At 44.1% G+C, this 121,896-nt stretch overlaps 3 protein-coding genes and 1 long non-coding RNA gene across 20 annotated transcripts; 2 read left to right on the top strand and 2 right to left on the bottom strand.

The window, feature by feature from the left end:
- Positions 1 to 22,080: 22,080 nt before the first annotated feature.
- TMPRSS5 (transmembrane serine protease 5) lies at positions 22,081 to 54,214 on the bottom strand. Of its 17 annotated transcripts, none has more exons than XM_070623133.1 (14): positions 53,949 to 54,056; positions 53,431 to 53,548; positions 51,019 to 51,142; positions 50,543 to 50,641; positions 49,912 to 50,037; positions 48,688 to 48,823; positions 48,224 to 48,337; positions 46,810 to 46,853; positions 45,850 to 46,012; positions 44,683 to 44,861; positions 42,887 to 42,985; positions 42,262 to 42,446; positions 41,900 to 42,052; positions 40,313 to 41,024 (listed from the first exon to the last, which is right to left on the bottom strand). In XM_070623133.1, exons 3-14 carry the CDS (start codon positions 51,134 to 51,136, stop codon positions 40,911 to 40,913), a joined length of 1,530 nt encoding a protein of 509 aa, XP_070479234.1. In that variant the 5' UTR covers positions 51,137 to 51,142; positions 53,431 to 53,548; positions 53,949 to 54,056; the 3' UTR covers positions 40,313 to 40,910. The 17 variants fall into 17 exon arrangements, 16 of the variants coding, with proteins under 16 accessions (XP_070479240.1, XP_070479234.1, XP_070479246.1 ...); XM_070623145.1 differs by having other exon boundaries at positions 50,986 to 51,142; XM_070623139.1 differs by lacking the exons at positions 40,313 to 41,024; positions 53,431 to 53,548 and adding an exon at positions 23,686 to 23,829 and having other exon boundaries at positions 53,949 to 54,214.
- Positions 54,215 to 67,859: 13,645 nt separating this feature from the next.
- LOC139083852 (uncharacterized) lies at positions 67,860 to 73,093 on the top strand. Its single transcript, XR_011540863.1, has 2 exons — positions 67,860 to 67,952; positions 71,647 to 73,093. It is a non-coding gene; the product is annotated as an uncharacterized lncRNA (long non-coding RNA).
- ZW10 (zw10 kinetochore protein) lies at positions 72,373 to 117,270 on the bottom strand. The gene is made up of 16 exons (XM_070623149.1): positions 116,691 to 117,270; positions 114,708 to 114,842; positions 109,116 to 109,217; positions 108,849 to 108,926; positions 108,536 to 108,695; positions 107,059 to 107,211; positions 99,633 to 99,824; positions 87,674 to 87,837; positions 86,933 to 87,115; positions 83,249 to 83,487; positions 81,106 to 81,177; positions 78,840 to 79,009; positions 77,875 to 78,005; positions 76,942 to 77,073; positions 75,936 to 76,138; positions 72,373 to 72,964 (listed from the first exon to the last, which is right to left on the bottom strand). Exons 1-16 carry the CDS (start codon positions 116,958 to 116,960, stop codon positions 72,844 to 72,846), a joined length of 2,505 nt encoding a protein of 834 aa, XP_070479250.1. The 5' UTR covers positions 116,961 to 117,270; the 3' UTR covers positions 72,373 to 72,843.
- A 3,702-nt stretch (positions 117,271 to 120,972) lies between these two features.
- On the top strand, positions 120,973 to 121,662 carry CLDN25 (claudin 25). The gene has a single exon (XM_008509769.1). The coding sequence runs from the start codon at positions 120,973 to 120,975 to the stop codon at positions 121,660 to 121,662; it is 690 nt and encodes a 229-aa protein (XP_008507991.1).
- The last annotated feature ends 234 nt before the right edge of the window (positions 121,663 to 121,896 follow it).

The raw sequence follows: 121,896 nt of genomic DNA on the forward strand, positions 1-121,896 counted from the left end.
CTCGGCACTGGTGTCATGGCAATCAGTAAAAATAAAAGTTAAGAAAAAAAAAAACAACAGAAGGTAGGAGACAGAAGATGGGAGGAGTCCCTGAATAGTTTTGAGCGTCATTATGGGAAGCCAGCTTAAGGCCTGCGGGGTCCAAGGTTCCCTAGAATCCACATCTGAAGGGAATGGCCTCCCAGCCTCCAATGCCAGGGAAAGGTCAGGCCACCAGCCTTCCCCGGAGACAAGGTGTGATGCTGCACACAGACTCGGGGCTCCCTCTTCATGACCCCCAGGCTGAGCCTATGTTAAACTTTCCACTGTTTTTCAGCCAATTGAACCCCATCAGATAATATTGAGTCTGTGTGTATAAAAGATGACAGAAGACCCTCTCCACACTGCTCCACCATCACACTCAATCCCAAGAGACCACCCCTGTCTCTTGCCCTCAGTCAGCACACTGCCAGAGTGAGGCTGCCAGGGTTGCCCTGGGACATCGCTGGGGAACAAGTGGCCTGAAGACTGTGCTGCTGTCAATGCAACCAATGCCTTTCCCACAGGGCCTGCCTGCTGCCTGTTCTGCCAACAGGAAAGTCAGGGTCCTGCCCCTAAGCCTGGAGCGGTTTCTGCCCTGGGGCTGAGAGTGTGAGCGGATGTAATGGGGAGCCAGCTCCAGGTCAGGCCCTGGGTAGGGCCTTCTCGGCCATGTCCTGCAGGTCTCAGCTCCTGTGGGGCTTCCCACTCTCTGGGCAAGAATTTGGAACTGGGGGTTTGGGATTATTTAGCAGGAAGGAGAGATGGAAAGGTTTGGAGGTGCATGCAGCGGTGAGAGAAGAGTAAAGAAGAGAATAAAACTCTTCAAGTGAAGGCAAGTGATCCCCTTAACTATAAACAATCTATGCATCAGGTACCAAGAAGAATCAAGAAGCAATCAAAGACCCTTGACTCCATCAGGGCAACAGCATATTCTTGTGCAATTCAGAACACCGAGAGGATAAGCAACTTTAAGAGGTGCCTTATTTTAGGCAAGAATGGATGTTAAATATGGCTTCTTAGTCACATGTATAAATGTAACAACAACTCACATTTGTATAGAGCTTTATAGCTTGCAAAATTTTATCACCTTCACACTGGATCTTTTTCACAAATCAAATGAGGTAGAAAAGAAAAGTATTATTATCATAGCCTCATTACAGATGAGGAAGCCAGAAGGAGGTTAAGCAAAACAAGTGTTGCATAGCAGAAAGGACATAAGATTTGGGGCTGAAAGACCTTGATTCAAGCTTTGTTTCTCCCACCAACTAAATTTGCAGAAATAATTGTGTGTGTGTTACTATTTAACTAAAGAATGACTGTATTTCTAAGTTCTTAAGGAGGGGATGGGCATGTCACTCTTACCCCCATGTGACATAAGTTGCATTCTCTCCATGGCTCCTACCAAATTATTGCTCTTTAAGTAAATGAATGCAAAGTGTGTTGAGTAGTGCCTGGCGTGCGTAAGTAGCATATGAATGTTAGGCTTGTTTATCTCTTTGTCCCCAAAGTACAGCATCTGGCACATACTGAGTATTCGATAAATAAATGCTGATGGACTGACTGCAAGGCCTTCATCCTGCAGTGCAGGAGACAGACATAAAGAAATAACGGCAGTGCAGTGAGATGCCTGCCACGGAAGGTACGTGTCAATGTGCAACACTGGGGAGTACAGATGCAGCTGCTCACCGTGGGAGGAAAGGTGAGGGACGGTGCATTGAGGAGGTGACCCATGAGGCAGGGCTGAAAGAACGAAGGAGAGTGTATGAGTTAAAGAGAGTGGAGTATAGACTTCTTAGGAGGTTAAGTGTGTAGAAAAGTCCCCAGTTATGATAGAGCAACATGTACTCTGAGAAGAGCAAATAATTCATTATGACTGAAAGGGACACTGTGAGGGGTACGACGGTAGAGAAGAGGTTGGAGCACATGGCCAGGGCCAGGCGTGGTGAGCTTTGGACACCAGGCTGGGAATCTGGATCTTATTCTCTAGCAGAATGTAGAGCCAATGAAGGGATTTTAAGCCAGGGAATGAATATCTGTGTTCTAGCAAGGATGATCTAGGGGTAATCAGTAGGATAGATTTGAAGGGAGTGAGACCAGAAGACGGACCAGTCAGGAAACGATCTTCATAGTTCAGGTAAAGTAGAAGAAGAGATTCGGGTAAGATTGAGATAATGGGGGCCGGCCCCGTGGCCCAGTGGTTCAGATCGCACGCTCTGCTTCAGCAGCCCAGGGTTTCACAGGTTTGAATCCTGGGTGCGAACATGGCACCACGCTTCAGGCCATGCTGAGGCGACGTCCCACATAGTAGAACTAGAAGGACCTACAACTAGAATATACAACTATGTACTGGGGGGCTCGGGGGAGAAGAAGAAAAAAAAGATTGAGTTAATGAAGAAGACAGAGATTAAAAATTTATCTAGTAAGTGTCATCGGAGGACTTGGTAATCCACTGAATTTGTCAGGGGAAAGAAATAAAGAAGGCAAAGATGGTGCTGAGGTTTCCAGTTTGAGTGACTGGGTCAATAGAGGCACCACTGAGTTAGAAGACACTGGACTAAGAGGAGATGAGGAGTTTCCCACTTGGACAGTCTGTGGTTGAGGTGCTTGCCTGGTGTGTACAGGAAGCCATGCAGCAGGTGGTTGAAACTAGAAGACAGCGAGGAGCCTGTGGAGGAGTCTGCCCGGGAGTTGTCGGTTTGTGGTCATCAGTGGACAAGTGATGGCTTAAAAATGGGAGAGGATGAGATCAGTCAGCAAGAGAGGATGACCTATGTTGGCCCACATGGGAGCCTCAGCAAGGTGCTCATTCTGCCAAAGAACTTAGAAATAAGGGAAATTCAGTCACTCTTCTAAGAATTAAATAGTAACATACAGACAATGGATGTGAGGAGTTAACTGTAGGAGTAAACTAAGAGGTCTATAGTCAAGTGCTCAATGAATTTGAGAAGGGCTAAAACACCATCAGAATGGCCCGGTGTAACCTCCCTCCTTTGGACCTTGTCTACAACTATGTGGCCTAGGATTGCTGCAGGATACCAGCCTGAAGAAGCGACAGCATGACAAGAGCATCTCAAAGAAACCAAGCAAGAGCTATGTTTGTACCGTGATCCATCCTTAGCCATTTTCACTCAATGATCAAATAAATCTCTGTTACAGTAATCAGTTGATTTGCATTGGGTTTCCTGATACTTTCAGTCAAAAGATTCCTAAGTTGTATCCTCAGTGAGCTTGGAAGCAGAGCAAGAAGAGGTAATGAATGAGTCCCAGTAGGGACACAGCTGCCTAGGGAGCAGGTCACTTGGGTCTGAAGGCCATGCTCCCCATTCTCATTTCTTGGACGGGCTCTGGATCTTTGGCTTCTCATTTTCAGAACTCTGGAGTCATCAGTGACCCAGTTCCTGCGGCTCTCTCTTAAGAGTGAAGAAGCATCTTTCCAAGCAGACCCCAGTAAACTTGCCCTCATGTCTCATTGGACCAAATTGAGTCACAGCCCTTCCCAAACAAATCCTGAGGCCAGGACTGATTCACGTTGGCTGGATTCTTACAGCCAAGGGAACGAGGTTATACTTAGGCCCAACCTTAGAGCTGGGGGTGGGGGTGGGGGTGGGCAGGTACATAGGCTGTGTGGACAAATATTGGGGACCTGAACAAAACTGGGAGGATTACCAAATGAAAGGGAAATGGATGTCATGGAGGCAACTAAGACACTCACCAGACTAAGCAACTTTACTAACTCCTGAATATAAATTGGCTTCCTACTTAGACCTACCAGAGGGGAGAACAAAAATACTGCCTATATTGCCTAATATTAGAGTCCAAGTTGTATTTCATATTAGTAAGGCTATTTTAGTTTACAAGCAGCTACTATACAGATAAACTTAAAAATCTCAATGATTTAATACAATTAAAGTTTTTCTTGCTCAAACGCTAAATAGTAGCTAAAGGAGAGTGAGTGCTCTGCTCTAGAGATGGGGGTCCCTGCCTTCTTCAAGGTGATTTTGAAAGTAATTCTGGACATCAACATTCAACCTTCAGATGATGAAAGAGAAAGGGTAGGACTGAGAGGGAGGTTTTATGGGCCAAGCCCGGAAGTAGGGTAACTGCCCACAGGTACATGCCACACAAAACCGCAGGGCAGTCTAGGAAGATTTCCTAGCTATGTGGCCCAGAAGAAGGGAAGTGGCAGTGTGAAGAGTGGCCAGTCTCTGCCATAGGGGCTTCTTAGCACCATCTGGCTGCCTTCCCTGCTGCCACCCAACCTCGTCCTACTTGCTCCCTCCATTCTACTTGAATTGCCAAAGAAAGAAAAAAAGAACAAGAGAGAGTATGGAACTTTGGATAACAATAAAATTCAATCTGTGAGGCAAGTAGGAAATCAAGCACTGAAGAAGACTGAGAAGGGAAATCAGAGAACCAAACACAAAACCAAGAACATGGAGACGTGGAGAGCAGAGGAAGAAGGAGTTTCAAGAAAGGAACCTGCCTTCCTGCCTAATCAGATGGAGCTGAGGATTGAATGAGCTGGGAAAGTGGAAGTGTTTTCAAGAAGGTCCACTGTTGTAGCCACGTAAGAGATGACCTGCAATAATCTGTTTCTGGCCTCAGTGGAAAGCCCGGCTTGCCTTCAACATCCCCAGCCTCTGGATTGCTACGTCCCACCCTACGCCCTCCCTTTCTGCAGTCCCAGCAGATGGAGTAACAAGGAAGCTTGGACAACTCTACCTAGTGCCTGAAAAAATGCCCCATGATGCCACAACCTCAGGTAGAGTTTGCAAAGTCAAGAAATGCTCCTAAACCCCCCAAAAGTCACAAGAGCTTGCATCTCCGAGATATGATGCCCCGGGGCCCTTCGGGGAAATATCGGCCCCTTGTTCATGCTGGACTGGAGTGGGCTGCACTTGTACTTGCACTTGAAAGAGGAGAGAGGATAAATACAAGAAATCTTTTGTACAGGAGGGCGGGGTGGGAGGGTAGGAGGAGTGTTTCAAAAGCTTTTCTAAATTTAATTATATGTCATTTTTCTAATTGTACTTCATAATTGTGTAATTATCCCCAAGTATTTTTCTTTAAGTAATAGAACTCATAATTACATACTAATTGAAATGTGTAATCTCGTCATTAGGATATGTAAATATATAATAGTGTGAGGATAAGGTAATTAAAATTCCAGGGATGACTGTGCCATAAAAACCTGTGACATGTTCCTGCTTCTGTCCCAGGATTCTCTCTTCCAACAGACTTTCAAATTCCACCTGGACAGGGAAGATAAGCTCCAAGGCCCGGGAAACATGTGATGAGACAGTACATTTACCAACAAACACAGTCCATCAGGCAGTGGGATGGCCTGCCTTCCCCTCCACAATCCTACCCAAAATACCTCCTTGGGATTTTCTGCTTTCACACCCTTCTCCATCAGGAAGGAACCCTAGAGTTGCAGAAGGGCTGAATATGGGCTGTCTGATAACTCCCTCCACCCTGCCTGAATGCAGAGCTCAGAGAGGGGTAGATTCGCCATGAGGCTACACCCAAGTGATGCACAGAAGGAAGAACATATATCCCCCCTGTACCAGTCTGGGTTCTCCAGAGAAACAGGACCAATAGGATCTTTATAGATAGACACAAGAGGAGATTTATTACAGGAATTGGCTCATGCAGTTATGGAGGCCGAGAAGTCCCACGATCTGCTTTCTGAAACCTGGAGAAGTAGGAATGCCAGTGGCATAATTCAGTCCAAATCTGAAAGCCTGCAAATGGGGTGTAGGGAACTGATAGGGATAAGTTCTTGCCCAGGTCCCAAAGCCTGAGAACCAGGAGAGTTTGTATCCAAAGGCAAAAGACGGATGTTTCAGTTCAGGCAGAGAGAGTGGATTCGCCCTTCTGATGGCTTTTTGTTCTATTCAGGCCCTCAACAAACTGGATGACGCCCACGTGCATTGGTGAGGGAGATCTTTACTCAGTCTATTGACTCATATGTTAATCTCTTCTGTAGACACCCTCACGGACACGCCCAGAAGTAATGTTTTACCAGTCACCTGGGCATCCCTTAGCCCAGTCTAGTTGACACATAAAATTAACCCTCACACCCCACTAGCCACTAACCCTCTCTCTGTGATCCCAGGACCAACCACAGATCAACATTTGATGTTTCCTTCATAGGTGGAAGCTGCCTCTTTTAGGGAGACCCATTGATCAGGATCACTCTGTGAGAGATTTCAGCCACCCAGACAGCCCCAAAGTGGAGGCAGAGAAGCAGCCTCGACCACAGCTACCAGCTTCCTGCCCCTGCGCTAGAACCCAATGGCACAGACCATGAGCAGATCTGTTCTGGTCAACCTCAAATGACACCCATGTCCTCCCCTACAGGGCGACAGATGAGCCCTCATGGGGTAAACTCAAGAAGCTAAGGAAGCATGGATGAGGAGGGACATTTACCCAGACATGGGCAATGGGGAGGATGTGAGGAGAGCCTTCCTGGAGGAAGTAACATCTCAATTCAAGCCTGAAGGGTGAGCAGAAGATGAATCTAGTAGAGGAGTCAAAGTAGAGAATGTGAGGTAAGGGAGAGAATGTGCACCACAGCTGGGAGGTGAGAGTGTGGCCAGTTCAACCTGGTGTAGACTGTGAAGCGGAGGGTCAGGAGAGACAAGGCCAGAGGGGAGACAAGGACTGGGCTGAAGAACCTGTGACCTTCATCAAAGCTTGGATTCTCCTGAACATGATGACTAATTTGGAAGAAAGTTCAAGTCCGGCTGGATGGAAAGACAGACAAATTAATGGATTGATGGAGTGATGATGGAGGGGAGGTCTTGGATATCACGGCTGGGCCTGGAGCAAAACTACAACCTGAGCTCCCCCAAGGCAGTGGTGTTTCCTCCTACTACTGATTACCCCATCCCAGAAGGCCAGGGCTGGCAAAGCAGAGGCTAGAACTCAACACCCAGGCTCTCTCCACTTTGTGTGCTCATCCTGGGGACATAGAGAGCTTCCTCTTGTCCATCCAACACTTCTTACCTGCTCTGGTCACTTCACATGGACACACACCCCAAAAGCCCCACATCATACAACAGCACTAAAGGCCTTGACCTCTAAGCCCCAGAGTTAGGACCTCTCCAAGCTGACATACACAAACAGACAATTTCCTAACATCGGATACACAGATTGATTTTTCCCACCATCACATTAAAAAATGAGGATTTCAAGCAAGCTGCTTTGAAATTTGGTTTGTGGCCTTCAGAAATCTCGGAGGCACATGGGGCTACAGCCCAGAGGTGACAGGGTAGACACTTTCCTGGGAAGTGGGTCACACACTTGCCTCTGTGGCGCAGGGCCTGAACCCTGCCTCTGGAGCAGGAGTGTTGGAGTGTCCGAGTGACAGAGAGGAAGATGGAGGGTGGCTTTCTGCAGGGAGCCAGTGGAACCCCTCGGTGACAGTGTTGGTGTCGGGGGGTGCAGAGATTAGGGTCAGAAATTGGAAGGAAGGTAAGTGGAGCCCCTACCTGAGTGTTTTTCAAGCATTTTCTCTGTGCTCCAGTCAGATGAGGGTTGAATTGTGACTTGACTCAGTGTCCCCAGATGCCAGAAATCTGTTACAAGACCCTTTCTAACCACCTAACCTGAAGAATACTCAATATAAGCCCTTTTTCCTTTTTTCTGAGATGTCTTTCTATCAAGGTGAAGAATCCAGCCCATGTGCACACGAAAATCCCCATGCAGACGTTGGCAGCCTTGCTCCACCAGGATGCGCCGCGGGATGAGGGAGGAATGAAAACAGAGGGATCCTCAGCACGGGTCTGTGGGCCACTCCTGAGGGAATAATGGGGACCTTCTTCCTGACATTTTCTTGGAAACCTGGCATCTCAACTACAGTCACTGAGGCCACAAATGCCAGCCCCTGACCAGACGGCTTAAACCCCATCCCATTTGTTCAGAAAAGTAACAGTTGCCTCAGTGTAGACATTTTCTCTATGAAAGTTTCTGGAATCGGCTGCCTCAGAGACACACACAATAGGGCTTCCATTAGTAAGACTAGAGCAGTGTATTGAGTTAAATTACATTTTGAAAGCCATTATCCACCTCAGAAGTCTCTCCCACGAGGTCTGGAAGGTGGGGCTGGACAGCACCCAGCTGAGTCGTTACCCAAGGCCTCTTTAGAGAAATCAGTGGATGGGAGGGAGCCGAGGCCACAGAGGGAGACACAGCAACATAGAAAGTGGAGCTGAGATCCTTGGGCACAGCTTGGGGCCTGAGACGCCCCCCGCAGGTTCTCCATCTCAGCACTCCTACGCCAGAGGCCACAGGTGTGGCCAATAGAGCACAGGCTCCCGAGTCACACAGATGTGAGTTCAAGTCCTGGCTTTGTCACCACAAATTGAAGGACCTAGAGAATTTTACCTTACCTCTCTGAACTCTAGTTTATTTCAGTAAAGTAAAAATAGACATACAAATTCATAGGATTTTGTTGTGAAGATTAGATAGTGTCATTAAGTACCTGGCACACAATAGGTATGCAATAATGGTCTTTCCTGGCCTCCACTTGACATAAGATATAATAAACTCTACCCTCAGGGTTTTTTCCTCCCCCCAGGAATTATCTCTGTCCATTTGGCTGACTTACCTGCCTCCTACCCATCCTAATAAAAAAAATAGCAATCGACTGAACAATTACTAACAAGGAATCCTGCCGGGAGCCGTGGCTACATCATTTGATCGGTTGTTTGACAGGGTCCAGCCGATTAACGCCGAGGGGTGCAGGGTCACCTCTTGGTGAAGAATAACTGGCCGGCCCCTCACATAGTTCTGAAACCTGTGCTGCTTCTAATTGCCCTTCATTCCTTTTCCTTTCTTAACCTCTAGTTTTCACTCCTTTGGGTGGCTGCTTGGGAGGCACTACCTCCTGGGAAAATTAGATATAGTAAGACAATGTGACCACCTGCAGGTAACTTTCAAGATATTTTTCAGTTAATTATTGGAGGAGCACACAGTCCCATTTGAGACAATCAGAAAGGAATCCTGCCCAGATAAGATGTCGAATTAGGTTTATGGCCTCCATCTGGTTAATGTTTCCTTCTCCCTCCAGTTCTTTGTCTAAATATATATATGCATCGTCCTTCTAAGTTTGCTGGTTAATTAGATGATCAAGAAGTATCTACATATTATCCTTGACCTTCTGCTTTCTGTTAAAATGTTATAGAGGTTTTCTCCTAAAAGCAATAAATAATAAACAATTGATGAGTAGAAGGGCCGAGGGGTGCAGGGATGCCCCACGGTGAAGAATGGCCGGCCGACACCCCTGATATTTTCTGAATTATATGCACGCTTTCTAGCAAGGTTATGTCTATACTTATTTCTGCTTTTCATTCTTGAAGATATATAGTTTAGCTTAGCTTTTCAGCCCTTTACTTTACTAACAAAATGATACTTTCTCCGGCAGTGTGTTTAAGGGACTGTTAGCTCCACAATCTAAAAGACAAAGGAATGCTTCCACCCCCTAAAGGGCGCGAAAAAGTAAAGATGTTTAACTGCCCGCTGAGAATGCAGATAGCCCTGGGGATAAGACACCCAGGAGTCGCCTTTTGTTCCCATTAACCATCTACACTAATGGCGTAAATGATTGAGGGAGGTAGGGATGGCTCCACCAGGATGTAACCAGACGGACTGCTGTCCTGTCCGGAGGCCTGGACCTTCTCTCTTTGATTTAACTTTACCATGAATTACAACAGGTGTCTAGGTACCTATCTCTTTTAGCTTAGAGACAACAAACACTAGTTAGTTGCGGAGAAGACGATCATTAACCTTATGCTCTATAGAATGGAATGCTAATAAATATTCTTGTGCTCGTTTTTTTTACTTCCTTATCTCTCTGAGAATATCTGTAGAACCATTTCTGTACTAATCCTGAAAAACATATAAACGACACTTGTGCACAGTAAAGTCGGACTTGCTAACACCAACCCAAGTCTCACATCTCCTTTATTTTCCCCTCATTGCACCGACGCCGTCCATCCCTCAGGAACCTGGACTCAGCCGGGGCGGGACCCGGGCAGAATCCATAATTAGAGAGTAATAAACCTGGAGGGATGGAGGAGGGATCAGAGAATGATGTCCTGGAGTTTCATAAATGCCCACTCATCATCTAGCTGATGATGAGATACGAGGGTTGAGTGAGGGGGTAAATGAGATTATTGAGTCCAAGAGATCAAAGACTAGAAGCCATGCACTAACCACTATTCTGTACTGCCTTTTTTTTTTTTTTTTAAAGTTTAGAGACAACCAGAGAGAGCAGACATGCACGTATACCGGGTGTAGCCACAGGATGATACGGTTATGAGGGCTGGGTGGAGCAGATGCTAGTTAAGATGGGCATTAGAGAACAAATGGGCAATGTTTGGCAACAGGAAGATTAGAGGAAACAAGTTCGAGAAAACAGCATGATGATCAATTATTACCAAGGTCTCCTAACTTGGCTCTGGTTTTCCCAAGAAACCGCATATAGAACCAGAAATGTAGATTTCAATCCCAGCTCTTCCACTTAAAAGTTGGTGAGAATGGACACAGCATAACCCTTTTGAAACTTCATCTTCTCAACTGTGAAATATGGATGAGGATAATGTTTTCAGTTACAAGATTAAAGGAGAAAGTGATTTGTAAACAATGTAGGTCAATGATTCCCAGACCCACCTAAATATTAGAATTACCTAGAGTGAATGCTAAAAATGTAGATTTCTGCAGGGACATAGCTGGTCCAGCAGGACAGAGCAGGAAGGTGTTTCCTGGCCCCCCTCTCCCATGCTCGGGTCTACTGCCAGTGCCCCCATCGGCTGAACTTAACCAGAAGGTGGCCAGCGAGGGAGCTGGGTGATGCAGGCTGTGGGAGTACTTCTGGCACACAAAAACAAGGGGACAGACAGACAATAATTAGCACTCTCCCCTCTCAGAAACTTCCAGTGTCTCCCCTGCCTACTAGGTACAGCCTAATCTCCCTAGAAAACCATCCAAGTCCCTTCACAATCTTCACCATCTTTCCAGACTCTTCTTCCCTCACTGCTCACAGACTTGAGCCTGAAATGGCATCGCTTGTTTTCTAGCCCATTGAATCTTCTCATGCCATTCCACCATCTGGAATGTTCTCCCCAGCCCCTTCTCTGTTTTAGGAGATCCTACTCAGCCTTGATTCAAGGTCTGTCTTAAGCTCTGTCTCCTCCATAATTGCATCTATGATCACCTCCAACTGGTAGGAATCTTTCTCTCCCTTTGCTGCCCCCACCTATTGCATTTGTACCACTCGTACAATCCATCACACACCGTTGCACACCTGTTGTCCATCCCCAATGCTCCTTGTGGTGAAGTTATCTGTGTCCATGTATTCCTTCCTCTGTGAGACTGAAAGCTTCTAGAGGGCAGAAACTGTGTCTTGTACGTCTTTGCATTCTCCAGTTCCCAGCACTGTCCTGCTCAAGATGTCTCTCCTTCCTCTCCCTAGCTCACAGATTCCTACGTCTTCTTCAAAGTCCAGGTCAAATGCCAACTCTATTTCCTCCAGACAGAGCCAAATCCATCTTCTCTTCCTCCTCCCATAGGACTGTGCAATGTCTATCTCACCCCCGACCCACACCCCACCCAGGGAGGCAGTGTCGTTGTTAGGAGTACACGTTCCCCAATCTGTCTGCCTGCGTTCACGTTCTGAAACGTTGTCACTCAAAAGCTGTGTAACACCGAGAAATTTACTTAACTTCTCTACGCTTCTTTCTTCATGGTACCTATCATAGCAAATGAGCTAATATATGTAAAGCATTTAGCACGGTGCTGGGCATATACATTAAATGCTGAATAAATGTTAGTTATTAATATTGTTACTTGACTCTAAGTTCCTTGAAAGCAGGACCTGTGTCTTGACCTTTGTTTCCCTAGTGTCTACACAATGTCTGGTATATAGTAGGTGCTCAATACGCATTTGTGGATTGCATGAATGAATAGGCACTTAATATTCAATAAATATTGGTTGGTTTGTTGGTTGGCTGGATGGCTGGATAGACAGATGAGTGGTCAGATAATAGGTACTGTGTTGCTGATTGATTACGTGAATAAGTGAATCAGTATTCAATACTTGTTGGCTGGGTAGTTCACTGCTTAAAACAAATGAGTGAATGAGAAAATGAATGAATAATAGGTACTTAATAAGAAGGTTGGTTGTTTGTATGGTTGAATTAACAAACAGATTTTCCACAAATGGCAAATGTTCCATAAATGTTAGCTGGTTGAGTGAAGGAACAAACATCCCTAAGATATAACAATAGCCTGGAGCCAAAGCCAGAGAGGACACAGCTAGAGCACTGATGGTGGGGAAGAGGGGTGACAGAGCCTGCCACCCAATAACGGTCTCAGAAACTGTCCCCTTGTCCCTGCTCTTCCTGGAGCTCTCCCCCCACCCAAGAGCTGATTCGACATATTGCCTGGGGCTGCAATGTGAGTGATTGGGATCCTGGAGGTGGAGAGAGGCCCAGAGGTGGGCTAGTCCCACCCTCTTCTCCCCACTCAACGGAAGAGCAACCTGGAGGGGAAGGGTGCTTGTGGCCCCAGCACTGGCTTCTCTGCCCTGTCCCTGGTGAGGAGCAAATTCCACATTACCTTGGTCTTAGAGGCAGGGATGTCGGCTAATTGGCTCATGCTTTCTTAGCCCCACTCCCTGGCCCTGCTTTTCCCCTGAGGCAACCCTAGAAACTCACATCTCTAGTTAATGAATTATTTTGCAACATGTCTGGGGATGCATGAGCCAGAAATCTTACACATGTTGGAGAATTTTGCCATTTCCATTAAATATGCCATTCATTTGGTGGGTAATTAAATGTGCAATAATGAGCTCTAATTTCCATCTTAAATGACTTTCTAGGAGTAGCAGAAAAGGAGAGGCAGGGTGTAATTTTCTGCAAGAGCCTATTTTTTTTCCCTTAAAGCTTTTTAGCACATAGAAGAAGGTGGAATTGAGTAAAATACAGTTGGTTTTGATTCTGCTCCACCTGTGAGTCTCTGCAATTACCTCCCCCTGGGAAAGAAACTAGAGCCTATAACACAGTAACAAACCCTCACGCTAAAGCCGGCGGAGCAGCCTGGGGATGGCCATCCTGGCAGTCTGAACTTGGGGAGGAGGAGAGAGGTTGGGCAGGAATAGGAGCTGATGGTGCGGTGGGGAGGACGCAGCTCTGCAGACCCCACAAACCCCCCGCTTGTGCAGAGGCCATAAATCCGAGAGAGCTAAGCCCTCCTCCTCTCCATACCTCCCAAACCGTACATGTGCTGAATGGGAGCACACACATGCTCGTACACACACACACAAGCATGGGATTTGCCTTCTAACTCCAGAAGCACCAGCTTCTGTCAGAGCCAGCTGCAGAGAGGCAGCCAAGAAGCAAGAGGGAAGTGAAGGGGTCCACGCCACACAAGGGTTGAAAAGGGCCGTGCATGAAATGTCCCCTTCTGAGGAAGCAGCATGGGCTTTAAATCCAGACGCAGCTGGACTCAAATTCAAGCTCCACCACTTGCTGTGAGAATGCAGTTGAGTTCCTTCACCTCTCTGAGCCTCAGTTTCCTCATCTGTAAGATGAGAACAGTCAAACCCAACTCAGAAGATGATTGTAACAATCAGAGGATAACCCATGTGTAGAGGCCCTGGTACAGCCCTGGCACACAGTAGCAAGTTCTCAATAAATTGGATTCCCTCTTGCCCTTCTCTCCCTCAGTTGGCATTGGGGGTCAGGCTTGCCTGGGTTAACTTGCAATTCCAGGGCCCTCACACTCAGAGATGCCTCCATTCGTCCCCTCTCTTCAGTGTCACCTCTCTCCCTCCCACCATCCCACCTCTAGGATGGCCTCAGCATTTCAGCGGGAAGGAGACTTTTGGGCTTCCTTGACACACAGCTGAGATTGCAGGGAGGCTGAAGAGGTCCCAAGGAACTGGGCTCCTGGTGCTGAACCAAGGGAGCACAAGCGATGAGGGAGGTGGGAAAAGGCTAAGACCAGGCCCTCCCTTCTGTTCCAGGTCTGTGGTGAGTTCACAGATGTCCTGGTCAGCCTTCAGAGGCATTCCTCCCCAACTAGAATCTTGAGAGGCTGATGCCAGGGGCATCGGGCAGGGCTCTTCACGCCCGTTACCATGAATTTGGAGGGCCCAGAGGAAGGGCTGTCACTGGCCAGCGCCTCCCAGCTCCTGGGTCTCCCTTCAGCTTGGCAGAGCCTCTGAGTATGGACAAGGGTGCCGAGCAGGGCCGAGGGCAACAGCTCGGCTGTCTCCCTGCTCCTCTGGCTGGTCTCCATTCTGGGCATCTGGAAAGGAGATAAGTAAATGACTCTGAGGACGTCTCCCGGGTATCTCAGGATCTCAGGCCAGGAAATGGCCTGCATAAGAGCTCAGTTGGAAATAGGCCTGGGGTAGAGATGGGAGTGAGGACGAAATGAAAAGAAATTATCCGGTTGACTCAAAGCAGAGGCTCCACTCAAATAAACAAGATATGGGTGAATATGTGGAGAGAGCGGGGGTGGTCCTTTATGAGGCAAGAACACACTAGAACTACAAGGAACCCAGTGGACAGTTACCCACCTATAGGGCCTGGGCCCCATTCAGTGAAGTTAAGGAGGTGGCCTGTGAGTCCCTCAAGCCACTCAGGGTCTACACCAAGGTTCTTCCATTTATTTACTCTTTCAAGCACTCACTCTCCACTTAATTACTCAATCAATATTTCAGGATTGTCAACTTTACACAAAGCAGACCATTCATATGATAAATGTCATGGGGTTTAGAGGCAGGCAGATCTGGTTTGAGTCCCTATTCTGTCATTACTGGTCATATGACTTTGGCAGGTTACTTGAGGTCTCTGGCCTCAGTTTCCACATCTCTAGAGTAGGATTGTTATGAAGACTAAATGAGAAACTACTTACAAAGTGCTTAGCATGATGGCTAACATATAGTTCTGCATTAACTAAAAAATTAATCGTTGCTGCTATTATGAGGCAGTATGCTAAGACCTTAAGATGCTCACAACATACGACTATCCTTTTAGGCAATCAATGCATAAAATACACGATATAAAAAAATTATGTCCCCAAGGAAGAGAATGTTCTGTCCTTTTTGTTGCCTAGAGCATCTATGAAGGGTTTTGCTCATGATAGAATCTATTTGGTAAATGGAGTTAAATTCCTCAACAACCAAAGATAAATCATTTCAGAAATAATTGATACTGGAGACTATTACCTTATATAGGAGCATAGGACTGGAGAGGTGGCAATTTAAGCTAGGGCATCGACACAGACTCAAATTTAGCCTAGCCGTGAAATCTAGGATTGGACAGTTCCCAGAGGTTGCCTTTATCATGTTTCATTTGACTTTTTCTTAAAGATACAGGACAGAAAGCATTACATGGAGGCTGCTAGGTATTAATATTACAGTGTTCATCTCTGATCTTTTGTACAATATGTACAATATGTACAAAAGATCAGAGATCTGAGGGATGCTGATGTGCAAAGCAATTGCAGTTTGTGAGGAGGAAAGGGAGAGGTATTGAGGAAAATTGGGCAGAATTCATAAAATCATAGAGCAGAATTCATAAAATCCCAGGGCTGGGAACAAGCCTGGAGGCTCCTCCCATAATCCAAAACCATGGGGGCAGGAAGGAACTTTCGGGATCCCCCCACCTTCCCACCCATCGGACAGATGAGCACACAAAGTCCAAGGGGCTCTGAGACTTGGCCAAGGCCACGGGCTAGCTAGTGACAGAGCTGGGACAAAACATAGTCTCCTGACTCCACTTGGATGATTTTCCCACTATATGTGGCTGTCGTCTTCTCTGAATATGAATTCATCAGAGGCAAGCAGATGACTGCTTTCCTTCCCAAGCAGGCCAGAGGGACCCCTAGAGCATCGCTTAGCAAGAGAAGACCAAACACAACTCCTTCTTAGAAGTCAACCACGGAGCATGGCTGCTCTCACACGGATCCCTGACGAAGCAGTTTCTCTTTACCGCCCCCCATGACCCACCCTCCCTACGTTTGCTTGGAAGTGATGTTGTTAAGCACGTTTACATCTGCAGTTAAGGCTGTACAGGTGAATTGGTCCTAGAGACAATTAGAACTGACACTTGCTTTGACTAATGAAAACAATCTGAGGAATATTTAAGCGAGTCACAGCTCAGCTGCCACGTAAAAAAAAAGAAGAAGGATGGGGCCTAAGGGGGGGATGGTGGCTACTGGGGCAAGGCTCTCCAAGGGGCCTCTTCCACCTGAAACCCGACTCAGAGGGATCCAGAGACCCCATCTACCTGCTCTTCCCAGCCCCAGCACAGCGGGAAGACACAGGTCAGCAATGTGCTGCGGGACAAGTGAGGACCGCGCTGGGGTCCTTGGGGGCGAGAAGAAAAAGAAGTTGAAGGACTTAGGGAGCTACCTGTGGACTGGCACCATTTGGATCCAGTCCCTGCCCGCCCACCTCCTTGGGGTCCGATTCCCTGCTCCGGCCCTTGCACACAGCCTCCACCTCCTTGTTCACAGAGGGCTGTCAGCTCTGCTTTGTTCTTCCTGATAACCACTGCAAAGTCCCAAGGGATAATGAAGGGACCTCTTTCACCACGTTCTACCCAGAGGCCTGATACAAGTTCTAACATGTAGTAAACATTAAATAAATAGATGATAAATAACTGATAACCCTTAAGTGCTAGCATTCATTTCCTTGGCAACTTGATAGTTTTGTTCTATCATATCCATTCTTGGGTATTTATGATCTTTCAGACATGGGCGGGTATGAGCAGCATTTCACAGATTGGAAAACTGAGGTTTGAATCAGTGAGGAGGACCTGCCCAGGATTACCCAGCTGGTAGCGGGGAAAACCAAGAATCCAGCAGGTCTTTTGCCCTGGACTCCTTCAGCCACAGGAGGTGCCCGCCCTGACCTGTGAATGCTCCATCTGTAATAGCATTTAAAAGGGAAGGCTCTCTCATAGTCCAGGACCTGCCTTGGGCCATGCACATAGTAGGAGCTCATTAGCTAAGACAAACCAACTTAGAGGTGTTTGACCTTGGAGGCTGTTCTCCCACAGGGGCCTTGGGTGGTAGGGGGAGCTGATTTAAGCCTTTTGGTGGAGGTAGGGTCTGCGGCAATGGCGGTGGTGACAGGAACTGACCTGAGAACAGAATAATAAACAAGGCAATTTCAGATAGTGATAAGAGCTGCAAAGATTGTCACAAATGGAGACTCTCAGAGGAAAAATACAGGACAAAATGCATCAGTGGAATCAAGGCTAGGCTGTATGAGTCAGACTCTAAATGCCCAGATATTCAGGGAAGAGAGAAAATAGTGTAGGGGAAGAAGTCTGAGATGCTTCAGAGAAGTCGGGGACCCTGCACTGTGCCTTGAAGAAAGGTCAGAATTTGGTTCGGTGAAGGGCAGAGAAGCTGGGTCTTCCAAATGTGAAATCCAGAACAAGGGAAATGGGAGCAAGGATGTGATTATTGAGCAAATATTATCTGTCAGGCACCATGCCAGATGCTGTCATGTTCATAATAGCTTATTCCCCAAAAGAGGGGACAAACACAATGTGTGAGAAAGGGGACAAGAAAGAGATCAGACTACAGAAGAGGGCCCAAGTAGGAGAGGAATTAATGAGGAATGAGAGGAAGGGTCAGGAGCTCACGTTAAGACAGACCTTAAATGCTGGGCTAGGCAACCTTTCCTGACCTCTCCTATGTGCTGGCTACAGCACTGTTCCATGATTGCTTAGTAATGTAAGCTAGGCCACAGGCAACTTAATGGTAGGGACTGTCTCATACATCACAGCAATGGTTCCTAGACTTCATTGTGCACCAGAATGACCAGGAGGGCTTATTACGACTCCAGTTGTAGGCCCCACTCCCAAAGTGTCTGATCCAGTAGATCTTGGGCAAGGCCTGAGAATTTGCATTTCTAACAAATTCCCACTCTCACAAACAGCCTCGTGGTTCTTGCTCCCTGTATTCTTACCCTTGCGGGGTTTCCTCCCACATTCAATAGAGTTGACTTGTGTGACCACTAGGGTATTGTGGAAGTGATGGTGTGTGACTTCTAAGACTAGGTTCAAAAGAAATTACAGCTCGCTGCTTATTCTCTTGCATTGTTCACTTGAAGGAAGCCAGCCACCATGTTATGAGGACACTCAAGCAGCCCTGGGGAGAGGTGCACAGGGTTTGAAACTGACGCCTCCCACCAACAACCAACACCAACTTGCCAACCATGTGAATGACCACCTTGGGAGCAGATCTTCCGATCCTGGACAAGCCTTCAGACGACCGTAGCCCCAGCCAATGTTCTGACTGCTAATTCGTGATAGATCCCAAGGCAGATCTCAGGGGTAACAAATGGTCATTGTTGCTCTAGGCCACTAAGTTTTGGGGTGATTTGTTAGGCAGCCACATATAACTAATAAACCAGGTGATACTGATGCAGCTGGTCCAGTTATGACACTTTGAGAACGACTGCGCTATTTTAACCCTTGTACCTAGCATGTGCCTGGCATATAGGATGCACTCAATAAATGTCTTTTTAATTAATTAATGAGTAAATGGATGAGTGACTGAAAGAATGAAGGTGAGGCTTGAAGCTACAAGTATTGGGGAGCCATTGAGTTGATGAATGACATGACATCAGAGATCTTTGGGGATATTTGCTGAGCAAAGTCTATAGAACCAGTTTGCTGAGTGGCTCTGCTGGTAAAATTGCCAGCTTAGGGTGGAGTCTCCATTCTAGTTTCCAATGCCTCCATCCAAGGACTTGGCAGGCCAAGGAGCCTAGGCTGGGAACGGCTATCTCTAGTTCTTTTTCTGGCCTGCAGGAGGTCTGCAGGACATCCATCTGGCCCCTGCATTTTGATCTCCATCAGGGATCTTTCATCCCTCTCTCGGCCCTCCTTTGTCAGTGTTATCCTCCCATTCTGTCCAGTCCTCCCCTCTCCCTTCTGTTCCTCTACCAGCCTTGCCTTCCTCAACAAGCCCCCTGGGGAAATTCCAGCCTCCTCTGAGGCTGGCCCCATGAAACCTCTTCCTATTCCCAGCCTGGGATGTTTCATCCCTTCTACATTATTCCCATAAAGTTCACAGTACAACGCCACAAATATTTATCAGGTACTAGCTGCCTGCGCCAGCCAGCACTACAGTGAGTTTATTGAGAAAAATAAGACCTATTCACACATGAAAGATTTCCATTACGGTTTCAAAGTACCCTAGACCAGCAGCTCTGTTTCCCCTAAAATCCTTCCATGCCACACTCCAGCACCCCTCCCCCTTGCCTTCCCCCCTCCCCCAACACACACACCATTGCCTCCTGTTTGGGGCTGGTGTGGTATGGGGTTGTGACCACTGGCCTAAGCTATGCACCACCTCACGCAGTGGCAGAAACATATAGAAAAGGGTAAGACAAGAGCATCTCCATCAGAGGGGAGCTTTCATCACAACCCTAGCCCAGGACAAATTCTCCGCTCCCCCAGATATTTGATTACTGCATTTGGAACTAGCCCAGAGCTTTGGAAGAAAACTGACTTGACTTTGGTGTTTTGCCAGCTTTCTCTCTTGCTCTATTGGTCTCAGCCACTCTTCCAGCGCTTCAGACCTAATTGTCTTCCCTTGCGTTTTGGCTCAGGGTGTTTGTGCAGCAATATTCAGGCTTTGGCTGGGATTTCTAAGATACAGTATCTGATATGCTACAGAAGGTTGGGAGTGTCTTCCTCACCTCTAAGCATGACTTGGGATGCTGGGAAGTTCATTTTTAGCATTGCTATGGTCCAGTTAAAGGGGTCTACCCACGCTCCCTTCTCACCGTTGGGTCTCAGAGGCCGCCTTCCAGAATGCCTAGAGCCTCCAAGAGGAGGTTGATCAACCTAGGGGGAGAGAACTGAGCCCAGCCTCAACTGCCAGGCCCTCCCAAGCCTTCCCCATAGTAGCTCCAGAGCTGCTTCTAGAGAAACTCTCAGTTCACACAAGGAAGCAGCCCACATAGTCCTGCAAAGGGTACAGACCACCAGTGTCTACTCAGGCAGTGCCCACCCCACACCACAAACATTTTGGCCTCACCTATTCAGGCTCCCAGTGTCTGACTTCCAGCCCCTTCTCTGAGGCTGCTCTCTGTAACAAAAGTCCCTTACACCCAGCAAGTCTGAATTGGAATGCCTGAGCTTCCCCTCGGATCTGGTCTTCCCATAGTCTTCCCGTCTTAAGAATCATGTTCCCCTTCTCCAGGTGCTCAAGCTAGAAACCCAGGATACATCTTTGCCATCTTCCTCTCCCTCACATCCCCCTGCCCCCACTCATTCTTTCATGGAGCCCAGAGTATTCTATCTCCAATATACATCTCAATCGATCCATTTCTCACGTTTCTGCCACAACTCTAGCCAAGGCCACTATCATCCCTCCAGAGGACCCCAGACTCATCTCTCAACTCCCACAGTTGTCCCCTTCCAGCCTATTCTCAGCATAGTAACCAGAATGAGCCATCCAGAACCAATGATCACATCATTCTCTGCTTCAAACTCTCCCTTGTACTAAGAAAATAAAAAATATCCCAAATCCCTTACAAGTCCTCTAAGATCTTTCCTGTTCTGGCCCCTGACCATCTCAGACTCCTCCGAGGCCACACGGCCCTTTCACCCCTCCTTGCCAATCACAGTCTTCAAACATTTCCAGTCCTTTGGCACATGCTGCCCCCGGTGCCCAGAAGAGGACACTAACACAGGTGTGCCCGTGCTCATTCGTCGCCTAACTCAAGTAGCCTTCAAGTCTTAGCCTAGAATTCACATCATCAGAGGCCTTCCCTGGCCACCTGAATCTAAATCGTAAACCCTGACCACTGCATTTTATTCTCTCATGTACCCTGTCCTTTTGCTTCGGTCCGTAATTGTACGATTATGTATGCAATACTGTGTTTAATATTTCATCTCTACACTCCAAGCTCCATGAGGGCAGGGGCCATGTATGTTTCTTCATCCCTGTATTCCTGACTCGGGGGCACAAATATGAACAAGTCCCTACCCTCGAGGAACTCACACTCTCATGGTGAGGACACATCCATGTTCTAACTGGACATCTAAGGCCTCAAGCTCTGGGGTTTGACAAGGTGCTAGGGAATGGCCGAGCTAGCCCAAGAGAGCTCGAGCTCCACCGAGACAGTTAGCATCAAAAGGATGAGCTGTAATCAACCAGTATGCTGACCATTTGGTCATGGTACCTGCTACTCCTGCAGCTCCTTCGAAGGGACAGCTGCCCATCCTTGACCTGCTGAATGGGTAGTCATGACCATGGCTTTCCCCCAGATCACCCACTCTCTGCCACAGCCAGTTGCATCGTAGTGGGCACCTGTCAGAGGGCAACCACTCCCCTGGCTTTCCAGCATAGCATGGAGCAGCCATGCTCCAATCTTTGGTCTTAGGACATCTTTGCATGCTTAAAAATTACTGAGAACCACTTTTGTTTATGTGGCTTTTATCTATTAATACTTAGCAAATTTTCTAACTCTAAAAATATTTATTCATTAATTCATTTAAAACAACAATAAATCCATTATATCCTAACATAAACAACATATTTTTATGAAAAACAACTAAATCTTCGAAATTTTAAATTTTAAAAATTTTAGTGAGAAGAATGGTATTGTTTCACATTTTTGCAAATCTCCCTAGTGTCTTGTTCCCTAGTGTCTGGTTCAGTGGAAGACAGATTCTCATATGTGCCTCTGCATGCAAGCTGTTGTGACATGTTGTTTTGGTTGATAAATGAAGAAAATCCAGCCTCACAGAAATATGTAGTTGGAAAAGGTGTGAATATGTTAACAGCCTTTCAGATAATTGTGGATACTCTTTTTTGATACTTGATCAAAACTATACAAGGGATAGATTCTCAAAGCTTAGTTGCAATGTAGAGTCTGAAACCAAATCAGGAAATTTTCATACTCTGTATGTTAAATCCACTGGTCCACCTAGTACTTTAACTAGGTCTTTCTCCCATGCATGATGGTGTTACATCATGTCTTGGTCATTTGTCAAATATGGGCATACTTAATTATGTAGATTTTTCACATGACGTATTTTATTATACAATATCAAAAGCCACATTTGTTAATATCACCACCAATCAGAAAGGTCTTTAGGTATTGGAAAGCTATTCAGCTCCTGCTGGATACAAGTTTTCCAAAATCCTAATGTTCTCTGGAAACTTCAAATGTCATCATTGTCATCACTATCAGTTGTTTTCCTTGAAGCGGCAGACTTACTCCATTCATTTTCAAGAAAACGTCTGCAAAATATCAAATCTGAATAACCAAAGTTTTTCCGTCCATAAATCTCACAAGCAAAATTACGTTCTGTGAAAACAGTGGGCAGTTCAGCTCACAACTCAGTCACACGGATGCTTTTGCTGGAGACACTCACTGTACTTCGGTACGCAGAAGTGCTGTATTTGGACTTCACACAGATATGAAAAAGAGACGTACTCAAAGGTCGAGATTTAATAAAATTAATACTCTTTACCACTTCACCAAAGATACTCTTTAGCGAAACTGGCTCTTTTTTAAATTTTTTTATTTTACTGCAAGTGCATGGTGGTGAAAAATACGATGACTATTAGAATGGTTTGGTGGCCTTGCCTTGATCCATGCCAAGGTGCCAGCTGTGTTGTCCACCATTGTTTTTGTGCCACCACTGCAAGTGTCAACACTCTGAAAAACGCAAATGAAATCTTAGTGTTATCATGAAAATTGTTTCAACCATACAGACCCTCTGAAAGAGTCTCAGACCCCAGGGGTCCACAGACCATACTTATGAGTCCTACCAGCCCAGAGCAAAAGTGATTAGCTAGAACAACCAGATTCCCTCTCTGGAATTTGTAAACCAAGAAACACCGAACCACTAAAGTAGTTAGTAGTGAGAAGTGAACTTGAGAACAGTAGCACCCTTAGATCAGGGCCAGCAGGGCCCCTGTCCCGGGCTTCACACCTTAAGGGGACCCGCACTTCCTCTCTGATGTCTAGGTCCTGTTGGGGCCAGCAGTATCATCCAGGTGGGGAACCCCAATCCTGAACTAGGCCCTGCATTGGCCCTGTTTCATTTCTTTCATTGAAATAACCCTCTACCTCATATGTGGGAGGGACTAGATGCCCTGAATGCTCTAGGGCTCCTGCCAATGTGGTTGTTCCAGGCCCTGATAGGTAGGCCCTGGTTCCAGGAGGGCAGCCTGGCAGGAGGATTGCTTCTGCTGGCTAATGCAGTATTTATTTCATGAGATTACGCAAGATTAGGTGGCCAGAATGGTACTGTCGTATTTCTTTTCGTGACACTCACTCATGTCAGACACAAGATGAGTTCAGGACTTTAGACTTCCAAAGGTCCACCGCCAATCCTTGGGCTTGAGCTGAGTGTGGGGTCCCATGCATCGTGTTCCATCCATGGTGCTGCCTTCAGTCTACAGCACCCAACGACAGTGGGGAAATCCATGCTCCCTAACCATTGGCACCCGCCCTCTGCAGGCTCTGTGCCATGTGTCAGGCAGTCCTCCGGGGGTGGCTGGGCCATCTCCTCCAAGGGCTTTAGAGATTATTGCTCCACAGTTCAACAGGCCCTTCCAATCAACGTCCTCTCTTGATTCTGATGGATGTGGTGACACCATGTTCTTCTAGGTTAGTCTTAAACCATCCCAGACGAGGGACTACCTTTCTTCCTCCACCTGTGTGTCCCTATCTATCCTCCCTGCAGGTGACAGTGTGTGGAATACTGAAGTGCAGTCAACATTGAAAGAAGTCATATTCTAAGGTGCCTAGAGAAATCAAAAGAAGACATGGTTTTAAAATATGTTGTTCAATGTTTGTGCTATAAAATTCCAAAGATGAATTTAATGTGACCACAGTGCAAAGTTTTATTCATAATTTCTTGTATAGTCTGGGTAAGACTTGCATTTGTGGTCATCATCAACAAAGAAGCATAGCAACAACCTTTGAGAGAGTGATTAGAAGCCAGTACTCACAGGCGGTATGACAGATGATACAGGGTCACAAGTAGTGATGTAACCAGCCACAACTACATGGTATTAGGGAAGCGCAGAGGCAAGAAGATTATATTGTTTCAATAAAAACACATTCCTAAGAGCGACGGCATTGTACGTAATAACAGTAAAGCTTCCTTTTTCTCAGTGGGAGGTATAAAACTACCCAGAGTTTACAATAAAGAACACAAAGAGATGGTTCTTGGGACTGAAGAGGAAGAGTTGATGCCTAGACATTATGAAGACTCTTCACATGCCCAGAATGGACAATAAACAAACACATAAGTATCTCTCCTCCACCCATTATCCTAAATCTTCACTGATAAATTACTATACCTCACATGGGTCCATGAATTTTATAATATATTTTTATAACAGCCTTATTGAGATATAATTCACATGCCATCCTTTTAAAGTGTATATTTCAGTGGTTTTTAGTATATTCACAGAGATATACAAACATGATAGCTATCTAATTATAGAACATTTTCATCACCCCAAAAGAAAGTTTGTACCCATTAGCACTCACTCCCCATCCCCTTTCCCCCAATCCCTGAGAACCACTAATCTACTTTCTGCCTCTGTGGATTTGTCCATTCTGGACATTTCATATAAATGAAACCACAGAATATATAGCCTTTGTTTCTGGTTTCTTTCACTTAGCATAACGCTTTCAAGGTTCATCTGTGTTATAGCATGTATCAGTTCTCCTTTTCATTGCCAAAAAATATTCCATTGTATGGTTATACCACATTTTCTCTATCCATTTATCAGTTGTTGGACTTCGGAATGTTTCCACTTTTTGGCCACTATGAATAATGCTGCTTTGAATGTCCATGTACATTCAAACATATATACATATATATATATATATAAATATATATATATAAACATATACTTTTAATTCTCTTGGGTTTATATCTATGAGTAGAATTGCTGGGTCATATGGTGACTTTATGTTTAGCCTTTTGAGGAACTGTCAAACTGTTTTGCAAAGTAACTGCACCATTTTACGTTCCCACTAGCAATTTATGAAAGTTCTAATTTCTCCACATCATCACCAAAACTTGTTATTGTCTGTCTTTTTAATAATAATTTGTTTTATGGACTAACATATGCTCTATCCTAGAGAATGTTCCATACGTACTTGGAAGAAAATATAGTCTGTTGCTGGAGTATTCTATAGATATCTATTAGTTCTAGCTCATTTATAGCGTTGTCACTATTTCCTTATTGATTTTCTGTCTAGCTGTTCTATATGCTATTGAAAGTGGGTATTGAAGTGTGTCCAACTATTATTATTGAATTGTCTATTTTTCCCTTCGATTCTGTTAGCTTTTGTTTTGTGTATTTTAGAGCTCTCTTGTTAGGTGCATATATGTTTATAATTGTTATGTCTTCCTGAAGAATTAAACTTTTTCATTATAAAGTGTCCTTCTTTGTGTAGTAATAATTTTTGTCTCAAAGTCTATTTCATCTGACATTAATACAGCTACTCCAGATCTGTTTTGGTTTCTGTTGGCATGGTATGTCTTTTTCTATCTTTTACCTCCAACATACTTAGGTCTTTGAATCCAAAGTGTGTCTGTTATAGATAGCACATAACTGAATCACGGGTTTTTTGGTCCATTTTGCCAGTCTCTGTCAAAGAGTAATCTGAATGTTTGCACCTAGGACTCTTCTCTTAGGGCCCAGACAGTTGCCAAGAGGCCAAGGAAGTCCCTGATGGATGGTCTTAACTACTAAACAGAAACTCTGAGAGGAGGGATGAAGGCTCTTCAGAGCAGCAAATGCTTTAAGGAGCAACAATTTCAGTGGGATCCTACCACAAGGAGAGAAATGGGACAGCCTGGGAGCTCCAAAGCCACGTGGCCCACTTCACTGCAACACTGAATCGAGCCCCACAGGGCCTGCCCAGCGGTCTACATGGATCCATTATCTCCCCCTGCATTTACCAACACTACCCTCCTTCCCCCATCCAGTTCTTAAAAGACTTGACATGCCTGGGATTCTGGCTGGAGCCATCCTCATTCCAGGTAACAGACTCATAGCCTGCTGTCCACTCGAGCCGGGCACCTACCTTGTTCCCTGCAGCTTGGCTGGCTGCCCAGGACTTGAGTCAAAAAATTACTTACTTCCTTTCTTGTGCTGGCACAAAAGAAAGTTTTGTCTCTTAGATAGATTTTTCCCCACCCTTCTCTGCAACAACCAGCCCCTGAAAGGAATTGTAGATGACTTTCCTGTTGGCTGAATAGTGAGGTCTTCATCAGTTCAAGCCCAGAATGTTTGGGGACCAGCATTCTCCGAGAGATCCCCAGTGGTGCATAATGAGGAAGAGAAGCATGAACTCACTGGGCAGTTTAACACTGATTATTCTATCATCAAATGTGTCCTTGACAGTGATAAGGTGCTTCCACCCATTTGCTTCCATCCTATATTCACAACCCTGCAAAGGGGAAGGGAGTCTATTATTCTCACTTTATCCATGTTGGAAACCAAGGCTCCGAAAGGTCAAATGACTTCCCCAAGGTCAGGGCCACTAAGTCCCTCAGGGAACATTTTGGCCTGGGCCCTGCTGGGAGGCCCTGTGGCACCCTCTCCTGAGCTTCAGGGAAAGGTTGAGCTTTTTGTCTTCTGCTCAGGAGGCAGGGGTGGTGCAGAGAGCATAGATGTGGGAACCCCAAAAATGTGTACTTGAACCCTGTCCCTACTCCTCACCAGTTGTGTGAATTTGGGTGTGTTTCTTAACCTCTCTGAGCCTCAGTTTCTCCATTTACACAGAGAAGAACAAAGACTACCCCCTGGCAGGGTTTTTGTAAAGATTTCATGAACCAACGTGGTTGACAAGTGTGGCTCAGTGCCTGGTACATAGGCAGTGTCCCCCAGAGCATGGTCCCCTCCCTGCTCTTCTGAGCTCAGGGCAATCATTTGGCCACGTGAAAAAGGGCCACATTCTCATTCTCAGAGCCATTCTCAGGTTGGAACCAGCTCCCAGCCCATCGAGAGGCCTGAGCTGGGCCTGATCCTTGGGGCGCTGCAACCTAAAGGTATATGGGCTGTGAGTAAGGGGTACACGATCTCTGGGCACAATGCTCAGACTAACCCCGGGGGTGGGTTCAGCACGCTGGAACCTGAGCAGAAGCCCTCGAGGGTCAATGGCAACCATGACTTGTGTTCACTGGGTGAGCAGTGGCACCAGGGATCGGGGGAGGCTGCTGAACTTCATTCACAGTCACAATCCCCAAGTTCAGGCAGCTTCCCTACACCTCGCTGACTCCCCTTAATAGGGCTTTTGCTCTCCACTCTCCCAGAACTCCTTAAATCCTTCCTTGATGCTATTTTCATTCTCTGGTGTGAACACCGGAGATAACAAGCTCCATAAAATTGCTCCCAGCAGGAGATTCCTTTTGTTAATCCTGAAATAAATTCTTTCCAACTTCAAGGCTGGTGGCTATTCTAAGCCCTGCAAACAGGTCACCCGCCAGCCTGACCATGACTGACTCCAGAGCCGGTGCCCCGGCCAATCTGCGCACCCCGATTGACACATCTTCATTTACTCAGTCTGCTCGGCTTACCGTTCCTTCTTGAGAAAATCCAGCCCTGCCTCTGGGGACCTTCCCTTCATAGACTGGTTTTGCAATGGCTGCCCCCACCCTGCTGTTTCCTATCAATTTAGCTGCCTTGCCGGTTCACTTCCAAACCTCTTACCTTCAGTGGAGGCTTAATGGGCTGCTTCTCTTTACTTGGAAGGACCAAGGCCAGAAAAGGGTGTGTCTGAGGAGGATTCAGGAGCCAGGATCACACCTCACCCACAGCCACAGCATCCCATCACCCTTTCTGAACTGGGTCTGTCTCATCCTCTTGGTATCTTGGATCCTGCTGCCTGGCTCAAAGACCCCTAGGACAGTTTGCTGACTCCATGACACCTGATACTTCAGGATAGCATCATGAATCCAGACCACGGATGCCTCGACCCAGCTCCAAAGAGTACATTTCAAATAAGTTCCCGTGTATGTTGAGTCCCTCTCCCCACCTGCACTGCCTATTGCACAGTTTCTACTGAAACCTCCTCCTGAACATCATCAGAAGAACCCACATTCTAAGACTAGCACTGAGGACATTATTGGGAAAAATTAAGGGACAAGTGCAACGTTCAGTGCCAACTAAAAGATATGTATTAGCCCTCAGAGGTCTAATGTGAATTCTTACCTTGAAGAGGCGTAAGAGAGCATAGTGGTCAGGTATGCATAGTGATTCAAATCCCAGCTCTGCCACTTACTAGCTGCGTGACTTTGTGCAAGATGCTTAAACTCTTTGTGCCTCAATTTCCTCATCTGTAAAATGGAGACAATACTGGGGCCGGCCCCATGGCCAAGTGGTTAAGTTCGCGCACTCCACTTCAGTGGCCCAGGGTTTCCCTAGTTCGGATCCTGGGCGTGGACATGGTACAGCTAGTTAGGCCATGCTGAGGCGGCGTCCCGCATAGCACAACCAGAGGCACAGACAACTACAATATAAAACTATGTACTGGGAGGATTGGGGGAGAAAAAGCAGAAAAAAAAAGACACCAGTAGATTGGCAACAGTTGTTAACTCAGGTGCCAATCAAAAAATAAATAAATAAAATGGAGACAATAATAGCAATCATCTCATAGGGTTGTTGCAAAGATTAAAAGTGTGGGTAAAGTGCACAAAACAGTTCCCAGCACATAGTAGGTCTTCTCTTGGTGGGCTTTTGTCCTTTGTGGAAGCTCCATGAGTGTATGCAGGTAGGAGTTTTCAGACATGTGAGGTCTCTCAATATCCCGACATTTTACTTGGGTTTTCCCAATGCCCACAAGTCATAGATCAGCCGGGTACCAAGATTGTACAAATGCCGCAGGCTGACGATAGGAAAGATGAACCCAATGTCGCCACCCACCCCCCATTCCTGCCAGTTTTGAGAGAAGTGCCTCTCAACAGCCACACTAAAGCAGTGCGTATTAATGCAACCCTAATTGTCCAACTCCAGCCACGGTCAGGGCCAGCTGCTGTCCCCCAGTGAATGAGCAACACAAATAAATCACATAATACCCTTTACTCTCAGGGTAGGGATAATCTTGTATATCTCCAGTTTCCCTATGTGGCTTGGCGTTTTTCAAATATTTGATTTAAACTTCATTTAAAATATATTTTAACCATCTAAACCATAATAAAAATGTGTTAAGTAGCCAGTTTGGGTACATGGAGACCACCAGCCCACTTACATAGGATGCCAAAATAACTCATTTTTATATAGGCCTCTGAATCAAGTTTTCTCATTTTAATTAGAGAATATCCTGAGACTAAAAATCAAGCTGCGCAAAACCTATTGCTATTTGCAACGACTTAACTGTAAAAATCAGGGTTTCTTGTTGCTATGCAACTGTTATGGAGCGAATGTTTGTGTTTCTCCAAAATTCACGTGCTGAAGCCCCAATCCCCAGTGTGATAGTATTCGGAGACGGGGCCTTTGGGAGGTGACTAGGTTTCGATGAGTTCATGGGGGTGGGGCCTCCATGATAGGACTGATGTCCTTATAAGAAGAATACACGAGACCAGAGCATTCTTTCTCCATCATGTAAGGACACAGAATGAAGGTGGCCGTCTGCAAGATGGAGAGAGAGACCTCTCCAGACACCAAACCTGCTAGATCTGGGCCTTGGGAGTCTCCAGCCTCCAGAACTGTGAGAAAACAAATGTCTGTTGTTGAAACCACCCAGTCTACACTATCTATTATGGCAGCCCAAGCTAAGACGTATTTTAACCATTTAAATCGTAACGAAAATGTGTTATATGCTCAATTTTGGCACATGGACACCACTAGCCCATTAACTTAGGAAACAAAATGAACCGATTTTTATTCAGGCTCTGAATGAAGTTTCCCCCTTTTAAGTAAAGAGCGTCCTGAGATTAAAAGACAAGCTGTGAAAAACCCATTGCTATTAGCAACTAGTTAACTGTGTAAGTCAGGATTTCTTGGTGCTATGCAACCAAAACCAAAATCTGGAAATAAACTGGGTCCTGAAACTGATATAACTCTGCAATCTGATGTCCAGCCCTTGACTTCAACTTCCTATGCCCATAAAAACAATATTCACATTGATTTTATACTAAATGTGTATCGCCAATTTGGAATTATAAAATAAATGGTTTTATCTCATATGTTTAAGCATTCTAAATAAAGACTTTATTCTTAAAATAAGTTTGAAACCCTATGCTAATGGTTATAATGGTATGCCAGTGCCCCTCAAAGCTCACCTTCATGCCTCTTCCAGAATAATCTCTCCATTATACACTCATATACCCTCATTATCAATGACTGTGACTCTCTCTTGCTTTAACACTTTCAGTGGCATCTCCTCACTTCCCCTAAGACAAAGCGAGAATCCATTGGCTTGGCTCCCACATACTCACTGGCATCAGACCCCCTCCAGGTCCTCAATCACAGAACTACTACTTGCTGTTTCCCAGGAAAGGTCAGGTATTTCATGCTCTTCCCTTGGCCTGAACTGCCCTCATTCTCTCTTCGCCTCCCAGCCACATCCCCCTGCCCCTGCCCCAACTCAGTTCTGATATTCATCAGTGGAGGCCCAACTCAAGCAGAATCTCCTTCCCCAGCCCGATGCCTCGTCTGTGCTCCTGTTGCACCTTATAACTGGCCCTGTGCTGAAATGACCGCTGTACATCTCCCAGTTCCCCACATGGTTGCGTGTGTCTATTACAACAGTGAGATATTTATCTCTACGTTCTGGCACACAACAGGTGTTCAATAACAACGAAAGAAGGTGTGGGGAGAAGGAAAGGGAAGAGGTGAGAAGGGAGGACAGAAAGGAGGGAGGAAGGGATGGTCAGAGGCCAGCAGGAGAGATCCGGCAGGACTGGGTCCTCCGTGGTGACTGTGCTGACAAAGCAGACACAAAACTAAATGCAGCCTCTAATGCCGTGCCTGACCACCTTCTGGAAGCACGGAAGAAGCCCTTCCAGATCAGCTGTGCTCTGGACCACCTGTGCAGCAACTGTGCTCCTTGCTCTTTCAGGATAATAATATCGTTGATCTCATTTCAGTTTCATGACTACAGAACTTATGAAGCAGTATTACTCCTACTATACAGTTGAGGAAACTGAGACCCAGAGACATAAAGTGATGGGCCAGAGTTAGAACCCAGGATTCCAAGGAGAGCCTGATTTGACCCCTCCAAGACCCCACTTTACCTACTGTTGTGTTTGTGTGTATGTGTGTGGGAGCACACACACTTTGGCAGGGCACTGTGGGGGTGGGGGCTTAATCTTTTCTATTAAAAACATGATTCAACAAAGCTAGCCATATTGTGAATTTCGTGAGGCAGCTTTTCTTGGGCTTTTTATTCTGCACAGATAGGTTGGTATGGAAACCACACTTCTAAGGTTACGATCGAAACATCGTTTGCCTCCATTGGTTTTCTTAAAACCTTGCCTGCTGATGGTAGGTGGGAAATTTCTACATTTACCACATCAATTCTTTCTCAACAACACATATCTACCTTTAAAGGATTGTAAAGTAAGTGCAGCGAACTCTTTTAAAATTCTCTGTATTTGTGCTCCTTAAGCAAATAACAAATGTAGCCGGTTTTTAAAGTCTGTCTCAGACTAGACCATGAATCCCTGGAAGGCAGGGTTATTTTATTCAGTTCTGGGTGCTCAAGGCTTCCGTGGTACCAAAGACACAGTCAATAAATGGGGTTTAACTGGATAAACATGACAATTGGCAGATTTGCCAATACAGGTTAGAAACAATACGCTCTCGTATTTGTGTAGGTCTATCCAATCTCCAAGCCCTCTCATTATTTGATTGTATTTGGTCTTCTCATCTACTCTGTGAGTTATGCAGAACATATATTGTTAGTCTTAGTCCCATTACCTAGGGAAGAAAATAGAAACTCAGCAAAGTCCAGTAGCAGCTGGGTTTATTATCAAGTGATGGAGGCCAGGTTAGAACCCCAACTTCTGGGCTCCTGGACGAGCACTCTTCTCTCCTTCCCACCCAGCATCTCCTATATGCCTGCCACACATGATGCAATGAATACCTGAGTGACAGGCTCCACCTCAGGCCAGAACACCCTGGCTTGCTCTTGTATTTATTGTATTGTTTTAGGAGTGTCTCTTATGGTGATTTAGTTTCATATTCGTCTGCTAGGGTTGCCATAACAGAATACCATAGACTGGGTTGCTTAAAGAACAGAAATCTACTTCTCACAGTTCCAGAGCCTGGAAGTCCTAGATCAAGGTGCATCAGGGTCAGTTTCTGGTGAGAACTCCCCTCCCGGCTTGTAGACGGCTGCCTTCCCGATGCGCCCTCACGTGGCCTCTTCTCTGCGCTCGTGAGGAAAGAGAGCGAGCTCTGGTGTCTCTCCTCTTCTTATAAGGATACCAGTGCTATCAGATTAGGGCCCCATGCTTAAGAGCTTATTTACCTTAATTACCTCCCTAAGGACCTGATCTCCAACTATAGTCACATTGGGGGTTAGGGCTTCAACACATGAGTTTCGGGAGGACACAGTTCAGTCCACAAGTTTAATCCAGATCTCTCCAAAACACATACAGATGTGTATCCTGCTTCCTCTCCCGTGTCCTTTCTTTGACCCGACATATCCATTTTTCTAACTAGCTTTGACTCCGCTTAAATTTTTATTGAATTCTGTTCCGTGAGAGAGCTCTGGAGTACAATCTCTTTGTATACTAGAGTTTTTCTCCTTGTTTATCTCAATTAATTTCTGAAAGGTCACATGAGTGGGAATCATAATGAATCTCTCTGGATATTTCTCCACTGAGCATGAGCCCAGGGACCACCATAGGGGCAGGACTGATGGGAGGTGGAGCTCTGTGAAACGTGGCAGGGGTGCTTTACAGCCCTTCAGAGGAGTTGGGGGCCCAGGAGAGAGGGTCTTCTCCTGTCATCTTATCTCTGTCTTGATGGATGGCCTGGAGTAAATTTCAGCTCCCGTGGAGACCAGAAAAGAGAAGCCCTCCCTGCTCTGGGCTGCTCACTTTATAGGACCCCTGTCCTGCTGGGCCAGGACCAGGGTTAGGTAGGAGCCAGCCTGCCCTGCATGATCCTGAGAGCCATGCTCACTCGCCTCACCCTAGTCCTGGCCCTGCTGTCCTGGCCCTTTCAATCAGACCCTCCCCAAGGAGAGAACTCACAGGGCTGAGGTAATGTGCTCACCCAGAGCCCATGTGCCCCCTTCTAGACCCTGGAATTCAAATGGCTGTGAAGATGCACAGGCCTCTTTCCCTGAAGGCAGACTGCACTGGTGGGCACACACCTAAGCAGGATCTGTGCCCACAGGTCTGCCCACAAGGCCCTGAGTAGGAGGGGATGGATCAGCGGGTGGGAAGAAAAGTGGCCACAGGCCAGCTTTCCCCATCCCGCCGTGTTCCAGGAGGGAATCCAAGGAGCCAAGGATCCTAAATTTGAACCTGGCCTTCCACACACTCAAGAAGGTATACTTGTCACGGCAAGAGGAGAAAACACTTTTAATTTAACTATTTGCTAGTTTGATGTGTAATTTTCAACTATTTAGACATATGGTATGTGGCCTTCCGCCCACAATCCTGCCCCAAGCCAAACAAATGTTAAAGTCGGGCTGGGGGCAGCAGTCTGGAGAGGATGAGAGCCCCTGTGGGAAATGACCACACACACACATACACACACGTACACACACGCTCGCAAGCATACACACGTACACGCACATACACACACATGTACACAAGCTCCTACAGGTCTGTATTTCTTGTATATAACCCTCAGTGACTGCTCTTTCTGGTAATTTATGATCATATCTGCGTTGAGGCGGTGCATAAGCGCGTGGGTGTGTGGGGGAGGATTAGCATGGTCACCCCAAAAGAGGAGGAGGTCTGTGGTGGGGAAGATTATAGCACTCTGCATGAGAATCCCCTGTCCTTGTCCACAAAGGCGGCAGCTAAAGGTGGTAGGGGGAGGTGTGGACACTGGCCAGAGTCAGAGCTCCCTCTCCAGGGTTAGGGAACAAATTCTGCAGAGCCTTACCCCAGACTGCTTACATTTATCTTCTCCCCTCAGGCCCTTCAAGTTTCCCACAGAACACACACACACAAACAGACACATATACACGCAAATACACAGACGCGCTCAAAAACACACACAGACATACACAAATACGCAGATACATGCATGCATGCAGACACACACACTCAGACACAGACACACAGGCACACAGACACGCACACAATGCGGATCATATCACGTCCCAGAGGTCACTCCCAGTCCCTCAGACTTTCCTCTCTTCTGCTGTTACCTCCCACCACCAGTTTTGACCCATTAGGACGGACTGTACAAAAAGTGGCCCATCTTTTGGTGGCCCCTGGAACAGTACAATGTCACCAAGACGTGGGTGCTATAGCCTTGGACAGGCATGCAGAAGTAACACTGGATCCTGTTCAAGGTCACTTTCCACTGAAATGTTTCAAATCCTAACCACTTCCCACCCGGCCCCAGGCCAGGTGAGGCCATGAAAAATGTCGATTTTTGATTGTGCCCATTGTCAGGGCCATGAGTGACAGATGAGCCCAGCCTGGGGCCCTTTTTTGGGGGTCCCCATTGGCAGCGCAGCTATCAGGCCCACCACATGGCCCTGGGTTTAGAGATTCTCAGATCCAAGCTACCTGCTAACAGTTCGAGCAGGGAGAAGGCAGGAGAGTGTGGGGCCTCAGAGGCAAGGACACTCTGGTCCCCGGTGATTGGAGTGTTGGCCAAAATACCTCCCTCCCAGCCTCACCTTCAGCTCCACCCCGGGGTCCTTGCAGAAAGACTGTGCAAGGGTCAGACTTTCTCCCTGAGTCCCACCATCGCTGCCACGTGCTCCAGCCGCTCCTCGCCTGGATCCGCTGTACAAACACAGGGCGACTGCCAAGCAGTGGGAACAGCAAATCTTCCTCACTCTTTTATGCATGCCCTCACCTCTGCAGACGGTGCTGAGGAAAAATAAACCCCACAAAATCCCCGTGGGCTCTAGCAGTCTGGCAGTCTCTTCTTTGCTGCTCTCTGATCCCCTCCAGGAGGCAGAGGCCAGGGGAAGAGACCCAGCAGCTTCCGTGGGGGCGGCAGTCCCTCTTCTCTCCTCCCGAGTGGGCTCAGCAAGCACCTGTTACATCCTGAGCCCCGTACTAGGCTCTGGGGGCCAGAAATCAGCGAGGCCTGGGGAAACCGGGTCATCAATCTTCAGGGAGCAGCGCTATATCTGCCTCACCTTCCCAGCCTCCCCAAAGCGCAGGAGAATTTCTGGGCCCGGGAGAGCCAAGCAGTTTGCTCATAACACTAGGCAAGGTGAGGTACAGCTGCCCTGGCTGCCATCTGAGGAGCCACCGTGGGAAAGAGAGGACAGCCAGGTCAGCTGCTGACCCTGTGGAAGGAAGGACTCTTGCTCTTAGGCCCTCGGGGCCATTACTGATGTCACAGCCTTTGCAACACAGTCCAGACCTCCAGAATTCCTGGACACCTTACCCTCCGACTCTGGGCCACCAGGGAAGGCTTCCTTTAACCCCAATCAGACAGCAGGAGGACTGAGGAGGTTCAGGGGCTCTGGATTTTGCAGCACCCCTTTTATAGAGCAGAGAGGCAGTCGACTTAGCACCACCCACTCTCCCAGTTTGCCCAGGACTGAAGGATTTCCTGGGACACAGGGCTTTCGAAGCTAAAATTGAGACCGTCCTGGGCAAACTGGGAAGGTGGGGTCACCCTAACCGAGGGGCAGTCGGAAAGGATCCTCTCTCCCTGCGCCTCAGGACAGAGCAGGTTTGGACTCCGGCTGCCTGTTAAGGGTTCTGCTAGCTGAAAACTTTCCTTGTGATTCCACCTCGTGCGCGGGGAAAGGCTGGAGAGTGGAGGTGGTCCTGTGGCCAGCTTACGAGCTGTCAAGGGAGAATGGGCAGAAGGAAAGTATCTGTGGTCTTCACAGTAGGGAGGAAATCCCCTCACTGTCTTTAGGAGGCTGGGGCCCATGATTCCCCACGCAGAGCCTGGGGTGTCAGGAAGTGGCTGGGGAGCACCTGAGAACGGTGCCGGGTCAAGGGCTTGACTTCTCCTTGACCTCCTCGCCAGGGTGCAGATGCTCGGCAGGAGGACAAGGGGAAAGATGGCTTTAAAGTCTTTTGCCTGATGCTTTGCCCTCCCAGGGACCCAGAGGGAGGCCTCGAGGAAGAGCAGCTGTGAGTGCTGTCCTGGAGCCGGGCGGAGACGCCAGAGCCAGCTCATTCCTTTACGTCTGTCCCAGGGAACACGCTCCCCTCCAGGGGTGTCCAAACTGGAAGCTGTGGGGCGGATGTCTCCAGAGGCAATGGAGGCTTGAGTTAAAGCTGGCCTGACAAGGCAGATCCCCTGAGGACTTCCTCACTCAGACCCCTCATCTGACAGGTGGGAGGCCAAACTCCAGGAAGGCTGAGTCACCAGCTCAGGGCAGCACGTTCTCAAGTGGTTAGAGACCCGGATGGGATCTTCCACCATCAAATGCCTCAGGCAGAGTCCTTGGAAGGTGAGGAAGCTCAGAAGACAAGCCCAGCCCTGTGAAATGCCCTGCCCTCCTGGAGCCCACGTGCTGTTCTGGGAGAGGAGCATTAGTGGGAGATGAGCACTTTCCGAGCCAAGGCTCCTCTCTCCGTTCTGTTTGAGTCCCCAGCTTGGTCCACTCCAGCACCAAATCCAGGTGAGAACCCTCTTAGAGGTGCTGGGGGTGCCCACCTGCTTGACAAATAAAAATGGCAAGCAATAGGATATATTGGAGTATATGAGGAAGCCATTTGGTGTAAACCTAATTCGGCCTGACCTTGTCTTTCCAAAAGGGCCTGACCGTGGCTGTTGAGCATGCATTGTATATCTGCTTTAGACATTCCCTATGGCAAGAACAAAGGCCCTTGAGATAAAGGTGCAACTTCCCTCCCCCTCCCAACACTGGCATTTCCTTAAGGATTAAGCATCTTTCCTTAGGCTAGGAACTGATTGCTGCGCTCACCTGTGACCACGCAGCTTGAGACAATAGACTTGTCTCCCACTACGCCCTCCGAGAGAGCAGACCCACTACCTGCTGTGTCCATCAAGGGCTGTGCCGACAGGGCAATCTTGTGACTATTGTGGGAGGGACATTTCAATCATATGTGAAATATCCTGTTTCGGGGTATATAACCACTCTGTATACCTCACTTCCTTGGTGCCCTTTCTTCCTTCGGGAAGAAAGGCCCCGGGCCATGGTCCTCAGATTTTAGCTCAGAATAAACTCACCCAAATTTTCATTTATAGATTGGTTATGGATTATTTTTGTCGATATGCTCCCCCTTGCCCCTTCCTGGTCTCCTCAGAAGGTGTAAGAAAGACCAGCCTCACCCTCAGGAGTGGAAGCTCCTCCCCACCCAGCACAGGGACCTTCCCAGCCACGGAGGCAGTGAAGATGCAATTTAAAGAGCCATTAACCACACTGGGCTCCAGTCAGATGAGCAGGAAGCAGAGCCCCAGGGTGAAGCAAACTCCTCAAGAGTATATGCTGGTGTGTCTGAGCAGTGAGGAGGGGAGAGATCCACACCTGGAGTGGGCTCTCTTTTGAGTGGCCAGGAGGGGCCTCTGTGCATGGCCAGGAAAGGGCAGAGGAGAGAGAGAAAAAACAATGGAGAAACTGTGGAAAACTGCCTCCTGACAGCTACTGCACCATCTTTTAGCATCTATAGCATTTCCAGTTTTGTGCTGCTGTGGGTGAGCCCAGCACCTCTAAGAATAAAATGCAAGAGAGAGCCTGAGAATTGTTCCCAAGGAATGGCAAGGTTGCCCCTGGTTGACAGCAACCCTTCCAGGAAAAGCAAGACTCCACACAAGGTCTAACAAGGGGAGCTTGCCCTCCACCAAACCCTCCAGACCCAAGAGCACGGAGAAGGAGGAGAGGAGAGCGGGGCTCCACCCTGGGCATGGCAGCCAGGAGCAGCCTGCTGGGGAAGTCACAGGAGGCTCCCCAGCTCTGCGCAGGCAGGCAGGAAGCTGACTCCTCCGGGAGGCGAGCACAGGTTTCCTGCACAGGGAAATGCCTTGACTTATTGATGAGCAATTACTGTCTCACCATGCAGCTTCATGCCTGGCTGGCCGCTAATAATTTATTGCAAAAAAGTCTCATTGCTCCAATAAGGTAGTCAGCTTCTCTACCTCCAAATTCCCTACAGAGCTTAACACAGCTGGGCACCCAGCTTGTCCTCATTAAAATCCTCCAGACTTGAATCTTCCTACCCTTTCTTGTCCCCATCTCCACCCCCACATTCCAGCAGCTGGCCCAGGGGAGGCAGAGCCAGCACAGGGCACCTTCTCCTCACTTTTCGAAGGGCTGGATTATCAGGTGCCGACGAAGGAAGGACAGCTGAGAGCCTCCGAGTCTGCAGATCTGACTGGTGGCCTCGCAAAGGACACCCAGAGCTTCTGCAGGTAAACAGGGAATCGCTGTTAACAAATTCTCTAATTAGGGTTCTCTTTATTGTCCTCCTGTGGAAGATACTCATTTGTAAGTTTAAGTTAGACCATGAATGTCGTGCAGAACTGGAAATCTGTAAGAAGGTCTCTGGTGGGAGCCACTCAACTTCTCAGGTTTTGGTTACCTCCTACAAGAAGCAGGGATGGCAATGTGTTACGGCACAAAGGGCACAATCTGCTCACCACGAGACCAAAGCCAATCGTCAAGAGGCAAGACGGTGGCAGAGAAAGGGCATTTTATCACAGCTTGCTAGCAAGAGGGAAGATGGCCGACTAATGTCCAAAAGAACCATCTTAAGGGGGGCACAGAATCTTGAAGCATTGATGATGGCTATCAGCATAGACTCTCTGTCGGGGGTCATCACACTCCTAAGCTGGGAGGTGTATGCACATCAGGGGCCATAAAATCTACAGAGCAGGTGGATCAAGTGCATTACTGTAGGCAAGCGACTAACCAGGTGATAAATACCTTCCAGTTGCACACCTCTGTGCGATATTGGACTATCGTGTTCATCCATGTGTGAAATAGTGATGTGGATTTAGAGTAACCATACCCGGGGTTCGTATGCTGGCTCTGGCGTTAGGGAAGTCACTTAATCTTTCTGAACTCATTTTCTTGCCTGTAAAATGGGCACAGTGATAATAATATCTTCACCACACAGCTGTTATGAGATTTAAATGAGATACCACGTGTGAGCAGGGTTGATAAACTGTAAAGTAGTATTCAGATGTCACTGATTATTAACAGCATAATGACTGTGATAAATAGAAACCTCCCTTTAAATCAGCAAATGCTTATGGTTGATAGAGAAATACAAGAAAGATCATAGTTGATGATTTGCAGGTAACTCCTCCCTGCCCGGGGGGCTCAGCGGCGCTGGAACGGCCTCTGGAGGTGGGGACCTACCAGAACAGGGTAGGAAATTCTGATCTCAGGTGGAGGCTGGAGGTCTGGGCTCTAAGAACACAGGCTGAAGCTGTTTGCCACCTGCCCGGGCCTCTCCCATGACGCTTCTGCAATTTGACAGCAGACTCCCAGCAACCTCTTCCCCAAGTAACAAAGCAACAGTGAATTGAGGCCCTTATTTTTTATTGTACTTCATGGAAAGGGAGCAGACCCTCCAGGAATGAATATTCATTTGTATAACCCCTTAAGAAAAAAAAATGCTCATAAACTCCTGGAAAAGCTGTGTTATTACTAAACACTAATTGCATCTCCTTGGGTAAGCACCATAAAAAATTCATTGCAGTTTTTAGAAACAAGATGCCAATTGCATCTTAATTGCTAAAGAGGAGAGAACGGGAGAGAAGCTTCACTAGGAAAATGCTAACCTGGCATAAACTCAGAAAGAAATCTTCCCAAGCCGGAAGGCCCAGTTCTGAAGGAGAGATGGGTCTGATGGGGCAGCCAGACCCTCCGTAAGAGAGCATTGACTTAAGTGGTTCTCAGACCCACAGCATCAGAGCACCTGGGCGGCTGGGGCTCTTTGCTGCAGATCATAGCATGAAGATTTAACCAAAGTAAAGAATTAAATAAGGGCATGCCAAGATTCTAGAGAGACGAGCAAGAGTCAGTGCCAGAGCTTTTAAGAAACATGTATGGGAGGAAGTTTGTAATTCCATCCCTAACGTGTGTGTGTGCTTGTGTGTGTGTGTGTGTGTGAGAGAGAGAGAGAGAGAGAGAGAGAGAGAGGGAGAGGAGAGAGAATGAGAGAGAATCCGACCATGACCATCTATCAATTCACTTTAATAACAGAACTCCTTGGACCAGTTCACAGAACTGTTATTCTAAAACCAACACCCTATTTCAACACCAACCAGAGTGTTTTTACAGCGACCCCACCCAAGCAGGGCCAGCCAGAGCCAGGTGAGAACAAGAAGTAGGCGAGACCAACTGGAGAGGGGAGAGGATCCTGACTCCATGGGCTTAATCTGGGCTGGCTAGCCCTGACCCCATCTGCCTAGAAGCCTCCAAGCCAGGGCTTCTCTAGGGAGGCACTTCTGCCTTGAGCGCACAGGGAGAAGGCCCAGGATATCCCTGAGCATCCTCCCAAAAGATGCGCACAGGGGCTGGGGAGGAAAGAGGGCAGAAGGCTGGCTCCCACCTGCTGCCAGCAGCCTCTTCCTCTCCAGCTCCTCCCCCACACCTCTCAGCTCCCCCACCTTCCCAGCCCAGCCCCAGCCTCTCTCCTGTCAATGACGCTCTCTGGTGAGCTAGAGGGACTGGAAATCAGGGCCCAAGGGGAGAGGCCATGTGGCCTGGAGGCTGGCCCATGGGAGGTGACAGTCTCTTGTGCAGTGATGGAGCATCCATGCCTTCTGCATCAGGAGCCGCTGCTTCTCCTCCATCTAGTGGACCTGTCAGAGACCCCAGGAAACATGAGGCTGCTACACAGCGAGTTGGAGGAAACAACAGGCCTCGGAGAGGGAGTCCTGGGCTGGAAGAGAAAGGAGCTGGATCCACAGCGCAGCTCCACCGTGCACTAGCCGAGTGACTTTCATTTCTGTAAATCACTTAACCATTTAGAAACTTCATTTCCACTTCTATCAAACAGAAAGGCTTTAAAAATACACGCTGCTCTAGGTTTTCTGTAAGGTTTGAACGAGATGGATGCATATGTCCCCTGTAAACGCTAATGTTTATTATCTACCACCCGCCCCGTGCCCAACCTTGCAGAAGGATGATTTTCATTATCAAGTCTTGCATTTACGAAGTCCTTTATATGAAAAAATGTATTTTTATACACATTATCTCACTTGGTCGTCCCACTAAACAGACGAAGCTGAGTAGCTTGCCTCATGTCACACAAGAATTAATTTGCTGCTGAACCCAAACTGTTAAATGCTGAGCTCTCTCCACAGTGAAGAGTCACTGCCTTAGAAACCAGGGGGGAATGATGGTCATAAATAAATACATAAATAACAGGGGGGTCACTCATGCTAAGCCTTGCACCGTGCAGGCCTTGTACAGATCTTACCTCATTTAATCGTCACAGTAGCATGTAACCAGCCACGATGGTTATTACCGGGCAAGTGAGGTTTACTAAGTTATAAACTTGCCAAAAGTCACAGTAAATGGCAGATCTGGGCCACAATACAAACTCAAGTCTCCTCTTCCCTAGTTAACGCTTAAATGTATAGAAATCCAACGAATTCAATGTTACTGCATCACTCCTTCCTCCTCCCACTCTGGGAAACGTTCCCTAGCCCCCTCTCCAGCCCCCAGCAGGGCCCAGGCCTAAGGGATGAGGTCCACAGTTTCCAAAAGGTGGGTTCTTTACATACCTCCCCGCACACCTGCCCCCACACTCACCCATGCTGTGTCCTGGATCCAGTCCAGGAGCTCAGCAACCTTGGCATAGACACCGGGGTGATTGGGCTCTGCGCAGCCATGGCCCCAGCTGACCACCCCCACCAGGCGCCATGTGCCCCCATCCTGGCACACCAGGGGACCCCCGCTATCCCCCTGAGGGATCCAGGCACAGAAACACAGAGAAACAGGCCGTTAGTCCTTCCTGGTAGAGGGGCACAGACCTCCCCATTTCAGGCCCCTCCTGCTTCCAGCATGGATCTCGCCTTCCCTCACCCCTCCTAAAAAGGCTGCTCAGAGCAGGGGCCAAGTCACAGCAAGCCCCCGTGCCCCTGCCCTCCCCCAGGGCCCTCTTGCTGCCACACCTGGCATGCATCGGCCCTCCCGTCCAGGTAGCCGGCACACAGCATGCGGGGGGTGAGGGCCCCGCTGTACACGCAAGAGCTGTTGCAGAGCTGGGTGCTGAGCAGGGGCACCACCATGTCCTGCAGTGTGTCTGAGCTGTGGGCTGCAGGAAGCAGACACAGAGATGGAGGGACACAGAGCAGGGCTGCAGGGCACCAAGCAAGACCCAGGAAGGCAGAGCAGCAAGAGGGGGGTTGGTTAGAGACCCTGGAGACACAAAGAGGTGAGCTCAGGGTGGGAGGTGTGGACTCTGGGCAAGGAGGCAGGGGTCTGGCAGACCTGGGAGCTGGGAGTGAAGAAGCAAAGTAGAACTCACACATCCCCCCGAAAGCTGGGGCTATGGCACTCCTGGGACAAGGGGAGCGGAGGTAAAGGGCCAGATTTAGGGGAGTCTCAGGGGTTGTTCTCTCAGAAAGACACAGGCAGGGGAGACAGGGGCCCCTGGCCTGGCCAAGGGCAATGCCAGAGGAAAAGGGGGCTGGCCCTGCCACGTGGCCAGGGGAGTTGGAGGTGCCTCACCTTGAGAAGGATGCCTCCCCCACCCCCACGCCCCTTTTGTACCCAGGGCCCTGGGAGCTGACTTACCATGGCTGGGGTCAGTGTGGCCCCAGCCAGACACCCAGCACTGCGAGCCCCTGGGAAAATCTTGCTCCTCGGCCGGCAGGCACACAGCGCCCACGGTGTCTGTAGAGAGGAACGTGGTCCTAGGCCCCGCTCAGGCTCAGCTTCCCTTCCCCCTAGCCTGGGCAGAGAACCAGGGCTGGCAGGTCCTCCTCGCCCCCTTCTCAAATAGTCCTGGTTCTTGGCCTCCCCCAGCCAGGCCTCCTGTATGGCTGTGCGGGTCATGCACTGTACCACCTTGGGGGTCGCCGTGCACACAGAGGACAATGTGTGAACCGCAGCGTGCAGGGCACCCTCTAGTTGGGCAGTGTCCCCGCTGTGCACCCCCACCCAGGACTGCGAGAGAACGAAATTCCTTCTGGGTGTTTGTACCTAACTACTCCTAATGAGGACCCATTTTGTACTTTCCCCAGGGTTTGGATCCTCTTGGCATTATTTCCCAAAGTGTGTGACACTCCTTGCGGGTGGAGCCCAAACATGGTGTTAGGTGTGATGTTGAGACCAAATACACACTGATTGACTTGGGGAGACAGGACGTCCTATCGGTTCTCTTTCAGTGCCTCTAACTGCAGCAGGGAGAAAGACTCGGCTGGTGCTCGGCTGTACCTCTCTCAGTGCCCGTCCACCTCCGCCCAAGCACGCAGAGAGCAGGTCTGCATGCGGCCACGCTGCAGAGGACGGCACCAGGCTAGAACTTGAGCACTGGCTGGTTTTCCCTCTGTGTATTTTTGTGGTTATGATCTATTTACTGTAAGTAATATGGGTTCTCCCATTAAGCACTAACCTAAAGTTTCCCTTTTAAATATATTTACGTCAATTTAGGAATGTTAACTGTTGAACAACAGTTCAGAGGGTACCCATATATGATAACATTTGTGAAAGGCATACGACAACAACCGTTGTCCCAGAAACCCAAGGCGACCGGTAGCAATGAGAGGGAGGAGTGCTAAGTGTATTTGAGTGTGTGCAGGAGTGGGCATGAGTGTGTGTTCGTGAGTGTGTACATGAGTGTGTATGGTGTGCGCATGAGAGTGAGCGTGCATGAGTGTGTATGGTGTGAACATATGGTGCATAGGAGTGAGTATGCCTGTGTGCTTGTGTGAGCATCACATGAGTGTGGGTTGTGGTGTGTGTGTGTGTTTTGTGAGTGTACGTGTTTGTCGGTCAGTGCGCATGTGCGTGTGCATGTTGAGGAGCTGCCCTTGGGCAGATGCTGTAGAGGAGAAGCCCCCGCCCTGGAGTCGGGGCACCAGGCTCAGGAACCATCTGTGCGTGAACTTGAAGAAAGCCACTGCCCTCAGGAAACCTCAGCATCCTTGTCTGTGTGTACCTGCCTCGTCTACCTGTCAGGGGAGGTATGAGGATTGAGCGAAAGAATATTTGGAAAAATGAGAGGAATCTTATTAACTGTAGCATGCCACAAGCTTCCTGGGACCTGGGACCAGCCTGGGGGCAGGGTTGGAGCAGCCTGTTGGCAGATGAGCAGCTGCGAAGCTCCTCTTGGGACCTCCAGGCAAATCCCGTCGCAGCCCAGCTGAGAAAGGGGCCGGCTCTTTAAGCTTTTTGTCCTCAAGAGCATGCAGAAGAGCCGGTGCGGCTTCAGGTCCAGGTGATGCCAAAGTTCAGGACAGTCTGAACTGAATGTTTTCAGGCTTACAGCGCTGGGAGGAACTCTAGAGCTCAGCCCCCCTGCCCGACCCGGGCGTCTGCTCCTCTCTCAGCACAGCCGACAGCCTGCTCACCCAAGGCCAGCGCCTCACCTGAGAAATCGAGTGGGGTCCGGAGCCGCAGGAGGGCGACGTCATAGTCGTGATTCTGGGCGCTGTAGAGTGGGTGGGGGATGATCCTCTCCACCACAGCCCCCTGGTGTGTCCTGACCATGCTGTGGCTGACCAATCCCACACGGACCCGCCAGCTGGACAGGCGGGACAGCCTGAAACTGCACATAGGAGTGATGCTGAGCCCGGGGAAGAAAGGGGCAGAAGAAGTTGACGTAAGTGAGGTGGCGGGTGGAGGAAGCTGGCCACAGAGGCTATTAGTGGGGCCCCCATCGCCAGACTGTAAGTTCCAGAACCATGCCTCTTAGTATCCCCCCCGCAGCTGGCAAGAGACTGGGCATGCAGTAGGTACCTAATAAATGCTCGAGTACTGATGGATAGAGAAGTAAAACATTATGGGTCATCTGCACCCACCACCCCTCTCTCCTGCAAATCCCCTTCCAAGTTCGACTGCGAACATCAAAGGACCTGGTATGATGCCATAACTCTAACCTGAGGCAGAAAAACATGCATCCGTCCCGTCTCTCCACTTAGTATGTGTGATCGTGGGGGAGGCATTTCCCTGCTCCCAGCCTCAGTTTCCCCTTGTAAAATGAAGACTACACTAGCTGCCTTGTCAGCCACCAGAAGAGGGCCAAAGAGCTCACACACTCATCCGTCACTCATTCCTTCACTGCTCCAACCAGTATATATTAAGCATCTACTATATTCCAGAACTTTTCTGGGCCCTGGGGACAAGGCAGGGGGAGAAACAACAAAGGGATTCAGTGCTAAACAAGACTGAGAGTCCCTGCTCCCATGGGGCTTCCAGTCTCAAGGGGAAGGAAGACATTAAACAAACAATGACAAGGAAATGATTTAATTACAGTGGTGATAAACATGAAGAAGTGCAGAGGGCTGTGAGTGTGAAAGCATTTTAAAAACTTAAAAACTAAGCAAATACAAAGAGCTGATATTTGTATGATTACTGCTATTCATGCAGAGCTGTTCTTGCCACTCAACAGGGAGAATTTCACAAACACCACCCACCCACTCAGAGCCGTCATGCGGAGGCAGACAGTTGGACACAGACATTATATACAGGACATACCAACGGCCAAACAGAAAAGACAACGGGGCCTGCTCCTCCCTAGCAGACCCGAGACTTGCCTGTGCATGCAGTGCGCAGCGGTCACCACCCAGTGTGGCGCCAGCACGGAGCCCCCGCATGTGTGCCGGGAGCCCAGGGCCACGCTGGCATGCCATGGCCAGCGCCCAGGAGCCACGGCCTGCCCCCCGACTATCCGGGAAGCCAGGGGCCTTGCCCCACACTCTGCGAACAGAGAAGCACCAGTGAGATGGAAAGAAAGAGAGGCTGACTCTCAGGGAGTGGCCCACTGTGGACAGCTCTCATCTATTACTCCTGGTCCTAAGTAGGAGGGACCGAAAGGTAGGAATGTGGTTACACACCTGCCTGCCCCATCAGGCTGTGAGCTCACAGACTGCGCTTGCGTTATCTGTGGAGCCCTGATACCTAACAAAATGCCTGTCCCATAGGAGGGGTTGAAATGTTGGTGTGTGGATGGATGGGTGAAGGACAGATGAAGAGATGATAGCTGAATAGCATGAAAGGAACTCCACAGGCTGTCTCCCATTTGGCCCCTGAGGGGATGCCCAGCCAGCCCACCCAGGAGGCTGCTGGAAAGCTTAAAGAAGCCCAAGCAGGGTGAAGACCCTCTGGACTTGTGCCCATCCCCAGTCCACCACCCTCCTCAGTCTCCTGAAGCTGCTAACCAGTTAATAGCCAATAGTAACTCCACCTTTGGGGCTCTCCATAAGAAAGTGGGAGTGTGGGTCAGAGGTCAAGGCAGGTAGTGTCAAGTAGTGACGTGAGGAGGTCATCCACCCAGACCAGTGGCTGGTGTGGCGGGATGTGACAGAGGCTTCGACAGGGCTCTGTTCGGGCAGAATTGTGTCTGCACGAAGGGGCCTGGCAGGCTGATGGGCAGGTGGGTAAGGAACCCCACCCCAGGCCCAGCTGAGTGTCTCTATGGGGCTCTTCCACACTCAGGGCAGGGGGGAGACTCCTTCCTCCCACTGCCACCTTCCTGGACCCCAGACATGACTCACCAGAGCATTTGAGGGAAACGATTTGGCCAGAAGTGCAGTTGTCCCTGCAAAACAGAGGTGCCAGCAAGAAGCTGGGCAGGGGCCCACCCAAGGGCATGGAGGAGGAGGGTAGTTGGCGGGGTGGAGACAGAGGGGGGCCTCATGCGTAGCCACAGCCATCTGCTTCCCGCCCCCACCCAAGCCCCTAGGCCCCTCCTCACAACAGGTCTCCAGGACAGCAGGGCACACTCTGCCCAGTCACCCCAGGCCACCAGCAGGACTTCACGGTCCTCGAGGGTTGATTGGGCAGAGCCCCAAGTTACAGATGGAGTATTTATAGGTAAGACAGTCCAGCTGTTCCCACCAAGGGCCCTTGTGTATTTGATGGATGAGGGGATAAGCAAGTGCGTGAGCGAACAAGGCTTGGTGCCCTGTGCTCCTTCCGAGGGTACTCTATCCTCTTTCTCAAGCCCTTTGCCCGGACCCCGAATATTCATGTCCTTGCTCTCCTCTTCCCTCCTCTTTCTCAGCACAAACCTCAATTCCTTTTGGACCAAAGCCCTCTTCTCTTTCTTTACTCACCTCTTGCCCCCAGCAGTCCAACGTCTGGATCCTTCCAGTTTCATCTAGTTTCCCAAACCCACAGCCCTCCTGGCTCCCCTGGCAGAGTCCATCCCACCTCTACTTCCCTTTGCCCCTTTAGGTATCTAAGACAGGGAAACATTCCAAGCCTCCCCTTCTGCAGCCACATTCCCATGATGGCCCCTCAGAGGACAGCAGCTGCATAGGAGGGGCCTGAGGGAACAGTCCAGACAGGAAAAGAGGTGCAAGGAAGAGAGCAACGATGGCATGCCCAGCCAGCCAGCCCAGGAGGCCGCTAGAAAGCTTGAGGGAGCCCAAGCAAGGCAAAGACCCTCTCTACTTGTGCCCACCCCCAGGATTTGGAGAAGGGCTTGATCCATCCCAGGTCCCTCTTCCCTGGAGTGTCTCCAGGCCCCAAGCTGCTCTTAGCCAGAACAAATCAACCCTTGCTCTCCTGAGATACCAGCATTATCCAAGTAAACTATGGCAGGGCTGAGACGGCACTTAGTTTGGAGACAGGAGCCTGGTTTCAAGACTTGGTTTGGCTGCTTATTAGTTCTGTGACCTTGGACAAGTCCCTTTATCTCATTGAGCCTCAATTTCCCCACCTGTAAAATGGGGATAAAAGTACCAGTTCAAATCCTGTGACGATAACAACCAATCCTGCAGTTCTTATGAGGAGCAAATAAGGTAACATATGAAAACTTTGATGGGCAGGGCTCGTGTGAAGTGAGTTAGTAATTTCTGATTGGGAAATGATCTTCTTTGTCCTCCTATCTTACATCTCCAAGATTTTTGCTGGACTATTCACCAGGAAGTAAGGGACTCCATTCAACCTCCTCAGAAGCCCTACCTGGGCTGCCACACCTCCTCCAGGAGGCCTCCCAGTCTAGGAGGGAGCTGAGCAAACTCCTGGGAGCTGTTGAGCTTGAGGTCAGACAGGTTCACTCCCTTGTGGTGAGTGAGTCTTGGCAGAACAGGGGGACAGAATAGGAGGAAATCGGCTTTAAACAGCAGCATGAGAGATGGTGGTCAGTCATAACTGGAATGTGCATGAGATACTATCCCCGCACGGTGACTGAGCTACACTTTGACAAGGACCTCTTCTGGGATTTATATTTGTTAAAAAGCAGGGATGCTCAAAGGAGAGAAACAGGCTGGGGTGCCATCATGCCCAGAGGCCAGGAGACGGCCAAAATGATCTCTTGCCATTTCCTGAGTACTTTGGTGGTGACAGGCAGATAGAGGTCTCCAATTCCCCTTCTCCCACCCACCAGCCCTCCATGGTCCCCAGGCCCCAGCTCTGGCCCCAGTTACCTGAGGTGCCCCAGGCTGCGGCAGATCCGCACCCCCAGGGCAGAGCTCCAGCCCTCATGGCAGACCAGGAGCCAGTCTGGCCGGGCCCTCACCTGTACTTGCAGCAAGAAGTCCTCCTTGTTTATTCTGAAAGATACTGAAACCACAGCGTGAAAGCACATCCTACGTATTGCAGGGTGGAGGGGCAGGGTGGGTAGGGGGAGCTGGACCTGGCCACTGTGGGACCTGAAGAAGCCTTAATGATAGCAGCTGGGTCACCCAATGTCAGGCTCCCTGTTCCCCAGCGCGCCAGGCCAGTTCTGAGAACAAAATAACTCCTGTTTGTGCAGGATTTCAGTTTTGTGTTTTAACCAAGTGCTTTTAAACATGCTCCATCACTCCTTGTCCGCCCTATGGGGTGAGGATTACCATCCTCCCGGGAAAACTAATGCACGTAAGGTTAAACGGCTTGTATAAGATCACAGAATCTGCAAGTGATGGAGCCAGGACCAAGGCGAGGGCTTCTGATTTCGAATCTTGTGACAATGCTAGTGATGGTTGCCATTTATTGAGAGTCTGCTTTTCCAGACTCGGTACTAAACACTTCTATGTATTAGCTCACTTTATCCTTACAGCTTTATGCAGTAAATATTTTTATCTCCACTTCATAAAGAAGGAAATGGAAACTCAAAGAAGTAACGTACCCAAAGTCCCATGTCTAGCAAAAGGCAGGCCCCAAGCTTTTTCTAGTCTGGAACTGATTCTAACCCCAGCCTTGGCGGCATCATATCTTCTGATCTGCAACTCTTACCTGGAGGGGAGAGGACAATGCGAGGTAGGGGGAAGAGGCAGACAATGTCAAGTGATGTTCCCAGCCCGCTAGGTGGCCACTGGGCAAAGACTCCTGCTGCTCACACGCTGGTTCCCCACACACACCTGGCTCCTCTTCCTCCACATTGCGGCTCACTCTGCCCCAAATGGCAAGTCACCTGGGCTCCCAGCCCTGCCCCAGCTAGAGATCAAGACAGTCCCCAGGGAGTGCTGAAAGCCCTAAGTCAGAAATCAGCTCTGCAATGCAGGACCATGTCACTACCCTCACAGGAGAGGAGGAGATCCAGATGGATGGCAATGAATTCATGGCCCTCCATTTCGGTCTTCTTGCCCCCAGCCGGAAGGGGGGATCCCAGAGCTGCAAAGGGAGCCTGGGCTGGGGAGGAGTCTCATAGCCTTGGGGCTGTGGCCCACCTGCTTTGGGAATTGAGGGGAGGAGGGCTTCCTCGCCACCGCTGGCCTCTGAGCAGTTCAAAGTCATCTCCTCATCCTGCGAGTTCCGCGGAACAGGCTGAGAGGCAGCTGGCCACAGATACAGCACTTCAGAGGACAAGGACAAGGAGAGGGTCACAGAGAAGAGGCTGGGGAAGGGAGGGGTTCCCATAGTAGGCAGCCAAGAGGCAGAATGAGATATCTGCAGCAGAGGGAGGCAAAAGCACCCGCCTGGGGTCTCCATCCACCACCCTGCTTTACGCAGGTCTCCAGCTAACATGCAGAGGAGAGGCATAGCTCTCTGTCTGTCTCTCTGTCTCTGTATCTCTCCGACTGGGAAAGATTTCTAGAAGAAGTTTGACTAAGGCCTCCCTGGATCATCCACTCAAGGACTCTACACTTCTCACTGTAGGACTGAAATGTTCTTCCTACATGGACCCTTAATCCCATCTATTGCAATGTCATCCCTTCTCTTGTTGTCTACTCAGAGTGGATGAGAAATACGCTCATCTCATCTGCCTTTAACACCTACTCAGCACCTGCTCCTCTCTTCCAGTATCTCCCAGATCCTATTCTTTGTCCCTCTCCAGACCACTGAAGTCCCAGCACTAACCTAGAAGCCATGAGCCGACACTCGCCCCAGCCAGCAGCCCCAGGGCTCCCAGCACTGCACAGCCACGCCGCCTGGAGCACCAGCGTCTTGACGGAGAGACTGTCAGGGAGGGCAGAGGAGGACCTAGGTGCCCTGTGCCTGCCTGCCAGCCTCACCCCACCCTGAGGCACAACCCCGGGGCTAGGCAGCCACTGAGCTGCAGCAGGAGTTCACCCCACTGTACCTGCCCGCCTCCCTCTGCTCCGTCTGGGTGGGGGCAGCCCCCTGACCACTGAAGCCGCCAGAGCCCCTTCAATCCCCCAAATGGAAACAGAGCAAAAGCATGTCTGGGATAAATAGTGAGGCAGCCTCTCGCCATCCACCAATTGGGGCTGACCCAAGGAGGATCTGGGGAAGAAGAGAATCTGGGGGATATAGGAAGATTATCCCTTCACTGTCCCCACCCTGTCATTCCCCTATGGCTCAGTCTGGCCTACTGGGTTGCTGCTGGGCCTCCGGTCTCCGTAGTGGGTCTCCCAGCACAGATCTGAAGATCCCGGGCCCTGGGCCCTCCTCTGCATACTGAGCCTCCATGGGGGCTTGGCCGTCCAGCATCAGGCTCTGAGGAAATAGTTGTCAGTCACTCGGGATCCCCCTACCAAGGAGAGAAGCCACAGCCCACTGCAAATCCCCATTCTCTAACCTCAGCCATGCCCTCACTGCTGCTTGCAAGCCTTTATTCATCTTGGGGACCCCCCCACATGTTCCCTTAGCTGCCCCTCCAGGCCCTCTCTGCTCTCCTGGAGCCCCTGACCCCACCCACCTTACTCACACACAGCCAGGAAGTGTCAGAGCAGAGCCTTGAACCCAGATTGGGCCCACTCCAAAGACTATGCTCTTCACCACCCCGTCACCTTGCCTCCCACGACCTGTGAGGGCATCTGCTGAATCCAGCAATATCCCTCCTGAAGCCTCCAGATCCCACCCTCCTTCATTCCCTCCTATCGAGAGGAAGAAGTGCCCCTCCCCAGTGCACCATCTGTTCATTCATTCATTATTATTTAGCCCAAGTGGGCAGGCCATGATGGGAGATACTGTATGGAGTTCAAGATAAATCAACACGGACCTCCACCACTACCATCTCAAAGAACTTACAGCTGAGTCCTGAAGATAAGTCATGTAAACAAAGCGATACATGTTAAGCGACAGAAGAAAAGTTCACTTACACTACCACTGGCATTCAGAAGGAGAGCTTAATTCTCACTAGGGAGATCAAGAAAGGGTTCTGAGAAGAGGCAGCATCTGAGATAGACCCTCATGGATGAATAAAGTTTGAACTGACATACATGGGTTTTGGTATTGCAGGCAAAGAGGACTGAATAGGCAAAGTCATGAGGGTAAGAATGCATAGAACAGAGTAAGTTAGACATTTGCCTGAAGTTCATGTGCCATGAAGAAGACTAATGGAAAATAAGATCTTGGGGAAAACACTGGACTAGCAGTTGAAAGCTAGGCCTACAGCCTACTATGTGAACCTGACAACTCAACATTCTTTCAAACTTCAGTTTTCTCATTTATAAAATAAGAGTGATAACCCCTACTTCCCAAGGAGTAATCTCCCTCCTCCAGTTCTTGTCCCCCTCCATCCATTCTCCATGCCAGAGCAATCTTTCTAAAATGCAAATATGAGCAAGTTAACCTCATCTTTAAAATACTCAATGAGTCTTCCTAGCCGTCAGGAGAAATCCAAAGGTCTGTGGCATGGCTCACAAAATCCTCAGTGATCTTGCCCTTCCTCACCTCTCCATCCTTCCCAGCCCGCACTGACTCCCTCCGCAGAGGAACTCAGGGTCATACTGACACACGTGCCAACCTTCAGCACATTTATGCAACCTCACACCACGGAGACTCTGCACCTGTAGTCCCTTCCCCCACGTAGCTGACCCTTCAAGACTCAGCTTAGATGTTGCTTCTCCAGGAAGCTTTCTTCAACCCATAGAGCACTTCTCGTGCCCTTGTACTGTGCTCATTTATTTCTCTCTCTCTTTCCTCACTGCTCTAGGCATCCCAGGGCCTGGTTCAAGGCCTAGCGTGAAGTGAGAATTCAATCAATATACACTGAATGAAAGAATGGAAGGAAGGAAGAAAGGGGGGGAGGAAGGAAGGCAGGCTAAATAAGATGATGTAATTGAAAGGGATCTATAAAGTACAATGCAAATATTAGGTATAATAACAATATTAATAGAAATATGTATAAGCTATGGATCCTTTCTTCAAGGAACTTATAATCCAGTAAAGTAGACAAGACCCCTTAAAGTGGAAGTGACTCCCATTTCCCCTGCAGACCACCTTTCCCTGTCAACACACAGGGTTATGCCCAAAGATCATAAAAACCTGAAACACCGACTCTAAAACATTATTGGCTTAGATGGGATTTTCATGTGTCATGTGGAAGGTTCTTTTCACACTAAAACCCTCCTCATCCTGCCTTTGTGCTCCATCCAACTGGCTTTCCTGATCCTCTGGCTGGGAGAAGGAAGGCCTTTGTCAGACTCACCTTGCTCAGTCGCCTCTAAATCGCCCTGAAAATCACTCCACCAGACGTGTGAGCACCTAAGCTGGCTCAGGTCACAAATCAGGCAGCAGCCCAACCTTCTTTATGGAGCAAGACACCACTCCTACTTCCCATCTCCTACACCAATCACAGCCCTGGGTCTGTAGGGCTGGACCTCCCACCACCAGAAGGCCTTTCTTCTCCACCAGAAACAGGGGTCATGGCTTGCACCCAACCATACGCACTCCTTCTTGTGCCTAGAAGTGAGACTCATAGGGCAGGGACAGTAAGACTGAAGACTAGCAGACCTGAGAGAGCCAGGCAAGCACCCCGAAGAAAACAGAGAAGTGCCTACTGGGGTGAGGTGTTGGTTTCTTCTCTGGGGATATGGTTTCTCTTGAGCTGGTGTCCCTCTGAGCAGAGAGGCAGAACTTGGTCTTGAGAGAATTCCAGGGCATGCCCAGCCTTTCCTCCTGTCTCAGTAGCAAGGGAGCTTGGCTTCAGGTTCAGCCACTGGACAAACTGGCCCCACCTCAGGTGCCGCCCCACCTCAAAACCCACCTGTCCAAGCTCATGTGGTAGCCTGGAAAAATGGTCTTTAATGGTATAGGATCTCTTGGTCCTTCTTTTGAGCAAGATTTCAATGTAATAATGATTTACTCAGCACTCCCCATGTGCAAAGTATGTGGGGGGAAGAGAGGAAAATAAAAAACAATCCCTGGGGGGAAAACCAAGAGGTTGGCCACACAGGGCCCCCCCTAGGATCTACCCCTGCACCAGAGCTGCCAGAGGAGCTCTTTCCACCAGCTTAGAATCCCAAGAGCAGTGGGGAGAGAGAGGCTAGATCGGGATGGCACAGAGATGTAGCCTTACCGTGTGGATCAGTGGCACCGACGTAAAGCCTTAGGGTTTGCTGGACAGGGTTCTGCTCCTGTTCTTGGATCAGCATTGATGAAATAGCCCAGCCAGCTTGGCTGTAGGGTGAGCTCTCCCTAGTTCACACACGGCTCCTCCCCTTGATTCCCCCTAGACACACACACACACACACACACACACACACACACACGTGCGCACTCCAGAGAGACAATGAACTCTGCTCAGAAACCATGAATAGACCCCTTGTTGCACGAAAGGGGGCCAAGGGCTGGGCTGGGCTGGGCTGGGCAGCCTCAGCCCCTCCCATATGCTAACTGGATGCTTAGAAACAGAGAAAAAGGTTATGAGGAGGAGGGGAGGCCAGCTACTGTTGCTTAGCAACCAGATCCCTTGTGCCAAAAAGTGTGCCCCATGCACGCTAGCAGAATTCTCCCTTCCCGCTGACAGGGCTGTATTGGAGACACTGATATTAACATTTGTTGAAATGTTCTGAGCCCTCTGGATTACATCTCACCTTTGTATGGGTTGGCTTTCCCAGCAGTCTGGGGCTGTCACCATGTTGGAATTGGGATGATGATGAGGGATCTTTGTCATCTCTCTCCTCAGGGCTGCACCTGTCTCCCCAGTGCCAGGGAAATGGGGCCTCTCCATCAGGCTGCCCTGGGGCCTGGTTCCTACAGCAGCACTCAGTGATATGTTGCTTCAAAGCACGAGGTAGCCCAGCTGAGCCCGGGATGGGCTGAACACACCTGGGAGCCGCATCTCTTTAGTCAAGGAGGCAGAACAGGTCCCAGGGAGGGGAAAGCGTGGTATGGCTCCCCCTCTTCCAAATGCCTCTTATAGATCCCCCCAAAGGGACAGTTACGAATATGGGCTTTAGCCAGGCCTTCCTCCAACCCCAGCTCTGCCACTTCCTTTACACAGCATCACCTGTAAAGTTAGTATAATAGTACCTACCTCATATGGTTGATGATGGAATTAAATGAGATATTAAATACAGACCTCTTAGCCTGGTATCTAGCACAGACTGTTTTCAGTAAGTATTAGCTGCTATTATTATTATTATCATCGTTATTATTACTGTTTAACCTCACACAGACATTATTTGTACCTTTTGCTTCCTATTTTCCTCATACATTCAGTGTGTCAACTCTGAGCTTATGGTCATCACAAAGAGCTCTGCACATCCAGTACAATGAAGAGACAGAGGTCCGCCAGGAGTCACAGAAGCAGCAGGAGAGAGATGGTGCCGGAGGCTGAGAGCCCCCTGGCTAGGCTCTGAGGGCTCCTAGAATAATTACTGTGTGTCAGGACTGAACCTGGCCATGGGGAATGAATAAATCACAAGCCAGAAACTTGGAGGCCGAGAGGGGAGACAGGAGCAGATGTAAATAATGGTTATTTGTGAAAAGTGAAATAGCAGAGGCATGAACACAGAGGTGGAGGAGAATGAAGAAGTAGCTGGCTCCTTTGCCCAGAGGACCCAGAGAAGTCTTCACAAGAAAGGAGACATTGGAGCTGAGTTTTGAGAAATGAGAAGGCAATCACACAGAAGGGCATTTCAAACACATTACAGGTGATGTCAGTGAAAATAGCAGAGTAAAGACCTCCTAAAATTCTCTCCTCCATAAAACCAATGAGAAAACTGGCAAAAAATTGTCAGAATCAACTTTTTCAGAACTCCAGAAATTAACCCAAGGCTTACAGCAATATGAGAAGTGTCTATTCAAAAAAGATGACAGACCACAGCTGACGTCATACTCAATGGTGAAACGCTGAAAGCTTTTCCTTTAAGACCAGGAACAAAAGGATGCTCACTCTTGTCACTTTTATTCAACATAGTATTGGAAGTCCTAGCCAGAGTAATTAAGCAAGAAAAAGGAATAAAAGTCATCCACATTGGAAAGGAAGAAGTAAAACTGTCACTATTTGCTGATAACATGATATTATATGTAGAAAACCCTAAACACACCACCAAAAAACTGTTAGAATTAATAAACACATTTCATAAATTTTCAGGATACAAAATCAATATACAAAAATCTGTTGCATTTCTATACACTAGTAACAAACTATCAAGAAAGAGAAATTAAGAAAACAATCTCATTTACAATTGCATCAAAAAATAATAAAATGCCTAGGAATAAATTTAACCAAATAGTGAAAGACTTGAACATGAAAACTATAAGACATTGCTGAAAGAAATTAAAGACACAAATACATGGAAAGATATTCCATGCTCATGGATTGGAAGAATTAACCTTGATAAAATGTCCATACTATCCCAAGCAATCTACAGAGTCAATGCAATCTCTATTAGATTCAAAGGCATTTTCACAGAAATAGAACAACCAATCCTAAAATTTGAATGAAACCACAAAAGCATAACCAAAGCAACCTTGAGAAAGAAAAACAAAGTCAGAGGCATCACATTCCCTGATTTCAAACTACATTACGAAGCTATAGTGACCAAAACAGTATGGTATTGGCACAAAAACAGACACATAGATCAATGGAACAGAATAGAGAGCATAAATAAACCCATGGTCAATTAATTTACAACAAAGGAGCCAAGAATATACAATGAAGAAAGGATAGTCTTTTCAATAAATGGTGCTGGGAAAACTGGACAGCCACATGCAATGGACCCTTATCATATCCCATGCACAAGAATCAACTCAAAATGGATTAAAGACTTATATTTAAGACATGAAACCGTAAAACTCCTAGAAGACAACATAGGGGGTAAGCTCTTTGACGTTGGTCTTGGCGATGATTTTTTGGATTTGACGCCAAAAGCAAAGGCAACAAAAGCAAAAATAAACAAGTAGGACTACATAAAACCAGAAACCTTCTCCACAGCAAAGGAAACCATCAACAAAATGAAATGGGAACATACATAAAGGGAGAGAATATTTGCAAATCATATATCTGATAAGGGGTTAATATGCAAAATATATGAAGAACTCACACAACTCAATAGCCAAAAAAACCCCAATCTGATTAAAAAATGGGTAGAGGAGGGGCCGGCCCAGTGGCATAGAGGTTAAGTTTGTAAACTCTGCTCGGGCGGCTAGGGGTTCACAGGTTCAGATCCTGGGCACAGACCTAGTACCACTCGTCAAGCCATGCTGTGGCAGCATCCCACATAAAACAGAGGAAGACTGGCACAGATGTTAGCTCGGCAACAAGCTTCCTCACAAAAAAGAAGAAAAAAATGGGCAGAGGATCTGAACAGATATTTTTCCAAAATGGGCAGAGAATCTGAATAGACATTTTTCCAAAGAAGACATACAGATGGCCAGAAGGTACATGAAAAAGTGTTCAGCATCACTAATTATCAGGGAAATGCAAATCAAAATCACAGTGAGATATCACCTAACACCTATTAGAATGTCAGACATCAAAAAGACAAGAGATAACAAGGATTGGTGAGGTTTTGGAGAAAGGGGACTGACGGTAGGAATGTCAATTGGTGCAGCCACTATGGAAAGCAGTATGGAGGTTCCTCAAAAAATTAAAAACAAAACTACCATATGATTCAGCAATCTCACTTCTTGGTACACATCCAAAGGAAATGAAAACAGGATCTCAAAAATATATCTGCACTCCCATGTTCATTGCAGCGTTTTTCACAATAGCCAAGATACGGAAACACACTCGATGTCTGTCAACGGATGGATAACGAAGATGTGGTACAATATACAAGGGAATATTATTCAGCCATGAGAAAGAAGAAGATAAATTGCACCTACAATATCCCCAGGTCCCCTAAACAATGCCATTTGCCACAACATGAATGGACCTTGAGGGCATTATGCTAAGAAAAATAAGACAAACACTGCATGATATCACTATATGTGGGATCTAAAGGAAAAGTCAAACTCAGAAACAGAGAGTAGAAAAGTGGTTACCAAGGGGTTGGGGGGTGGGGGAAATCTGGAGAGGTTGGTAGAAGGGCACAAACCTTCTGTTATAAATAAGATTTGAGCATCTTAGTCATCTTGTCACTCGTATAAGTTATAACATGGTGACTATAGCTTATAACACTGTAATGCGCAATTGAAATGTGCTAAGAGAATAGAACTTAAATATTCTCACCAAAAAAAAAAAAGACAAATATGTGAGGTGATGAATGTGTTAATGAATTAGATGGAAGGAATCCTTTCACAATGTGTATAGATAGCGAATCATCACTAAGTACGCTTTAAATAGCTTACAATTTCATTTGTCAATTATACCGTAATACACCTGATTTTAAAAAAGATTGGGTTCTAGATTAAACTGAGGCTGGCCCCTTTCTGGACATCTTTCTCTGCCTGGCTATCCAAGAAGTCTCTCTCTCTTCCCTTTCTCTCTGCTATGCCTTCCATCCCAGATGAGCTATTCTGGGTTGCCCTGGTCATTTCTCCGGTTTGGACAGAATACCAACCTCTAAAGTGAGGTAGTGGGAGTCTAGGGTGCAAAATTTAAGGAGGTAGTCACTAGCAAGAGGAGTGTTGGCCCTTAAATACCCTAAGAGTGATGCCTTCTGAAATTTTGTGCCCTGGAGTGTCCTATGTGAAAACAACTGAAGCATATCCCCTCTGAATGAGGGCCCTGGGATCTGTATTTTTACCCTGGTGATTCAGAAGTAGCCTGACCCTAGTCCTGGTCCTGTTCCCCTGCCTCCTCCCCACTGATGACTCCCTGACTCTCCAGGACCACATCTATGGATGAGCCTGGACTTATGAACCTTGAAATTCTTGCTTTCTCTCCTCCTTCAGTCACTACTCTCAAAAACAACAAGAGACTTTCTCAACTGTCCAGATGGGCTCTGGCACCTTCAGGCAGATCCCACTCTTGTCTTTCTCCTCTACCCAGGAGGGAGACCATTGAATCTACCGTCTTTCCTATCAGAGAAGAAAACTGAGATTCTGAAAGGTGAATATGCCACAGGATGGTGGAGGCCATCCAAGCCCAGGTCTCCTGACCTCTGGTCCAGGATCTTCCCCCACTCCCACCACACACACATGCCTCATGAGTCATGTAGCCACTAAACAGGCAGACTCAGAGTGAAGAAATTTCACCTGTGGACCACAGCTATGGCCCGTGCCCAAGGAGTGCCATCCTGCTTGAGATCTTCCCTTCCCGTCTGCCAGTGGATGACAGCTTCAGCCCTTGTTTATGGACTTAAGTCTGTCAGTGATCTTCTCTCCCTGACTGCCTGTCCTACAGATTTGAGACTTGCTTAGACAGCCCTTGTAATCATTCTTTCTTTATCTCCTGGAAACGGAAAGGCTGGTGCTCCAGGTGGAGGTGATGAAAGTACGCATGCGTGAGATGCAAGCTCGAGATTCTGGACAGCTCTGTACATCCCCCTCCGTCCCATCCCATTCACTGCTTTGACTTTGTCTCTATCAACAATGCACCCCTCATTCTCATCTAGTCTCTCTCTGTAGCATGGTCCATCTGCACCTACAATATCCCCAGGTCCCCCAAACAACCCCCATCCCCTCCAAGTTTGGTTTGATTGTTCTACTGGGGTTGGTTCAAGCCACCAAACCCTCTACTGCCATCCTATAGCCTAATCAGGCCCAGCCACATACCTCTTCCCATCCAGCCCTCTGCAGAGTGGTTTCTCAATGAAGAAGTGAATGATTCTTAAATCTAACAAGAGAGAAGCTTTAATGAGTGAAAAGTGGGAAAATGCTAGATCCACTTAACTTATTCCAGACCATTACTGCATATTAATAGGCAGTGAAGAAACCCCAAGTGTCTGTTGCCATTTTGCTTGCTTCGAATACAAAGAAATGGATAAAAGTGAATTTAGAAGGAAAAGAAAAGCTGTGTGGTCTCACATGATAATCAGCTGCTTATTCATTAGCATATTGCCTTCCAAGCACTCTCTTCTGTCTCGTTATTCTGGCCAAAGTCTAGAATAGGGATGCCTGAGCAAGTGGGGAAGGCCAGCTCATCAGAAGGGTCCTGAAGGGCCTGGAGGTGGTTTCCCCTCCGTCTTCTCTGCTCACTTCCCCTTCGTCTCCCCAGCAAGACCCCGCTGGCAAGAAGTTTGACCTTTCTTTGGCAAACTGAAATCTTGAATATCTTGGGGTCATCTTTGCCTGCTCCCAACACCTCACCTTCCATCCAGCCATTCAAATTGGATCTCTCTCAATTCTACCCCTCCTTCCAGCCCTACAGCTACCACCCTAACCATCTACCAGCATCTTCCCCAGAGTTCCTATAACAGCTGCCTGATTGATCTCCTGCCTCCAGTCTATTCCACTCTGATCAGTCTGTACCTTCACTCCTTTTAAGCAAATCCAGACTCTCAACTATCAATATGGAAGGCTAAAATAAATGAAAACACCTTTCTCTTTTCCACCCTGCTGTCAAAGTAACATTTCCTAGAGCAAATCTAAATATATTAACAACCTTCCATGGCTCCCCATAGCCCCCATAATAAAAGCTTTCAAGGGAGCTTTTCATTTGCTCATTCATTCATTCAGCAAGTGTTTGTTGATTCCTACCAAATGCGAGGCACTGTTCTAGACTCTGGAGTTAACAATCAAGGCAGGCAGAGCCCCTGCCCTCCAGGAGCTTATAGTCTAGCTTCATCAAGCCAACAATTAGAATGCAGTGTCTGATGGGTGAAGAACAGAGTATGATAAGAGCACCTAACTTGCACCCAGGGTGTCCTAAGAATGGCACAGGTGCTTCTTTCCAAGTTTACCCAACACACTTTCCTAGCCTCATCTTTTTTCCTCCCCTTTAACCTCCCTCCCATAAGCCAGTCACTAGTTGTTCCTAGAATATCCCCAGAAGAAACCACTGCACCTTTGTCTATGCTGTTCCCTATTCCTGAAATACCCTTCTTCCTTTAACTAATTACTTTAGTCCAGCAGTCAGCCAATATATATTTATTGAGTGTGTGCTATGTGCCAGGCACTGTGCAAATACTGAAGGTACAGTGCCCAGCAAAACCGGACACAATCCCTGCCCTAAAGAGCTTACCATTTAGTGGGAGGAGACACATGTAAATCAAGGGACCACACAAGTGCATATTTATAGTTTGGAAAAAGTGCAGGGAGAGACACGTCCGAGGTGCGAATGTGAGCACAGAACAGAGATAGGACTGAGTCTGAAGACTCAGGAAAGACTTCTCTAAGGAAGGGATGATTCCACTGGGATCTGGGAGGAGCGAGAGCTCTCCAGACAAAGGCAAGAGGCAAATTCCTGTGGCAGGGGAGAGTGTTGTGCCCCCGAAAGACTGAAAGGAGCCCCAGTGGGAGAGGGAAGAGGAGATGCTGTGAGCAGAGGCTGGATCATCAGTGAGTGCACCAGATTAGGCGAAGCCTTTAGAGCCAAGGTTAAGACCAGTCCCTATCCCCAGAGCAATGGCAACCATGTTTAAAAAGCAGCCTAGGGCCACAACCAGCTCACCACCATGCTTTTAAGACTCAAGTTAAAGGTCCCTCCACCTTCCCCCGCACCCTGGCAGCCCCGCACTGGATAGCCCCCTCTAATAGTGCAGGTGCCACGAGCCCGGGGGACACAGTCAGGGCTAAGTCAGGGGACGTCCTCGAGAGCAGGGACCCTGTCCTCTTCATCTTTGTACTTTCAGCTGCACACAGTGTCTGCCATGTGGTAAGTGCTCAGCAACATTTTGTTGAATCAGTCTATCGGTCCACACGTGCAGCTGCCAGTCTATTTTATTTCCTCCCCTCCACCATTTTGCCCGGTCTGGAAACTTCCATACTACTGCCTTAGTTCAGACTCCTATCATAGCCTGCCTTCCAAACACTCACCCTGCCTCCCTTCTCTCGCGCACAATCCATCCTTCATGTGGCTGCCAGGGTCCCTCCCTAAACACAGGACAGACCAGGCCACTCTGCCCCTTGTACAGACCTTTGCTGGCTCCCCAGTGCCCCAGGATCAAATTCAAATTCTTTAGGCTAATTATTCAATGCACTTCATGATCTAGTCTCAAACTAATCTTTTTGGCCTCATGTTTCATTGCATCTTTCCTTCCCTGTACCCTATATTCCAACTACAATCAAAGAGTTCTAGAACGTTCCTCAAGTAGACCACCACTCCCACCCCTACACCTTTGTTTCGGCTGTGCTCTCAGCCTAGAATGTCTTTCCCTCGTGTTTTCCTAATCAGAAAACCACCGGTGCTTCAAGATGCAGCTCAACTGCCAGCCCATCCCAAAACTTTTGGCCTAACATCACAAATCCAGAATTAGTGGTGTCTTTTTGTATAGATACATTTATTCCTAGCACCTTGCCCAGTAACTGGCACATCAGAGTCCTCAAATTTAAAAAAAACAAATTGCCCCCATTCTGCGCCTGCCCTGCACTCTCCCTGCATCAGCCCCTATGGCAGCCACAAAGAGTGGGAGGGATGGGCTGAGCAGCTCTCTCCTCCCCTCGTGGGAGCCTGCATTCCCAGGAGGAAAGGGGAACAAGGCCGCCCTTGTTCAAATATTCAGACAAAAATGACCCAAGTTGTATTCTAGGAAATTATTTCTAAGCCTACAGAGAACCATCCATTGTTTCTGGACTATTTCTCAAGCTCAGACATAAAATATGAAGTTTATAATTTACCAACTATAAACAAAAGTGCGCCCCAAATTACTCATTTTGTTAAGCAACTACTTTTTTTTAATTTGCTTGAAAGTCATTTACTTTGGGAGTCATTCAAATTTAAATCTGAAGATGTAAGATAATGAAATTACTCAGACAAACATGGACTATGAGAGGAATTCCCCACATGGTGAGTCAGTGGTGTCACTATCGGACACAAAGGGTGTTTTTCATCTGTTTTAATTAAGACACAAAGGAGTAGTAAAAAATATCCATCATGTGGTTGATTAAAAATAGCTTTCGAAACATCTGCTCTAGGTCAGCAATAGCTGTCTAACACTTTAAGTCAATGTTTAACGACTGACATGACTAAACCCTTCGTGACTCAGAGAAAACAAGTCACTCTCTCCGTTGCAACCTTCTTTGATACCCACTTTGTCACCTACTGGTCTTTCCCCTCTTCTCCAAGACCGGCTTTCATCAATCATCTGAAGCCCATCACTGCCTGACCTCAGCTCTCTCGGAATTCACAGCCCAACTCAGACACACACACGAACGCAGAGACCACAAAATGACCCCAGCAACATGTCATACGGTAAATACCACAGAAGCAAAATCAGAGTTTTCTTCATTTTCATAACCGCTTATGCCAGGGCAGCTCCTTTGAAGTGCGTTCTGTCTTCACGACCATCCTGGGAGGAGAGCAAGGCGGGCATTTCTATCTCCATTTGATTAGTGAGCACACTGAGAGCAGAGGGGCTAGATGGTTTGCCCAAGTTCACACTGCTGGGCCAGGGGACGGGGGCTAAAAGAAAATCCAGGCCTTCTAACCTTAAATCCAGAGCTCCCCGCTGTCCAGGGCTGCCTCCCACAGACCTGGGAGGACAGGCAGGAGACTTAGCAGGTTGGGGCCCCTTGGAGTGAGAGGCAGGGCTGGGACCGGGTCTGGAGTGGGGAGACAGGAAGTGGTTTGAGGAACCACTACAGTTTGGATCGTGGGGCGGAAGCAGCCAACGAACCCAAGGAGAGAGCTGACTTGATAGGTGGCAAGACGAGGAAAGAGGGGAATGAAACTGCAGGGCCTTGACTTTTCCTCTGGTTCCCATCTAATTTTAGAAGACACAGCCAGGGTAGAAAATCCCAAATCCCACTTAAGCTTCCCTCTCTTTTCCTCCCAGAACAGAAGCGAAGTTCCCAGGGCCCGGGCTCCTTCAGTGACACCCGGGATCCGCAGTAAGCCCTGCCAGCCTCGCCTCTGCTCTCTGCTGGTCTGTGAACCTGCGTTCCGAAGCAGCTGTCCTGGGCACCTGGCTAATTAAAGCAGAGCCCAGTGAATGCTCTGTTGACCGGAGACTCACTCCAGCGAGCAGGCCCACTTGGAAAGTGACGATGTTCACGGCTGTTAGTCAACAGATTAAATAAAAGGGACAAAGACGTTAAGGGGCAATAGGAAAAAAAAGTCTTGCCACTAAACCAAGTGTTTGAAACACAGCTGCTAGAGTGTGTGACCCAGAGGAGATCTGTCTGGTTCGATGGTCTGAATTGTGCCCCCTCCCCGCAATTAATACATTGACGTCCTAACTCCAGTATCTCAGAAGGTGACGTCATTTGGAGATGGGGTCTTTCCAGAGGTGATCAAGTTAAAAGAAGGTCATTAGGATGAGCCCCAATCCAATATGGCTGGTGTCCTTGAAAAAGGGTAAATTGAGACAGAGAGACTCACGCGGAGGGAAGATGATAGGAGGAGACACAGGAGAAGACCTATAAGCCAAGGAGAGTGTCCTGGAGCAGACCCTCCCTCACAGCCCCCGTAAGGTACCAATCCTGCCAACACTTTGGCTTTGGAGTTCTAGGCTCCGGAACTGTGACACGATCTGTTTCTGTTGTGTAAGCCACCCAGTTTCTGGTGCTTTGTTACAGCCATCCTGGTCAGCTAATGCATCTGGAGACTGTGAGAGGCAGAGAGACCCGTGGCGGAGAAGGAATTTTCATGAAAATAATGAAAAGAGCACCCACTCTAGCATCAAACAAACCCGGGTTGGGACGCTGACTTTGTATTGCCCACTGTGTGTCCTTGGGCAAGACGCTTAACCTCTCTGTGCCTTGATTCCTCATCTGTAAAATAGGGACAATACTATCTTCCTCAAAGGAATGTTCTTAGGATTAAACATGAAAACGTAGTCTTTGGGTTATACAGATCCAGATCACACACGGTCCCTCAGCAACGAGGCAGAGTCACCAATGGAAATTCTGAACCACCTACCAAACACTGATGACAATGAGCACGAGTCACTTTTGTAAAATGACCACTAAGTGCACGTTAGCCTGATATTACGTCCCCTCTACAGGATCCTGGGAACATCATGATGACAGCTTCCTTTCTCAGTCCTTTCTGCCCCATGGAGTTTATCGCAGACTCGCTCTCTGTCTCTCTGACTGCAGACTCCAGCTTTATGCTGAGAAGTCGCTCTCCTTCATTTCTCAGGCCAGACTTGGGCCAGGAGAGGAGAGTGCATTCAGCAGCTCTCAGGGCCTGCCTCTCACCAGCTCCCTCCCGTGCTCACTCCTGGAGACAGACATACAGACGGGAGAAAAAACTGCACCTTTTATTTGCCGCTTTTGTTACCTGTTTTAAAAAAAAAAAATGCTTGTTACTTAAACCCTCCCATCTCCACCCAAAAATAACAACCATCATATAAAACCAAATGGAAAACTGCTTCCAGTATCAATAATAATAATAAGCTTATGTAATAAAGGCCTATTTGTCCAGAATTGTTGGGAAGTTGGCTGTTTTGGTTAGCTGCCTGTTCTGTTTAAAAGTTATCCTATCAAAGCTGAAGGTTTTCGAAGAATTAGAATGTAAATCAAGTACGCTCAACTCCAAGTGCACCGGGAGGTCTGAAGCGCACCGTTCAGGAGCCTCGCGGAAGTTGGCAGCGTTGCCGGGACACTGTGAGGGCTTCAGTGGGCGCTGAAGAGTCCTCATAACAAGAACTGAAGGTAATTTGTGCCTTTAGGTGGTATAAATCCTACACAAACGGGCTTTTATATATTTACATAAACACAAACATCCACACACAGCCAAGGGAAGAAGCTCTTCTGAGACCCAAAATCGAATCCCTCCCATGTCAGAGGTCTCGTGGGTTACTTACAAGGACACTCGGGCTCACACCACAAAGGTGCCCCCTTTTCTCTTTATTTGAGCCGCGTTGCCACACAGTGCGAGAGGCTGCCCTCAAATCCATCCGTGAGGATTTATTAAGCTTGCTCTGCCCAGCTCCACACCAAGAAAAGCTTCAGACGCCACCCCTGCCCTCCAAGAGTTGCAATTTAGTTGGAGAGCTACCGACATAACCCCACTCTAAACTGTGCGCCTCGAGCCCGGAGTGCCGAGCGCTGGAGTTAACACGTCCACGACCACCACTCTGTCAGGCCCTGTGCCGTGTGCTTTACGTAGGTAACCTCATTTTATCTTCCCAGCAACTCCGTGAGGTCAGCCATATTATTATCCCCATTTTACAAATGAAGATTCTGAGCCTGACAGAACAAATGACTCGTCTAAGGTCACAGAGTTAAGTACTAAAGTGGGAATCCAGGTCGGTGTAACTCCACAGCCCACGCCGGCACTTCACCCCTCCATCCATCCTTCCTCCACCTCTCCTCTGACCCAGGTCCGGGCAGACCAGCCCGTCATGGCAAGGATCATCCGAAGGATCAGAGCTACATCCCTCCTGCTCCTTCATCGTTTCATCCCCATCTACTCACCCACAGTTCCTAGTAAGGTTTCCCAAGACAAGACAAAACAAAAGAACAGAGAACTGAGGCAATGGGCTTCTCAGGAGCCCCTTTCTTCTATTCTGAAGCAAACTCCAGGGGAAATATACTTCAGTGCCAGTCAAAAAAGGTGTTTACCGTCTTTGCTTCATGGGACAGTAATATTACTTTCTTAATGAGACCGTGACTTTGCCTTTATAAAAAAAAAAAATGAGTTATCATATAGGTCTGCTTCTCCTCTAACTGAACTATTCTTTCCCTCTGACTGCTTTGCTGGCAGAAATTAGTAAAAGACAAACAAAAACCAGTAAGTTAAGATTCTATTGAGTTCTCAGAGACCCCAAGTTAAATTCTCATAGGTTGATAAAGTCGACGTTAAACATTCAACCAGGCACTTGGGGTAAAAAGAAACAGAAAAAGAATGAGAAACAATACTGCCACACGCAGGTACCACAGCACCACCCGGCCAGATAGAGGAAGTGGCTGGTATCTCTCTAGACTGAACAGGAAATTGACGCAGGCATGTAGGGGATTTCAGCTCGCCATGAGAGGTCCCACTCTGCTAAACACCAGAATGTCCAATGTGCTTTTTAATTGCCTTGCTAGTAAGTGCTTTTCAGAAAGCCAAGGAAGAAAAGTGGGGAACTTTTTTTTCAAAACAACAGTTTGAGAACAATTGCAAATTTCACAATAGGCCAGAAAAAAAAAGGTTTGGCCTAGGCACAGGCCCTGGCTTTAGGAAAGCGTATTTTTTAAAGAGTACTGAAAATGTCAGAAATGATCTATGGTAAAATGATCTACTGTAAAAGAAAGACATCATCCTATGAATGAAAGTGAGGGGGTGTGTTCAAAACTGAAAATCTGGGGCCAGCCCAGACAGCCTAATGGTGAAAGTTTGACTCATTCTGCTTTGGCAACCTGGGTTCAGGTCCCTGGCACAGAACCATACCACTCATCTGTCATTGGCCATGCTGTGGCAGCAGCTCACATTTAAAAAAAAAAAAAAAGAGGAAGATTGGCAACAGATGCTAGCTTAGTACAAATCTTCCTCAGCAAAAAAAAAAAAAAACTGAAAATCTGACCATATAATAAAATATGATAATACAGTAAAAAACAAGAGCGTGACTGCAAATGGAAACCAGCAATGAGTTCTACAAAACAACAACCAAAACAAGAAATAGGTCCTCCATACGCAACAATATAAAAACAGCCTGAACATGGAAAAATAGCGTCAGGAAGATCAGAGCCCAGAATATGCTGAAGTTTATGAAACACACTATTTCAAGGGATTTTGGGGGGGTGGCGGGAGGGGGTATGGTCCCTGAAAGAAAAGGAACAAGAAAGAGTTAGGCTATGCTTGGAGTTGGTGATGGATGTTAAGAAAATGACAGAAAGCTGAACAACTCAAATACCCTTTTGCTTCCATATTCCCTATCAAGGAGACTCCCTCTTCAACCTGGAAAGGATAGAACAAACGTATTTGAGAGGGAAACGAAGCCAAAGATAAGTGAAAAGATAGAAAAAGAAAACCTGGGTTTGAAATGAGTTCACAATTCTAGACTCTAGATATAATTCTAGAATTCCATCCCAAGAGACTTAACAATAAGAGAAACTGCAGATGTAATCACAAAACCGTGTCACACAGTCCTGGAGATGAGTAAGTGTCCCGATTTTCAAAAGGGGCAACAGGTCTACTGTTACGTCAGACCAATGCCATTGAAGTTAATTTTACAAAAGATCCTAGAACAGATTACTACATAGATAGTTGGGGAGCAAGAAGTCCTCATTTTTTAGTTCTAAGTAATAATAATGTAGATAGTGATATGGCAAAGTACTTAAGACTATGCACATAGGAAAAGAGCTCAGTATTGGAATTAAATGAAATTTATAATGAAGTTAATCTGACATATTTAATGTTATACATAATTTTTATCATACTGCATGGTAATCAAGCATAAATGGAGCCCTTCATGCAAATGAAAACAATTATTATTCTTTTAAAGCAGCGATTCTAAAGTCAGAGAATGGGAACGGGAGACAGAAGCCACCAGCGGCTGCTCCACTCCACCCAGACAGACCTCAGGGAAGGGGGTTCCTCTCACTTAAACCAAGCCAGTCCCAGACTCCAACCAACACCATTCCCAGAACCCAGCAGCTGGAGCTGGGTCACCTCATCTACTGGGATTCTCCATGAAAGGAGCCCAAAAGAATCGAGTCGTAAAGAGGTGGGGTGTATCTTCTGATAAAACAAACAAACAGCGTGTGTTTGCAGGAGCAAGAAGGAGGGGGTAGGGGAGGCGGGGTACAGATGAAACAAGATTGGCTGTATGACCATAATTGTTGAAGAGGAGTGATGCTAGGGGTTCACCATACTATTTTCTCTACTGTTATACGTTTCCCTTTTTTTTTTTTTTTTTTAAAGCTACCAAAGGTTTCCCATTTGACTCAGAGTTTAAAACAAACCCCAAATCCTTGTAACGGCCTATACAATCTATCCCCCTCCTCTCCAGTTACTTCTCTAACCCCCTTAGCCCTGCTCTCTCTGTCACTCTCTGCTGTGCCTTGAGTTCACCAGGCACACTCCTCCCACCTCAGGGCTTTGCACGGGCTGGTCTCTCTGCTGAGCTGTCTGCACCCAGATGGCCACGTGGCTCATGCACCTGCTCGAGGAGGTGCGCTCTGACCGCCCTCTTCAGAACGGCAGCTCGCTCCACTTTCCTTTATCCTGGAACTCCAGGGGAGTTCAGTTATCACCCTACATTTATTTTTTCCATAGCACTTCAAGTCTGCAAACATACTAATTTACTTACTTTATGTTTATTATCTGTCTTTGTCATCAGAATTTAAATCTCGAGAAGGACAGGGGACTTTTGTTTTAGGGGAGTTTTTTTCAGCGACTAGAGCAATGCCTGGCACCCTATAAATGTAAGTGGAATGAATGTAGGAAGGTTTCAGAACTACTTAAAAGGCTGAGACAAGGGAGGGAGTAGGTGTCTCTGGCCTTGGTTCTCGTGTCTTCTTCAATAGCTGGAGCAGTTAAGACCCATCTACTCCCACCCCACTCTCTTGACTGCACAAGAAATCTGGGGCACCTGACTTCTGAGGAGGAGTGAAGACTTATACATAGCTCATCAGAATTATCGCCCTCCTCCCCGACTCTCAGCAGAGATTTCATAACTTGGGTTTGAGACATCTAAGGCTATCTCCAGTCATGTCATGTGACATCACATAGTTCCTACCCAGACTCCTCATGACAAAGTGAGGAATTTCTGTCTAAACCATACGATAATTGAAATGCTTCCCAAAATTGGGGCTTTATAGCTTTTGGGAAATTTTAGGCTCTAGCGAAATGTGTATTTTTAGGAGGGAGGAAGTTATTATCGTAAAACAAATGTTCAAAGTCAGTTCTGTGATTAGGAAGAATGTGGGCATCAAAACCCAATTTAAAAGGACCACTTTGTGCCTAGACTGTGTGAGGCAGCTTCCAATCGCCTCAGCCCTTCCTGCCTTTGCAGTGCCCCCGCTCTGCTAAGAAGGTCCTCCCGGATACCTTCAGCTGGCCACGGCACAAACCAGCCGTGGGGCTTGGACAAACTACTCCTTTGGGCCAGCTTTCTTATCACAAAAAGACCCTAGGGTGTGTGTGTATCTATGTATACCACTCAGAACTTTCAGAAGATAGACAAAATGTTGGGAAATCAGATAAACAAGAGAATGAAACCCCACAAAAGGCTGGGAATCATTGCCTTAAGTGATAGTATGTACTTGCAAGCATAGGAAGGAAATTTCCCACATCTCCTTTAACAGTGTTATTAATAGAAGGAAATACGGTCTGATCTACCTACAAGTGATAGTTGGGCGACATGTTGCAGCTTATAATATAGATGCTGTTCAACGTCCGGATAACCTTCCTGGGCTGACAAGGGCCAGAATATAAGCCCAGGGTAAAATGGACAGGCTCCCTGGCTTTCATTTCCACAGACCAGGCCTAGATGCCTTGTGACGCTCCCAGGCCTGAGGAAAGAGTGCCATCTGGAGGATCTCCATTTCAGAGAGAAATCCTCATGCAAAACTGACCATGGAATGTGTCACCACAACGCAGGATCCACACAGTAACAGGAGCCACTATCAAGTCACTCTATGGATTTAAGTTGTTTGAAGTCTTGGCTTTTAACAAAAACTTTCCTTTTTACTAAAATCTTGGGGAACCTTTCTTGAATTTCATTTCTCGAAGTCATTTGTGTAGTTCTGGGTGTTAATTGGGAAGACGTGTGTTCTAGTAGGCGCACGGATCCACTAAATGAGTCAAGCCTCTTAAAGTTCCCTTCCTCTCATAATCTACACACTCTTTCTAAAGGAAGCAGGTCCTACTCCCATTCCAAGTCAGGTTCCCAATCAAAATAGGTGCCCTCGGGCTGGCCCAGCGGCATAGTGGTTAAGTTCGCACACTCTGCTTCAGCAGCCTAGGCTTTGCAGGTTCACATCCCAGACAGAGACCTACACACTGCTCATCAAGTCATGCTGTGGTGCCATCACACGTACAAAATAGAGGTAAACTGACACAAATGTTAGATCAGGGACAATCTTCCTCAAGCAAATAGAGGAGGACTAGCAACAGAGATGTTGGCTCAGGACCAATCTTCCTCACCCAAAAAAAAAAAAAAAAGGTACCCTCAAGGTCCCTATAAGAGCTGCCAGACCCAACTCCCACATGCTCAATCAGATGGCTCATCCCTACCAGAGTGAACACCCACTTGATCATTAGCCATCAATTGCCTTGGCTAGGGAAGAGGATGGAGTCTGCCTGCTGTGTGTGCCATGGTATTCAAACTATTCATTAGGGGAAATAGTCCCAAGGAATGGAGTCTACACAGCCTCAGAAAAACTGTACTGCAGTTCTCTGTGCTTCTGAAGGGAGGGAAGGAGTGAGGAACATGCTTTTCAGTCACAAGAGATCCCACCCCCAAATTGCTGTACCTGTCAAGCAACAGGAATAGCTTCCATGAACAAAAGATCTGATGCTCTGTGTAATACTCCTGTGATGCCCTTATTTCAGTTCTGTCCTTAGTTCTCCATTCTCTCAACTGCGGAGAAAAGAATGCTACCCGAAATTGTGTGAATTTTCAAAAACAGGTATCTTCTTCACCTGTGAATGCCTCCTTCCTCTTCTCTCAAGAAAGACAGCTCCTTTGTTCCTAAAAAACTAGTTGGTTCAGGCAATTATTTTTTCTGTGAGTTCTCATAGGAAGACATGCTGAGTACAGACAAACAGCTTGTCATGAACCACAGCTGAGCTTTAAAGAAAACCATTCTTCTTCTTTCTTATTTATTCTTCTATGACCCCTAAACAGGTAAAAGAAAAATTAAGCATCTGGATGACGAGGGGCTGAGCCAGAACTAAGAGTGAGGCGGTGAAGGCAGAACACTTGAAGGCAGAAGGAAAAACACTTTGTTCTGTGTGTGCCAGGGATGGAGCGGCCGAGGCCGAAGGAAGCGTGCCCTCTGTCCTGAAAACGGCCCCCAGACAGCACCTGGCTCAAAGCACATGACGAGCACACCCTTTACCCCCTTTTCACAAGAAACCATACGTCAGTATGAAGAAACACAAGCCCGAGTCCTACCGAGGTCCAGGATAACCTTAACATAATATCTACCTCCAGTAGCTGCAAAGAGTTAAAACACAAAAAGTTGAGCTGAAGGATTACCTGTGTCCACCAAATAAAGGATGAGGCTACAGAGCCCACAGTTAGCATCTCATGGCACAACATTCGCCCAAAAAACAGTGGCAATTTAAACCTTTGTTATTTGATAGGCTCAGAAGCAGTGGAGCTTGAGAAGGCAAAAAAAAAAAAACCCCGACCAAGAAAACAGAATTTAGTTGAAATGGCAAAAAGTGCTAAAAATTTATACTGAAAGTCCTAGGAATTCTGGGAAATTGTCAGTGTTATGAAGAAAGAAGAGGACAAGTCAGCGAGTCCTCTGTGAGGATCATAAATGTCAATAAAAAGAATGGCACAGAAGGTATGAAAACTTGGTCTCTTTCGTCAAAGTTCCTGTGTTATTAAAGACACTCACCCTTAAACTCTGAAAAGCATTATTTATTGGAAAGAAATATTAAAGCAAGTCTCCTTAATTCCCGGAAAGCTAGATATGATTGCCCTATTTTGGGGAATATATCTCCCATTTGCTCACAAATTCTTCACTGTCTCTTAGAATCTCCTGGATTCCTCGATCCAAGGCTACGGCCTACACTCACAATGAATACAGTTCCCAGAAGGCCCTGGACGCAACAGGAAATAACGCTGTCCTATAGTTTCTTATCAAGGGAGAGTGGCTAGAAAGTGAACAAATTGAGGTGCTTCTCTTGACATCTTATCTTATCATCCAGTTCTTCAACAGGCCAGGAGGGAAGGCATTCTTAGGTGAAATCAAACTTCTGTGATATATTGGTTCATCAAAACCAACGGGTGATTCCAAAGTCTTTAAAGGAGTAATTATGCCAAGAGAGGAATCCACATAGTCAAGACAGCTTTCTTAGGAAGACAGAGCTATTTAATCTTAGCAAGGGCAGCTGCTCTTCTTTCTGTGTTCTGGAACAAGGCACGAATTAAAGCTTTTACTTCACTGGAAGAGAATGCAGCTGCCAAGGGCCCTTTTCCATCTGCCCACCTGCAAAATAAAAGATAAAATTCTATTTCCTATTACATCACTGCAGTATAATCAAGATTTTAAAATTGCTTATTTGATCCCAAATGCTTATTTATGTTAAATGAAAATAAAACAAACCTTGGCATCCTTCCCCTTCTTTACTACCACTCAATCTCTTTGACCTCTTCTGCTCTCTGGCTGCATTTTGGTATTAGTACAGACAGATGAGGAGACCAAGTTAGGAAGATAAGACAGTTCTCCATTATTCTATATTCACTAAGCCCTGTTCAAAGTTAACAATTATAACATTCTCATATAGTCATATAGAGCCTTGGGATCTGAAACTACTTTAAAAAGTGAACCACAGGCAACAAATATTAACTGACAAAGAATTGGTATAAAAAATACACAGAGGAGGGGCCAGCCGGTGGTGCAGTGATTAAGTGTTCAGGTTCCGCTCCAGCGGCCCAGGGTTCACCTGTTGGATCTCGCGTGCAGACATGGCACCGCTTGGCACGCCATACTGTGGTAGGCGTCCTACGTAGAAAGTAGAGGAAGATGGGCACAGATGTTAGCTCAGGGCCAGTCTTCCTCAGAAAAAAGAGGAGGATTGGTAGCAGTTGGCTCAGGGCTAATCTTCCTCAAAAAAAAAAAAAAAAATCACAAACATAGAGGAGCCGCCCAGTGGCACAGCGGTTAAGTTCACACACTCCACTTCAGCAGCCCAGGGTTCTTGGGTTCGGATCCCAGGTGCAGACCTATACATCACTCATCAAGCCATGCTGTGGCAGATGTCCCACATACAAAATAGAGGGAGATTTGACACAGATATTAGTTCAGGGACAATCTCCCTCAAGCAAAAAAAGGAAGGCTGGCAACAGATGTTAGCTCAGGGCCAATCTTCCTCGCATACACACAAAAAGTACACAGAGAATTCCCATGAATCAATAATGAAATCATAAATAACAGTAAAATAAAGGGCAAAAAATATGAACAGGCATTTTACAATAAAAGAAAAATGGATGATTAATAAAAAGATGCTCAACATCATTAGAATTTAGGGAAATGCAAATTTCACACCAACTGGGTTATCAAAAATTTTTAAATCTGATAATACAAAATACTGGTAAAAGTGTGAAACAACAAGATAAACTATAAATATTTGTATAATGGAATACAGCAGTGAGAATGAACTGCAGAAGCACACACCACCACGAATGAATTTCAAAATCATAATATCGAATAAAAGAAGCAAGCGAGAAGATGCTACCGACAGAAAGTTCAAAAACAGGCAAGTCTAGACTTTACATTGTTTAGGGATATGTGGTAAAACTAAAGAAAGGCAAGGAAGTAAGTAACGCAATATTCAAGATAGCGGTTACCTGTGTGGGGAGCATTTGGAGAGGGTCACACAGGCTTCTTTAAAGGTACTGGTAATATTTTTCTTAAGTTGGGTAATAGGTACAGGAACACTGATTTTACTCTTTTTCTTTAAACTGTGAATAAATGTTATATATACTGTGCTCCTTCATATATATATTTTATAATTTTAAAATGTTTAAACTACACGATTGGAGATAGTTTCCTTTGGTAAAAAAAAATTTTCTCAATTAGTTATTATATTTATTGAAATCTCTGGGGGAAAAAACCTTCCTATGAAGAAAAAGGAAGCAAAGAAATACAAGTATTGTAATTTTTCTCATAATAGAAAATTAATGATCATTCTTAGGCTGCAAGAGGGCCCTTTTAACAGTAGAAAGAAAAATTCTTAGCTGCTGCCCTCTGGAGTCTTACCTAAAGATATCTTATTACTCACTAAGGACTTGTAAATAAATAAATAAATAAAATTTTGCACTAATGTAGTTAGAGGTATTTTGATGTGAATTTTTTTTCAAGTAGACATCGCATTTACATCATTTTAGAATGGACAATATTTGCTGAGAAACTCAGACACATCTAGGATGGCTGGAGATGGACCTTAAGGCCTATTCAGGGAGTTCCCAATGCAAAGTGTGCAAACTTGTTAATCTACCACGACAATAATAAAAGCATCCAGAGATATATAACCAACCCACATCCATTCTGTTTGGGGCAGCATCAATGACCTCTGCACACTCAGTATAATGTGATACAGCATACAATTATGAGGCACAGCAGTGTTAACCGATGGTGCTGAGAGACATCATCATCCACTACACTTAAGAAAAGATGAATCCTTTCTGTGTATATTGTGCTTAATCCCTAAAACTACTGTGCTCCCTGTAGAAAAACTGCTGGTTGATCAAACAATGGTTTGATGCTGAATATTCCATACAGATAAAAGTCACTTCTCTGTTAACATATCAAAACCAATCTTCAAATGCATCCACTGTTGGTTAAAATGAGCAACAATTTCCGTCCAGGTGTCACAAGGTTGCAAGATCATTTGTACAGCATCCCAGAACAATATGTTTAAGACCAAAATAATATGAAACAAGGAAGCTTTATGTTATCAAATATGAGAAAGTGGTAATGAGATCCACACAATGACAGACCACACAAAGGTCCCAACTAGTACTTCTGAATATGAAACTCTCTCCTGAGTCACATTAAGAAACAGAAAAAAGGGGCTGGCCCCGTCACATTAAGAAACAGAAAAAAGGGGCTGGCCCCGTAGCCGAGTGATTAAGTTCACACGCTCCACTTCGGCGGCCAGGTGTTGTCGGTTCAGATCCTGGGCGAAGACATGGCACCACTCATCAGGCAATGCTGAGGTGGCATCCCACAAGCCATAACTAGAAGGACCCACAACTAAAAAATATACAACTATGTACTGGGGGGATTTGGGGGAGAAAAAGCAGGAAAAAAAAGATTGGCAACAGTTGTTAGCTCAGACGCCACTCTTAAAAAAAAAAAAAGAAGGAAAGAAACAGAAAAAAGCAATGCTATCAATGACACTAATACTCTTTGTAGCTGTGGAGAGATATATGCCTCTATAGAAGGTTATACCCACCGATCTCCAATTTCTTGCAGGCTGGCTTGTAACATCATCATCAATTCTTTGAATGACATCCATTTTGGCACATAGACTGGAACCTCTTCTTGATATTTCTTGTTCTTGCTTTCTTCAGAAAGAGGTGCAAATACCTGGGGTCCTTCATCCATCACTGTTTTGCATAAGGAATACAATCTATCACCATCTTCAGTAGAGATGTCCTGATTTTGCACAAAGGGAACACAACAGAATGGAATTGGGCCAGCTTAGTAGTAAGGAAAGGCAGATCTTTGGTGCATGTTGTCCAAGGGCTCAGCTACAGCAAGATGTTTTCCAACCAATTTAGCATACCTTACTAGACATTAAATTTCATCAGCTCTCTGACAATACCCCTAAAGCTAGGAAGACACAAAATATGTTTCAACAGATTGTCAGTAATTTAGTTTGCCTGCATGAAAGAGCCCATTTCTCCAGTAGAATGTGGCACAGCTTGCTGCAAAGCAGGGCATGTTATTACAAATAAGAGTTCAGCCAATCTATGCTTTAGAGGCATCAGCAGGCAGAGTCCAGGCAACTCTCTTGTAGGATGACACACATAATCCCAACTGCAATAGTGTGTTGGAAAAGTAGTACTTGCACAAGGCTGCATTTCACTTTACTATATTAAATTATTTAGTTCACTTGCAAATTAAATACATATATGACTTCATACTTTATAATACATCTTGGGACTATTCAGTTTACAACCTCCTCAATCATAATTTGTACAGAGGCTAGACGGAGAAGCAATATAATCCTACTTTCTTATACAAGTATAAAAGATATAGAGATTAGCAAGTCTCCAGCAAAACATAATTAAGACAAAACTGAATGACAGTATAATGAGTTAGACATAAAACAAGAGCAATTTCTTATACCATCTGTGTTGACTGAAAATGAGACTCCAACATCATTTTCTTAGTAAAGTGAGAATCTGGGACAAGAACTGCACCTCAAGTCTGGTGAGGCACGTAACGGCCCTTACCTCCAGGGCGGTGATTCTGCCAATGATCTCAGAAATTGCAGTACTGAGTAAAGTCCCCATAGCCTTGCAATATATATTCACTGGCAGGACATCCTGCCACACAATTCCAAGTCTGTTTAGTTGGTGCAGTACCTGTCAGGAGAACACAGCTATTTACATGCAAGAGAGATTGTTGCAACTCCTATTTTCCACATTTACATTTATTACTTGTGTGCATATGCAAGAAGAGGCGTTATGTAAAGGTGAGGTGAAGTAATCGAGAGTATGTGCTTCTTGAATATTTAACCTTAGTGCTATCCCTGCTAGATGAAAAGCAGACTTGTCCTGAGGATGGGAAAACTGCTGTAAAAAGATAAAGCACATAGGAGACAGGGGCATTAAGATGAAAGCTACTATTTCCAATTTCCCAAAACCAAGTTCACGGGTCAAATACTTGCTACCACAGACTTATTAGATAACTAATCACACTATGGGGCTGATGGAAAGATAACTTCCTGCTGGCTTGGTGGGGCAGGGGAAGGGAAAGTTCATAAACATGAATGTACAAGGTATCCAGATTTTCCAATGGCGGGGTGGGGAATCAACTGAGCTACCTATTACAGATTCTTCACTGCTTAAAAAACAAGAAGGGAGCCAGCCCTGATGGCCCAGCAGTTAAAGTCTGGCACACTCCACTCTGGCGGCCTGGGTTCAGTTCCCGGGCATGGTCACTTGTCTATCAGTAGCCATGCTGTGGCGGCAGCTCACATAGAAGAACCAGAAGAACTTACAACTATACGCAACTATGTACTGGGGCTTTGGGCAGAGGGAAAGGAGGAAGATTGGCAATAGATGTAGGCTTAGGGCAAATCTTCCCCTATAAAAAATTTTAAAAAGAAGGGGGCATTATGTAAAGATCAAGTACAAATTCCAGAGCTAACAACAGCTTCCCACCTGTCGGATTGCTTTACTTGCTGCAGAATAATTCTCTTCATCATCCATGTTTGAAAAGTTCCTAGCACTTGATAATCGTTCCAGAAGTTCTCCTTTCTGTGCGCGCATTTGGGCCAAAAAGCACTCTGTCCCTATGATGGTAAAATAGAATAAAGAATTCTAAAAGTTGTTCAGTTACATACTGCACAACCAGAGTGAAAGAGGAGAGACAAGCAGGAATCACGGATCTGTCCTGCCTATTTGAAAACAACTGCTTGCTAGATGACGTCATAAAGCTGCGCTAAGCTTACCAGAAACAATCACCTCTAATACATTAGCCAGTCCCTCCAAACCCATCCTCAGGATAAGTCTTTCCCAGTAGTTTGTCCAGAGTCAGATAAGAAAAGCTACTTGTATAGAAGAAACAGCCACTTCTTTTTCTGATATATCTACACCACCTAAGGGAAAAGTTAGGAATTGAAAAGCAGGTGAATCATAAAGACTCTCTGATTTTCTTCGGCTATCATTACAGTAAACATATTGATTTGCCCCACATTTCATTTTTTTTTATTTTAATAATCCTAAATAAAGCTAAAGAAGGGAGAAGATGGGGGAGGTTTTGCAAAAGAACAAGCACTGACATTAGTGAAGTCTTACCAACACTGCTAACAGAATTGTCACAATACAAATCTTATGTGGCATTCTACTAACATAACTCTGATTTGGTGAATTCACTGCATACCAGCAATGCAGCTGGGAACTCTTACGTATCATGAAATCATATCATGAAAAAGTAATGCTTCCACAAAGACTGCATTCACTTTATAAAATTACCTGGATCACTTGCAAATTAAATGCCCTCCCACTTCCCAATATAGCTCAGGACCAGCACCTAATTTCTAACTGCCTCATTCATAAATTACAAAGATACTAGGCTCAGAAACTGCACAATCAATATGCTTTCCAAAACTGAAGCTATCAGTTACCAAGTCTCCTGAAGCCAGGCACAAGGTCCACAAAAGTAGTAGTGCCATCACAGAGAATGGGGGTGAGACGCAATCCGAACTGGTGCCCGAGGGTCAGCAAGTGGTGAGCAATGTACATACAGTTGTTGTGGTGAATGGCAGCCAACTGGGGCAGTTTTTGAAGGTTCTCCCTAGGCCAGCAGGAGGAGGGGTAGAAAAAGAAATAAATCACCTGTTACTGAAGTCGGGGCTGAGGAAAAGTTACTACTCTTTCAACGTACTTCTAGGCTGTAATCACTGTCTACTGTACAAATGCCATGCATAACAAGATGTGATCTCACCACTCCCACTCCCACTCAATCAGAGGGAGGCTGTTTTGCCTGAAGGTGACCGCATCCTAGAAACGTATCCCAGTGATTAACAAAAAAGAAAGAATAAAGGAATCAAGATATTTACCTGTGTCAGCTCTTTGTACCGGAAACCTAGCATAGCTATACATAATAATGCCCTTGAAATTTAACACTGATAAGTCTGTAGAAATACAGATTTACTTCTCCTTTCTCCAAATTCCTATTTCATTGATATAACGAAGCACTTAACTATTATCTAATTCACAAGTTTCCAAAGGGGGCTACAGATTAGAGTCACTTGGGAAATTTAAAATATATAGATGTTTAGACGTCACCGCAAACAGATTAAATCACAGCCTCTGAGGGAAGCCAGCGCATTTGTTTCAAATCATCCCAGGTGATTTTAATTTTCATACAAGTGCGAAAATCACTGCTCTAATTCTTTCACACACATTAGTCTACCTACCCAGACTGAGAAGAGATCTTGTCTTATACTTCTGCTACATACCCACTAGCAGCCATTCAATTAATACTTCCTAGTTTGCTGATTCAAGGTCAGGCTAGAATACACAAAGTCAGAAACTAAAAATCTAAGACAGCTGTCTTCATTTGGGGCTACACATCAGAATCACTTGTAGGGCTTTGAAAAAACACAGATACATGGGTCTTACATCAGACCTATAAATCAAAATCTCTAGGAGTAAGGCCTAGGTAAATATATACATTCTCTAAGCTCCATAAGAGATTCTAAAATACAGCCAAAGCTGAGAACTCTAACCTAGGACAGTGGATCTCAAAGTGTGGTCCCTGACAAGTAATATCAGCATTACCTGGAAATTTGTTAAAAATCCCAGGTTTTACCCTAGTCCTTCTGAATTAGAAACCTTGGGCACAGGATCCAGAAATCTGCATTTTAAGAAGGCTTCCTGGTGATTCTGATATACACTGACTTTGTGAACCCTTGGTCCAGCACAAAGTTCCAAGATCATACAAAGGGGGAAGAGAGGCAAACCTCACTCCACACCAGTGTGAAAATATTTCTCTAAGCACAGAAACTCCTAAGTCAATCGTCCCTGACTCTCCAAGGACATGGCTATTAGCTGACCCAAAGATGCTTTTTCTTTTCCTTTACTTGACTAAGGAGAAAGCAAAACAAAAATTTTAAACCACAGCAAAGAGAACACAAATAAAAATAATAAGGTTCAGAATAAATAAGCTCTCTTGCATAACAAAAACAATAGGTGGACCTACTTAAAAACACACCTCAATTGTTCAAAAATCCGAAATAAAAAATGCTACAAATAACAAACTGATTTTTTTCTTTGAAGCCAGAGTTCTTGACTAAGGAAAAGCTTTGTCGATACATTATTTAAAGCATTTATAAAAGTCATCCAAAACACTTAATTTGGATGAGACAGAACTCCTAGAGGCTCAAAGTTATGACTAAATTTTCAGATTAATATTACAGGAAACTTTTACAATCCAAGATGTTAGGTAAATAGCTAGGAAGAATGGCTGATCATACTCAACAGTTAAACAGCAATCTTTTGTGCTATTAAGTCCACAAAGCTGTGAATGCCAAGGGAGAATGTGGTATGTTTACTGGATAGCAATATGGAGTGATGGCCTTTTTGTTTTGTAACCAAGTACAGTGTGGCAGTTCTAAAAATATCTATTATCAAAAACAGGGAAAAGTTCTTGTGAGTGTTTAAATTTGCATCATCCACTATATTGCAAGATTATAGTACCCTTATTAACTTATTAATAAATGACCAATGTCCTTTAAACATGTATTTTAAATGGTTTCCTGCACTTTATTATGAATTTTAGTAACCAAAATATCTTCGGTGGGAATATAAAATTACTGGTTTTAACCTGACATTATAAACATTTTACACATACAAGATTATACAGAAATCAGATACAGTGGCACTTACTTGTGATATGTTGGTACAACATCATGGAACAAATGGAAGATATTCCTCACTGAGTAGAAAAGTTGAACAGCACTAAGAGGAAAACACAGTTTCAACAGAAATGCATAAGGATATATTGGAAATGAGAAAAAAAATTCAAACTAGGTGCACCTTAAGTGAGAATCATCAGCTACAACTACAGTTGGAGAGAATACGTGACTTGGTGACCGCTGAAAACAACGATTAATCCAGATGGACATACATTTTCAACCAGTATTTACTAATTAGACTGCACCTCTAAAAACCTGGACCCATTAATAATTTTAAGAATAGCAGCATTCAATCCAAAGCCTCTTTTCCATTTATCAATTTGTGTTCTGCCAGCACCCAGAGTATCCCTTCTGCAAAAAATGGAGCTAAGCCTCAAGCAAATGTCACCCACTCACGGACGCAGTCTGCAAAGGGCAAGGTATCAATAAAGGCATTCACTTGGTTCTTTAGAATCAGGCTGACTTTCAGCTTTCACCTTTTCTCCTTCTTACCCCAGTGCAAGGAGATGAATCAACATTTCTAGGATAGAATCTAACCTCAAGGTTTTTTGCCCTTTAAATCTGGCCTTAGAACACCTAAAGATTATTATTAAAATGCATTTAGAAAGAGCAAATGTAAGGTTTGTACAGATTACTTCTACATAAGAATATCTTTAAACTATATACCTTGAATAAGTCATAGGAATTCCACAAATATTTAGAAAAATAATTACTGGTTACTATACCCCAAATACTGTTACTACTTGATTACCATGATACTTGATTAAATAATTTCATTTTATTTTTGTTGCATACATTGCCTTTTGAGGTTTGATAATAGGGAAGTGGGTTATTGTAAGGAGGAGAGTGTTTTTGTTCGTCTTGTTAAAAACTATTTCTTTCAGTGGAAGGAATGTCCATAGACATTCAGTATATAAAAATATTATTTGATGCTCTGTGTTCTCAAAAGATTTAGGAACTATTGCCTTGCAGTCTTAATTTGTGATCTGGTATATTTCAGGAAAATGCCATACGAAAAAACAGTCACACCTATATTTATTTTGCCAAAGGAGTATATACTCCCTTACATGCATTTTTCTTTCTTCTTCTATTTAAAACTGGGTGGACTTGTGAATATAATGATTCATTAAAGTCAAAGAAGTACCTTGATAAACATGTTCTTCCTAGAGCAGAATAAAATAAAGGGGTTTGTTTACACATGGAGAAAAAAACTGAAACTCGGGAAGCCCATCTGAAGATGCAATTTGATTAAGGCAAGCTCTAACTTAAATTGTTTTCTACTACAAGGACGAGAAGTAAAAAACTGCTACACAGAGATTCAAACTAAAGAGGCTTTTGTAAATCTGTTCTACAATCACTTTGGGCTACAACCTGCCATTTTCTCCTCAGTTTAGTCTAGGAGTAGGAAAGGAGCTTATTAAAGAAAGAGATTCAGTACAAGATGTGGAATGGAGCTTGAGGTACCCTGAATACAATGTAGATTACAAGAAATCGTCTTGAAAGGGAGAAATCAGATCTTTGGTACATTCCATTCTTTTCCTTCTACCTTTGGCTGCCCAATAAACTATTACTGCTTTAAAAATAAAGATTTAAAATGTAAATTAATTAAAACCTGGATTTCAAAAGGCAAAATGAATGTTAAAGTAAATGGCCAAAGCAGCTGGAGCAGATGGTAAACTATCACTATGACCCCTACCACCAACAACAATAAACATTTGAGTACTAATCTCTTAATCCTTTTCCAGGTAGTATTCTAAGTTCTTTACACATGCTTTCTCATGTAATATGATTCAATTCAAATAAAGAGTAAAGATTAAACAAAAATTAAAGAGGTTTTTCTTAAAAAGTGATTAACAATTTTCAACAGCAAAGAAACCCGTTTGTCCCTCCATACACACGCTTTTATTTCTTATGCTTTGCTGTAAGACGTATATGTTATTGTAAACAAAACTTAATTATCAATGTGTATCTGTGTCCTACACTGTTTTTCTATGAAAAAAAATTAATGGGATAAGAAAACCCAAAGAATTCTAGCTAATTTTCTCAACAAATGTCCAATTTCGATGTGCATTTAACCACGCTGTTGCCATTTTCAGACGCCTCACAACTCTTACCATTGGTCACTGCTGGTTGTGGCCTCCAGTAAAGTCTGATAGGCAAGTTCCATGAGCTTCTCCACAGACTCACTGATGCGGCATGTGGGCAAAGAAAAGGAATGTTGGTCCAACGTATTTTCAGGCTCTAAATTCACCACTTCGTTGTACTGAGTTGTGGACATTTTCTGTACTTCTAGCTTGTTATCCTCATCAGGACTGGGTAAGTGTGGCACACTTATCTTAGAATCAGGAGTAATCTAAGATTCAAACACAGAAACATAGAAAATGCACTGTCCTTTGAATAATTCAAATGCAAGCATACAGTGAGGAATAAGACACTGGCTGCTTCCTTGATAATAAAGCTGTGGCTCTAGCGAGTAACTAAAAGATTGGAGGAAATATGGCAGTATTTTAATGACTGTTCGATCTTGGGTTGAGAGCGTGTCATAAGAAATAGGCAATCCCCTTTACTGTGCAATTCTTCCAATTCTTCTATGCACTCAATCTTGGTGGAAACAGAAAGCTGTGAAACTGGCCCAGGATTTCAGGTAAACAAAAGGACCTTCAAAAATCATCTGTCTCAGACTAGACTATTAGATTTTTGCAGACCAGTATGATTTTGTGTTCTATTGTCATTAAACAAATTATTTCCCACCTGGAACATGTGTTGGCTTAGCCAAAGAAATAACGCATTCAGGATACCATATCTTCCCCTTAAAAAAAATTCCAAACCAGGGGCTGGCCCCGTGGCCGAGTGGTTAACTTCGCACGCTCCGCTGCAGGCAGCCCAGTATTTCGTTGGTTCGTATCCTGGGCGCGGACATGGCACTGCTCGTCAAGCCATGCTGAGGTGGCATCCCACATGCCACAACTAGAAGGACCCACAATGAAGAATATACAACTATGTACTGGGGGGCTTTGGGGAGAAAAAGGAGAAAATAAAATCTTTAAAAAAAAAAAAAAATTCCAAACCAAAACCAAAAAAGCCTCCCTAACATTTATACAGAATGAAAATTCCCAGACATGGTCAAGACTAAAGGAAGAACACTAGGCTGCTAGTCTGGAAACGTCAGTGACATTTTTTACCCTAATCTTTAACAAAGTCATTTAGCCTCTCTGGACCTCAATTTTCTCATTGTAAAATGAAGAAACTGTACTACAATAATGATTCTCAAACCCTGCTTCTCAAAGATTCCTGAAAGGCCAAAAAAAAGGGGATTAAGCAGATAGAAGCAGCAGGTTCCACTGCAAGAAGAGCAGCTCTGTTCTGCACACACTGGACCTCGCCAGAAAATTTCTGATAGAGAAAGTTCCAAGTCTAACAAAAAGCCATCACGCTTGCCTTCCTAATCTGTAAAATGGTAAAACAATATCTACTTTGTAGGGCTCTTATGAAATTTAAATGAGAATACAAGTGTCAGGGACCTGGCAGTCAAAACTACAGCTACGATTAGAATGCAGAAGGAAAAAATTATAATTACAGAGATGATTAGAAAAATGCTAATGTTTGTCTGAAAAAACAGTGAATCCAGAATACACGACTCAAAAAAGTCACTTCATGAGAACGGTTGAGGGAACCTCAACATAGAAAAATATAAGATCTAATATGCTATCTGTCAGTTTAAAATGTAAAAACAAAACAACAAAACACAACTTTAGATCTTTCGGGAAAATAGTACACATAGGGAACTGTTTCAGAGAGAATTTAGATGAAGTCCACGAAAGGCAATTAAGTTGAAAACGGTTCTCAGAAAAAGAAAGGGGAGCTTTTCAAAGTTGGGCAGTCTAGAAGATCTAATTCCAGGGCTGAAATGCCAAGAAAAAGAACTAGGTTCGAATTCAGAGGAGTGGTTCTCAACTAGGGACAATCGTGCCTTTCAGGGGACACTTAGCAATGTCTGGAGACATTTTTGGTTGTCACAACTGGGAGAGGTGCTATTGGCATCCAGTAGGTAGAGGTTAGGGATGCTGCCAAATCTCCAGCAGGAGAGCCTCCCACAGCAAAGAATAATCTGACCCCAAATGTCAACAGTGCCACTGGTGAGAAACCCTGATCTGGAGGAAGCACATTATTAGGATTTGGGTACTTGGGAAAAACACGGTTTTATAGAATGTCAGAACTAGCTGTGTAGAGTGCTCAGAGACTACCCAGTTCAATTCTGCCACAAGATTTAGCCCAGAGTCACAAAGGAATCCAGTAACAATCCTATTTACATCACGGAGTTATGACAGAGCTAAGTGATTAAATAATTTACCAAATATTTACTGAGGACTGAGTACATACTGGTATGTATCAGGTATTTTCTTTGTGCTGGAATACAACAGTAAATAGTAAAAAGAAAAAAGAAAAAAGAAAAACCCAAACCCTGCCCTTAAAGAGCTTATTTTCTAGAGAGGGAGAAACAATAAATAATTCATACAGAATGTTTGTTGATGTTAAGTGATATGAAGGAAAGAGAAGCAAGGAAAGGGTATATGAAATAGGGGGAGGTCACAATTTTAAACAGAGTGGTCAGGAAACGGAGAAAGCCATGTAGTATCTGTGGTAAGAATGTTCCCAAAAGTTCTGCCAATAAGTGGGCCTAGCAAATTCAGAGAGTAGCAATGAGTCCAGGTGTCTGGAGCAGAGCAACTAAAGAAGAATGCAAGAGAAAATGGAGTCAGAGAGGAAATGGGAAAAGAGAGCATATAAGGCCTTGAAGACCACTGGAAGGCAAGGGACTCTTCTCTAAATGAGAGGGGAAGCCACTGGATTTTGTGTAGAAGAGCGACGTGATCAAGCAGTATTCATGTAAAAACCAAACCACAGCATAGTTCCTGGTACTGAGGGGATTTCCACAACCTTAACAATCCAAAATTACCTCAAAACGTGTTAATATCTGTGCACCTCAAATGGCTAATTAAATATTTTGCTGAAGTGGACACAGTAGCAGGGTACCCCCAAGGGAAATGGAGGATGGCAGAAGAAGGAACAGAGCGAAGAAGAGCCTACTCCCTGCAGCAACAGCAGAAAGATGGCTGAGGAATTTTCTGTTAAGGGATTATCTTATTCTATGTGTTACTTCAATCTAAGGAATACCTGTGCTTACCAAATATTATTTTATATATGTAAGATACGGAAAAAAAAAGAAAAGAAAACACACAGAATTATCTAAGGTCAAAGGAGTAAATTACGTCCAATGTAAATTAATTAGTCTACTGTCTTTGCAGATAATTGTTTAAACCCTACATAGATATCTTTTTATTTGTTTTATTATTTTAATTTCAAAACTAGTGACTCAAAACTATTAGCCTAAGAGATGAAGTCAACATTTTCACAATAGGATATAATCTCTAGACATAATAAAGCCCGATTACACCGGTCACAAAATTGTGTACTATACTAAAAACTCAAGTAACAAAGCTGAAAAAAAATCTATAGGTTGATATACTGTCTAATTTCAACAATAGTAATCCCTTATTTTTACGCAGACTTTTCAATTTTATACGTTTTCACGTGCATTATCTCATCTGGACCTCACAATACTCCAGGAAAGAAGCAGATATTAGGACCACTTTAAAGGCGGGAAAATTGATGTTTAAGAAGCTTAATAACTTGTCTCAGTGAACTGAGTGGCGGTCATGGTCTCTTCCATTCTACCATATTCATCTCAAAAGTCAGCTGCTTCCTAAATATAACTGAATACACTATAACCCCAATACCTTCACAGTGTTGTGAATTTCAGAGGTCATTAAGTTTCTAGCCGTCACAATCACATCCTGACACTTCTTGTTAGCAAAATGAGAATTGATGTTACGGGCATATTTCAGCAAATCAGTAGCATCCCCTTTTAAAAACTGCATCTCCTTTAAGGCATTTTCAAATTCTTCAGTAGCCTGTATGATCTGAGGAAGAAAAACAAGAAAGAAAAAAGAGAAGAATTATATACATATATTCCATTTCAATATTAAAATTTCAAATCCAATGTATAGAAAAGAACAAAGACCAGCTAGTTACTTAAGTCTTAGAACAGACCATCAATTACTAGGTATAAAAATATTATATCTTTTCCCAGCCTTAAATTCATTAGGAAGAGAATTTTCAATAAAAATTTCTGACTCTACTTAGTAAAGGTGCAAAGATCTTTCATTTTCAAGGAAACACACTAAAAAGAAGCAAAAAAAGTAAAGTGTCACATAGTAGCTGCTATAGCTGATACAAGTATAAAAGAATTGTTTTCAAAAGTATCTTACTAAAGAAAACATGCTTAAGAAGAAAACACACAACCCCAAATAAAAGTTAGGAAGCTTGGAGAGAAATGAAGTGATAGGGAATTTGCTTCCACTCCTTATTAATAATTTTCTTCAAGATGTCACTAAAGAACAAAAGACCTTCAAGGATAAACAAAAGACACCGATAGGAACCTAGTCTCCTAAACCCTTCTGTGCTCTCTCTGGTCTTACCTCTTCATACTGCTGTAACTTGCTGCTGTTTGTTGGAATAGAATAAACCAAACAGTTTTTAATGAGGCATTCAGACAAGTCCTCCCAGATCATGTCACCAAGCATCTCAGCCAACACGATCTTAGATGTTTTCTCATTTTCCAGGTCAGTATCCAGAGGCAAATCTGAATTCAAAAGAAAAAGTTTTAAACGAGAAACCATTCACAGTCCAGATATATTCTCAAGTTCCCTTGTTTTCCAGAATTCTTTCACTTTCAGATGATGGGGAAGAAAACAGCACAGGTAACGCTACAGCTATCTCAACAGACTGCGTGGGACAAAGCATGACACACAAGTATTATTTTATTTTCACTGCTCAAATGAATCGTCTGAACTGTATTACTGCCTGTCCTCTATAACAATAAGGTATTACGCCATCTACATTGTAATCATCTACTGCTAAACAACTGATCTGATTATATGACAAGCACTCAAAAGTTCTGCATACCAAGTTGAAACTAGTTTAGGATAAAACCCCAGTTCTTTAATAATGAATAAACATACTTTTTTCATCTCTGCATAGGATCTGAGTGTTAGGATCTGATCCTAAGTAAAAGATCAATAAACACCTTACATTATAGCATAATATCTAGTTTGCCAAACAGAATACTTCAGTACCTCTTCCATAGTATATCTTATGGTGGGTTTTTCCCAATACATTTTGAGGGACCTATATTTAGAATATAATATTAATTAAAAAATAGTTAAGAATTAGTGACCAATGTAGAGGGAAGAAGAACATAAAAGGGACCACCTATTCTGAAACTAGTTCTGATTCACCAAGGAAGACTTTAGGGGATAGGAATCTTAAAAGAAAGTGACCCTATTATCTCAGATCCTTGAGATAGCTGACAATGTTGAAAGTCGAGGCTTGCGCTATCCAACATGATAGCCGCCAGCCACATTTTGCTACTTGAAGTATGGCCAGTGTGACTGAAGAACTAATTTCTTTTCTTAAGGTATGCTTCTTCTTGGTGAGGAAGATTGGTCCTGAGCTAACATCTGTTGGCAATCTTCCTCTTTTTTCTCTCCAAAGCCCCAGTACATAGTTGTATAACCTAGTTGTAGGTCATTCTAGTTCTTCTGTGTGGGACGCTGCCACAGCATGGCTTGAGGAGCAGTGTGTAGGTCTGCACCCAGAATCCAAACCAGCGAACCCCGGGCTGCCAAAGAAGAGCACACAAACTTAACCACTTGGCCACGGGGACAGCCCTAATTTTTCTTTTAATTAATTTCAACTAAGTTTAAAAACGAAAGCAAGGATGAGTGGTTATAAAGGGGTAGCACAAAGGACCCTTGTGGCAATTGAACAGTTCTGTATCTTGACTGTGTTCATGGTTACATGAAGCTACACGTCATAAAATTGCAGAAAACTAAATACACACAGACAAATGAATGCAGGCAAAACTGGAGAAATTTGAATAAGCTCTGTGAATTGTACTAAAGTCAACTGCCTTGTTTTGCTATTTTACTATACTTACACAAGATGTTAACATTGGGGAAAACTGAGTGAAGGGTACATGAGACCTCTGTACATTTCTTGAATAAAAACTTTAACTAAAAAAAAAAAGGAAGTAGTGTAAAATACATTTTGGTTAAACACGACTTTGTTGTTTTGATAAGACTACATTACACTTTAACCACAGCACCACGTAAGCTATTATGCTGTACTGTAGTGCTCATGTCACGCACGTACATCATTTCTAGTATTTCATATTTCACGTAAACACATCACCAATCTAGTCAGCCCAAATGTTGATTCCATTTGAATGATATTTTTTCTATGCACCAATGTAACACTGTAATGTGTTTACTTGAATGTTTTATGCATAGAGTACTAGTTACAGTGATACCTAGATAAATTGTAGAAGGTAGCTAAATTGAAATACTTATTTTAATTATGATACAATTATCTTTCTAGTTTAAAAAAATAACTAGGGACAGACCTTTAAATTTAACATCATGATATACTATTGATGCAGAATGAAGTGAAGATGTAGAAGCTGGCAGAACTGTGGAACAGTAAAGGAAAAAAAAGAGACTGGAAGAAAATATGTCACAAATTTCACAAGGAATGGCAGCTGCAATTTGCTAAAACAGAGCAAAACAAAAAGCCTGCTTTCTTGCTGTGCAAAATTTTATTAAAGACAACAAAGTAGACAATATTAAAAGACATTTTCAGCAAATATATTGGCAATTTAAGTTTCTTCTCAAAAAAGAAACAACAAAATTAGTCACCTGAAATCACAATTAAATATCCAATCAAAAAAGTGATTTTGGAGGGACCGGCCCAGTGGCGCAGAGGTTAAGTTCACACGTTCCCCTTTGGTGGCCCAGGGTTCGCTGGTTCGGATCCCAGGTGCAGACCTACGCACCATTTGTCACACCATGCTGTGGCAGGCATCCCACATATAAAATAGAGGAAGATGGGCATGGATGTTAGCTCAGGGCCAGTCTTCCTCAGCAAAAAGAGGAGGATTGGCGACAGATGTTAGCTCAGGGCTAATCTTCCTCAAAAAAAAAAGAAGAAGAAAAAAAATGATTTTAGGGCTGGCCCTGTGACCAAGTGGTTAAGTTCACGCACTCCACTTCAGTGGCCAGGCTTTTGTCGGTTTGGATCCTGGGCGTAGACATGGCACCGCTCATCAGGCCATGCTGAAGTGGCACCCTGCACAGCACAACCAGAAGGACCCACAACTGGAGTATACGGCTGTGTACTGGGGGGCTTTGGGGAGAAGAAAAAGAAAAAAAGAGAGAGAAAGAAGATTGGCAACAGATTGGGACTCAGGTGCCAAAAAAAATTTTAAAAAGTGATTTTAATAGGATCTGAGCTTGTAACTTTGACCAACTATAAAATGACTTGGATTCTTACCTACACACTCAAAACATTTTTAAATAGAGAGATGGTAAAAGAAATTATTTCACTTATGGAAACTGCTGAAAAATTATGAGAAAAAAACCTTTTTTAAAATGTGAAAGATCTTCAGTTAAGCCACTAATCTACAATATATGGCTCATATTATCCACAGAATATTAGATCTTTCTAACAATATCAAAGATCAATTGATTTAACTTCTGAAAAATTGTGAACACTTTTCTTTAGCTTTAGATAACACTTTGGGTACACTATGTCTTAAAGGACTTCCAAATTTACAAAGAAATATTCTCAATTCGGTCTAAACATCAAACTTGCAGCGTAATATTTTTTCATCTTTTAAAAGTTATATGATTATATGACAGAGATGAATTTCAGCTGGGTAAAGAAAATCCGTTTCTATCACAACAGACAATGTTCCAATGTTAGGTTAGGTAAAAAACACGCAGACTTATTGGAATTTTAAAACAAGAGACTGATGATTCCCTATTGATTCACTCCACTTCATGATATATATATATGTTTAGTTTTTTCCTGAAGTAGACTCTAGGAAAAGTGTCACGAATACAGTTGTTAAAATCATTCATATACATGCAAAGTAGTTTTTTTGCCAATATGCTCATTAGTTGAGTCTGGAAGAGCTTTACAAAGATTTACTAAACTGTCATCTTCAAATCAAGGCTTTCTTGAAACAATAGTAATGCTTACCAAATATTCAATAATCAGAGATAAAAAATGGCAATGTACTTTGTTTTCTTACTGACGTCACACTGCATATGAACAAGGTAACTGTGAAGCTCCAAGGAAAGGAAAAGCTAGCTAGACAGATGCAAGAATTTATATTGAAATTAGACCTCCTCATAATACAAATTACTAACTTCACCATTTTTCTAATAAAACTCAGTTTGAAGATTTCAAATGTAATCAGCAATGTAAACTGGCTGCCAAAAATACCAAAAGAATCTGAAGAATGCTGTGTTGATTCAAGAGTTTTTTTTAATTCATGCAATACCACTTCGAATTCCATGTTAATAACATTAAGTTGATACATGAGTTAATGAATTTACTTAAACTTAGTCATAGTTTTGAAACTGATATGCTTTTCTTTCAAAGTCAAATTAATTCTTTTAAAAGGGATGAACCCATTTGTTGATGCAGATGAGACTATTAAAGGGAAATGATTTCTTGGTACTCAGTACAGTTACTGGAAAACTTTTCAATATGTTTGGAACAACTTGGGTCTGGAGCCTACTTTTTCAGCTGTAAATTTTGACATCTAAATACAGATCAAGCATTTCTAGGGAAAATTTGCATCCAAACTGAGATGTGCTATAAGTGTAAAATACCAAATTGAAAGAGTTTGTATGAAAAAAGAATGCAAAATATCTCATTAATAATTTTTATACTGATTATATACTGAAATAATATTTTGAATATATTGGGTTAAATAAAATATATTATTAAATATACGTTCACATTTCATTTGACTTTTTTTATTGTAGCTACAAAACCTTAAATTACACTATGTGACTCAAATTTTATTTCTATTAGACAGTGCTGATCTAGACCATAGCATCTAATTACAGGTACCATCTTAGTCAAGTGGTATAAGCATCTGGTACGGTGCTTTGCTCTATAAGATTTATTGAAAAGATATATGCATACATCCCAAAAAAGGAAAAGTCAGGTGTGATACATAGGTGTGACCACATTGTATAAACTATTTTGTACCCTTTTTTTCACTTAAAATCCCATCATCAACATTTCACTATACTATTAACAATTACTCTATTCCTATTTTACCTAATCTTTTATTAGGAAAGGGTACTGAATTTTGTCACAATATTTTCCATACCTAATGATATAACTCCTTTTAGTATGCTGACATCATAAACTGGTTGACAGCTTCCTTATGTTGAACCATCTTTACAGTCCCAGAATAAACCCTTGGTCACAATGTGATCTTTATAAAGGTACTATTAGATTTAATTTACTTCTTTTTTTGTTTGCAATTACAAGCCAAAGGTAAAACCATTCTATGTGTTTCTCTGTGTGTATGCCATCACTATTACGTTCGGTATTAAGTTTACTCTGGTTTTTAAACAATTAATTGGGGCACTTTTCACCTTTCCCATTGACCAAAAGAGCTTTATTAACAAAGGGACTATCTGCAATTTGAAGAATTCATAGCCATAAACCTTCTGTGCCTGATGGTGGCTTTTTTCGTGGCAAGTCCTTAACAACCTTTCAAATTTCAAATTTCTACAGTTATCTGTATGTTCAGAGTTTCTGCTTTTTGGTAAATTTTGGTAATTAATACTTTCCAGAAAACCATTCACGGCAAAAGCAAAATGTGCCTGTTGTGACAAGCCCAACAACACTAAAGTTTATAAAGAAAAAGCCAAATTTTCCCTCTCCCCATCCACAAGCTTCTCTCCCTCTCCTTGCCCAAGTGACCAATGTTAAGAGTTTGGCTTATATTTTTCCTCCCTTATACTCATTCAAAAAATATATATGCATTTTCCAAACACACACACACACTTGATATGGACTGAATGGTATCCCTCCACTAATTCACATGTTGAAGCCCTAATGTGACTGCATTTAGAGCCAGAGCCTGGCCTTGAAAGACGTAATTAAGGTTAAATGAGATTATAAGGGTGGGGCCCTAATCCAATATGACTAGTGTCCTTCTAAGAGGAAGAGACAACAGGGATGTGCATGCAGAAAGCTACGGCCATGTGAGGACACAGTGAGAAGGCTGTCTGCAAGGCAGGAGAAACCAAAGCTGCCAACACCTTGGTCTTAGACTTCCAGCCTCCAGAACTGCGAGACAATAAATTTCCGCTGTTTAAGCCACCCAGCCTGTGGTATTTGTTATGGCGGCCCTAGTAAACTAATATGATACTCATATAAGGGGCTGCTTTCTTTTTTATAAAAATGGCTTCATAACACAGGATTTACACTTAACCTTTTTATCATTTAAAAATAGATCATGGCCCTCTTCTAGGTCAACATATCTAGCTCTACTTCATTTCTTTCTTAATAGCTACATAATATCCCATAGTATGGCTCAACCATAAGTTATACAAGCATTTCTCAAATGATGTACATTTGGGTGTGCAAGTATATACTCACACATACAAACATATATAGTGTTGATATCACTTCTATAAGGAATTAAAAAGTGGGATACCTGGGTCAAAGGGGTGTATATTTTAGATTTTACTATATAGCTTTAGATTACTTTCTAAAAAGCATTCACAAAAAGCAATGAAAGAGACTACCTTTCCATTTCCTTACCAGAAGTGTCTTACACAGATCTTTTTTTTTGTTTTTTGAGGAAGATTAGCCCTGAGCTAATATCCACTGCCAATCCTCTTTTGCTGAGGAAGACTGGCCCTGAGCTAACATCTGTGCCCATCTCCTCTATTTCATAGGTGGGCACCAGCCACAGCATGGCTTGATTAAGTGGTGCATTGGTCCGCACCTGGGATCTGAACTGGCGAACTCCAGGCCACCAAAGCAGAGCGTACAAACTTAATCCCTAGGCCGCCAAGCCAGCCCCTACATAGATCTTTTAATTTTGTCAACCTTAAGCATGGAAAGTGCTACCTTGATGGTGTGACTTCCATTCTCCAACTATGGAGGTTAAGCAACACATCTTTTTATGTTTATTAACAAATTACAACTTTTCTTCCATAAATTGTCTACTCATATTTTTTGCCCATTTTTCAATTATTGTTGTCTTTTTCTTTGAAAAAAATCCTTATGTTAACTCCTTGTCTGCCAAATGCATTGCGAATATTGTCTCCCAGTACAACTATTATCTTTGGACTTTATGGTATCGTTTACCACACAGAATTTACCACTAACACATAGTCAAATTTGTCAATCCTTTCCTTTATGTCTTCTGAGCTTCCTGAGACTATTCAAGTCTTCTCCTAAATTTTCTTCTGGCATTTTTATTGTTTTAGTTTTTGCATAAAGGGCTTTAATTCATCTGAAATTCATTTCTGTATGAAGCATGAAGCAAGAATCTAATTTTGTTTTTTTCCATATATATAGTCTATTTTGGAAGCACCATTATTAAGTAAACTATCTATCGCACTAAATGAAATGTGACTTTCATCAAACAGTAAGTTCTTGTTTATTGTTTGCTCTACTTCTAGACTCTTTTTCATTCCACAGATCTTCTTGTACCAAGAACATGGCTGTAATTATAAAATTCTTCCACTAGTGTGTTTCAAATCTTTATTAGCAATTCTCAAAAAAATATATATATATTTTTTTTTGAGGGGGAGATTAGCCCTGAGCTAACATCTACCACCAATCCTCCACTTTTTGCAGAGGAAGATTGGCCCTGAGCTAACATCTGTGCCCATCTTCCTCTATTTTATATGTAGGACGCCTGCCACAGTGTGGCTTGATAAGTCGCGCATAGGTCCACACCTGGGATCTGAAAAGGCAAACCCCAGGCCACCCAAGCTGAGCACCTGAATTTAACGACTGTACCACCAGGCTGGCCCTAACAAATATATTTTTGATGTAAGCTTTAGAGTAAGTTGTATAGTTTGAAAAATATATAATGGGAATCTGATTGGAAATGTATTAAATTTATACAGTGTTTTGGAATAAACTGACAATTTTATGAGATTGTCCTCTAATCCAAGATAGCCTCCCTTTTATTCAGGTCTTACTTTATGTCCTCAATAAATTTTATGGTTTTCTTCACATATGTCCTCTCTTTTCTTATTAAATTTATCTTTAAGAATTTTATAGATTTTATTGCCATTATAAATAAAATATCTTGGGCTGGCCCCATGGTCAAGTGGTTAAAGTTCTGCACACTCTGCTTCAGCGGCCCAGGTTCATGGCTTTGGATCCCAGGCACAGACCTACTCCACTGCATGCTGTGGAGGCGTCTCAAGTACAAAGTGGAGGAGGATCAGCACAGGTGTCAGATCAGGTCTAATCTTCCTCAAGCCCAAAAAAAAAAAAGAGGAAGACTGGCACCAGATGTTAGCTCAGGGTCAATCTTCCTCACCAAAAAATAAATAAATATCTTTATATTTTAATTTATAACTGATTACTACTAGCTTAGAGAGAAGTTATCAATTTTCATATATTTATATTGTATCTAGACATTAAATATGTATTATTATTAATTTTAAGAGTTTTAGTAGAGTCTTGGTTTTCTAGGTTCACAATCATATCATTTACAAGTAAAGATAATTTCTTCTCTTTAATATTCATACTTATTTTCTCTTCTTTGCATCAGCCATAAGTCCTAAAATAACGTCAAGGTTATTAATGACATTGTGCATTCCTGACTTACAACTGCTTTTAATGGAAATAAAGTTTTTAATCCTTTAATATAATGCCTTTTGCTGGCTTTTTAGAAGCATTTAGTTTTAAAATCCTTAAAAAATTCAATAAAGTATAACATAATTATGCAAAGTAGTTCATTACACAGCTACATAACTTCATCGTTTCCCTATTGTTCAAGATTTCATTTCTTTCCAGTATTTCAGTATTATAAGTAACATAATGAACATCTGTATACATAAATGGTTTTATAGATTTAAGATTATTTCTTTACGGCAGACTCCTAGAAGTTGAAATCCTGGTTTAAAGGATATAAACATTTTAAGGCTTTCTATACATTTTGCCAAATTCTTTCCAAAAGGTTTTTTTTCTCCTCTTTTAAAAGTTCCTTTGTTGGTGGTATAATGATGCTTAATAATAAAGAAAACTTGGGAGCAAAAAATACATATTTAAAAGGTGAAAAGAACATATAACCAAAGATAAACCTAAGAGGAAGAAGGGCAAAAGCCTTTATGAAGTTTCAGAATAATTAAAATCCAAAGAAAGTAGAGGATTCTGAAAAGAACTAAGGACTCAAAATATGATTTTCAGGTTATATTCACACCAAGATGATGAAGGCGGCAATGTTGACTGATGAATATCAAAGAGAACGCAGAATTCCTGAAGTCCTGTTTTGTCATCCTCTTCTTGGTCAAAGACAGATCTTTGAACCAAAAGGGGAAAAATAAATGGTAAAAGAGAAACTGAAACCTAAAATGCATAAAGAGATTGGAAGAGCACGTAACAACATCAAATGAGTTGTCTTCTGCTCTGAATATCCTAGGTACGAGAAAACTTACAAATAAAACAACAGGTTTTGTGCTGATTAATTTAACGAACTAACGTAAAATTGGAAAGAGGTTTCTACTGGAATTCCCAGAGCACTCTCTGACGCTGGCCCTATCCCAGGCAACAGCATCATCACTGACTTAAACTATGAGAAAACATGGTTATCAATTATGCAAGTGACATGAAGTAGAAAGGATTGTAAACACACTGCAAAACTTTATCAAGTAAAGTTTAACAAAGACTAATGTTAATTCCAAAAAATCAAGTACAAATACAAAATGGGAGAGCAGCAATTTGCACTGAGTATGACATAGGATTTTCATCTACAGTAAGCTCAATGAGATATCTGTGTAATAAAAGCCTTTGGCTATACTAACAGAAGCATGGAACTGAGAATGAGGACATACATGTTCCCATATTATTCTAAATTGGTTCAGACTATACCTAGAATACTTTATTCTGTTTTGAACACCATACTTTAATAAGAGGACTACAGAAGAAATGAAACACACAGTCATGTGTCACTAAATGTTCTGAGAAACGTGTTGTTTGCGATTCTGTCCTTGTGTGAACATCACAGAGTGTACCTACACAAACCTAGATGGTATAGTCTACTGTACACTTAGGCTATATGGTATCAATCTTATGGGACCACCATGATATACAGGGTCCGTTGTGACCAAAACGTCATTATGCAGCGCATAGCTGTATTCACAGAACAGCAATGAAGATAAGGAGAACCTAAAACTATGTCATTCAAAAAAACCTAAGGATGTTTATATTGGTGATTAAGTTGTAGGGGAAATAATAACAGCTACTGTAAAGAATCTGAAATTCCACCATATGTAATAGTAATTAGACTTGTTCTATACCACTCCACACAGCAGAAATAGCATCAATAAAATAAACATTACAGGGCAAGATATTTTGAACAAAATTTTTAAACAACTACCCTAAAGATTTAATTTGCAAAATGGGCAACCGGTAATAGTATTTAATATAGTTAGGAGATATGATTTCTAAAAAACAAACAAACAAACAAATCTTCATAGTACTCAGAGTGGCCCAGGGGTAGAACGGAATGCCTCAAGAGGAAGTGAGTTCCTCTCACAAAAGGTGCTCAGGTTGGCTATGTAACGATTGATGGGAAAGTTACAGAGGAAATTCCAGCATCAGAGATATTTAGATTGAATCACCTCTCTCGTTCCTTCCAATCTTTGGATACTTTGATTATATCTAACAAAAATAAAAGTGTATTATTTCTCTAAGTGAAGGAACAAGAAAACTACCTTGGATTTCTGCCGTTTATGCAAGTCTTGAGATTTTCTCTTCTCTGCTACTGTCAAAACTAGAAAGAACTCCTTAGTTCACATCTAAATTATTTTACATAACTAAACTATACAACTGCCAGGAAGGCATATAAACAAGAACAGCATTTCTGTTTTATTTTCTCCACTCAAGAATGCTTGATTTGACTATTCAATAAGGTGACTGGGAAAAGCAAAAAGAAGGTTAAGTCAAATAAACTAAAAAACAATAGTATTAAAATAAAATACCAGAAGAAACATTTTTAATAGTATGACAACCAAAAGAAAATGATTCAAGTAATATAGAAACTAGCTATTTCAATTGTTAAACCTAGTTTGTTTACATCAAGTAGTGGGGATTTCCCACTGAAAAAATGTAAAATAGCACTCAGTTCATTTCTGCTTCTCCTATAATTAAAGCCTGAGTCCCAAAATGGGATTGTTACTGAAACGAGGGGGAGGGGCTACTTGCTTTAATTAGTATCAGTTCGTTGTCTGTCGGTAAAAGCAGTTAGATAATCCATTACTAAAGCCCGCCCTACATGGGGCCGGCCTGGTGGTGAAGTGGTTAAGTTAGCACTCTGCTTCAGTGGCCTGGGGTTCGCCAGTTCAGATCCCAGGCAAGGACCTACACACCACTTATCAAGCCACACTGTGGTAGGCGTCCCACATATAAAATAGAGGAAGATGGGCATGGACGTTAGCTCAGCAACAACCTTCCTCAGCAAAAAGAGGAGGATTGGCAGCAGATGTTAACTCAGGGCTAATCTTCCTCAAAAAAAAAAGCCTGCCCTATAGTCTACAGATAATGTCTCTGACGCTTGGGTCACCATAGTAATGGGAGCTTAAGTTTTTCAGGAACTGAAAGTCAACTCCTTGTCCAGTTCAGCCTGGTTAAGACCATCGACTCATTAACTGGGCCTGTGCAGACCAAGGATAGGTGACTCCTTGACATCAGGGGGCCAAAAACTCCACCCTCAGATCATTTTAATGACAGCATTTTGTGAGCATGTGTCCTGTGAAGAGCTGTGAAGCGTGACTATGCATGCGCAGATCGTCAACTGCCTCACCCCTCCTTAGCTCCAATCATCTCTTCCCACATTTCAGACCACTCTGTCCCTTTATCCCATAAATATCCCTAATCCCCATTTTAGGGGAGGCAGATTTAGGATTTGTTCTCCTGTCTCTTTGCTTGGCTGCCTTGTGAATAAAAGCCGTTTTCTGCTGCAGACTCATCATCTCAGTGATTGGCATTTCACGCAACAGACAAAACAAACTTGGTTCAGTAACATTACCAGAAGTCTAGTGAGAGAAATGCGTCCTAGAATTCAACTAAATGTTACAAGTACAGAATCTGGGGCAGCACTGATGACCCTACCTGTCAAAACAGAGCAGAGAAGGCATGTAAAATAGAGCAACAAATAAGAAGGTAATGACTATGCTCCTATGGCATAATTTACTCACCTCTGATCCTCCATTCATTCATACTGTCGGTATTTTTATCTACTTTAAAATAATATTTACTTTTAAAAACAATATTGACTTTGCCAAAACACAAAAGCACTTCCTTGGGGATACATACCTAGAAGTTGTTTCTGGAGCACTTCCAGTACCAGTCTGATCTTTACAAAAACTTCAGATGGTGAGGGATGTTCCAAGTCAGTCATCACAGATTCAAAACGAATGATAATGACGTTAGGCTGGCTTTCTATCACAGCATGAAGGGATGGGCAAGATGCCAGAGGCCTAAGGATGTACTTTAGCAGCATCTGACCTGAAAAATTATGTGAACACTCAACAGAAATCACTAGAAGAAACTTTTAAAAAGTGAGCATGTCAAAAAAAAATAAAGATCTTTGAACCTAACAACAAAAATACATTTACCATGACATTACACACCACTCATTATGCACTGCAGGTTTTCCCACTGAAGTTTCCCAAACTGTCTACAGATTTTTATTTAAATTATTCAAAAAAATCAAGTAAAATAAATAGTAGCTAGTTTAAAAAGGGAAAAAAGAAAGAGGTCAGCAACATGGCAGAGTGAGCAGTTTTCTTTGACTCTCCATCTTCGAACTACAACTAATTGGACATTCATTGGTCAACAAAGGATATCCACACAGCACCTCAGGATGCCTGAGAGACCCATGCTGCTATACATTGGGAGGTGGACAGCCATCTCCCCTGGAGGAGATGGAGATAGGTGAAAACTCTCCAACCCCGAGACAGCCTAGTACCTGCAAGCAACTTTCTACCGGCTGACATGCTCATAGCATCGCCACGGCACCAAGGGCGGGCATGCACATGCATCCGCAGCACAACTGTGGAAACAGGTGACTACAGCCCTAAATCCCCCGTGATTGCTCCTTAGCCCAGTGGGAAAATCCAGAGTCCCACAGCAGCCACAGGGAAAGCCTCTACTCGGCCTTAGCAGAGAGGCCCCGCCCAGCAATCAGACCACTGGGAGGCCCTGGGGCAAAAGGGGTTCCACCAGCTAAGCAACCCACCCAGCCGCACTTAACACACAAAGCCCTGCTGCGGCCCCAAGGGGGCAAGGGAGACCCAGTGGGATGGTACAAGTGGGCAGTGACAAGTTGGAGCCCCAGTGAGACTGCTCCTCGGTCCAGCGGCAAAATCCACAGTCCCACAGCAGCTGCAAGGAAAGCCTCTACTTGCCTTGGTGGAGAGGCCCCGCCCAGCAACCAGAAGGCTGGGAGACCCTGGGGCAAAAGGGGCTTGGCTGGTTGAGCAACCCGGCCAGCCCCATCTAACACACAAAGCCCTGTTGCAGCTGCAAGGAGGCAAGGGAGACCCAGTGGAACTGTGTGAGGGAGAAGTGACAATTTGGAGCCCCAACATGACAGCTCCCTGGTCCAGGGGGAAAATCCACAGGCCCACAGCAGCCACAGGGAAAGCTTCTGCTCAGTATTAGTGAAGAGCTCCTGCCTGGCACTCACAAGGCTGGAAGGCCCTGGGGCAGAAGTGGCACAGCTGGGTAAGCTAACCACAGACTGCAGTAGATACCCATAGCTCTGCTGCAGCCCATAGTGGACAAGTGAGATCTTGTGGGACCTGATGGTGGCAGAGCTGCAAGTCTAGGTGAATCTGCTCCCTGGAGCTGTGAAAGCCCATAACACCACTACAGACCCTAAGGAGGGAGTGTGTCTAGGTGGTCTGTGAGAGTAGACACCAGCAACTTGAGGCCCCCTTGCAATTGTCCCCACAGCTGACGAGAGACCCCACAGGGCCACTGCGATCACGAGGAGGGGTCCAGGCTCAGTCAGGAACAGCTGACAGGGATCCTGGTCAGTGCAGATTACACAGCTACTGCCCCCGCCACCAGCAGAAGCAAGTGGAAGCAGTAACGAAACTCTATCTCTATGTGGAGGCACAAATCCACACCACCAAGCAGTATGAAAAAATATATTAAATCTCCAGAACAGAAGGAAAATGACAAGTACCCAGAAAACAATCCCAAAGACACTGAAATCTATAACCTAAATGACAATGAATTCAAAATTGCCATCATTAAAAAATTTAATGAGTTAAAAGAGAATACAGACAGACAACTCAATGAATTCAGGAGCTACGTCACAAAAGAGCTTGATACTATAAAGAAGAACCAATCAGAAATGTTGGAGATGAAGAACACAATGGAGGAGATTAAGAAAACTCTGGACTCTCTGAACAGTGGGGTCAATAATATAGAAGACAGAATTAGAAATTTGGAGGATAGGAATATAGAAATGCTGCAGATAGAGGAAGAGAGAGAACTAAGACTAAAAAGAAATAAAGAAACTCTCCGAGAAATATCCGACTCAATTAGGAAATGCAACATAAGGATTATAGGTATCCCAGAGGGAGATAGGGGAGAAGGAGGCAGAGAGAAGGGGGCAGAAAGCTTGTTCAAAGAAATAATGGCTGAGAACTTCCCAAATCTGGGGAGAGAGATGGAAATCCATGTGACAGAAGCTAATAGATCTCCAAAATTTATCAATGTAAAAAGACCAACCCCAAGGGATATAGTAGTGAAGCCTGCAAAAGTCAACAACAAAGAGAAGATACTAGGGGCAGCAAGGCAGAAGAAAATAACCTATAAAGGAACCCCCATAAGGCTGTCAGCAGATTTCTCAGCAGATACCTTACAGGCTAGAAGAGAGTGGAATGGCATATTCAAAACTCTGAAGGACAAAAACTTACAGCCAAGAATACTCTATCCAGCAAAAATATCCTTCAAATATGATGGAGAAATAGAAACTTTCCCAGATAAACAAAAGTTAAGGGAGTTCATCGCCACAAGACCCCCCCCGCCAAGAAATGTTCAGGAAGACCCTCATACTCGAAAAAACAAAAAAAGGAAAGGGGTTACAAAACCCAGAGCAAAGGAGATAAGTAGAAAGACAAAATTAGAAAGGTGCAGCTCTCCATCAGAACAGATTAGCAAAGGATAAGTATAACATTAACGATAAAAGGAAGGGAAACACCGAGAATAAATATAATCTTGTCATTTTAACCACAAACTCACAACGCAAGAAGGAAGAAAAAAAACACCTAACAATAACAACCTAGAAGGAGAAGAGGTAAGGGATGGAATGGCTTAATCTAAGGAAATAAGAGGCTATCAGAAAATGGACTATCTCATCTATGAGATGTTTTATACAAACCACATGGTAACCACTAAACAAGTAACGAGAATAAAGACACAAATTACAAATAAGAAGAAAGCCATACAGAAAACTATCTACCTGAATTGGTAGTCCAAAAATCACAGGACGAGAAACAAAGGAAATGCAAGAGAACTGGAAAACAAGCGATAAAATGGCAGCATTAGGCCCCCACATTTCAATAATCACTCTAAACGTAAATGGATTGAACTCTCCAATCAAAAGACACAGAGTGGTAGGATGGATTAAAGAACAAGACCCAACAATATGCTGACTCCAGGAAACACACCTCAGCCCCAAAGACAAACACAGACTCAGAGTGAAGTGATGGAAGATGACACTCCATGCTAATAATGAACATAAGAAACCAGGTGTTGACATACTTATATCAGACAAAGTAGACTTCAAAGCAAAACAGATAAAGAGAGACAAAGAGGGCAGTTTATAATGATAAAAGGGACACTCCACCAAGAAGACATAACACTTATAAATATATATGCACCCAACACAGGAGCATCAAAGTATCTAAAGCAACTATTAACAAAACTAAAAGGAGACATCAACAACAATACAATAATAGTAGGGGACCTCAACACCCCACTAACACCAATGGATAAATCATCCAGACAGAAAGTCAACAAGGAAACTGTAGAATTAAACTAGACCAGATGGACTAAATAGACATATATATATAGAATACTTCATCCAAAAACAGCAGGTTACACATTCTTCTCAAGTGTGCATGGAACATTCTGAAGGACAGAACATATCTTGGGGAACAAAGCAAGCCTCAACAAATTCAAGAGGGTTGAAATAATATCAAGCATCTTTTCCAACCAGAACGCTATGAAACTAGAAATAAACTACAAGAATAAAGCTGGGAAAGGGGCAAAAATGTGGAGATTAAACAACAGCTACTGAAAAACCAATGGATCATTGAAGAAATTAAAGAAGAAATCAAATATTATCTGGAGACAAATGAAAATGAAAACACGCCATGCCAATTCATTTGGGATGCAGCAAAAGCGGTCCTAAGAGGGAAATTCATTGCAATACAGGCTCACCTCAATAAACAAGAAAAATCTCAGATAAGCAATCTCAAACCACACCTAACAAATTAGAAAAAGAACAAGAAACAAAGCACAAAGTCAGTAAAAGGAGGGAAATAATAAAAATTAGAGCAGAAATAAATGAAGTTGAAACAAGAAAGACAGTAGAAAGGATCAATGAAACAAAGACTTGATTCTTTGAGAAAATAAACAAAATTGACAAACCCTTAGCCAGGCTCACTAAGAAAAAAAGAGAGAAGACTCAAATGAAAAAAATTAGAAATGAAAGAAGAGAAATCACAATGGATACCACAGAAATACAAAAGATTATAAGAGAATACTATGAAAAACTATATGCCAACAAATTGGACAACTTAGAAGAAATGGATAAATTCTTAGACTCTTACAATCTCCCAAAACTGAAGCGGGAAGAAATAGAGAATCTGAATAGACCAATCACAAGTAAAGAAATTGAAACAGTAATCAAAAACCTCCCACAAAATAAAAGTCCAGGACCAGACTCCTTCTATGAAGAATTCTATCAAACATTCAAAGAAGATTTAATACCTATCCTTCTCAAACTATTCCAGAAAATTGAGGAAGATGGAGCACTTCCTAACACATTCTATGAAGCCAACATCACCTTGATCCCAAAACCAGGCAAGGACAACACAAAGAAGGAAAACCACAGGGCAATATCACTGATGAACATAGATGCAAAAATCCTCAATAAAATTCTGGCAAACTGAATATAGTAATACATTAAAAAGATCATACACCATGATCAAGTGGGATTTATACTAGGGTCACAGGGATGGTTCAACATCCGCAAGTCAATCAGCATGACACACTACATTAACAAAATGAGAAACAAAAACCACATGATCATCCCAATAGATGCAGAGAAAGCTTTTGACAAGATCCAACATCCATTTATGATAAAAAAAAAACTCTCAATAAAATGGGTATAGAAGGAAAGTACCTCAACATAATAAAGGCTATATATGACCAACCCACAGCCAACATCATACTCAATGGGCAAAAACTGAAAGCCATCCCTCTGAGAACAGGAACAAGACAAGGGTGTCTACTCTCACCACTCTTATTCAACATAGTACTGGAGGTTTTGGACAGAGCAGTTAGGCAGGAAAAAGAAATAAAATGAACCCAAATAGGCAATGAAGTGAAACTCTTGCTGTTTGCAGACGACGTGATCTTATATAGAGAAAACTCCAAAGAATCCATTGGAAAACTATTAGAAATAATCAACAGCTACAGCAAAGTTGAGGGTATAAAATCAACATAATTAGTAGCATTTCTATACTCTAACAACAAACTAACAGAAAAAGAACATAATCCGATTCACAATCGCAACAAAAAGAATAAAATACCTTGGGGTAAATTTAACCAAGGAAGTGAAAGACCTATACAACGAAAACTGCAAGACTTTCCTGAAAGAAACTGATGACGAGATAAAGAGATGGAAAGACATTCCATGCACATGGATTGGAAAAATAAACATAGTTAAAATGTCCAGACTACCTAAAGCAATCTACAGATTCAACGCTATCCCAATCAGAATCCCAATAACATTATTTACAGAAATAGAACAAAGAATCCTAAAACTCATATGGGGCAACAAAAGACCCCAAATTGCTAAAGCAATCCCGAGAAAAAAGAACAAAGCTGGAGGCATCACAATCCCTGACTTCAAAACATACTACAAAGCTATAGTAATCCAAACAGCATGGTACTGGTACAAAAACAGCTGCACAGATCAATGGAACAGAATTGAAAGCCCAGAAATAAAACCACACATCTACGGACAGTTAATCTTCGACAAAGGAGCTGAGGGCATACAATGGAGAAAAGAAAGTCTTTTCAACAAATGGTTCTGGGAAAACTGGAAAGCCACATGTAAAAGAATGAAAATTGACCATTCTTTTTCACCACTCACAAAAATAAACTCAAAATGGATCAAAGACCTAAAGATAAGACCTGAAACCGTAAGGTTTCTAGAAGAAAATATAGGCAGTACACTCTTTGACATCAGTCTTAAAAAGATCTTTTCAGATATCAGGTCATCTCAGACAAGGGAAACAATAGAAAGAATAAACAAATGGGACTTCATCAGACTAAAGAGCTTCTTCAAGGCAAGGGAAAACAGGATTGAAACAAAAAAACAACCCACCAATTGGGAAAACATATTTGCAAGTCATATATCCAACACACGGTTAATTTCTATACTATATAAAGAACTCACACAACTCAACAACAACAAATCAAACAACCCAATCAAAAAATCAGCAGGGGACATGAACAGACATTTCTCCAAAGAAGATATACGGATGGCCAATAGACACATGAAAAGATGTTCATCATCACTGATCATCAGGGAAATGCAAATCAAAACTACACTAAGATATCACCTTACCCCTGCTAGAATGGCAAAAATAACCAAAACAAAAAGTCACAAATGTTGGAGAGGTTGTGGAGAAAAAGGAACCCTCATACACTGCTGGTGGGAATGCAAACTGGTGCAGCCACTATGGAAAACATAGCCACTATGGAAAACCGTATGGAGATTTATCAAAAAATTAAAAATAGAAATACCATATGACCCAGCCACCCCACTACTGGGTATCTATCCAAAGAACTTGAAATCAGCAATTCCAAAAGTCCCATGCACCCCTATGTTCATTGCAGCATTATTTACAATAGCCAAGACATGGAAGCAACCTACGTGCCCATCAACAGATGACTGGATAAAGAAGATATGGTATATATATACAATGGAATACTACTCAGTCATAAAAAAGGATAAAATCATCCCATTCACAACAACATGGATGGACCTTGAGGGTATTACGTTAAGTGAAATAAGCCAGATAGAGAAAGACAATCTCTATATGATTCTACTCATATGTGGAAGTTAGACATGTAGACAAAGAGAACAGATTAGTGGTCACCAGGGGAAATGGAGGGGTGGGGGATGGGCACAAAAGGTGAAGGGGTGCACCTACAACATGATTGACAAACAATAATGTACAACTGAAATTTCACAAGGTTGTAAACTATCATATCTTAATAAAAAGTAAAAAAAGGAAAGAAAGGATCCAAGACCTTAATAAAAACAGTAATACTTATGACAATTCCATTTGACGAATCATGAGGCCAAACCCTATGATCCAACATCAATATTATCCAGAGAATAGTTTTATAATCTTTTCTATCACTCCTTTAACACTGGACCTTCTAAGACTTCATGTAAAGGAAACACAGTAGCATGCCTTACCAAATGATTTAAGCTTGGTATGCAGCTCCCCAAGAATAGAAAATGCCAAGAGGACAGAACTGATTGGTGGCACAGGGGTCTTCTCTTCTTTCTGAGATTGTTCAGTGCATAAATGAAGTTCTGTTTGTAGGTAAGATTCCAAGTTGCTGGTATCTAAGAAAAAGGGAAAAAATATCAGCTGTCTCAGCAATACAAGATGTTTGCAATGCTATTCCTCAGAGCCCATTCTCTACTGAGATTCCTAAATATGTGGTTTTACTATAATACACTTCTAATGCAACCAAATATTACTTATGACATACATGTCCTTGGCATCACTTTAAAATAGGAAATGACTTTTTTTGATATGTTTAAAGAATCAACTAAGTGCAAAAGCAAGGTGATGTGTCTAAAATAAATGCTTATTAAATATGTATTGAATGAATGCAAGAAATGAAAAGCGAGGTTCTAATTTCACTTGAGACCTCCTCTTCTATGTTCTTTCTTATCAAGTAAAGAGGATAGCCTGCCAAACACGTTTAACAGGAAGGGTGTGTTATAACAAATAATTAGAAAACCTATCTTTTCTTAATTTTATAGTCTGCTTAGAAATAGAACCTAAAATTTCTCGATTACTTTCTTCAAAATACCTGAAATACATACACGTGTGTGTGTATCTCTATGTACACACATACATATATAATGTATCTGGAGGCCAAAGTGGATACAGGAAAGGGGGTGGAGGGAGACTGTGAGGTTTCCCCTGAAATAAACTAAATTTCAAGTTTCAAGATTGGAAAATACACCAGGTGTAATGGCATGTCCTTTACCTATTCCCTTAGAGGTTTTACTTTGTATTAACAACATACCAGAGAGGGCTCACACCCAGAGATGGGCAGAGGAGCTGAGAGCCAAGTAGCATAAATCAAAGCCAGGGCCAGAGTTATTCTACTTCTTCATCTTGCTAAGCACCCCCTATCTCATGATTCTGTCACCATTTTTTCCCCAAGGACTGAGAATATTTGAGCCAAACTCTTGTCCCATTGACTTCCTGTCTTCTTTCCTCAGCAAGAGAGAGAATGGTTGAACAGCTTCTTTTAAGATTTCTAGCCAAGATAAATTGTTGGGATTCCAGCTGTCCAGAATGGCTACATCCTACAATGTCGTGGGAACTTTGTATGGTCTTAAATTACTACCACCTCCTCGACTACACCCTCATCATGTGGATCCCAGCCACTCAACCATCTTCCCTCTTCTCTGCTCCTTCCTAGCGAAGGCACAGAAAGAGAGGTAAGGGAAGTAAAGTGAGAACACTTTAGGGACCCAAATGAGTTGATTCTAACAAGCATTTTGCTTAATATGAAAATTCAATGTACACTTGGGAGATTAATAAATGAAACCTTCTCATCTACCACAATATAAAATATTTAGAATATATTCAGAGGTCAAACTGGTTCAGGCAGATTAAGCAAAGCAGTCCACCTGAGGTCAGCAGCACCTTTTGATGGTGAGAACTTCCATACAATCAGCTTCTGCCACTCTTCTCCAAGGTGATAAAGTATGTTCTGTTTCTGTATTGTGAACTCCATGCTGAGAGATTTTAACATTTTTAAATCAAAGCATTTTCTGGATTTTAATAATTTCAAGCATTTCTCTGCCTGGTAGTGAAACAGAATCATTGTTAAACATTCCATCTGGATTCAGGGCAAACAGAATATATCTGTATAACGATAAGGAATACATGGAACACAACATTTACTAAAAACAAAAATAGTACTAATTGCTCAGGCTTTGGAGAAAGCGTTTAATACCTCTTCCAGACGCTGAGCAGCAACGACATACTTCTTCTCTGTTAATGCACAATTATATTCTTCAATAGCAGTAGAAAACTAAAAAGATAAGATAGTTATTAGTCATTTTACTTTATATATCTTATTATTTCAAGTCTGTCAGCTTATTCTTTTTTAAAATATGAAAAAATACCATATAGCCCAATACTCAGTTAATAATGAGACCAAGTGAAAAAAAAATAACTTTCTTACCACCAAAACACTGAAGTTTGAGCTGAGTTTACTGACCTCATGTAGCTGTTTAAGCAAACTTAGGACTACTGAATCTCTTTCCAACTGTTGCTTCAAGTCTGTAAATTCAGCAGTTGATACATGAAGATCTCGGCGGACCTAATGCACACATCAAAAACAAGTACTTTCAAGCTACTCTGTACCTAAGAAATAAAACATTTATAGCTAATCATTAAGCTTTATTAGGTGAATATAATTCATGTTGAAATTTAAGTGCTGGTTAAGACTGGAACAAAAATCACAGAATAGCAGGAAGAGATCTTAGGCGGTCCTCTCAGTCCAAACCATGACCCTATGCAGGAATACCCATTCCCATCAACCAAGAATCCTCGCGTCACCACCTATTCTTAGCTTAAGCAGTTGCTATCTTTCATCAGAGAGCTCATCCACCTGGATTACTAGAAGGGTATCCCAACTGCCAAGTGATAACTCACTCTCCATTGGATAGGTCTAACTATTAGAAAGATTTTACATTGAATCAGAACCCAAACTCTCATTCTGCCCCCCCTTTTCAGGGACGTTGCACTATCAATTATTTCTTCTCTTTCTATATCTTTTACCTCTCCCTAATTCATTCATCATTCATGAAATATATATTGATTGAAGACCTACTACAGCATGGCTCTTCTCATCAGATTTAAATATGCTAAAATGTCTCCCAACTTTGAGAAAAAATTTCCTCCTCCTCAGCAACGACCTCATTCCTCAGTAGCTACCTTATTTCTCTCCTTCCTCTCACCAACAAGCTTACTGCAAGTGATCCATACTACTGTCTTGACTCTCTCACCTCTCATTCACTCTATAACTCACCATGATCTGGTTTCTACCCCCACCATTCCACCAAAACTATTCCAAAACAGCTGCTGCCCCAAACACCAAACAACTCTTTGTTGCTAAATCCACAGCATATACCATCAGTGTTAACTATTTATCAGCACACTGTTACTTTCCTTCCCTTAGTTCAACGACAACATTCTCTACTCATTTTCCTGCTAGTTCTCTGGCCATTCCTTTCATTTTTGGGGGGAAGCTTCATTTTGCCTCTGATCACTTCAAACATATTGATATTCCTTTCTCTCTGGCCCTCTTCTTACTCTGAACTGCTGGTTCTCAAAAAATGAACTTCTTTTTGCCCCATTCCCATGCAGGGACATTTGGCAATGTCTGGAGACATTTGGGGTTGTCACAACTGAAGGAGTTCTACTGGCATCTAGTGAGAAGCTAGGGACACTGCTAAACATCCTACAATGTACAGAACAGTCTCCCACAATAAAGAATTATCCAGCCCCAAATATCAGTGCCGAGGTTGAGAAACCTTGCTCTATACACTCTTTCTGGACAATCTCATCCATTCCCATGTCTTCAATTTCCAAGTGCTGCTATCCGAAGTCCACATCATTTTCCTAACCTCCAAACACGTATATGGATGGGTGATGTGCAAAATGCTCACTAAAATCCATACTTCCATTCTCCCACAGTAACAACAACACATGGCTACTCAACTAGTCTATTATGTTCTAGCCCCTTTCACAGTTGGGGTGACCATGTATCTCAGTCTCACCAATGGAATATAAGCAGAAGTGATGTGCACAATTTCCAGGTCTGAGTCTTAAGAAAATAGATGTGCCTCCCCCATTGCCCTTAACCTCCAGCTACAACTTGGACATGGGGAGAAACCAACTTCAACCACTCAACAACAAAATCCTAGAGCAGTGCTTCTCAAACTGTAATATACATACCTATTACTTAGTGAATCTCATTAAAGTGCAGATCCTGATTCAATAGGTCTGCGATGGGGCCTGAGAGCCTCTAGGTCTAACAAGCCACCAGGTGTTGCCAATTCTGCTGCTCTACAGACTGTTGAAACATAATTTTTTAGGGGTCTCTTACATTTCTGCACTGTTTTGCGAGTGAAGTAATGACCATCTTTTGTTCTGGACTATCTTTTCAAGGAGGTCTGTGTAGTAAACAGCTTGGAAAACAGAGATGGTGTTTTCCTCCAAAGCAAAAAGCAAGCATGCTTACTCCCCATTATAAGAGATTCACATTCCCTGAGCTCAGGAGTTCTCTTCTATAATGCACTGCACATTGCCCTGTAGAAACTGGGGCTCAGGGCCCTGTGCAAAAATGCTCAGGCTGGCTACTGCTGTGAGTAATAAACTATTTTTCATCTCTCATCCAAGGAGTCTCATGTCTTCTACCAGCATCCATGAAACTGTGGCAGGCCAACTTGCAAGCAGGTTAAAATCTCAGACCCCCTTCACAGTGCTTGGCAGAGACTATACTAGAGCAGGTAGGCCATAGGTTGTAGAATCAGCATGCTAGCCTGGACTACTACAATTAAAAAATACGGATCTGGGGCTGGCTCTGTGGCCGAGTGGTTAAGTTCGCATGCTCTGCCGCGGCAGCCCAGGGTTCGGATCCTGGGCGCGGACAAGGCACTGCTCGTCAGGCCACGTTGAGGCGGCGTCCCACATCCCTCAACTAGAAGGACATGCAACTAAGATATACAACTGTGTACAGGGGGGGTTTGGGGAGATAAAGCAGAAAGAAAAAAAGATTGGCATCAGTTGTTAGCCCAGGTGCCAATCCTTAAAAAAAAAAAATTGGCAACAGTTGTTAGGCCAGGTGCCAATCTTTAAAAAAAAAAATACATATCTTGTTTGAGCCAGTGGATTTCAATGTCTGTCTCTGTCTCCCTTTCTTCCTTTCTTTTGAACATCTAGCCTTCATCTTAATACACTCCAATTATACAACTCTATTTGGAGTTGTATATCACACAGGCACTCCATATTTAAACTAATTTCTCCCACAAAAACCTACCCCTTCTCTAGATTCTCTGTTTCAATGAATGGCACATCAATGACCTGGTTCCCCACTTATCATTGGCTTCTCCGTCTTTTACTACCCACATCAACAAGTCCCAAAGATCTTATCCCTTAAATGTCACTAGGATTCATCCACTTTTCTCCATCCTCACTGCCACTGACTTTAGAGCAAGTCACCACCCTGTCTCGCCTGATTACTTTAACTGCCTCCTAATGCTTTAACTGCCTTCTCATTTCCCAGTCTCTTTTTCCCTCAAGTCCTTTCTTGAAACTTCAACCAGATGGGATTCCTAAAATTCAATTCTGATGTCACTCCCCTGCTTAAAATCCTCCATGGCTTCCACAGTGCCATCAAGATAATGTCCATACTACTTAACCTGATATACAAGGTCCTTGCTTACCTTTCTGATCTCATCTCATGTCCTTTCCCACCACACTCACTAAACATGAGTCATATGGAACACTTGCAGCTCTCCAAAAGTGACATCTCTCCATTACATCCTTGCTTCTGCAATGCTGTCCCCTACGTCTACCTAAAACACTCTTCCTTCCTCTCTGCCTAATTACCTGTCACTTCAGGCTTTGGTTTGGACACTATTTCCTGCCGGAAGCCATCCTTAACTACACCTCTTCTCTCTAACTGGATTACTCCTATTTGGTGTGTACCACACTATTTTACTCATCTACATCAGGCATGAGAGTCACATTTTGAAATTAAAAACTGTCTTATTCAGCAACTACCACCGTATCAGGCACTTTGTAGATGCTCAATGAGTATATCAAATGACTGAATAAATTTCTTTATAACATCCACCTATGGATCTAATTCCCCTTCTTTGGCTATAAATTTGAATCTTGATATGATAAGGGCTTAAACCTTTTTTTTTTTGCCCCCCGGTACATAGTTGTATATTTTTAGTTGTGGGTCCTTCTAGTTGTGGCATGTGGGATGCTGCCTCAGCATGGCTTGACGAGAACAGTGCTATGTCCACACCCAGGACTCGAACCAGCGAAATCCTGGGCCGCCGAAGCAGAGTGCACGAACCCAACCACTTGGCCACAGGGCCAGCCCCTAGGGCTTCAAATCTTGAAAGTGTTTCTTACTAAAACTAAACACCCTCAGTTTCTTTCATTGTTCTTCAGATGGTTCAGTATTCAGCCCTGGACCCTCTCATTTAGACCAGCCATTTTTCAAAAGACAACAACCAGAATTGAATAAATTTCACCAGCCATAATCCGGCCAGCAAAAGGCACAGAGAACTCATCACTCTCTTGTTCCAGATACTGCATTTCATTTCAATAGTACAGACTAAGATCGCACTATTGACTCATTGATCAAACAATCAACTAACGACAAATACACTTCCAAAATATTACTTGAGCTGTGCTGGAGTTGTAAGTAACGGATTTATTTTTATTAAAACCTCTAATCAGAATGATTGGTGAACTGACTGTTAAATAAATTTTCTAGCTAACTAGTGGTTTCCCTATTTGTCATTCAAATTTTATAGAAAACTTTTGAAAAACACATCTGTTCACTTTCCCTCTCTAGAAACTATCACATAGAGAAGAGACTTGTTGTCTTTCCTTCAGGACCTTGAGAATACCTCAACATCTTGATTTTTGGATATCAACGAGCCCTGAGCAAAAATTTAGAAATGGATGTTGAAGACACCTAAGATTAGAGTTTGTTTAAATCTCCAGTATCAGCTTGCTTTCTTTCAATTGCCTATTTTTCCTAAAAGGAAACTGTAGGGGAAAAATCCTGGGGAGATAATACATGTGGAAAATGTCTTTAATATTATAAAGCTGATATTTTTGTTTCCAGACTGGTTTACTTCTTTTTGTGATGAAAGCACTCCAGAAAACACGATACACATTCTTAAAACCCACCAGACTTTCCACACAAGTATAGAAAGCACTAGCCCCACAAACTGACACAGGACAAGATGGGCAAGGACTCTCTGGATGTCCAGAGGAAGTGGCTTGATGACAAGAAGTAGAGTGGTCATGATTGGCACACCAAGCCAATTTTCCAGAAGAAAATTGTCAAAAGACAAACCTTGTGCTGAAGCTTGAATGTGTTGAGGCCAGCTATAGACCTGTAAGACAATGCTGGCCATTAATAGATGCAAGTATTTTAACTAGGAAGAGGTAAGAGAAGAGACCAAATGATCCAGTTCTAAGCTTTACCTGTTTTTATTATGAAGATGACAAAATCCTCAGATTTTGCTGTTGTTGTTGTTGAGGAAGATTGGCCCTGAGCTAACATCTGTTGCCAATCTTCCTCTTTGCTTGAGGAAGATTCTCACTGAGCTAACATCTGTGCCAATCTTCCTCTATTCTGTATATAGGATGCTGCCACAGCATGGCTTGATGAGCAGTGTGTAGGTCCATGCCTGGGATCCAAACCCACAAACCCCAGGCCACTGAAGCAGAGCACGTGAACTTAACCACTACGCCACCAGGCCAGCTCTCCTCAGATTATTTTTTTAAAATTTATAAAGGGCTATTCAAATGCAAGACATTATTATTATAGCTAAAAAAAATTTTACTATAAAAAAGAAATTATTTAAATTATAATTTTGGAAAATATTTCTATTTTTAAGTTGGAAGTTACCCTAAAATCATCTAATTCAACTTCCATTTACCAATAAGAAAAGTGAAGTCTTGAAAAGTTGTACATAACTGAATTGTCTTAGGAATCAGGAAGCTGAACTACCCCCCTGCAAACGTACCCAATATAACAACCTCTTCTTACCTCACTCTCTATCCTGGACTTCAGCAGGTCAATGTCATCAGATAGCTTATCCACTTGGGAAACCAGGTCTTGTGCACTTTGCATGCTGGGCAGGAATTCACTGTACTTCTTGCTGATCATACTGCATACCTCACCCTATAATATAAAACAGAATTACACTGAGATGAGTAGGTGACTCTGTTAAAAATATATGCTTGTCTTCCATAAGGAATCCTCCATGTTGGAGCCTTCCTGCCAGTTACCCACACCCATTCCCATTTCCCTCCAAGCCAACAGATTTCTTTGAAACACATATTTCTCCCACCCTTAATGGTCCTATGACATTATTAGAGTGAAAGAAGACAATGATCACCAAATCCCACTAGTGCCCAAGAGTTTTACAAACACCAGAAAAGAGAAGGTGGAGCCAGAAGTTCTCATATTGAACTGTATCAACTCAGACTACAGCCAATTTTAATTATACATATATCTAATTAAAAAAAAGCAAATGGATAAGTTAAATCCATAATCTGTATATTTCAATCAATTTACGAATTTCTATCTTCTGGCTTATAAAATTTTAAGGTCTAATCTTAAAACTGTAAATTGATTTACATTTTATTAATAAACAAATTACTGAAGACTTTGCACTGAATTATTCAATGCTTTGGAAGCTACAGGTATAAATTACACCTGCCCACAAATAAATTCCTTTTAGGCAGGAAAACACTACGTACACTTGAGTAGCAAGAATGCAGAACACAGAAATGTAACACAACAACAGAGTTAATGTTCTCCAGGAGCACAAAAGAGAAAGAGAACACCTCTGCCTGAGGGAAAATGGGGATATTTTTCATGCAGGAAACTACATTTGAGATGAAACCTGGAAAATGGGTAGAAAGACTACGGGTAAAGATGGAGAAATGGCAACATAAGGAAAATCTGGGAACTAGAAATGATACTGGGCCTTCTTGGAGCATAGGAAGTAATTCTCAATTGGCTGAAGATTCAAGTTGGTAAAGGAAACTAGTGAAAGGAAAGGTAAGTTAGGTTCAGAACACACAGGAACCCCAAGTGCCATGCTAAGATAGCTTAATAGTCTGTGTATCATATAAAACGTGGTTTAAAACCCAAAAGCCATGTTAAAGAGATGTCAGTATCGTGAAATACTTACAAACTAGGAAACCATTTTTGTAAAATCAAGAATTGTTAGGAAGAGCTACTTCTTGTGCCTTTATGGTAGGTGCCAAACTCGCTCCCTTAAATCCAGACTTAAGCAGGTGCACATAATTTTAAGTGAATGCAGCAAAGATGCGGGCAAATACTGGCAAGGTGAGGACAGCAGTACACAGGGAACCTGTGTACGGCTCTGTGCTTTTTGGTTCTCTCTCAGTCTCAAGACAGCAGGGTCCAGAGAAGTGCCATTGACGTGTTTTACAACACTCAGCACGGCCTCCAGGGCTTAGGGATGGAGAAGAGAGCAAATAAACACACTGCTAGGTTTCAATAACAAAAACTTCAGAGAGGAGAATGGTACAATCTTCCCAAAGCTATCATGTGCATCAACAAATCGGACAAAAAGGAGTGGGTGCAGGAGACAAACACGTCCTGTCCTCATATCCATCCCTCTCCTGTGCTCCCTCTCTGGACACATGGAGGCTTTCAGTCCCACTCCCCTGCCCTGCTGGTCCCCTCAGTCTCCCTCCGCGTCCCCTGCCCCCGGCCTCCCCAACCTAACCCCACTCCCCAACATTCCCCCAGCCACCGCCTCTTCCTCCGCACAGTCCCAGGCCTCCTCGCCTCCTCCGTCCCCAACTCGGCTGCGCTCCAAGCTTCCTCCTCAATCCACATACTTCCCAGCCCTGCCACTCCTCATTCTTCCCACTCAGGCCCCACACCTGACTCTGCTCCTACCCACTCTGTCCGCCCTCAGCCACTGCTCATCTCTCCTCGAACACCACCCGGCGTCGCTCTCTAGTCCGCCGACTGCTGCCGCGCCCTCACCTTGATCTCCTCCACCCTCCGGGTCAGGCGGCTGATCCTGGTGCCCAGATCCTCCTTCTCTAGCCTTCCCGAGTGTGCCAGAACTTCCGTCACGAACGAGGCCATGGCCACGACAGGAACCAAAGCTGACAGAGCCACTCTCTCGTAGTCAGCGCGGCAGCTCCAGTCCCGCCGGCGGCCTTGACGCGCGGCCTGCTGGGAAACGGAGTCTTGCGGGGCCCAGGCCGCTGCACGGAAGGCGAGGGCCACACTACAACTCCCAGTAGGCATCGCGACTATCCTAGCGTGGAATTTCCACGGTGTCCCGTAGTTGGCAAACTGTGCGGAGAAGCGTTTTCTTCCTAGCTGTTTTCGAATAGCTTGTCTCTTCCCGCCCGTTTTTAAGTAGAAGAAATGAAATGTTTTTATTTAGTAATCAGTCCTAACTGAACCCTTCTCAACTTCAAACTTCTTAGCTGTGAAGTTTATCTAGCTGGAAGACCCGACGAACCCATCTTGATTTTTTTTTCGTTAAATATTCGCTCCCATGGGCCGCAGTGGCCATCGGAGCCCATCTGAATGGTGCCCTCTGGAGTTGTGGAACGAAGTGGCGTCACCTCAGTATAAATAGAAGTCTGCCTATAATTGCACTTCTTTTGTATTGCATAGTTTATGTTACATCTACGTACATATATTACATATATAAATACTGCCTCTATGTACATATAAATATACATATATTACATCTACGTAATACATGACGTTTACATTATTTATATTACCTAGGTATAAACAACATTAGTACTGTGTGGACTGGAACAAGATACTTAGCACTTTCAGAGATTACAAATCAATTTTATCAAAAGCTTTTAAAAATTGTTTCATTATTTAAATGTTACATACTGAAAGATGTTCACAATATACTATGCACGGTATAATTTCTTTGTTAAAAATATGGAGAGAGAGGTAAAAGATATATACCAAATTATCTCTCTGAGTGGTGGACTTATGATGTTTATTCTCTTTCCCTATCTATTGTTTTTTCCTGCAATAAACATGTACTGCTTTAATTAAAATATCTTTAATTTTTTGAAAAGATATCTTGTGAGGGTTGACCCCAAGTAGATGCTGACCCTAAGGTCCTTGTCAATTTTAAGTGGCTGTGGGACAATCTGCTTATCCTAGTGAGGCAAGGGCAGCTTCCTGTGACATGAGCAAAGGAAATGAAATTGGGGTTAAGACAGGAAGCACAAAGGACAGCCATAGCATCCTGGGAAACACCTCTCCCTAGAAAACCAAATCAGTTTCTGTTTAGTAGACCTGTCAGCCTCACTTTGAATTCTAAATGCTACTAATAATAAATGCCCAGTGAGAAAGAAGGACTTGCAGATGAAATTCCTGAAAACTTGTATTACCTATTTATTAACTACTACATGACAGACAGGATGCCAGGTCTCAGAAGCCAAAATGTGTGAATAAATAATCACAGGAGGATATGATAATTATTTTGGAGGTAGATGAGGGAGCAATCCAGATTTTTGTGGTGCCTAATCTTACACAGTTGTGGGGAAGGAGAGGACTCTTTAAGGAAAAGAATATAAAATACAAAATCAGGTGCAGGCCTGGGAAGGGGCCTGTGCAAGTAACAGGCGTGAAACTTCACCCACCTCTGAGGAAGGTACAAAGAGCAGAGGAAATACTGGAGGAGGAGCACCCAGTCTCTGAGTGAATCAGGGAGGTTTCACAGCAAGGAGGCATCTGGACTGAGAATCGAAAGTGGTGCCACTTTGAGCCTGAGGTTCTGGGATCTTCCTCCAGGAAACCAATTCATGCATGCCCATAAACACACCTGCAGAAGCTCCACCTCTCCCTGGGCAGAGAAGCCACTGGATAAGCTGAAGATTGTTCCTCAGGGTTCCAGGAAAAGATGGAAGAGCCAGGGTAAGACTGAGGAAGGAGAAGGAAGAGCATAGGGGATGGAGTGCCATTGCTACACATAGACAGTCAATGCATGCAGGAATTGATGAATACTTGAATTAATAAAAAGAAATTAATAAACAAATGGGTTCCGTTTTCTCTTACTAATATGACTTCCTTCATAATTCTTACTTATGATGGTTTGTATGTCTCCCAATTCACAGATTTTCACGAATCATCAAGAAAGGCCCTGAAGAAAATGCAAGGATAAAGGAGCAACGTCTGAAAGGATTCCTCCTGACTTATCATGGCTCACGGGCATGTGGCATACCTGTGTCCAGGAAGCAGAGTATCAAACACAAATCTGGATGGATATAGTGCAAGCAGACAGTGTTTCCAGGGAGACAAAATATTTTGCCATCGTGTTGACTAGAACATGTGGCTGTTAAAAACGCAGCAGAAAGAGCCTACAATTTGAAACGCATATGAAGGGAGAGATGTGGAGTGGTGGATGCGGGTATGGGTGAAACGAGATGGGTAGAAGTGGATAATTTTTGAAACTGGGTGATGGGACATGAGATTTCTTTATACCATTTGCTCCACTTTTGTGTAAGTTTGAATTCCTATAATAAAACATAAAAGAAAAAAGAGCATTCGAGATGATTCTGATTGCCTCCTTCCACCCCTAGACCATTGATAATTTAATTAGGTTGCTTAGGTGTTGAAACGTCATTCAGATAAAGTCAAGATGCTTTCTCGGATGTTTCCTCCTTGCTGACTGTCCTACACCTCTGCTTTCACTGCGTGGTGTACCACAGGGTATGCATTTGCTTAAAATATGAATAGGGGAATACACTGGTCAAAAATTTATGTCTTCAATATAATAAATCCCCATTTTCTTCTGTGTTTTGTCATAAAGATTAATCCTCCCCACATGCTGGAGCAGTGCAGGGGGAATCACTGTCACAATCTGGGGAGAAGAACGGGAAATGTCACAGTCTGAGCCTCCTAGCTCAGGAGTTGGATCTGTTGCTTACCAGCCAGGGTATGTTGGCAAGTTACCTAACGTGTATCTCCACAGTGGTAGCGTGAAAATTAACTAAGGATAAGGTATCTAGCCAAAAGTCTGGCGTTCAGCCGCACTCAGTAGGTGAAAATTATTTCCTTTCCAGTCAGAACCTGCTTCTTGGCAGCAGCAATAAATACCTAGGAATGGAAGCTGGTATGACTAGCATCTATTTATAACAGCTGTCCTAGCAGCAGCAGGAGACTGGGGAGGGAGTGCTCCCCTCCTGGTATATTCTGGGTCTCGATAGGTTCTTTGGGTTGGGAAATTTTCTAATTTTTTCTGCTTACAAAAATACTAAATAATAAATTCATAAAATTTACAAAAACATAGATAAGCACAAAATAAGGAAATAAAAACTACCCATAGTCCTACCACTAAAATAACCATGGTCAACATTTTGTGGTATATGATATGCATATATATATGGATATAGATGTCAACATAGATATATGCACTTTTTTATGAAAGTGAAATTGTATTCTATATACTCTATATACTATTTAGTCACCTGCTTTTCTCACTTAACAACATAACAAAAACATTTTTCACGGGCCAGCCCCAGTGGTCTAGTGGTTAAGTTTGGCACACTCTGCTTCAGTGGCCCAGCTTCACTTCCCAGGCACAGACCTACACTACTCATCTGTCAGTGGCCATGCTGTGGCAGCAGCTCACATACAAAAAGAGAAAGATTGGCAGCAAATGTTAGCTCAGGGAAAATCTTCCTCAGGAAAAAAAAACAAAAACATTTTTCATGTTATTAAAATGTCTTCTATATCACTTTAAAATGGCTGCCTAGTATTAACCAAAATGTACAATTATTAACAATATTTCAAGAACATTTTCATAAATCTTTGTATATCTTCACAATAGGCTAAGGTAAGTTCCTGGAGGCAGGGCGCTAGGTCAAAATACGCATATATGTAAAAGTATGAACCATGAAGTCATGATGCTCTCCAGAAAGATTATATCAATGAATACTCCCAGAACATCATTCTTGTCATCTCAGAACTGGGGAGTGATTTTAACTTTAAGTTTGTGAGTTTACTCACCAAATATGTATTGATAGCTTACTGTCTGGCTTTCTTACCTTTCACGGGACCCTCTCCCAAAATCCACACCCACATCCGATCTTGGGCACACCCCCTAAACCCAAACATTGCCAACTTCCTGGCACCTGCCTCAGCTGCCGCCTAGAAAACTGAAACAGGAACCCTCTCCAAATATGAAAAATCTTCCGCCCAATCTTCCCAAAAGGCCTCCCCACTAACCAGTCTCCAAGCCTCCTTTTAACTTTCTGCCTCTGTGGTGGGAGCAGCCATGGCCTGGAGTTTCCGTGGAAAAGTCCAGCTGGCGGGACTGCTCCTCTCTCTCCTTGGCTGGGTCTGCTCATGTGTGACCACTGCCCTGCCCCAATGGAAGACTCTCAATTTGGAACTGAATGAAATGGAGACCTGGATCATGGGGCTTTGGGAAGTCTGCGTGAATCAGGAGGAAGTTGCCACTGTGTGCAAGGCCTTTGAGTCCTTCTTGTCCCTGCCCCAGGAGCTCCAGGTGTCCCGTGTCCTCATGGTAGCCTCCCATGGGCTGGGACTATTGGGGCTTCTGCTTTCTGTCTTTGGGTCTGAATGCTTCCAGTTTCACAGGATCAGCCACGTATTTAAGAGGAGGCTTTGCCTTCTGGGAGGGACTTTGGAGGCATCAGCTTCAGCCACTACCCTCTTTCCAGTCTCCTGGGTGGCCTATGCCACAATCCAAGACTTCTGGGATGACAGCGTCCCTGAGATTGTGCCTCGGTGGGAATTTGGAGATGCCCTCTTCCTGGGCTGGGCTGCTGGTATTTTCCTGGCCCTTGGTGGGTTACTGCTCATCTTCTCATCTTGCCTGGGAAAAGAAGATGTGCCCTCTCCCCGGATGACTGGTCCTACAGCCCCACCATCCTATGCTCCAGCAGAGGAGTTCGATGGCTCCTTCTATCTAACACCAAGACCTAAGAACCTGTTCATCTAGGACTAGCTTCTGCCTAAGAATCTCTGGAATAAGGGAATGTCAGTAGAATCCTTTCTCTTCCTTACCCTTCATCACTCTGTATTTGTTTGCCTCATTTGGGGGGTGGTGGTCACAGTTCCATTTGTTAAGGATTGACTATCTTGGTGATATGGTGATTCTAATTTCAGAATGAAAAATCAAGGCACAGTTTCTAACAAACATGTTTTTCTGATTTGGGATTTCATTTATATAAAC

This window comes from Equus przewalskii, chromosome 6, assembly GCF_037783145.1.
Source record: "Equus przewalskii isolate Varuska chromosome 6, EquPr2, whole genome shotgun sequence".
Lineage (NCBI taxonomy): Eukaryota > Metazoa > Chordata > Mammalia > Perissodactyla > Equidae > Equus > Equus przewalskii.

Excerpts from the sequence above, each read along its gene's own strand:
- TMPRSS5 (XM_070623132.1), bottom strand. The coding sequence starts at position 51,136 with ATGCTGGACGGCCAAGCCCCCATGGAGGCTCAGTATGCAGAGGAGGGC. Across the intron at positions 46,013-46,809 it reads CGTTTCCCTCAAATGCTCTG|AGTGTGGGGCAAGGCCCCTG; the intron begins GTGAGTCATGTC and ends CTCTGTTCGCAG. Across the intron at positions 42,053-42,261 it reads GGAGGGCCGATGCATGCCAG|GGGGATAGCGGGGGTCCCCT; the intron begins GTGTGGCAGCAA and ends TGGATCCCTCAG.
- ZW10 (XM_070623149.1), bottom strand. The coding sequence starts at position 116,960 with ATGCCTACTGGGAGTTGTAGTGTGGCCCTCGCCTTCCGTGCAGCGGCC. Across the intron at positions 87,116-87,673 it reads AGTTACAGCAGTATGAAGAG|ATCATACAGGCTACTGAAGA; the intron begins GTAAGACCAGAG and ends TTTCTTCCTCAG. Across the intron at positions 76,139-76,941 it reads GCAGAATCACCGCCCTGGAG|GACATCTCTACTGAAGATGG; the intron begins GTAAGGGCCGTT and ends GTGCAAAATCAG.
- CLDN25 (XM_008509769.1), top strand. The coding sequence starts at position 120,973 with ATGGCCTGGAGTTTCCGTGGAAAAGTCCAGCTGGCGGGACTGCTCCTC.